At 34.3% G+C, this 144,179-nt stretch overlaps 1 protein-coding gene across 1 annotated transcript; it reads right to left on the bottom strand.

The window, feature by feature from the left end:
- Positions 1 to 28,336: 28,336 nt before the first annotated feature.
- Positions 28,337 to 141,292, bottom strand: LOC127220666 (cadherin-10). The gene is made up of 11 exons (XM_051182581.1): positions 141,062 to 141,292; positions 79,874 to 80,168; positions 77,747 to 77,866; positions 76,832 to 76,999; positions 57,602 to 57,789; positions 55,885 to 56,138; positions 50,732 to 50,868; positions 42,799 to 42,920; positions 36,903 to 37,011; positions 33,677 to 33,928; positions 28,337 to 29,199 (listed from the first exon to the last, which is right to left on the bottom strand). Exons 1-11 carry the CDS (start codon positions 141,290 to 141,292, stop codon positions 28,709 to 28,711), a joined length of 2,367 nt encoding a protein of 788 aa, XP_051038538.1. The 3' UTR covers positions 28,337 to 28,708.
- Positions 141,293 to 144,179: the final 2,887 nt, after the last annotated feature.

Genomic DNA, 144,179 nt, shown 5'->3' with positions numbered 1-144,179 from the left:
AAAATGCTGACTTCTATGTGGTGACAGAAAAATGGAATCACAGCACTCAGGTTCTTGATGCAAGATTATGAGTTCAAAATAATTCTGAACTGTGCTTCATAGTTTGCATATAAGCTAGCAGGGGCTTACTTTTGCTGAAATATATAAAAAGTAACTACTTATTAAGATGATGAAATTTCTTAGTTTAAAGGGAAATTTTTGAAACACAGTTTATTCTTCCAAAGGCAATTACTTCTGCTATTAGTGAATTTGAATGTTATAAATAATCTCTGTTTTTTCCCCTTGGGATGAATAATCAGAAAGGGTTACCATTACAAACCAGGAAACCTGTAAAGCTAGGCTTCCACTGATTTATGGAGTTTGGAATATATCAGAGATTATGAGCTAAGATAAAAGACTTTGTTACTCACAGAATAATAGGTAGTCCACTTTCTGTTTTATTCTGGGTTCCACCTAAATGTTTTTGTTCTTGAGTGCAATGGGAAATCATCATTGAACTTATACATAATCGGCATCTACACATCTGAGGAGCTCCCAGTCCAGTAGAGACACTGCTAGGAGATCTATATGGAACTTGTCCATATTTTGGCCCAGACTTAGACATTAACTTTAGCTCCCCAATACACAAGACACTACTATCAGTCAAAGTTCTTTGCTTTACAAAAATATCACAATAAAACAAAATATCTTGGAGTAATACATTGCTTTTTTTTCAAGTCAAACTCAGAGAGAAAAAATGTTACATCTGCCACTTGTACAATATACAGTGTGTGTGCATGCATGAGTATGTGCATGTGTGTGTGTGTGTGTGTGTGTGAGAGAGAGAGAGAGAGAGAGAGAGAGAGAGAGAGAGAGAGGAGAAAGCAAAAAGATTTATTTAGGATTTGTATAATACACAATTATAAAGGGCAATGAGATAGAATTATGGAGAAGTATCTTAAGATGGCAAACATTACAGAATATTTTTAAAAATCAGCATAAAGGATACAGAAGTTAAAGACATATTCTGAATGCATGAGTGACATCAAGTATAGTAAGAAAGGAATCCCAGTTTCCAAAGATGACTCAGCGAACATTGTAGGTATTAACACTTTCTGTATAGCACAGATCTCCTTAAATGTGGTCTTGCCCTCTTCTTTGGTGGGGCATCATAGGAGATTTACTTGCACTGTGGACTTTTATTAATTATTAATTATTAATCATGGTTTCCACAAACAACTGCATTATCATTGAAATATTTTGTTGCTACTATATGAAGATTAGTATTACAATGGTATGTAAAAATTATATCATTTGCTCCCCAAAGTGGTTTCATTTTTTACTTTTTTAATAAGCAGAATGGAATTAATGAGTAGATAAACACAAACATTGAAAAATATGTACAGAATAAGATAGGTGACAGATATAATAAATGCTACAGAAAGGAAGTTCCTATTCCTCCCAGGTTTCATCACTGTGCAAAACCACTCTATCCTTACCAACACCAAACAAGCTTCTGTTTGTTTTACAATAGCAGACATTACCTACTTTTACTGGTTTCAGCTACTATAGATTTGTAGCTTTGCCCAAAATATATGTGTTATTTAACCTTCATCAGTCTTATTGTAACTTTCCCCCATGGTGTCTCAAAATAGATTTCCTGCAATTTACAGCTACTCTGCTCCTGGTGTATTAGAAGTCTCACAGTGTACAATATCTCAAGCAGTAATTCCTATCGCCTAACAGTACAGATAAAGCAAAGAAAATCCATTGTCCTAATCAGACAAGAGGTCTCAGGCAGCTCATGAACAATTGAATGTTCCTCTTGTTTAACTTCTACCATCCATTGAATGTTCCTCTTGTTTAACTTCTACCATCCATTGCTAATATTTTATTAAATTTGCTGGCTTTATTTTTAAAATTGATGTTAAAATAAGGAAAAAAAGTATTTCCTTGTATAAGTGATTTGATTCTAATGGAACAGTAGTGGCATTTCATTTATTTTAACCTTTAGCCCAAATATTTTTGACCTTTAATAAACATCCTGCATGTTAATAAATTCTACTGGCTATTTATGCTTGTTTATTTGTCTCTGTGACTACTAAATTGATACTTACTTTGCCTTATTATTCTGCTCTGTTGAGTCTTCAGGAGGGTTGAAGACAGATATTTTGTTTCCTAGTTTCTCAAAATAAATAATGACACAATTAGTTTTAGGCTGCTTAACTTATTTATTAGTGAGATAACTAATTGTAGCATCTACATGGTATGAGTTTGTGTGATATTAATTGTTCAAAGATATGATGTATCAAGTTGATTTTAAGTCTGTTTATTAAAAATGCTTGAGACAATTTGCATGACTGCTAAATAGACTGATAGAGACATAACCATACTTCAACAAAGCAAAGGCAAAACAGAAAAAGGAATAGCCCTCTCATTAACTTAGAAACAATGTTTACAAATAATACCACAAAGACTGAGTTCTGTTCTTTCTCTTTCCCCACTGACATATTTTACTTCAGTGTTTATTTCTTCCTCAAAAATTAATTAAAAATATCCCTTGATTACTTCAAAATTTCAGACTTTGCATAACATAATGAGTATGTATTCTTCTTCAGTGAGAAGATTGTTGCTTTTTCAGTTCAAACAAAGTATAACTTAAAGTTGTTCCATACAGTACTTTGAAAACTTCGTTAACATTCTATAGTATGTAGATTGAAAGGTCGGGGGTGGGGGGAGCCCATGCTGCATTCAGAAGGGTTAGGGTTAGTCTCACCATGTTTTTCTCCTTAATTATCATGCAATTCTCTTATGTCACTGATTATCCCACTTTTTACTTTAATGAAGTCTTACAGTCAACAAAATTTGTGCAAGTGAATGGTTGTGTTTTAATAAAAAAAATAGCAAGCTATTTGATTTTTTTATAATTTTTTAATTTAAATTTGAAACAAGCTTGTTTTACATGTCAATCCCAGTTCCTGCCCTCCATTCCTCTCTTGTCCCTCCCACTAACCACCATCCCATCTTCTTTCTGCTCCTCAGGAAGAAGGAGGCCTTCCATGGGGAGTCTTCAAAGTCTGTGGCATCATTTGGAGCAGGGCCTAGACTCTCCCCCATGTTTTATCTGAACATTTATGAATATATATTCAACCTGAATAATGCAGTCCTGAAACTCTCAGCAAAATAAATTCAATTGGCTTAAAAAAGAAGTACAACTAAATTAAATGTGTAATCTTGCATTTTTTTAAATCATGAGAATGACATACAGATTTTTTACATATTTCCTGACTGCATGAAGCTACATTTAAAAGTAAAGTATGATTGTCCCACATACCCACACACATATTTACCCATAATTAAATATAAAACTAAGTCACAGTTTGGAATCTGTGAAATTTTACATGTTGGTATTCTCATTGTCAACAACCTGTAATTTACGCCTTATTTTATGACTACTATATAGTCATTATTTTGAACAAAATATTTCCTATATATTTGAATAATTAGGGCTATGCAATATTCTTCATTACTATCAGAATTTCATACTCATAGAATATATTTGAGTCATGGTAATTAGTAAGATACTTATTTTTGCCTGGAGTTAGACATTTTTATTTTTCTTTTCACGACTCTCAGGTCAAAATATAAAGCAAAGTAGAAGTTTATATGATTATGTATTGAATTTCAAAGGTTCCAAGTTATTCATTGAATTTACTATATGAAACAGGCTTTTATTCTTATTTTTAGGAAATATAAAGCCCTTTGGGGCTATAATTAATACAATACAGGTATTACATTAAATGTAATTTTTCTTAACCTAGTTCTTATTATATATATATATGTATATATATATGTGTATATATATATATATATTCTTATCTTACACCACAAAAGATAATAAAAATTATATTTAATTACAGTTTTGCCAATAATTAAAAAATCAGCATTTTTTATTATTTCCTGCCTATTATTTAGTACATGTATTTATCCATTAAATACTCACTTTATATGTCATAATCCAGCTATGTACTTGAATAAAAGGCAATAGGATGTATCTTTGTTTTCTCTTTTTTCATCCTGATTCTTGAGTAAATGACACCAAGTGGCCTGCACAGAACATGATTCTTCTCACTGTCATTGATATGGGCTATGGAGTGTCAGTAGAGCAGAGAAGAACCTTGACATACAAACCTAGCTTTTGGCAGAAGGTTACAATGTTTCAGATATTTCACATATGATTCAGACAGAAATGTGTATGCAAATGTGAAAACCCAAAGGCACAAATTGGTGTGGGTTATTCAAATAAATACTGAGCTACTATTACTCGAATAGTGATGACAGAAAAAAATGTTCCAAGAAAGAACACAACATAGCTATCAATTGACTGTTAATGCTAAATGCAAAACTTTAAGGAAAGGAGGTATATTTTGCTTAAATCTCATTTTTCTACTGTAATAACTATAATATGGAATAATTATTTGAAAGCTACTGGCTTTGTTTATTGCTTCATATATTCAGATACATAGAATTTAAAAAGTCCAGATGTGCACCTTTAATTTATAGGATTATTATGCATTTATTTATTTTTAATTATGTGTGAAGGGCTGCTCAAATTTACATTTTATCACCTTTTTGCCATTATCCTTAGCTTCTACAATGATCATTCATGCAGCAGCTGTGTAGAGAATCAATTTAGAAAGAATGCACTGTATTCTGGAGGACCTACTAATGGGACAATACACACACACACACACACACACACACACACACACACACACACACATAACAAGTAGAATAATCTTAGTAAGAACAGAAAATTTAGTTCACTCAACATATTTAGTACCTTGCACCATGGTAAGAGCTATAAGTAGTGTTTACTTTTTTCTTTTGTATAACTCAACAGTGTTGTATGACAGTTCTGCCCTTCCTGCTCACCTTTATTCTTCCCTTCAATGAAAGGCATACAGACAGAATCTCCTAGGCTTCTGAGGTTGAACCAAACAATTAAGCATGGTAAGGCGTTCAGGTTGACCCATAAAATTTACTGTCACAGCAGGGCTATTGGTAGCAAGATATTTCATGATTATATCATAACATGTGCAGTGATTCTGACTCAGAAGACTTACCTAAGTGGCTATTCAAACATGTAACTACATAATAAGGGTTGGGTAACACACATGTTACATCACCTTCTAGAGGATAAGGCAAACACAGACCTCCTGAAAGGCATGCATCTGAAAACAGAGGGGATATATTTTTCGTGCTACAGTTAACTTTAAAACAAAGTTTCTGATGGAAGGATTCTGAAGAAGAGTGGTGATGGAGAATAAAGTATATATTGAATCGATTTAGCTTTAATCCTACAGGACTTTAGGCAAAGATCAACATGCTCATTCTTTAAGTAAAACTCTTTGATGAAAAGAAAAATCGATTTCTAGCTTCCTTCCTTTTCAAGTGTCATCTCTGTTGCTTAAAATATCTTTCCACATTTATCTATTCATAACACCCAACTTCTCTTTCAAGTTTAGATAGACTATATATACTCTTTGTGAAGCCAGATTTTGTGGTTTCCACAGAATACAACTATGATTGTATGGTATGAACTGTATTAATGTTGTCACACTTGACATTGAGCCCCACCTGACTCAGGTTTGTTTACTTAACAGCACGTGAAGTTATCTCATTTTATTAATGTACATACTATGCATATAGTTGGTCAGGGCCATAAAATTTTGTGACAGATATATTGATGTCTTTAAATATCAGATTGATGATGAAACAAAACTATTGATTTTTTTTCAGGAATTGTCCTATTTAATATTGTCTTTAGACTCAGTCATACTGCTTTCTGTTTGATGTATCTCAGTATCAACTTTAACATGTATAAGTTTCTTATGTCATTTTGTGATTAGACAGGTATTTTGAGAGACATCAATATGCATAAATATTGATTATGGAGTAATTGAAAACATTACAATAAATAAATGGCTGAAAGAAGAATATAACTTATTTGTTAAAGTAATAAAAATCTTTTTATTAAATATTATTTGCTCATTTTACAAAAGATAAATATTATAATTTTAATTTTTTTCTTAGCATCTCATCCATGTGTCACTTCCATCTGTTTCTTTTATGCAAGAAAACTAAGTGGCTATCTAATTTTATTTTGATATGGTGACATATTTTGAGAATTTAAAATTTAAACAGTATAACTGTCAAGTTGATATAAATTCTAATCATTAAAATGTAATGATGGCAAATTTGGAAGCTTATTCTTTCCTCAAACTATAAAGAACAAGAATTTGTGTTTTAGTGTGAAGGGAAGTCAATTCCCCATGAAATCTGATTTAGCTAATACCCTAGAGTTTTCTGTGCCTGTATGACATGGAATCCCATCTCAGGAAGTTCATCATTTTTCAGAAGAACACAAGTATCCAGCATACACTACACTCATTAGAGTGCTCTTATTACCTCTGTTTGCTTCCGTGTAGGTTTCCAGGGCAAATAATGGATGTCCAAAGATTAGAAAAATAATACATCTGAACAATAAAGATGCACCTAGCTATATTTATTGAATATTCTGTTGAATACTATTGTTTGAATAGGGTTGACATGGAAAATTTCAAAAAAGAAATTGAATGCTCAGTAAGTTTCTTTTAAAAAGTAGTCTGTGCTTGTCCCCAATGGGATATCACAAACATGGACCACAAAAGTTAGGTGAACATTGATAAAGTAAAAAGATGAAGAGTCAGAGATTCAGGTAGAGTTCTGAAAAACTACTTTAAGAATGTTATTTGCCTCCCTGCACAAGACATTCTTAAGAACATGCCACATGTACAGGATGAGAGGGTGAGTGGGAGGGGTTCAGGAGCCCCAGTCTTTAGCTGATGAGTTTCTGGCAGTTGGTGGATCCTGGGGGAAAGTTTCAGTTTTCTTCAGTAATTTCTCCTGATCCTCCCATGCTCCAGTAAAAGCCTTTGTACTCATACATATTCAGGCATCACTTAACTTGACTCAGTGGGTAATTAAAGAAATAGAAAGACACGCACACACACACAGAGAGAGAGAGAGGAGAGAGAGAGAATGCATAGCTAGGAGGGAAGACATGGATGGCGAGTTCAGAGACAATTGGAGGTATGTAGGTAGATACATTCATAATACATAAAAATATGCATGCAAATTTCAAAAATTAAATAAACAGTTTTGTGTTAAAAGCAAGAAAATCTAGAAAACCCTCAGAAGCAGGACTTGCCCAATGCTATTCTTGGACTTAATGTGAAATTACATAACTAAAAACCAATTCTTGTGAGAGTATTACTTCCTAGTTTCCTCCAGTTAGAGAGTAGAGATAGTTCTAAAAAGCAAACAAACAAATGGTATGTACTCTAAAAACAAAAGTAGTTAATTACATTTACAAGGATAACATTTTGACAGGTTAGAGGGAAATGCAATTCAATTATAATTGTAAAAATTATTTTCATTTAAAATAACATGCAGCATATTCTAACCTCAAAACATGCATTGCTCTTGTAATATGTACTCTAAGCTGTTCCAGGTGAATCATACATTTTTTTTAGAAAATTCTCACAATATTATTCTTAAAATATCTGTGCATGTTTGTAATAAAATGTTTTTGCCTGATCCATCATTTATATTAACATCTACTGACACATTTTTGTTTCCCCTGGGTAGTACTAATGTCAGCTTCTTCCTTCTACCTGAGCTACAGTTTAAGATGCTTTAAACATTTTAGGGGCTGTTCTCTTTTTCCATTTTCCTTTTTCTTTTTTTCCTGGAAACATACTTCTTTATTGTTGTTTTAAGAGGACAATGATTTGGTTTCAACAGCTATTCCCAGGTTCCTGTTTTTCCCTTCCCCTTGTTTTTAATCACATTCTTTGCTAGTGATGGAGAAGCCACTAAAACCATCAAGAAAAGGCATTTGGAAACAAACCCTAAACTATTTGACAGGATCATATAACAAAACAAACATAAAATGTATACACTACAATACACTAAGCTTTCTTTATAGAGCAGAGACATTTCTTTCATCTTGTTAATGACATTTTCTGAACTTAGCTAGTACCAGTGGTCTTTCAGTCAAATCATCATTTGACTTTGATGATACCTCACAGCAAAGAGAAGAAGGATAAATTTTGGTGAAAACTCAAAATGAAGGACAACTTACGTTACTAAACTCATAGCTTGGCTGTGTTTTTCCCCATTACCAGGGGTCTCATAGACTGACCAGGCTTCCAATTCTCAACCACATGCTGGGGACCTGGTTCCATCCTATGGTGGTTTCCAAGCTGTCAGTCTGGGGTCCATAAGCCCCTCCTTGTTAAGGTCAGCTGTTTATGTAGGTTTCCCCAGCATGGTCTTCTTCCCTTTGCTCTTGATGTCACAGATTTTGATGATCCCCCAAAGAAAGCCTCACCCTTTCTATGGAGCAGAAGAGAGATGGGATGGGGGTTAGTGGAAGACATGGAAGAATGGGAGGGAGAGGGAACTGGGATTTATATATAAAGTAATATTGTTTCTAATTTAAATGAAAATAATAAAAAAGGCTAAAAAAGTTTTCTTCTCTATATAAGATTTAAATAAAAGTGAAATGTGTTATCTCAGATCAGCATCTCAAGAAATAAGGTATTCAATAAGTGATGTCCACATTGCTCCAGTAAATTAATACCAAGGGCAACAAGGGTGTGGCACATGTAGTTCGAGGAAATATTACAAGTATTAAGATGATGCCAGGGTCAAATGTCTGCCTTGGTTTCACTCTTTCTGTCAAATCATAATATCTTTCTACAATGAAACCTAAAGGCCCGTAAATTCTTAGAGATTTCCTTCCTGTTTTAAAGCAGCTCATACATCACAGAGCTGGGACCACTCCTGTTCATTCTTCTGGCTGTTTATGGGGTCCCATCCTTTGGGAGCTTGAATAGGCAAAGGATCATAAACACAACCAAAGTATTGGAGTGCCTGTTTTTCTCTCTTATTTTGTGAGATCTGTGATTTGGGTGATCTGCTGACCACTTTTCTTCTTTCTTCATCTCTCTAGGTAGTGCATCTGTGCCCACTGTTTCATTCCAGGCAGTTTACAACCTCACCATTCCTGGCAATATAAACAATTGCATCCACCATTTTCTAAAGGAAAGCGCTAAAAGCAAGCACTTCCACCATATCGCATTGAAAAAGTGAGCCAGGAGGGCAGATGGAATTGCATTGTGCGATGGTGAGTTTTATGTGTTAAATTGGATAAATTAAGAACTACTCAGAATGGTCATGAAAGCAGTGGGTGCATCTTTCACAGGATTTCTAGGAGAGATTGGCATTTCATTTGAATCAGTAGACTGAATAAAGCTCTGCCACCACCAGTATCTAGATCTAACAATATAACTTAGCTTGCATTTAGTGAGTGCCCACTAGATGTCAGGCAATCTCTTAATTTCAATCTCCTGAAATCCCCACATATACTGAAAGGAAACTGCCAAGGAAGACTACAGTCTGTGAAGGAGCTAATTTTCTATCCTGCACTTTAAAAACATGGAAGTAGCCATCTTCTATATGATCCCTAGTTGAAGCTAGTTTATGATTGTTTTGACTGTAGGTGCTCAGTCTCCTTAATGTTTCTACATAATAGATTAGTTCAGTGGTACTTTTCATTTCATTATGCATTGCTGATTCCATAGCCTCCTGATGGCTAGACAATTACTCTTCCAATGAGTTATCTGCCAGGCTCAGTCTCAGGTCATTGTTGTTTAAAAGGACCATTTCTACAAAATACCACGTTATTAAAATGAAAGGACATTTTAACCAAATCTGTCAACCATCATCCTTTCACTCATTCTTAAACATTGAATGTCTGTCATATTACAAGTCCTGTCTGCTATTTTGTGGCTAAAATGGTTCCCATTCCAAGAATGTTACACTTGGCAAGCTTGGCAATAGAGAATTTAGTATGAAAAATGAGTACTGAAATGTAAGGGCTATAGATACCATCAGAACAGGGAAAACATAAGCTTCAATATAAAAGTTAAAGATACATTCTTGGGTATTTCAATAGTTTCATATAAAAATGGCCTCTAAGATTTTGCTTCTTTCATCAAAGCTGCATGCTAACAAAAAAATTGTAAGTTCAAGGAATTTTGCAGGGTATCCTGATGTAATATTTTAACTCATTTCTTACGTGATTAACACTGCTTTGAAATCGGTGGGTGCAATTTTTAACTGAAATAATACTAATTCAGTAGGAGATATGGGGGGCTGGAACATTTTCTGAGTGATCTATAACACTCACTGCTGTTCCCGAAGACACAAGTCGAGATCCTAGAACCTACATCATGTGGCTCACAGTTCTGTAAACCCAGCCTCAGAGGATCCATAAATGGGATCCAAAGGATGTGTTCAGTGGAAGAGTGAAGGGTGCACAAATTCTTAGGTGGGGTTCTTAGACATTAAAGAAAGAAAAGATAATGAGAAAAAGATGACGAAGAGGAGGGAAAGAAGCAGAAGAAGGAAGAACAAGTGTTTCAAAGCTATGGAAAATATAAATAATAAGTATACAATGTTTCAAATGAATTAATTTCTAAAATATGACTTTGGTTTCTAAGTTCATTGTTGAATATTTTATTTTCAATACCAAAACATAATTTTAGAAAATTTTATTACATTTATTCGAAATTTCTATCTATACTGTCTACGTTCTGTATAATTTTGTGTTTGCTGGCATTGATTCTATTTAGAATGTTTTATTTTATTTATTATTCACCGGTCATATTCTAGTCATAGTCCACTTTGCTGAGACCATTTTTTGATTATATATGAAAGAGATAATCTGTGTTGCTGGGATTTATGTACAAGGGCCTTTTGCCTGTGTGTGAGATGTCCCTCCTTATGATACTAATCACTTCCCAAGAACAACCTCTGTGTCTTTGTTCCCAGCTTTGACACTCACTTCTTCAGCTAAGATCAAGTGCCACTATTTGCGCTCCTGAGAAGAAAGAGGGAAGCGCTAATGGCCTTGCTGTTCCAATTTATTTCCCCCATTAGTCACCTTGACAACAAATATTTCCAAGCTTATTGCTATGTCTTGCAACCCTTGATTCTCTCTGCGTGGCATGCATGGTGATCTTTGTGTTTTGTAATAAAGATAATTTTTTAAGTTTTCTTGCCTATTTTTTTTTTTTTTTGAGCACATCTCTTTTTGAACTCCAGGGCTGCCCTTAGTAATTCTGAATATGTCTGTCCAGGGATCAGTTTTTTATTCATTTCTCAGGGTATCTATGCATTTATTCTCATCTCTCCAATAGGCTTGCTGCTGTCACAGATTTCTGTGAGAAGTAGATTGTATGTTCTCCTCTATTTATGATATTATTCTAACAGTTTCATTATATTACCATCCAAATGCTTAATATATACTCATTATATGTTAATATATATAATACATATATATATATACATTAATCTGAATATTCCAAATATTGCTTTTTTATTTTATTCAGCATAGCTTAGTAATGATAGCTTCTAATTTACATGTTTGTTTATTGTCTTGAACCCATTCCATTCCTCAAATAGTAGCATTAAAATTTCCTCACTGTGCCTATGTAAAACCATAATATTCTTTTTCAACTTTCCCTCCATCTCACATTTTAACTGTTATTTTTAAAAATCCTGTTTAACAATTTGGGGCATTTTGCCTATGAATTTTACTAAAATCTCTACATTAAGGATTCTATACACATCAATTTTTAAATCTATCACATTGTGACTTTTCTTTGAAATTCACTCCAGTGACCACTTCCTTTTTCAAAATGTCCACCTAATAACAATATTATACAGGAGATAAAGTTATTTGTAAAGTATAAACTAGGATTCATTTTCTGTGAGCATTTAATGATTCTTGAGAATAGCATTTCTCTAGATGATGAACAAGATTCTTTATCTTTTCAGGATATCTGTTTTTGATTCTTTGGATTCACCAAATTTACAGTTCTTATATTTTGCTCCCCATATTATTTTTAGTATTCCTGACTATGTGGGCACAAGTCTTGATTGATGCATCCAGTCCCCTGTAGGTATGAATAAATATCACCCTCAAACAGCTGTTTTCCAAACTTCTTGAATGCATACATGAAGATAGAATTAATGCCAAGAATGGGAACTTCCAATGACGTAATTTAAGTTGTCCTTTTTTTCTTTCTCTCTCTCTCCTTTTTTTTGAAGTGTTACTTCTGGGTATTGGTTATTATTCATCAGAATAAATAAGCAGCCCACTTGTTTTAGCATCTTAATTAGAATTATTTTATTAATAATCACTCAAAAGAAAGTACATTTATTCTTCCCTCAGGTAGATGAAACTCTGAATGTAAAAATCAAGTTGAGCTATATAAATTTTACAGTATCTTCTTTGTTAAAATATTGTGTTTTGGTAATTGTATTCATCTTAACTTAATACATGGGTGTAGTGTTCTAGTCATAAAATAGCTGGCAAAATTATTTTCTCTATTTCCTAAAATCCTCATTAGGGATATAATAATGATATGCAATTGTTGGCAAGGTTATCAAGGGTTTTAACAAAGCTGTAATTGTGAAAAGTCAGTTTCACTACTTTTAAACACATTATATGATCTACCCCTCCATTCCTTTGTCCCACCTATACAATCTATGATTTTCTTTCTACAATTTCACAGTTAAAACCACACAACGCATAGAATGTTCAGGTTGGCACCTTTCACTTAATAACATACATTATAGGATTGTGTGTTTTCATAAGTTGGTGGTTTATTTAAGTTGAATTATCCCTCACTCCCTCACTCCATTGCCTGTTTGCATCTATTCAGCTACTATAGACCAAATTGCGCCAAATATCATTGTGCAGGCTTTGCGTGGTGTGCTTTCAATCAATTTGGTTACTACTACTACATATGGTTCATATGGGAGATGCTTTAATTGTGTAAGAAATTGCCAGATTACCTTCCAAAGTGTTTAGAATATTTTTTATTTCCATAACACCTATGACAGTAGACTTTAGCTTTTCCTTGCAGTATATTTTTGTCCTGTGACAAATGCAGTATATTTTGTCCTGTGTAGCAATGTATTAAGAACTGTTCAGAATTTACCATAGTCATATATTAGTGTTACAATGGATTTTGACAAGCTTTTCTTGATAAAGGCTCTTTTAAATGACAACAAGCAGCTAGCTCCACTATACTTGTTAACCCTGTTTGCTCCCCAGGTCCGGGTCTCCGTCGGTTGGGCTTCTGTTTCTCGGCCTGGCCGCGGCCATTCTCCACTTGTTTCTTTTTTTTTTTTGGTTTTCGTTTTCTGTTTTTCTTCGTGGGGTCTGTTTGTTCTGGGGGGTCTTGATAAAGGCTGTACAGTTGTCAAAGTATACTGACAACAAGCCGCTGAGCTTCCAGGACTCACCAATCTACTTGTTTTTAGCCAACCCTGTATTAGACACAAGAGCAACTGCCCCAGGTCACAGAGAGTCTCCGGTCTTATAAATATATTGAAGGTTGAACTTGGAGCTGAGGACATAATTACGTGTATATTCTCTCGAGTTTTTTTTTTTAAAAAACTCTGGAACCAGGACTGATTTGGGACCATCATTCTACCACTTTGCCAAGATTTTTTTTTTTTTTTTTTTTTTTTTTTTTTTGTGTTTCCTTTTTTTTTTTTTTTCCCTTGGCCTTGGTCTTTTTTTTTTTTTTTTTTTTTTTTTTTTTTTTTTTTTTTTTTTTTTTTTTTTTTTTTTGGGTTTTTTTTATTTAATTTTATCTTGAAGCACTTCTGCAATTGCAGGTTTAGTCTTGCTACATTTGTGGAAAATAGGGAGATTGCCAATCAAACTACCACTTTCTCCATGTTCATAATGACAGCCAAAGTTCCTTTAATTCCTCACACTTCAGATCTATTTCAGTTGTGGAAACCATCACACTTTCACTTAAGCCATAGCCTTTGGCCACAATGTAGAAACAATTGGGACTTTTGGAGACACAGCCTTATAAATAGCGATGCCAGACACCATTTATAAACTCCAGTGGAATCTAGTTCTGCGAGCGGAGCATCTGTCAGAATCACCTCATGACTAGACAAGTGCCTTCACCTGATCTCACCTATGTGCCCACTTTACACTGGCAACAAAATCTCCCTAACTCAGGACAGGCTGGTAAAGGAGCCTATGAAAAGTGATTAAGACTATTAGACCTCATTTAAGAAAGGTTGCTTCTTATTGTGGATGTGAAAATTATTTAGAAATTATCAAAGTGTAGAGGGATGAGGATTGTATTTATAATCTGCACACATGGTGAAGCTGAGTCAGGGGGATTAAAAGGTCCAGATCAGCATGGGCTAGGCAGATATATTGTTCCAAAACTGTAAATAAATAAATACAATAGCAGGTCAAGATTATTGGTCAAACAAAATCTTACTTTTTAGTTAATGATGGTATGAAAATATTTTTGTGCTTACTGTTCTCAAACATGAGCACCTAGCCCTTATTTCTTCTGAGTAATGAGGTAGGAACTGTGTGTGTGTGTGTGTGTGTGTGTGTGTGTGTGTGTGTGTGTGTGTGTACCCTGTATACCCTGGTACCCCCAACTTTCTTTCTTTCTTTCTTTTTTTTTTTTTTTTTTTTTTTTTTTTTTTTGATATAATCTGTTGGCCAGGTACTAGTTTCTTTTTCTTTTTTCTTTCTTTTTTCTTTCTTTTTTTTTAATTTTATATAACCAAGTCCATTTAAATGAAAACAAACATTTACAGACAATATTTGGGAATTTGGGCGTCGTTCTTTCAAAACTACTTCCTGCTGGTAAGGGGTGCTGTCATGGGGGATTCTAAGAAGATGCAGAAATCTTGGCTGTAGTCTGTAAGGCTGCTTTGTCCAGCTGTTTTGAATGTAGGGTCACGTGGTACTCTGTTTCAGGCGGTCTGGCTTGATCAAACCACATTAGTCTGGAAGGAATCCACAGCTTTTCATTTTCTGTGGAAACAAAAATAGAAATTCTTTTCCCCAGTAACTTGTCCTTGAACTTAAATTTTGGAGTCAAAGCATTTTTTTTATTTAATTTATTATTTTACATGTCGATACCAGTTCCCTCTCCCTCCATCCCTCCCTCCTTTCTTCCCTCCCTCCCTTCCTCCCTCCCTTTTACCCTCTTTGCCCTCTCACATGCACCCTAACAATCCTCCCCTCCCATCCCCCCACCCCAATTTCATATGTAGGGGAATGCCATCCAGTTTCCCCCAACAGTTTCTGTAGTAGCTTCTGTCTAAGGCAAAGGAAATGGACACATACTCTTAGTTTGATCTTATCTTTAAGAGCCAGGACCTCTGGATAAAAGGCCCTACAGGCACTAAGAGTTGTTAGAAATCAATTCACTTATGTAGAATCTGTAATGGTCAAGGTTTGTCACAAATTTCCAAGCCTGGGAATCAGGAGAAGACAAAACATTCCAGAGACCAGAATGTGTGAGCCATTGAAAAGAAGCAGTAAAGTCTGTAACAGAATTTTTCAGTAATAAAGATTTGTCTTCCTTAATTCATTTATATGCTTTTCTGTTGGTTTGAATATGGTCTTGTATATGCTAGGACAATACTACTGATTAAATACAGATTTAAATACAGATTTAAATTCAGATTAAATACAGTATTCATCTTGAATTCATTAATCAAATATATTATTAAATTTTAAAATAGTGATATTTAAAAATAAGTATCATTGAAATATTTATCTTCTAAATATATTTTAAAAATCAATGTTACTATATTTTAATTCAGTTCCTTTAAAGGGCTAAGTAATGATACAGGAAAAAGTCTCACTGATAATTTTATTTAGTAGGCAAGTTCATAAGTGATTACTGAGTACAATTTTAATTCTGTAATATTCTGTTTCTGTGACATTGTTTCTATAAGAAAATCTGTGTTCATAGGTTTTGGTTGCCATCTCACCTAAGGAAAAGAAAGAATTCAATAAAAGTTAAGAGAATGCTAGGCTTAATTTTTCTGGCTTTGCACAGTAGAAAATATGAACAACTTTAAAAATACTGCCTGACAAATCATCAATACGATTTTAAGCATTGTTTTTCTTATAATACATTTAATGAAATTGTCAGAAAGTAGAGTCTATGCCAATAAGAAAGTTAGAGGACAGCTTTACAGTTTCCCTTTATTATTTTATTGTAAAGTTGTAGAGTTTTGAAATATTTTAATTAATTATTTTCACCATCCTGATCAGTTTCCACTCCCTCTCTCCTCTCCTTCCTGTCTCTTCCTCCAACTTTCCCTTTCCTGCCACTTTCCTCCATCAACAATTCACTTCTCTTTTCTCTTCAGAAAAGGGCAGGCCACCCATATATATCAGCAAGTCAAGGCATATCAAGCCTCAGCAAGACTAGGCACCTCTTCTGTTAAGGTTGGACAAAACAACTCAGTAGAAGGAAAGGGTCCCAAAAGCAGGTAACACTCAGAGATAGTTCCTGCTCCCACGGTTAGGAGCCCTACAAGAAGGCCAAGCTTAACAACAAGGGTGTCAAGAATATAAAATCCACAGCCCCAGAAAAGCTAGGTAACAAAGAGGAATCTCAGAGGGACATATGGATTGCCCTTGGAAGGGAAATAGATGAGATCTCCTGGGTATACTTGGGGTGGGAGATACATGAGGGATCTGGATGGTTGAGTTGTGGGAGATGGAGAGGGAGAGTAATGAAAAAGATATCTTAATGGAGGCGGGGGAGGGGGCACTATGGGGTAGGGAGAAATCTGGTGCTTCAGAAACTCCTAGGAATCTACAAGGATGACCCCAGCTAAGACTCCTAATGGAGAGGATGCCTGAACTGGATTTCTCCTGTAATCAGATTGGTGACTCCCCTAACTGTTATCATAAATCCTTCTTCATCCAGTAAACTGATAACAGAGATATATAGACAAGCCCTATGCTGAGCTTGGGGAATCCAGTCTAGGATAGTGAGAAGGGATTACACAAGCAAGGGGAGTCAAGATCATGACAGGGAAAACCAGTAAGACAGCTGACCCAAGCTCATGGGAGCTCATGGTCTCTAGACCAATATCTAGGGCATGCATGAGACTGACCTATGCCCTCTGTATGTGGGTAATAGTTGTGTATCTTGGTCTGTTTGTGGAGCCCCTGGCAGTGGGACTGGGATCTGTCCCTAGCACATGAGCTGGCTTTTTTGGAACCCACTTCCTGTGGGAATGCCTTGCTCAAACTTGATGTAGTGGGGAGGAGCTTGATCGTTCCTCAACTTGATATATCAAGCTTTGTTTACTACTCATGGGAGGCCTTACCCTGTCTGAGGTTGATTGAGGGAGTGTGGTAGAAGGAGACAGGGGAGGGAATGGCAGGAAGGAGGGAGGGGAAATTATGGTTGATTTGTAAAATGAAAAAAAATTAATAAATTAAAAAGAAATTTCAAACATTGGCCACAAGGCATTATCATGAGAACAGGTATCTCATCAATTCAGACCAGCTATTACTAACATAACACTATTTAATTCTGTATCACACTAATTCTGTACATTAAAAATAAGTAAGGATATAAATGTTTTCTGACATATTCATTATAACATTCAGTAATTCAAGATCAAATACTCCACAATTTTCCAATATGTTATTCATACAATTTTCAAATAAAAATTCAATATTAACAATTTCCATGTTGCTATCCTATACAAATTTATGTTAAAATATGTGAGGCACAGGATGTTTAACAAAAAACTATACATCAGAATAGGAAGCAAATTTACAATTAGTATAAAAACCATAATGATGAGACAAAATTTAATTATTGTGGATATGGTAATATCTATATATGTATCTAATTTTAAATACCTTTATATATTTTCTCTAAACCAGACATTTGTTGAAAAAAAGTATGGATGCCTTTATATTCTTTCTTTAATTTGATTTTCTCAAATTCAGCAAGCTAACAGGACAAAATATCTTAAAGTATCAGCCTGCCTCAGTGTGATCCTTCCATAAAATCCCAAGTCCAGGAAGTTAAAGTGTTCAGTCAATATACCTTCAGAAAACTATTGTATTTCCCATATGCATATAAATTTCTTGAAAACAAATGTTTCCTTGTATGAAATATAAGTTTTAAAGCCTAGAAGCAACCATACTTCCCCCAACCAAACTATTGACAGTGATAATTAAGAAGAAATCAAACCTATGTATTAATTAAATATATATAAAGTATATCCCTAAATAGCAATAATAAAGTATGCTGCTTATGCAATTCCCATTTGAATGACTCCTCTGTCCTCTCAAGTTTACTCTTTCAATGATTGGTCCTCTTGAAGCCTTGGAAACCATCATCGCATCGATATCTATTTCTTGCTTCATTTTTTTTTCATTTTTTTAAGTCTAGTAGTGAATAAGGCTGAGACTGAGCCTGTCATATTTCCACTCCAAGCATATTTCATTTTTAAATAGTCTCATATGTTCAGCGATCTCTTTTCTTCCTGGTCATGATCCTCCAATCTGGTATTGCAGCATGGTCTTCTCATCAATAATCATCTTCTCTAAAGAATTAATTTAATTTTAGAATTAATTTTCACAGATAAGAGAGGATTAAAAGCCTAGTGTGTAGAGACAGATGGTGGCCTAATGCTTAAATCCAACTCTACTTTTTTATGACAATAGGGATATGGGGGATAGCTATATAAACTTTTATTACTTCTCTTTAATCATAAAAATTCCAAATAAATATTTCCTTATTGTCTTACTGTCCTTTGTTTTTTATACCTGACCCTGGTATCTAAAGTATAGGAAAGATTGAAGGGGGTGGGCACTGGCCAAGAGGAATAAGCTAAATTCATACTTATTTTTGGTCATGTGGAAATTCAAATAATATTGACTTTGTTTTGGAAGTCTTTATGAGCAATGACCTCACCTGGCAATGGATCAGATCAAAACCAAGATGTAACTAGTATTGGGAGTCACTGCATTATAAAAAAATTTAATGTGATAAAGAGAACTCAAGAGCAGACAAGAAATGTGCAATTAATTGTGTTTGAGAAAACACAGTGTGAGGGCATACTAACATTAATTGATGTTTGATGTGTATGTGTCATTTCACCTAGGAATCTGAATAGTTTCAAATCCTTAAGTTCAGAAGATTTATTTTATTTGACAATATTAAATATATACAAGAAATTATTGGGAAATATATATTAAAGACCATGTTATTCCTACATACAGTTTTCAAGTGTCATACCAAATACATGTAAAATATATTCATATAACAATAATTTCTTCCTATAATAAAGACTCTGCTCTGTTTAGGTGATTTGTTATGTAACAGCATGATGGAAAACACAACCAACCACCCCTTAACCTAGACTCTCTGGAAGAGGTAGCAAGGAGAACTCAGCACAGAGATAGAAATCCATCTCTAATTGAGAAAAATATAATCTTAAAATACTTAGAACACTGCTTAAGTAAATAAAACAAATAAGAGAATTGCTCACCACTCTCTATAATCCAAAAATTATATTCAGTGTATTGGCCTGATTATTTTATTATTATATGAAGGTTTACGTTAAAAATTAGTTCATCATTCTTGTGATCAATCTTGTTTTCTATATTTTCTTTATGGAACTGCTGAAAGCATCAAATTCTTTCTGTTTTTCATACGAAGTAATACATTAGGGGTTATAAAAAAGGATTCATCTTTATATCTGTCTTTAGTTCCTTGCTCCCAATGACAACAAACACATGAATGTTATTTTGAATCATTGACAGTGTAAGGTGCACAATGGGATATTCATATTTAATTGAGTTTGGTGTTAATTTCTTAAATAAAATAAATGAAATAAAATCATTGTTATTTAGCTTCGTTGTGTGTATTTTTGGTGTTATTTGTATGGCTTCAAATGGGTGGGAAGATCTGCACATTTGCCTATGAGTAACTTAAAGCCAGAGGAGAAAAGGGAATATATTCCTAAATCCCACTTCACCATTTCTTCTTGAGATAAGGTCTACCACTGAAGCTAGAACTCGCCACCTATTAGACTGTTTGGCTAGCAAGAATGCAGCATCATTTTATCTTTGTCAATAAAACATTTTTATACACAATATTTTCCCAGTTGATGCAATTACTTCCAATTCATTAGCTACCAAAGATTTTGTATAAATGTGTCCAATATGATGTCTTAAAATTCCAAATGTGAGAAAAGCTAAAATATACCAGAAAATGTCATCCCTACTATTCTAAATGTTTTCTTAAATGTATATTTATTAATGTTAGTTCTGATGAAAAATTGCCTGTGATGACCCAAATTCTTACAAATCAAATAGCATTAATTTACTATAGGAAGTGACAATGTACAAGAATAATTTGCTACAATTTAAAATAAAAAGTCATTATTCAAATTAGCAATACAGAGAATGATCTATTCATTGTCATTAGTATCATGGTTTGAGAGATGAAGGTTAACATTTGAAAATTCTTCCCAGTAGTAATTGTTAATCTAAGAGCTCCAGACCTAGAACTAAGTCCAGTTAGCTTCCCACTACATTGAATAGAGTTGGACTCTAAGCAATTTCTTTACCTTTCAGTCCTTAAATTTTTCTCATCTAGAAAGTGAGCACAATAATATTTACTATATGAATCCTTGTAACAATTGCTTGTGTCATTTTACAAAATACAATACAAATTGTGGAACAGAGAATGAAAATAGATTCCAGTTATCATAACCCTCACTACCACCACCATGACTATATATCCTCAGTTAGCTACAGTATAAGTGAGTCAGAAATTTTTATGTGCAAGTTTTTAAAGCACACACATTGATGATACTATTATTGAAATTCATCCTATCACTGAGGTGATACATTATATTTTAAATTATTTGAAGTGTACTCTTTGTAGTTTGCCTTCATTTTTTCATTCCAATTGAATATGAAGAGATATAAAGCTGACTTCAATATTCTATATTATAAATATATAGACACTTCAAATAGAAAAATTATAAAATAAGTTTACCTTTAAGTACTTGAGGCCGTTCAGTTTTCTATTTTAAACAACAAAGTTGAATTCTGCTTTTTATCTTCCTATATTAAAAATAAAATTTTAAAGAGAATCATTTTTTTTTTTTTGCTTCCTTCCAACCAATACTTGCATGCCGTCTTCTCAAGCTATCACTTTTGGTAAAATGATGTAAGAAAAATTCGATATATAGCTGGCATAATTGTGCATAGTTGCTGTCAAGAATTCCTAGGCAGAGACTGTCATCTTTAAAGGTTGCTGTGACATTTCTAGAATATGCTTTTTCAAATATGAATGAAACATGTTGCCTTTTTGGTTGAGGGTGGGGAAGGTATGGAACCTGACATTTTCCATACTGCCAAAATTAGAAAACAAAGTATTGGAATGCCAAGATTAATCAGTCACTCACGAGTATTTATGTAATAGCTATTTAGATGCCCAATGTGCGACAGGGACTAGTGTTCATCAGGTTTAAGTATTTAAGCAAATGGAAGGATAAATTCAGAGTTTCTTTTATCGAAATCACATAAACCTGTCAGTTCATTGTAATGTTCTCCCATTAGAATCACTAATGCACCTGCAACCCTGGGGGTTCTCATAAAATCACAAATACAGCCAAATTTAAAAATTTTAACCCTTTTAAAATAAAGATATTTGAAATGTAACACTGTATTTAGAGGAAAATTACACACAGTGGTTTCAGAAAGCTACTGCTTTCTGAAAATGAAAGGGTGGAGAAAAAAAGACATTAAATGGATTTGTCTAGCCTTTTGTTTAACACAGATCTCTTCATGTTAACATGGTCTTTTAGAAGTGAAAACTTTTGGGAAAATGATTCAAGGGAATTTCAATATATTAGTAGTGAAAGCAAAGTAAATAAAGAGGAGTTTTAATAGTTAGGCAGGGCACACACTGGGAAGAAAACTCAAACTTCAGTCTTTTCGATTGTTAAAAGAGAGGCAAAAAAACATCACACTAAGAATCTCAGGCCTGCTTCTAAATATTTCACAATGTGTAGGAGGTTTGTTCAGATAAATTTGGGGATGAAGTTACTGTGTTACCTTCCTGTGGAGCTGTAAATGTCACGTTCCCAACTCAAGTTAATTCCACAACTGGAAAAGCATCCACAAATTTTCTACCAGGTTTCCACTATGTACTTCCTAATCCTTTTATTCCTTTCCTATTAAAGTATGTCCATTTTTCTAATTTACATATGCCCTAAAGTCAACCTATTTAAAACAAGAAAAATCTATTTCTGTCTTTTACTTTTTTGTTTCACTAATCATAGTTGTGGAAAGTGACTTTTCCCCTCTATCTTTCTATTAATAGCTAATAGCACAAAGTTAAGCATAGTATACATATTTTCAAGTAATTAGATTTTCAACATGCAAATTAAAATACTTATGATAAATTAATTCAGTGAAATAAATACAATATTGTAGATATTTGCATATTTATATATGGTTTTAATGGGACAGATATCTAAAATACATTATTTATTCTTTAAATTTATTTCATTATTTTAAAAGTCAACAGTGTTTTTATGGCTCCAAGTATGTTTACTCATTACTAGCTATTTTGTCATTTCTGCACCTCTGTTTTGTTTGGGATTTATAAATCAAGCTAGTCTCTAGAGTGCATGCCTATGTATCGTTGAAGGTTCTCCTTGAATGTCAATAGTTAAGTGAATATTGGCAATACTAGTAAGTGAAACCTGTTCAAACAAGTCTATAGGATTCAAATGAATGCAAATATTGTGGTTTGCATAAACAAATACAATTTTGTATGTGGAGATTTCTTCTAAACTAAATCTTGAACAATTGCAGGGGAGCTATCATTGAAGTTTGTGGTCCTTTGTTTCATTTCAGTACTCAAACATGACATGAACTTTTAACTATTTAAGTGAAGTCCCCATTAATATGATCTTTGGTAATTTGCACAGAACTTAAAATCTTTTACAATATTATTTCATAGGAAACAGACATGTGGGCTCTGTAAAATAATTGTACATTATTTTCTTTTTCAGAAAACAATTCAGTGCTTTCTTTGTGTGCCTGCTAAAACTACTATACATTCTTTCTTTTCCTATGTTCAGGTCTGAAGACTGAACCTAAGGCTGTGTACATATTCGGCAAGTACACTAACACTGTCCTACATTTTCAGTTTGCATGTTTAACTTTACTATTTTTGCTCCCTTTGAGATGAGGTTACCAGACTGACTTTGAACTCACTCTGAAGACCAAGAAACTTTGATCTTATGATGCTACTGCCTCAGTAACTAGGATTGTAGGCCTGAAGATTTGTACAGTATTAAAATAATATCTCGGATGGTTGTCAGAAAATGAAAGGCTCATTAAGGCACCTCTTTCACTCTGAGTAGTTCACTGTGGAGAGAGGAGTCCTACAAACCTTTAATATGTCATGTGCATGCTAAACAATTAACTCTTAACTAACATAATAATGTTTATTTATTTATATTTTAGACAGGGATTCTCTGTGTATTCTCACAAACCTAGAACTTGTTTGTAGACCAGACTGGCCTTGAACTCAGAGATCTGCCTGCATCTGCCTCACAAGTGCTAGTACTAAAGGCAAGGCCACAACTGCCCAGCAGTAAAATATTTTTTTACTTATTCTAACAAATGTTTATTGAGCATCTGCACAAGTAAACACCTCTAAATACTGGGAGAAAGTGACAGAGTTAATGTTCATTATATTCAAGTTCAGTCCTCCTGAACACAACATAACACATCCCATGAAATAAAAAGAGTAGATTATTCCTCAATATAACTAACTGATCAAAATTTAAACAGAGTAAGAAAGGAGAGGTCAGATAAGCACATGATAGAGGAATGACAAAGCAAGTGGTGAGGTGAGTTTTCAAATGGGAAGAAGAAATGATGGGCTGTGGAGAGACTCTTGTAATATTGAGAATATTGTCTTCTACACTGAGTAAAATCAGAAATCATTGCTGAGTTTAGGAGAAGGAAACAATCACTTAGGACACACTCTGAAAAAACATTCTTCTCGCCTTAAGGACTGCTCCTTAAGCAAAGGGCAAATTTAGGAAGTTAATTAACTATTTCTAATAATTGTGGAAAGAGTTGTCTTGGACAAGAGAGTGGAAATACTGAGATGTAGAATTATGTGTATTAGGCAAAGTCAAAGGATCAAAGCTGCGATTTTAGATAACATGCAATATCACATTAGGTAGAACAAAAGCAGGGTGCTATGATTTTTTTATTTTATTTTATTTTATTTTGTTTCTGTCTGCTTTTGTTTGCTTTGAAAGAGATAAAGAGTTGGGTGGATGGGGAGTTGGGAATGATGTGTGAGGAATTGGGCAAGAAGAAGACATAATCAAAATTTATTCTGAAAAATGTTCATTAAAGAAAAACATAAATTACCATAAATGATTCTAAGAATCTTATTAGAGAGCAGCACTTCCCCAGCAGTGGGATAGATAAAAGGCGCAACAGGTTTGAGTGTTTGATGGAGAAACACATGATTGTTTTTTGACATGTCATGTATAAGTTATTCTTGTTAAGGAGCAGCCATTGGAAAGATTTCCAGAGAATCTCTGACTCAAATTGTGGGATAGCAAGCATTCAAATAACAAGAAAAGTTCCCTTGGGAATAAGAAACATAAACTCAATTAATTTTACAATGAGTTTTAAAATCTTCTGGTTGGGGAATTTATTAACCCTTAGTAGTAATTTATAAACAATCTTCAAGATAAGGGGATTTTAAGGAAGATTTTTAAAATAAGGTAACATAACATTTTGCATTAACTTCTACTTTTAGAAAGATCAATGATGCTGTATTAGAATAGTTGAGTGGGTACTGAATAGCATATTGAAGAAGCAGATAGCTTTTGAGGCAATTAACTTAGTAGCTGTCATAGAGAAAATTATTAGGTCAACTATGAAGAGGGTATATCCACATAAGGCAGAATATAGTTACTCAACTTATAATATAATCCTTGGAGATATCAAATTGCTAGGTAATTTAATCTAGTGATTAAAGATAAACTGATTTTCATATGTGACAGTAAAGTGATGGAGTAGAGCTTAGTACTGGTGAGTAGGCCAATTGGGAGAATGGTGGCAGACACTGGTAAAAATGATAATAAAATTAAGTGAGATTCACTTCTATTTTGGATACTTGCATTTTACAGTAAGCCAAATTTATGGAAAAAGATAAGTTTGTGGGTGGCTACCACAAAATAGGTAGGTACTCTGTACTGAAAGAGTACTAAACAAAAAGCTTACACCATTCTTTAATTAACAGAGTCTGCAATTTTTTTTAGTTGAATTCCCCTGTAATAATCTTTAATACCATTTTGTCTTATTTAGCACATATATGTAACAATTGTTGTATATTATTTTCTAAGAGAAAGGTGAGACGTATTCTACCTTTTCAGGATCCTTTGAAAATTAATGAATGAGATATAACTCACATAATTCACAAAATGAATGAGTTGCATGTGATAAGATCCCCTGTTTTAACTTTTGGTATGAAGATACAAGGACTCATAGTGTAAATGCAACTATGGGAAGTGACTCAGCTCACTGTATAGGTTTAAATGACATTTTTAAATGGATAAATTATACATAAAAACACACAGGTACACCTTAGTTTTTATCTCTACTTTTAAACTCTAAAACATGATATCCTTGAATGTGTTATGGAATCAGTTTATCATAGTCATAGTTAATAGAGGTACATGTGCACATAATGTAGAAATAAATTATATCTAGGTATATAGATATTATATAAGAATTTTATTATTAACATCTTCTGTTTTGAAAGACCCTAGACATCAAATTGGTCATGTTATATGTGGATTACCTCATCAGTACATACCCAATATTTTTGAAGTTATATAGTATTTTATGTGTGTGCTTAAGTTCCCACATGTGTGTGTGTGTTGGAGAGAGAGAGAGAGTATGAGGAAGACAGAAAGAGAGAGAATAATTTCAATCTGAGACCATGAATTTGTAATTACATAACCTATGATACTTTGTCACAAGTAGAAAAAATACTTGGCTAGCATTTCTAATGCTCTGAAGTTCAGAACTCAATTCAAATTTTCTCATTTTATAAATCATGGAAAGAACAGAACAAACTGATTCTGTTCTTTAAAAGTTATTCATAAGAACTAGTTTATTATAAACTCAGTGGTTTTCATTACAACATAGATTTCCCCATTTTTAATTTTATTAGTAAAAGAGATACACAGTTATATATAGAAGCATTATATATAATTTATTACAACTCTGGGTGTCAGAACATTCCTTACTTTTTATAATAGATGCTCAATAAACAATTTATATTGAAGATATATATGGATGAAGAAAAAAAACCTACATTGTTTCAATTACAACAGTAATATTTTGAGAGACAATAGCCCCTTTGACAAAGGACACTAATGTTGTAAAGCTATGTACTGGCCATTCCATTGGGCAAGCACAAACCAGAAGGTGAGTGAGAGACTAGAAATAGATTGTTATAACATATGTTTTGAATTTCATGGCTACCAAGATATAACTTTATCATACCATCTTCATTAATAACAATATTGTCATCTGTTACTGACCAGTTTCTCCACAACTCAAATATGCCTGCCCATCAATCCTACTGAAGCTAGTTTGGGTTATTCTAGAGAACACTGTCACAATTGCTGGTTTATAAAACAATGGATGGCTAATAAATGCCAGAACAACTTAGTGTCACTTGGCGTTTATGAATGAAGATAATTAATAGGCCTCACATAAGAACTGCATTATAGACACAACAATTACATTTCTGACATCTAAGACTGACACAAGGAACTTCTTGTGTGGAAAAGTAGAAATAATTCCAATAATAATTTTATTTTAAATTATGACCAATTTGACATGTTCATTGGCCTTTGTTTATCTTTCTCTTGTCAACATATTCTGCTTTTAATGGCCCATCTCTCCAGGAAACTGCATTTTACTCATTTCAATGCAGCACAATGGAGAAAGGTTTTTCTCTCTTAAACAGTTTCCGAAAACCAATGTATGATACATTAGTGAGGTCTGTTAAAGTAAGTGTTAATATCCAGCCTGATGTGTTCTTAGCAACTAGTTGGCTGCTATTTTAATTGGGCCTCATGGGTTGTCTCTCTTTCATAGTCAGACTATTAGGCAAACTGAACCATTTGTGGGTAGAGTGGTGTGGACCCTTTCAGCCTGGAGTTAGAGAAAAAAACAATAAAAAACACTCTCCAACAAGATTGAAATAACTAGTTCTTCATTAAGGATATACCAACATAGCATATAGATCTAATCAACTCATACAGCATTTTCACTAATTAGCACATGAATCTTTGGTATTGTTTACAATATACTCAGCAGGGATTATTACTTCTGTATTTACTAATCAAGTATTCCATTTACAAATAAATTATGCAGTGGGACTTGAGCAACAAGTGATAGCATTGCTCTCACCTCTAGGATTCTCAGTAACATTTGATGACGGATTCCCACCACTTTAAAGTATGTTTTTCAGCTTATTAATTTGATTTGTATTACAAAAATGTGTGATGCACCTCCGAGAGCTGACATAATTGTGAAACTGCATCTTAATGGAATATTCAGTGTTATTACTGTTATTATTAGTCATTTTCAAAGTCACCATGGGAGGCAAATATAATTCCATTCAACGATTTTTCCAGCCTGAGACCTATCTGAACTCACGATTGCCTATAAACCTCAATAGTACAAATGTCATCCCAAAATGAGATGTTTTATTCTTCCAGATACTATTTTAGTAAATATGGGTGAGATGAAAATGTTGTACCACCAGTATATTTAGTACAGGAATCAGGAATGACAATGATTTAAATCTGAGTGTGAGTGACTCTGCAACTCAAATGTTAGAGCACCATTCTTGCAAATATTTTGAATGATAAATTATAAGTGATTTATAATTGACAGATACTTTTAGTATGAAAGTTTGCACATATCATAGTGTAATGATTTATTGCAGAAGAGCAGTGCTTACCTGTGATATCAGCTTGGTCAAGGCTTTCAGCATTGCTTATAGTGTATTTTTCTCCTTGTGTATTTAATTTGATTTGGTAACAAGATATTTAATTTATAGAGAAAGAATTTGCTCATAAGGAAAAGATAAGCTAGAGACAAAGTAGTTGTAAAATCTGGTTTATTTTTTTAAAAAATAAATACAAAAATATAAATATAAAACATTAGCAGATAGAATTTGATGAAATGAAATTGCACAAATGCTTGTATACCAGGCTGCATATCACACCTACAACAACACGTGTACATTTTTTTTTAACTTAATGTACAGATTATATCTTAAATGTTTACTTTGCCTTTTCAAAGCTTCATTTGCAAGGGCAAGAAGTGTATTTAACAGAAGCGGCTTGTTCATGAGGTTGCTTAAGGGAGAACTATCCTGATCAAGTTTCTTTTATTTACTATTGATGGACAACATTGAATTTCCATAGCTTTGGCTCTTGGAAGTGATTAAGTAAAATGTTGTATATATTCCATGAGACATCCTACAGGAAATAATTAATATAATTAATGAACAAATTAAGAAATAAGTGGAAAACTTGTGCTGAGTGGCAGGAAGAAATTATCCTGAATATCAAATATTGTGAAGTGGAGACAATATCTGCAAAGTTACTTTCTCTGCTTGAGCAGAACTCAGGTGCCTGGCTAAGCATCTTTGTCGCTCTCACCACCACCATACATTTCTGCTAGTTTATTAAACCGAGGTCCCCATTCTCGGAGGTATTCGTAGTTTTGGTCTCCTTCAGTGGTACCTGATTCTAAGGAGCTCAGAGATTCAGCGATGGAGTCGTTTCCTTCATAGGCATAGGTAGCCAGTGAGTCGTAGGGAGGCGCAGTGGGGTCCAGATCATGCTCTTTGAGCCGCTCATTAATGAAATCCCGGACATCCGTGTTATCAGGGGCAGTAGGGGTCCTCCGTGGTATAAATAATGTTTCGGGCATTATATCTCTCCGGAGCTTTTTCTCCTCAATAGCTGCAGGATTCCTCAGAGTTCCTATATCAAAGGCCTGGGTGTCCTCCTCTCCGCCACCTTCATCATTATAGCTCACGATGTTGTCTCTGATGTCCTCTTTGGATAAGATCAGAGGCTCTGTCTTGCGTTGCCTTTTCAGGGCTGCAAAGAGGACTACTATAACTTAAACAAAGACAAGAAGATGCATTAGAACTTCATTCCAAAACAGACAATCCAGAGCTCAAAGATTACACAGGTGGGAAGGTGTTTATAACTTGCATAATAGGACAGAAGTTGGGATAATGTTTTTTTACGTTTGTTCAGAAGCTTAGAAGGGATTACCTGTGGCGGCTAATAGGATATTTCTGACTCATTTTAAAACAATACAGATTATTCCCGAATTAAAATGGATTACTTTATATTTTTCTGGAAATAAAAATATGTTCTTGACAATATAGAAAGCATTAATCTTTTGCACTAAATATTAAGTTTACGTGAAGGGAATGCATTTCAGTTGTAGAGCAGGCTCATGACCCAAGATTCAAGCCCCCACACCAAAGAACTGACAAAAAAAGAAATTAGGTTGAATTTAGCCTTTACTAAAAATATATGATATGCTCACACTTTCTACCATATCCTGAAACAATTACAGGAAGTGATGTTCATCACAAATTTTAACTAATTGAGTTTAATGGCTTTGCTCAAGGAGTTACACACATCACAAAAATGACTGTTCACTCCCATAGGAGAACATTAATGCAAATGCCATTTGTGGAGTCGGGGCTTTCTATTTACCATCCTTAAACATTTTCCTATTGAAGCCAGGCAGTGGTGGTCCAAGTCCTTCATCCCCACACTCAGGAGACAGAGGCAGGAGGAACTCTGTGAGTTCGAGCTCAGCCTGGTCTACAAAGCTATTCAGAGAAACCCAGTCTTGAAAAAACAAAAACAAGAAAAAAATACATTTTGCTATAGATCATTCATGGTATTCGGAGAAACAGATATAAATTCATTCAGATGAAAAAGGGAAAGGGAAAACCATAGTTCACTAAATACCTCTATTTAGAAAATGTATCAAATTTTGTGCATGGCGACAGATGTGGGTCTATCTGCAGTCTTCTACACACCCTCATCCAATTGTGCCAGCATCATTTGTTGAAGATGCTGTCTTCACCCCATTGTATACTTTTAGCTGTTTTGTCAAAAATCAGGTGTTCTTAGGTGTGTGGGTTAATATCAGGACTTTCAATTCGATTCCATTGGTCTACCTGCCTATTTTTGTGCCAATACCAGGCTGTTTTCAGAACTATAACTCTGTAGTATAGCTTAAAGTCAGGAATGGTGTTGCCTCCTGAAGTTCCTTTATTGTATAGGATTGTTTTGGCTATCCCTGGTCTTTTGTTTTTCCATATAAAGTTGATTGTTATCCTTTCAAGGTCAGTGAAGAATTGTGGTGGGATTTTAATGGGGATTGAATTGAATCTGTAGATTGCTTTTGGCAAGATTGCCATTTTTACTATGTTTATCCTACCTATCCAAGAGCATGGGAGATCTTTCCATTTTCTGGTATCTTCTTTAATTTCTTTCTTTAAATCCACAAAGTTCTTATTATATAGGTCTTTCACTTGTTTGGTAAGTGTTACCCCAAGATACTTTGTGTTGCTTTTGGCTATTGTAAAGAGTGAGATTTCTCTGATTTCTTTCTCTGCCTCTTTGTTGTCTGAAAAAACTAGGGCTACTGATTTTCTTTGAGTTTATCTTGTATCCTGCTAGTTTGCTGAAGGTGTTTATCAGCTGTAGGAGTTCCCTGGTAGAGTTTTTTGGGTTGCTTATGTAAACTATCATATCATCTGCAACTGTCACCATGTACAAAAACCAAGTCCAAATGAATCAAAGACCTCAACATCAATCCAGCCACAAGAACCTTTTAGAAGAGAAAGTAGGAGGTACCCTTGAACAAATTGGTATAGGAGACCGCTTCCTGAACATAACTCCTGGGGCACAGACACTGAGAGCAACAATTAACAATTGGGACCTCTTCGAACTTAGAAGCTTCTGTTAGGCAAAGGACACAGTTGACAACACCAAACGGCAGCCCACTGACTGGGAAAAGACTTTCACCAATCCTATATCTGACAAAGGGCTGATCTCCAAAATATACAAAAAACTCAAGACACTAGTCAACAAAACATCAAATAACCCTATTAAAAAATGGGGTACAGAACTGAAGAAAGAATTCTCAATAGAAGAAATCAAAAAGGCTGAAAGACACTTAAGAATGTGCTCCACATCCTTAGCTATTAGGGAAATGCAAATCAAAACAACTTTGAGATACCATCTTACTCCTGTCAGCATGGCTAAAATTAGAAACACCAATGACAGCTCATGCTGGAAAGGATGTGGAGAAAGGGGAACACTCCTCCACTGCTGGTGGGAGTGCAAATTTGTGCAGCCATTTTGGAGGTCAGTATGGCAGTTCCTCAGGAAAATGGGAATTAGTTTACCACAGGACCTGGCAATCCCTCTCTTAGGCATATACCCAAATGATCCACATACATGCAACAAAGACATCTGTTCAACTATGTTCATAGCAGCCCTATTTGTAATAGCAAGAAACTAGGAGCAACCTTATTCCCCTCAATTGAAGAATGGATAATGAAGATGTGGTACATCTACTCAATGGAATACTACTCTGCAGAAAAAAATAATGCTACCTTGAAATTCACAGGCAAGTGGATGGCACTTGAAGAAACCATCCTGAATGAGGTAACCCAGTGACAAAAAGAGGAACATAGTATGTACTCACCCATATTTGTATTTTAGACCTAGAGCAAAGGATCACCAGCCTATAATTCACACCACCAGAGCAACTAGGATAGAAGATGTGTTCTAAGAGATTCATAAACAGTCCCTCACAGAAGTGGGAAGGGACAAGTCCCCCAAAGCACATAGGTAGTGGGGGGGCAGTGAATGGAGAGAGAAGTAGGAGAAAGAGAGGGGGAGGAGAGGAAAACACATGCGACTAGGAAGATTGAGTCCAGGTAGGAATAGAAGAAAGAGAGAGAGAGAGAGAGAGAGAGAGAGAGAGAGAGAGAGAGAGAGAGAGAGAGAGAGAGAGAGGAGAGAGAGAAAGAGAGAGAGAGAGCATAAAGAGGGAGCCAATATTGGTTTGAAGAGAAAATTGAACCCAAAGAAAGGTCTCGAGAACTACAAGACTGCCACCAACTAACAATTTTAGCATCTGTGGAAAGACTACCATAAATGCCCTTCCCAGATAGTGAGATCAACAACTAACTCATCCATGGAGCCCTCATCTAATACCTGTTGGAAACAGAAGCAATTACGCATACCTAAACACTGAGTCGAAGAGAAACCAGATGCAGAGGGAGAGGACAAGACCAGGTTGCAGAAACACATAGAAACAGCTGGCCTGAACAAGGAGGAGCTAAAGAGTAAAGAGTCACCAGATTGATAGCTGGGAAGACAGCATGGGACTGACTGAGAACCCCATGGATATGAGCAGTCTAAGGGACTTCATACAGGGGAAACAGAATGTATCCCTGGTGCGCAAAAGGACCTTGTGAACACATCCCCTATGGAGGGATAACTGCCTTAACCTAGACCCAGGAGAGAAGCCCTAGTCCCTAATTCAAATGACCTGTCAGATCTACATGACCCCACCTGGATGGCATTACAGGACAAATGGAATTGGGTGGGGGGATGGGAGGGGAGGGTGGTCAGAGTGCACGTGAGAGGGCAGAGAGGGTAAAAGTGAGGGAGGGGGTGAGGGAGGGTGTGAGGGAGAGAGGGGGAACTGGAATCGACTTGTAAAATAATAAATTAAATAAAAAAGAAATTGTATTAAAGCAAGTAGGAATAACTATTCTTCAAATGTACTTTGTTCTCCGTTATTTATATTCACTCACATTAAATGCTATGATTGCTTTCTTATCTTTATGAATTGGGCTTTTGAGAAGAGCTCACATTTCTTTTCTTAGATCACATATTGTCACAGACATCATAACGTGTGAGTAACACTAATCTGACAGTACACAGATTCCAATACAGAAAATAAAGGTAATTGTAAGACTGACTCTATTTCCAAACTCATTTCCCTGCTGAAATAGAGCTACAATGGAGGACAGAGCAGAATGCCAGCCCCTCTATCCAGTAAGATGAGACCACGTGGAAATATTCAGATTAATATAAATGGGTTAATAATTAAGACAGAGCTAGCCGATAAGGAACTAGTAACAGGCCAACAGATTTATATCAAATACATAGTCTTTGTGTATTATTTGCATCTGGTGTGGCTGTGGGACCTGACCAGCAGGGGGAAACGTCTTACTCGTAATGGGTGGGGAGCTTGTGTTACCATTATTGCCTTTATTTCATTTAGTATGATGTTATGAAAGATTTTTTTGGTGTGTATTTTAAAATATATTTGAATGTAATTCCCACAGAATTTAATGTAATTCCTCGATTTCTATTACCATAAAGACACCTTTAAACATTTTATGTTCTGATTGGATAACATGTTTATTAATAGTGTCTCCCCAGTCATTTGAATGAATCTTTAAACTGGAGGGGTGGTATGATTTTATTGTAACTTTTCCTAGTCAATATTGGGGACCATCCCCCTTTCCTTAACATGTCTTACCCAGCAAAATGATGATGCAGAGGAGAATAGCTATCAAGGCTCCTGTGCTGAGGCCAGCAGGGAGGAGCAAGGCCTCAGCACTGCAGGACTGCATGTTGCCTTGGCTGTCACAGGCGCACACTCGGATGGTCAGAGTGCCAGTACTGCTCTGAATTGGGTAGTCATTATCAGATATCACCACAGGCAATAGATAGGTGCTGATTTCATGTCGGTTAAAGCCATTTTTTCTTGTTAGAATTCTGGCAGTATTATCTAAAATAAATTACAAAGTATTTGCAAAATATTACTAACAATTTGGAGCAGTTCAATGTGTTTTGTTGAGAACCATATTTTTAAATAAAAATTACAATCAGTTTAAAGTATGGGTTTTCCTATCCAATATGCATAATGCAATTCCTACAAGGCTAGTATACTACAGATAATCTAGTACCATGTATTGCTATTTATTTATTCACCTATTTTGAGCAAGGATCTTGCTGTGTATCACCAGCTGGACTTGACAAATATAAGTTCCCGGCTGGTGCTTCCAAATACTGAGATTACAGATTATAGCTCTATTCTCAGACTGCATTAATGGTTAGGTTTCAAATGATTGTCCCATAATGGTAACCATAAAAACTTATCTCTGACATCTGTAAAGAGGATAAATATTCTAGAGGTTTAAAAAATAAGTTTTTATCAGGGAAAACAATGTTTTAATTTACATGTCTGAAATTGTGCTTTCATATGACAAATATGCTTTCATTAATAATTATAAAGAAAATATGATATGTAAGCATATAAATAATAAAGCTATTCAGATACATTAAGATTCCAATATATAACAAAATGATAACAAGTGTTGAATATTTCTGAACACTGCTTTCATACTTTGAAATAAAAGTATAAGCAATTATGGCTGAGTGGTGGTAGCACAAGCCTTTATTCCCAGAACTTGGGAGGCAGAGGCAGGCGGATCTCTGTGAGTTCAAGGCCAGACAAGTCCCAGGATAGGCTGCAAACCTACACAGAGAAACTCTGTCTCAAAAAAGAAAAAAAAAAGAATTTACATACATACACACATACATATGTATTATGCATATGATTAATAAGAAAATTGCTGTCACTATTGTGGAGTATCAAATAACATTTCAAAAAGTGTAGGATTTTAATGATGTTTATCATCCAATTGCCTATTACATTGCTAGTGAAGTTTTCCCTAATTTGATAAGTGAATTTTTTTCTAGTGTCAAATAACCAACTTCTAAAAGTCACTGAGTATGTTAGTTTCTATCTCATTGTTTTTGTCAGATGAATGCAGCCTTGTTTCCTAAAGAGCTGACTTCAAGGCCAATACAGAAACAACAATCAATCAATTCTTAAATGAACCAAATAGGAAACGAAAAGAAATTGCTTACTGGTTCAGTGGCTTAATATGAAATTATTAGAGAGCTGTTAACTATGCTAGCAAAGCAGAAGTTTAAAAAATAGAAATATTAGAAAACATATCTCTCAAGCATTCATGTCTAAGCTAAAATTTGCATACATGTGGACATTTTTAGACCCTTCTTGTCTGGGTTTCATTTTGGAAACTTGAATCTTAATTTTGTAATAATTTTGTCATAATTAAGAATCAAAATGAATTTTTATTTCAAAGTAGCTCTTATGCTTTAAATTTTATGAAATGATTCAATTTTAAAATTGGGAAACATATTTGACTTATCACAGAAAATAAATAAATAAATATATATATGTACATATATATATACATATATATATATATGTATCAGATATACCAGGAATTTAAATGGAACACAACTCAAAGACCTCTCCAGGTTGATATTTTGTAAGTTTATTCCTTGCTTTGAATGACTTATAGATTCAAGAATTCTTTCTGGTATAAAAAAAAATCATAACTTATGTCAAAAATTAACTAAGTTGAGCCTCAAGTGGTTTCTCAGGGGCCTTTGACAGTAATGCCATGACAGAAGCAATCCTAATCTACTTCTGTTTTTAACACGTAGTGCCTAGCATCAGAGGAAAATAATTCAAATTAAATAAACTCAGAAAGAGGGAGTGTCAGTTCAGCACTGAGGATTCATTTCAGACAGTTGCAATTGGAAGCAAGTGCTTAGGTAACCAGGTTCAGCAAACTGAAATTGTATTGGGCGGTATTTATCTGAAATTCAGACTCAGCTCAACATTCTGTATGTATACTGCCAACTCTATGTTCCTCTATTTCTAATCCAATTACTCTATGTGTCTAGAGTGACAGAAAACACGGATATTTCAAATCTTAAGATTTAGTGACACGTCTCAACTCACTTATTTGAACAGTCTACTGGATGAAATCTCTTGGGGAGTAGCTAGTGGGATATAAAGTGATCCAATGACTTAAGTTCCTTTATGGCACATGAAAATCACCTTGAGGAAATACAGCCATTGGCCTTGGTAACACTTCTCAGACACTGTGAAGAAAGTGCTACATATATGCCAGTGTGGTTACAAGATTTATATGAAATACTTCTGGAGCCACAGTAAGGCAAATAAGCTTCTACCAACATTAGCTGAGGTAATTATTTGCCATGAAATATATTAAATATAGATGAATCTGAATAACACAAATACACATAAACTCATGTGTCTGTGTTGGCATGTGTATAGTCTACAGTAGTACAGTTCTCATGACACATACTTATCAATATTATAAAAATCATAGTCATTTTCACAATGTTTATGTAAAATACTTTCTGCCTTTTATGAGAACAAATAATAATTTCAGGACAGTAGCATGCTTATCACTACAGCAGGGAATATGCAAATTCTGTGGCTTTTTCTCCTTCCACACTATCTTCCTTTATGCCTGCTCCCAGTAAATATGTTACCATTATATCCCATCAAAATTTATGTATATACAGATTTTCTTATCTACAATCATTCATGTTCTATCATGTTTACAATATTAACTAATTATTTCAGCCACTCTAATTATTTCAACATTTAACATTTCCCTAAACATTCATAATTGTATGATTTATTTTGTTATTTTCAATTTAGGAAACTAAATAACCTCAAATAAGATATTGTAGTATTACATTACTGTTTAGTAATGGAGATGAACAGATTTTTAAGTTTACATCATTAAGTTGATATGAAGCCTATAAATGAATGGTTATATTGCAATAATTATTTTGTAGGTAAATTCTCATTTATGTTATATTACAAACGAAAAAATTTCAAAAATGACCTTCATTATCCTGTACTGTGAAGTTAGGATTAACAGCAGCCAAACTGAAGAAAAACTTCTGTCCACCTAAGGGATCATCTTTGTCAATTGCACTTATAGTCTGTATTAGCTGCAAGAAAGAGAATATTGCCATCACACATCTGCAGATAGAAGAAGGACCATATATGTCATTTTGCATGCTACAAATATGATTGTATAGACTGAGCAGGTTATATTTAGACATGTGTACATACACACACACACACACACACACACACACACATAGTGATAATTAGTGTAATATGAGGCCATCAATGAACTTTTGAAAGAACACGACAGTATATTTGTGAGAGTTCATAGTAAAGAAAGAGGTGGGGGAGGAGAAGATGTACAAAAGGTACAAAACATTTTTTAAAGTAAATTTATTTTCACCCTCACATGTATATTTCAGTAAACTCAGCTTTTAATGATTACATTGCTTTTGTGAACGTTTGATGAATGAATGTCTTTCAATGCTACACGACGTTTTTTGAAGTTTTCAAACAGGTTTAGAGAAGTACTTGCTGTAACTGGGTTATTTGATATAAACTAAAGCAATCATCTAGAAGAGTTCATGCAAACATAGAAACTTAATTTAGATTAGGCTTTTGCTTTGCCAAAAGAACTATGAAAATGTTAAAAATGAAATAGAAATTATAGAGCTGAATGTGCTTGTGCACATCTTCAATCCCAGCACTAAGGAGACAGAGGGTAGATGAATCTCTGAGAGTTTGGGGTCAGTCTGGTTTACAAAGAGAGGTTCAGGACAACCAGGATTGTCTCAAAACAAATAAACAACAAAAAGAAAAACAACAAAGAAGACAAAGAGATAGAAATTGTATTGGTAATGCATGATTTTTCTAAGAAAGTATTCTAATTAAAAAGGATTATGTACTTCATTTACAGACATTGATTAAGATTGAATATATCATATAGTAGAGGAATGTCTACTTAAGGATACACTTAGACTTTAAAGGAATAGACATTTCAATGGGCTGGAGAAGAGGTTCAGTGTTTAAGATCATTTGCTGCCCATTAAGAAAACCTGTGTCCAGTTCACAGAACAAACAGTGAGCAGCTCACAAACACCTGTAATTTCAGCTCTGTGATCACTGAAACACATGTGGCATGTAGACACACACACAAACACACACAAATATTTTTAAAAAAGCAAGCACATTAAAAACCAGAAACTGCCTTTTGAAGTTGAAAACATAGAAATGTATCTTTCTTTAGACATATGTCACCTTCATGATATGGTTTAATTACACATGTGGCAGTTTTCTTGATTATTTTACATATATGTGATACATATATCATTTTAGAAAATTAATTCTAGGAAAACATCAAAAGCTTCCATTTGTTAGTGCTTATATAAACATTCAAACCTATGCTTTGAAGAATATACATTGTATGCATATTTGGTTAAAATTTTTCTTTAGCTTTTGTTGATTTTACAAAGAATTTCAAGCTGAAACTATTACGAAAGTGATTAGGAATATAAACAAATTATGATCATATTATATAAAATTACTTTGCTTTCAAAACATGTTATAGGATAACAGTAAAAATATCCTACTTATTATAATTCTAATTATTTATTTCAAAGCAATTCAAGAAATTTAATTAAACCCCATAAAGTAATATACTATTTTCTAGAAATAATGAACAGGAATAATCATTTACATGTTGAAATTATTGTAAAACAATTTTAAATCAAGGTTGACTAAATATTTGTTATAATAAGAATAAAGAGAAACAAATTGTAATAGAACAAAATGTAGAACACAGTTTAGACAAAAATATAAAAACAGGCAAGTTGTCCTTAAAGGTTATTAATTCACTGTTTTCTTCATGTCTAACTCTACTTTTAAAATCATGTTTTGAATTTTTTCTCCTTAAAATTGTGATTCATTGGTATATTGAAGAACAAATAAAGTCATAAATGAAACAACAGAAAAGGAAAGATGATTGGAAATTCTTGGTCACTACGATTGGTTAACACAGATATATATATATATATATATATATATATATATATATCAATATAAAAGTAGAATTAATGTTTCTTTGAAGTAAAATTATAAAATCTCAAATTATCATTTGTAACTGTGATTTTAAATTAAAGTTTCAGTCTAATTTTAGAGAACAAAATAACATATATTCGAGGACCAATGTCCACGTTTTTATATGTGTTTTTGTAGGAATGTGTGTGTATGAAATGTACCTGGTATCTTCACATGAAATATGTATACTGTTTAAAGATTTTGGTCCAATAAATTAATGATTAGTGGTTAATTGAACTACTGTGTTATAGAAAGAGCAACATACTAGGGACAAAAAATGAAATCAACCAGTCAGCTATGTGTCACTACCATTCTAGAACACAAGTTCATGAACAAAATGACATTACATTTCCTGTTTTGCCAAGGACTCACTACTTTATGTATCTTAATCCTACAAAAAGAAAAACAAAACAAAACAAGAGTGCTCTTGAATATTTATGCCTAGTATGTGAAGGAAAAATACAACCCTTAGCAGTGAATTAGTTGATTGGTATTTAAACATCCTACAACAACTTCAAGGCTGTTTCAATGATACTAACAAACTTAAGTGTGGGCAGGATGTTGGGTAGATTCTTAGACACACAAAGAAAGTAAAGCAGTGATTATACTCAAAAATTTTTTTTCTGTGAAAAGACAAGTACTTCTTGGTGAAAATTTCCCTTTGCTGTCACCAAACACACCACTTCTAGGCACAAGAGATGTACCTGATCACTGCTCTTTGAATAACAGATAATGCATATTTTGGGTTTAACAAATCCTGGGCTGCCACTTGATTTGATGTGTGATTTCAGCTGATAGTTTTGTTTGATACCATCCATAGCTATTGAAGAGTAAATATGATCATCACTTTTCTTGGGAGACTCATTCACTAAGATTCTGTGAGATGCAAGTGTTCATTTTCTCCCTTGGACATGAAAATATACTCACCAGATGAAGGAGAAAACATGAGTGAGGGAAATGGATACCAAAAAAAGACAGCTCTCTGTCTCACTTCTAAAGACTTTCTTAGAAGGATGCGTGAGTTTAGTATCCCAATTTAGGTGCACGAGAAGACAGTTAGCTTCATATCAGTGGCCAGCTTTATCCTTCCTAAAGGAAATGCCTCTTTCTTAAATCAAGAAACTGACAAGACCAAGGAAAGAAGATGTAAAGGAAAATGTGGCAGCTCAAGGGTTTATTTCTGACTCACTAAGTGAGTGGGACTGTAGCCAATACTGTAGATCTAAGTGTTGCATAAAGAACACTTAAATTACAGGGCTACTGTTTGGATTAAGGTAGTTGATAAATAGCTCAAGTGTATCTAGAAGTCCAAGCACTCAATTTTCCTAGTAGCTGGGGAGACCTAATTAGCAAGTAGATTTCACCCAGAGCTTGGTGAGTAAGATTAGTGATTAACAACATCATCGTATTTGGATACCTTAACTTTTGATTCTGGATCAGCTCTTCTCCTACTTTCTACATGTTTTGCTTTCTGAGAAATAATGTGTATTTCAGGCTGTCCTTGAGCACACTATGCAGGTGGGGAAACTTTGAACTACTGATGCCCCTGATATATACCAACACATTCCAGTAATGACTTCATATCTAAACGTTTTGTTCAAACAAATATATTTCTTATGCCATCATACTAAGACAACTTAGTTTGAATAAAAATTGTTGATTTGGACATATATACACATGTATCCAGTTAGAGAAGAATTATTCATATTTTTCATATTAAGCTTGTTAAGACAAAGTAAATATTTTATTATATACCTTCATGAACTATTTTTGAAATATCCATAAATTATTGAGGCATTTGTGGGTTAGCTATGGTGAAAAACAGAAAAAGCATAAAGAAATAGGCACCATTCTATATTTTGACTATTTTTGAATACATCAGTATATCAGCATTCATGCCGCAACTGGTCAGAAAGAAATCTTTTGAAAATCCAAATTGAATAATCATGGAGAGAGCAATACATATAGTAGCAGGAAAGTGGCTAATCTATTAGTTACAGAAAAGATTTTAACTTGAATCATACTGAACTTCTAGGCCAAGGACTGACTTGAATGTCATTAAGATGGTTAGAAACACCTAACTTATTTAAATATTCAGAAATAAACATTTCCATAACATTAGAAGTAAAAAAAAAATCCAATTGCTGTAATTTTATCCTTTCAAACAATAGACAAGCTATTGAATTCTCATTAGAATATTCACAAGAGAAACTTGAGTTATTCGACAATGCAATTTGCATTAAAATATAGCAATGACATTGATGTTTATAAAAGCATTAAATGATGTCAAAACACGACACAGTTTCTCAATGGCTTCTCTAGTTCTAATAAAAATGCTTTTGATTCCCAATTATTATTTATAATATGCAGCTTCCTTCTGTGAAGACAGCACTCAAGCCAATTAAGAGCATTTCTCTCAGCCATATATGCTGGAGCTTTTCAAACAACAAAATGAGTCTACTGAGGAAATGATTTAAATAATTCCAAACAAAGCTGATATAGAAAGAATGCTTCAAAGGACTAAAATGAAGTCATTAAGCATTAAGCATCTTATGTGTTGCCACACTGAGGAAAATCACAGGCAACACATAACAGTGAACTTGGATGCCTTCCTTCAAAACATGTTCTCATACAACCCAACACTGACAGAGTGTTAAGTGAGCTTGCTCAAATGTCTCTGTATTTACAGAGTCTCACTGTCACCACCCTGCAGCAATGGAGATATTCTAGGAAGATGTTTGTGTCATACACCTACTCTGTTAGACTATTGAAGCAGTAGTCACCAAGAAATTGAAAATTTCCCAGGACTTTCCTGAGAGATACAAAGTTGAAGCATAGTGATAGACACAGGAGAACCTTGTCTCCAAAAGAGTTCACATAATTTGGACAACCCCACAGACCACCTCACAGGAGACATTGGAACTGAGACAAGGTAGTGTAAATGATGGGCAAGGACACTGTTGACCAGCACTGCTTTGTTATACATATTGCATGAGATTTGTTTAACCAAAATCTCATTTTAGGACTTCAAAGATGGACCAACTGGTCATCACTGGCGCTGGTTACTTGTTCTTCCAATCTGGCCACACTTAATAAATCTTGTTTTCTGCCTTGCACTCTTACATACCTATTTAATTGATTTGTCTAGAATGGGTGGCAGAGTCTACACAGCAAGAGCTGCTAGGCCCTAAGCTCTGACCATAAAAACTGTACTATGCAGGGCAAAGTGGTGCATGCATCTAAGAACCTAGGAGGCAGAGTCAGGAGGATATCTGTGAGTTTGAGGCCAGCTTCATCTATAAAGTGAGTTCCGGAATAGCCTCGGACTGTTCCAGAGAGAAACCCTGCCTTGAAAAACCCAAATAAATAAAATAAAATATACAAGTAAGTAAATAAAAAATAAAACCGGAACTAATACCATCCTCCATTTCTCTAAACAGTTACTAATAATAGAATCAGTGGCACAGAGCAGATTCTGGTATATGTTCTTGAATCTGAAAGTGTTAAAATTTAATGCTGTTTCCCACATCTCAACTTTTATGGGAGATAAAATATCTTTACTGTTATAATATTATAATCATATTATTATAGAGTAAGATCTTATTATTTTCTTGCATTACAACTTTGCAAGTGAATTGGGAAACCTGACTATTAAAATACTTTCAGCTTTATAAACATCATCCACTTTCTAAACTTTTAAGGAGAATGTAAACAAGTGTTCCTAACTCTGTCTTATCTTTTCTAAGATTTTGACAAAAACACATTTTACACACAAGGAAATGTATCCTGATTGGAGTTGTACAGTTGCTTACCTGTCCTGGCCTGGCATTTTCACACACAAATGTGTCATAAAATACAGCAAATTGTGGAGCATTGTCATTAACATCCAAAATCCTCACAAAAACAGACACACGAGTTGTCTCTTTAGGATTATCTAGAGAGAGGAATTTAAAACAATGTTTAGAAAAAGACGGGTATGTACAGGATTCATTTTAGATTGGCATCTTGTGGGCTATAAGTGCTCATATACGAACAAATATTATATCCACTTTTCCTGATAGAATGAACAAATGCAATCAAGAAAACTGCTATGGAGCCTAGTTATCTAGTCATGAATTCTATTATTATTGGGCACGAGAGTACTGTTATTAATTTTGAAAACTCCTTTTTAAAGAACAATACAGTGTAATTGAGTTCATATTATCTGTGTCCCTACTGTCCAATTATAAGATGGTATTATATAATTATTGAATACTTGTCATATATGGCCATGCCACTTAATTTTTTTAAACATGTTTTTTAATTTTTAAGTTTTCATATATATATATATATACATTTACATATCAATCCCAGTTCCCTCTCCCTTTCTCCCTCCCTCTCTTCTTCCCTCCTTCCCTCCCTCTTTTACTCTCTCCCATCTTCAAATGCAGCCCGACCACCCTCCCCTCCCATTACCCCCCCCCACTTCACATGTAGTGTGATGCCATCCAGGAGGGGTCAACTAAATCTGTCAAGTCATTTGGAGTAGGGACTAGGACTTCTATCCTGTCTGTAGGAAGATGTGCTCACACAGTCCTTTTGTTCACCAGGAATACATCCTGGTTCCACTGTATGAGGTCCCTTAGACTGCTCAGGCCATCTAGCTGACAACCATGTTCTGGGGGTCTGAGTCAGTCCCATGCTGGATTCCCAGCTATCAGTTTGGGGGCCCATTAGCTTCTCCTTGTTCAGGTCAGCTGTTTCTATGTGTTTCTGCAACCTGATCTTGTCCTTCCTCTCTGCATCTGGATTCTAGTTCGGCTTAGTGTTTAGTTGTGGGTGTTTCCATCAGTTACTAGATGAGGGCTCCATGATGGTGAATAAGTTAGTTGTTGATCTCATTAACAGAGAAGGGCATTTATGGTAGGTATGTTGCTCAAATTGTTAGTTAAGATTTATTTTTCACTATTAGTTTTTATTGAAAACAGATCCTTCTGTTAGGAAGTACATCCCAACAACAGTTTCCCTTCACTTTAATGAAAGGAATACACTTTGAAATAGATTGAATACTTGGCCAAGATCACCAATTCCTACAATCCACCATTTCGTTTCATCATAATTAAAAAACATTTTCTTTTTTTTTTTTTTTTGGCTTTTGATCACTTTATTTAATAATACTGCCTAAATACAGTTATTATAACAATTTTGAAAACTCTGAACCCATGTACAATGCTAACTTTAAGACTTTTGAAGCCAAATTCATTGGTCTTATTAAACACATTCAAGTTAATATGTACCAGTTGATAAGAAAAATAAAATAAATTATACTACTTTACACAATGTTATATAGAAATATATTTTCATCTTGCTTGTTTTCAAATGCTCTCAATTAGTGACTCACATAATTGATCAAGAGACTGAGACTAATGGGATGCCATAAGTTCAGAACCAATGTGGGCTACATAGTAAAATCCTGTCTCATCACTAAAACAAAAAACAATAAATAGAATACATCTCTGATTTTAAAATACTTTCCTAACTTTTAGATAATTAACAACTCAACCACTTGCTTTTTCAAATTAGCCTTTATTAGTGAAGGATAGCAAGTTAACAATGGCAAGTTTGCTTGCCATTTCTAATGTTGAAACTGTATTGCTTATTGCCTCTTAAATTTTCACATATACATTTGACATAGGTGAACTTCTTGAAAATTTATGCTATGAAAACATTTTCAAATAGCTTCTTTAAAATCATCATTTGGAAACTGGACTACATGCCTACTTATTTAAGACATGTGTTAAAAATTTGACAACCATCCTTCAAATATGTTATTGATATATTCATTACTGAAACCATTTAAAAGAACTTTATTATTTAATTTATATTCATTTATGTTATGTGTTTGTATGTCTGTATTAGTGTTTGCATGAATGTCATAGGGTATGTGGTGGACATAAGACAAACTGTAGTATACATTTATTTTCTCCCACTCTGTGTGAACCAGAGATGGACTATGACCATCAGGCTTGGAACCAAGTGCATTTTTCTACTGAGGCATCATACTTCATCCAATAGTAGTTCTGCATATCAATTTATTATTCTATCCAATCAGTCACAAAACAACAAATAGTATATTCATCATAGTGGTTTTTGTTTAAAATGTTAAATTAATAGCATCAAATTTGTTATCTTGTTAAATATTTGTTATCTTGTTAAATATCTTGAATGATGAGTAAAATTTGAAAACATGTCTGTTTTATCTGGCATTAGTATTATTTTTGTATTTTTCATAATGGCATTATGTCTGCCATGTCCATTTTAGGCAGTCGTACTTACAGCTGAGTGTTTTAAATTATGAATTTAAGTTAAAGACATTTAGAATTCATAATTCTGGATATATGAACACAGTTAAACTTGCATATAAATGTGGCCATCCACAAGCTGAAAAATTATATAAAAGAATTGTTAAAAGATGTTTGTATTTCATGTTCAAGGCAGTCCTATTTATAAGAATCAAGAAATTTAATGTACCTGTCAAATTTGGTATGCGAGGAGTAAATGCATTACACAATAAAACACAATGTTATACAGTTGTAAACAGAATGACATTAGTCATTAAAAGTCAGTATGGATGGAACTGGAAATAGATGTAGGTAAGGCAAGTATACGTAGGTACTATGTGATTGAAGTCATATGTTGAGGAAAACATTGAGGTCATAGATCCTGAAAGAATCATGGTTGTTTTCAGAGGCAATGGACAATAGGGAATGGAGGAAGGGTAAACGGATTGATTATGTCCTAAAAGATAGGAATATTCTTTTGTGTCCTAAAAGGAATATTCTTTTGTGTCCTAAAAGGAATATTCTGCTGTGCTATTCCACAGTAGGGCTATTACAAAAATAAGAAAATAGTGTGTACTTTAAAAAATCAAGTATTAGTGCCTTTATTAGCGCAGTAGGCAGCACATCAGTCTCATAAAAAATCAAGTATTTTAAAAGTTCACAGTAAAGATAATTAGACATATTTCTGGAAACTGAACAAAACAATAGGCAATATATACATGTACAAAACAAGACAGCAATATTAATATGTGAAATTCATGCTCTTGTGTATTTTTAAAATAAAATTTTAAGAGAGAAGATAAGACAGACTAAATATAAAATGAAGAAATAAGGTTTAACACAATTGTTAACTATTTGGCCAAAATGCTTGTGAATACCATTATTTTGGTGATCGGTATTAATTTTTTCTAATATTTTTTCTTTTTCTGTTACAAATACAAATGTAAAAATGTTATTCAGTGTATATATAGAATGCATTATAATTTGAAAGTGTTTACCACTTTTCTATATAATCATATGTTTACTAAATTAAAGTTCCTATAGAGTTAAGAGCTGGTTTCTGATAGGGTATATTCACAAGGCTAATCAACTATAAAGACAGACCACAGGGCTCTGTATAATTTGAAATATAATTACTTTCCCTTCTTTCCACAAAAAAAATATCAATTTTAGTTCTACATCTTTTTAGTCTTGCTCAAGTCTACTTAACTCACAAGTATTCAGCCAACAGGATTAATTTTAAGAGTTTCAAGCTCTTACTGTACACAATATACCTGTAAGTGTATTGTATAGTTAAGAGTTTGGCCGAGAGTCAAGTGAGCTGTTTTAACTCTCAAGTGTGACACTCACACATTTTGACTCTGGTTAATATACTTACTATAGATCTCTTCTTCCTTAGTTTATAAATTACATATCAAGTAGAATTTCCCACCTCACAGAAATTAATTGAAAAAATAGATTAAAAACATTTTATTGAACTAGATTTAACAAAGCACCAGTTCTGAGATTAGGCTTTAGTATAGGTTAAAAATTATGATCATAGACATACCTTCATTTCTTTCTGTTCCTTAGTTTGTGCTAATTTTGTTATAATAAAATATACATAATAAAAAATATGAACAGTGCTAACAGTTTCTCTAACATTTATATGGATCTGATGAGTATATAAGCAAGAAAAGAGAAATGAAACAAAACAAAATCTAATAACCAAAAAGTTAGAAAAAATATTCTCTTCTTTCATGTTCCTAATACTTATTTGGTTAATACTTAGAGGTAGGTATATCCAGCCTTGCCTCCCTAGTTACTTGTTCCTCTGGAAAAGAATGGAAATGTATGTGTCTAGAATATACTTTCTACCTAATGATAGAGGAAGACATATACAAATATATTTGTTCATTTTGAAAGTTCCAATCTCTACTTATACTAATGAAGTCAAAAGAGGCCAAAAAAAAAAAAAAATTGTCGGTAAGAAATTGCTTCGTGGGACCCTTTTCTAACACAGTAGGAAGACTCTTCAGCCTCTTTCCAAATAACATTCTTTGAATCAAAGCTAAATCCACAGGGATGACTGTGCTTTATAAGCATAAAGCCTGGAGTCATCTATTCAAAAAACAGTGCTTACACTAATCCTTTTTTTTTTTTTTTTTTTTTTTTTTTTGTGGCAGATGCTACAGCTTATGTACAAATAAAAGTATAAAGCATTCCAAGGAAGAATTATACTGAATAGCAGCTGGTTTATATTTACCACCTGAATCTCCCTCAGAATCCTTCAGGAAAACTGTACTATAACAAGGAGACATGAGCAATAAGGCTTTTATGATGGCCTCAAGTAAGGCCATTCCTATGCATATATAAGATTTCCAATCACCCCAAAAGAGATAAGCTTGAAACTTGGGATTTTCAAAAGATGGAACTTCTCTGCATGCACTGAATAATTTTTCTCAATATAAATTATATATATATATATATATATATATGCAATATGATCAGTTTTTAGATGCTTCCTGTGTATACTAAATTTAAAGTTCAATATGAAGTCACTAATTGTGACATTAATTTTAGAGTTTTGCATTTTCCGCCTTGCATTTTAATATATTTTTTAAAGAGGGGGAAAGAATTATGCCATGCTGTAATGCACTGGGTAATTACCTGAAGCAGACCACATTTGTCACATAGTGTGACGTTTGCTGTGCAATATAGAATTAAACTGTTAGATGGGGACCTGGAAACATATCACTGAGAGGTTCATTTACACATGCCTCTGTCCTGCTCAGGGCTTGCTGAGGGACACACTTACAATCAAACCAGTGTTTAAAGTCTAGTGAAACACTCCCCTATATGTATTTTTCTTCCTCCCTCATTGCATTAAATGCCAAGAGCAACATAATGGAACCCTGGCTACTTGTGGTTGGCAGGTGGGCATTTCTAGCACTCACTCCACAGATTGACTTCACTAAAGGACAAGAATAGGCCTATCTCTTAAAAAGTAATTGGCTTAGCTTTTTACAGAATCATAATTACTTCAACTAGCTTTAGAAGTTAAATTTCTCAAAGTATCTGAAATAGAAAATGCAATTCTAAGCTCAGTGAGCTTGAATAAGGATCTTGAACAGAGCAGATAGCACAAACAATCAGATTCCAGAAGCTCCAAATTGGGTCTCATTAGATATGGCAGAAGACAGAGAAACAGGAGTTTTCCTTATAGAAGAAAATACATTTTTACACCGATAGCCTCAAAAGACAGCATCATTCATAATTACCTAAACAAAGTATGATCTTTGGGGGAAGGCAGAAGTGAATCTCTATTTAGATTCAAGCTAGAATGATGAAACTGAATCCATTATGTTAGTTTGAAACTTCAAATGGTGATCTGACCAGACTCCTTGCACAATTCTCAAATTCTGGATGACTCAGATCTTGTTTTAGTATGTAATAATTACTTCCAATAGCTCTGTCTTGATGACTATGTATAGACTAATTATTACATGCATGGAATTTCTAGGCAGTTTCTCACCATGGCTCAGTTGAAAGTTAAAGGTCTTTTTTAAAAGTGCACAGAAATGCATTGCCTAAGGTAGGCAAGGTATTGTTAGAAGGTTTTCATGAGCATGGGAATATGCCTTTTTACAGTCCCTTTATGTTTTAATGGCCTGATTTTAATGTAAGGCTCTGTTGCCACCATCTCAAACTTCTTCATGGTTTTGTCCCTAGGTTTTTTTTTTTGTTTGTTTGTTTGTTTTGTTTTATTTTTTATAACACTCTTGTACTTTGAGGCAGAATTCCCAACATCACCCTGACAGCCTTTACTTCTTCTGAGTGCTGGGTTGGAGACATGTGCTGTCACATCTGGACCGATAATGATTTTCAACAGTCCACTAAATAATGCCAATGCTATCCATGATGATGTGGTCCTACCTGGGAGCAGAATCTGCCGCAGTTTTAGAAATGTATTCTTATCAGACTTGAGCTTTTAATTTTCTAATTGGATGAAGTATTGTTTTTTTTTAAAAGCATGTATGAAAGAAAGTGTTAGATCTAGAAACCAAATAATTGATTTGATTCCCACATTACTGTTCTTGGCATTGTAGCCTTTAAAAATTACAAGGACTTCCAAAGACCAAGTTCTTCAATGAGATGAAGTTAATAAAAAAAAATCAAGAGAAATTCCAACTTAAGGTCTCTCTCTGCCTTGTTGTAGGCATGTGAGCTTGTAGCTTGCTACTTTATAATTTTATCTCTGCTATACCAGGTTACATGTGGAAGAGGGGGGGAAACATCTTGCAAGATTAGCCTTGGACTTTTTAATGAGTGAGAAAAATCCAGCATTGGATTTTGCTTGACAGGAAAATGCAGAGTTCAACTTCTTCATATGTCTACTTTGCTTTTTTTCTCTTCCTTAACATATCTTCCTACCAGTCTGTGAATCCAACCCAGGTTTGATCCCTCCCAAGACAAATTATTAGATGAAGTTATTAAGAAGGCTGTCACATAGCAGCACAAAATGTTGCCCATCTCAATAGATGAATAATTCTCAACATAGAAATACAAGAAAAATTAAGAAAAACCACAAATATTTAAGTATATTAAGGAACACAACAGATCTGAAAGAGAACTGAACAGAAATCACAGAGTAAATAAGTTCTAAAGCAAATTCAAAGGCAAACACATTAGATGAATGACAGACAGCTGGGCAGGAAGTCAAAATCCAGGAGGACATAGAATAGTGTTTTTCTTGTCCTAATAGAAAATAACTGGCAACCAAGATCATTATACCAAGCAATGTTTCCTTTGTCTTGGAAGGGGAAGATTTTTGCAGAAAAATTATAAAGTAGGGTAATTCTAGACGACTAGGAAGGAATTATAAGGTGCTTACAGGAACACTATACTCAAAAGAGAAATTGGTAAATACAATTAAGAACATGAATAAATCTCAATAGAAAAACAGACATGCCAATTAAAAATAAGAAACAAATATTACCAGTATAGTAAACACTCAAATTTACAAGAGGAAAAAAATAGCAGAAATACATTCAAAGCTACTTAGAAAAAAGTCAGAATAGTATATTTCTATACCCTTTAAGTTGCAAGATGACTTAATTATATAAATATACATATACATAAAACAACTAAATCTCTACTAGATGGAAAAAGGAAATTTAGGCAATTCAACACTCAAACCATTGTAAAGTTCCTGGGGGAGCAGAGAAAATATTTTACTATGTCTTCAATATATCTAGCTCTTTTTTGGTTAAGAAACAAAGGAGTCAATGTACAAAACTGACACTTAAAAAATTATTTTAAAAAGTACATTGACATTTAATTTGAATAGACAATTATTTCTACATGAAATAAATATGCAAATATATGAAATGCAAGTAGCAAGACTTTCACAAAATAAAAATATTTATGAAATATAAATCCTTACTGATTTCAGCAGCTATAACAGTAAGATTGTGCCATTGAGACAATTCACGATCCAGTGGCTTTGATGTATAAAGTGATCCATTTCCAGAGTGTATGTTAAAGATCCTGTCAAGGTCGGTATGGCGATCCAAAGTGAATCTACAAATAGTTGGCAAAGAAAATACAGGGCAATATTATTTTTTTATTTTCATGAGCAAATTATAAAATAAAAATGCATAAACGTAACTCATAATTATCGGAAACCACATTGCTGATGTAGAATGTAAACTGTTTCACCAGTTAAAGATTATGTACATTATTCATTCAAAGCAAGAACTGGCATTTTAGTTTGTGTAGACACCCAAGTGTCTACTGAAACTATTGCCTGTTTCTATAGAAAGTCAACTGATTTGCATGTATCTTGTGACTTAGAATAGTGTGTTTGAGATGTAGTTTCATTATCAATTACCTGTACTCAGTAACCAAATCTTTTGATGATAATTCACTACATTATCCATCATAAAATATCCATGTCAGAATCTCAGATTTTATTAATGAGAAAACTGAAGACAAGATGACTCTCATCAAATCAGTACATCATCAACTTATGATGATTTGTAGCTTTATATATGATACCCACCCAGCTTCAGGTTCTCTAATCACATGTATCATTATAAAATAAGAGCCTTAAGGTCTTTTAAAATTGCTACAATAGAATATAAGAAATGCTTATGCAAATACAAAGAATAAAGCCTTCATAAATAAATGAAAAGAGTTCTTTTAGAAACTGATATCAGGCATCATTTACATGTCATTTGAAAAGGTAACACCAGCATTTGTCACTCAGGGTGGCATAATTAAGGTAAACATCAATATATTTATCAAGCCATATTTCTTGCCATAACAACTAAAGCAAATCATTATACCCCTACTTCTGGAATAACTTCCAAATAAGATTGACTAACTAGCCAGATGGTGGTGGCACACACCTTTAATCCCAGCACGCAGGAGGTGGAGACAGGTGGATCTCTGTGGGTTCAAGGCCAGCATTGTTTATGGAACTAGTTCAAGTATAACCAAGACTACACAAAGAAACCCTGCCTGAAAACAAAACAAAACCCCCCACAAAAACACAAACACACACACACACACACACACACACACACAGAGAGAGAGACAGAGTGTGAGTGTGTGTGTGTGTGTGTGTGTGTGAGAGAGAGAGAGAGAGAGAGAGAGAGAGAGAGAGAGAGAGAGAGAGAGAGAGAGAGAGAGAGAGAGAGACCTCACTTCTAAATGAAAAGAAAAACTATAAACTTAAGGTAAATTTTACCTCATTCTAACAGCCTTCCATAATTATCCATGGTAGAAGCTGTTTGCAGCCTTCTAATTTAAATCTTCCTATATTAATTCTTTCCACTTATGGTACTGTATTTTAAGTTGTTTAAAACAAGAAATAAGACATGAAATTATCAAGCCTATTGCTATCCTTTCTTTACCCAGCACCAGACTCTGACACTCACTGGATATTCCTGACTCTCATGTGGAAACTCCTCTATGTGAAAAATATATCCAAACTTGAAAACAATCTGCAAAAAATTGCCAAATTTAAAAAACAAAACAACAACAACAAAAAAAACCTAAATTACTTGTCAGATTAGAAAATTGTTAAGTCTACTTGTGAAAAAGTAAGATGAAGTGACAATAAGTTGATTACTACATAAACTATACCAAGCTTAATCCGTTTTATGTGTTTTATTTCTTGTGTATTCTACTTACTTTGAAAAGTAATAGAAGAATGTGGAAAATTATTTTGCAGTATCTTGAATGCAGAGATAAGATGTCTGCATTAAAATTAGTTTTTATGACAATGTATTTGCATGTGTGCATGTAATACATGTGTGGAGTTCACAGGATAATCCACAGCATTGGAATCTCTTTGGACCCAGCACAGGAATCTTAACACTTGAAGTATAGTTATCAACCTTGCAGGAAGAGCGCTCATTCACTGAGTCATCTTGCCATCCAAAATCTTCCTTCTTAAACATGATTTATAGCATAACCATATTTCTATGTGTTTATTGGCAAATTATGGGGTAACTTTCCTTTTCTTTCTTAAAATTATTTCCAGAATTTACATTAATGCATAAAATTCACATAAAGTGGCAATATTTATACCATGTGTAATTTGAACCCTTCCAACAAAACCATTAAACTGCCATGTATATTGTCTTTGATTATCTATAATATTTCTTTGATAATCTGGAGATTGACTCTGTTGATGCTCAATTTCTCAGAAACTGATGCCCTTAAGATAAGATGATATAACAATCAAGCAACCATACAAACATATGTAAGCTTCATGTTACCTCTAGATATTTTACAACTCTAAATATTTCAAGAAAAATATTTATTTGCTTAGTATAAAGACAATATATTTTCCAAATATTGTCAATTTCTACCCCTCTATCACCTCTGGGATGTCATATGCATATGGCTCCAAATAATGTAGATATATGATGATATACATAAAATGTGTTTCTGATCAGCAAAAGCAGAATATTTTTTCTGAATATTTTCTATTTGTACCAAGAGGAAGATGAATGCATGAATATAGAAAGCATAACCTAAAGAATATAAGTGTGTGTTTGCACAAATATATTTCTATTTGTTTGATATATATATATATATATATATATATATATATACACACTTTCTTTCTAAACATAACATTTAAAACTATTTGCATTTTCTACATCTAAGGCAAAATAAAGTGAAAATACACAATGAGAATCAATAAACTTGTTGTTGCAATTATGATTATAGCTGGTGTGGTGGTTTGAAAGATAATGGCCCCCAAAGTGAGTGACCCTATTAGGAGGTGTAGCCTTGTTAGAGAAACTTTGTTACTGTAGAGGTGAGCTTTGAGTCATTCCCAGTGAGAAAATTCACTTCCTGATGTCTGAATATCAAGATGTGGAACTTTCCAACACCTCTCAAGCACTCTGTATGCTTGCATACTTCCATGTCCCACCATGATGATAATGGACTAAACTTCAGAACTGTTAATGACACAACAATTAAATGTTTTCTTTTTTATAATTGTTATGGTCATGGTGCCTCATCACAGCAATAAAAACTTTAAACATGATAGTTGGCTTATTTAAATGAACCTTTTCTCTGTGTACTTAGATGAGCAACATCATTAAAATTTTACTTTATTTGGAACGAGTTGACAAAATAATATAGTTTGTGTCTCTATGAAGACAAAAACCAATTTTACATTCTTGAGAAATATTGTGTTATAACAATATCATTTGATAGAAATCAGTCCTTCATAAACTGTATATAAGTTTTAGGTATGTAGAATATTTTGTCAAGGTTCTTCAATAGCATAAATTAAGCTCTGGGTTTGACCGTGGGATTGCATAGACTGGGTAAAATGGCATATACATGAAATCCCAGAACTTGGGAGATAAAGGCAGGAAGTAAGAACATTAAGGTCATCTTTGGGTATGTTGTGCAAGTTATGATACTATGAGTTATATGAGCTTGTTTTAAAACAAAACTAACTATATTTCAAAATCTGTTTTGCAGACAAGAACCAAGAACATAGCCATTTGATAAAGCATCTAAAAAAAAGAGGCACTTACTGCAAAGTTCATCCAGCATATAGAAACACTGTGCCAACACATGTACAATAATCTTTTTCTTCAGCCAGTATATAACTTGTGGTGGAATACATGAATGTAAGGCAATGTATTTGCATAAATTACTTTAATAAATGATGTAGAGAGCTATATTACTTTTTGACTAGTACAAGTTATTTTAAGACTGGCAAAATAAATGGAATTGTTCATGTGAAGAGTCCACTCAAGAGTCCCACAAACATGAGATGTCAGTGCCCATAAAGATGGCTGTACGTCATCTTGGCACAAGGACAGAGAGTTCAAAACTGTCCTCAGCAAGTCATAACACCCAACGGTCAAAGGCGTAGCTACAGTAGAATGTTTGGCTGTCTTATTCAAAATAACAACATATATGAATCTAAGGTGTGTCTACTCCTGATCCTCAAGGTTAGAGAACAAGAAGGTGGAGCTAAGGTGTGGTTACTGAACCTTAGAATAAGCGAGGAAGAGAAGTCTGCTTTTTATATCCATGATACTGTGTTCCCCTTTTTGGTTAAGGTACTTAAGACATAAGAGTGGTGAAAATAAACTAGTGGCATTCAGTATTTTCAGTATTACCTGATCTACCCTCTTGACTATTAGTCTGTGTCTCTGTTTTTTTTTTTTTTCTTTATTGTCTATAGTTAGCCTTTCTCTCATCTACACACCCCCACTCAGGTATAGACTTGGTGCCAATTGGCTGGTTCTGATTGCAGCCCCATAAAACCAGCTTCTGACAATGAAACTGAAGTTTCTACATGTTTTAAAGCTGAAAAATTCACAAGAGTTCACTCAGAAACTGCAAAACAAAGATTGAAGTTTTACTTGACTGGGTCACATGGATGCAAATTCAACTTCCTGACTATTGGTACAGTGATGAAATTGCAAACTCACTATATTCAAACAAATTAAAGGAAATATTCACTTTGAAGCTGGACAAAGAGAAATATATTTATAATTCTTTAGTTCACAAGAGCACAAGTGCAGATGCTAATGAAAACTTTGAATCTTGTTCATTTTTATCTATCTACCACATCTCCCTTTTCTCTAAAGTTGCATAGGAAAAAAAGCCAAAAAACAAAATACAAAAGTGATTCTCATGTTTCTGAAATATTCAAACTTTTTAAAAAATGATTTTATAAAAGAAAACAAAACACACACAATCATGAAACAAACTGAAAGAAAAATCTTCCTATTTGTAATATATTGAATATGCTTAGCCACAATATACATCCATCTATGTAATTTTGCTCTATATCAGTGTTCAGAATAGCCAACATTTTAATGAGTGAAATTCATGACATAGGCTATTAACATAATGGAAAATCCAAAGACTAGAAAAGACCATGTGCTTTGCCCATGACATTTAGTAAAAAATATCGCTTAAACTCAGTGCACACCAATTTTATGTAGCATTTACAGAGAAACTCTTGTAGCCAAACATAATTTCATGGTCCCGATATGCCTTTCCATTCTGTTTCTTTTAATCTTTTAACACTGATATGAGTACCTGATGGGACTAGAAGTAGAATCTGGGTCTCTTGCCATCACTGTGCCAATGATTGTGCCCACTTCAATGTCCTCATGAACCTCAAACAGATAGGAGGATCTACTGAAGACAGGGGGCTCATCCACATCTTCTATGGAAATTTTCACAATTGTGGTATCTTTGAAAGGCCCTAGGTAATAAAAACGTGGATCCACATGGGTATTTTCTGCCTCGACCTTCAGAGTATAAAGCCTTCGACTCTCATAGTCAAGTGGCTGTATAAAGACAAAAATTATGAAGTTAAACTCTGGGTAATGTCTGCTCTTTCTATGTTACACTAGGACTTTGAAATGCTGCAAGTTGTTCATTAGTAAAATCAAGTTTAGACACTATTTTCTAAGTTTTCTGTTTTCTACAGTACTATTTATAATTATAGGTTTCTAATATGTAGTGTTTTTGAACATAAGCAAATGTTTTAATTATTGTATATAATTAAAATATGGATGAATATTTAATCTTATAAGGATGGTAATTCAATACAAAACATGGATTGATGTGTTTTGAACTTCTCTGTGTATGTATACTTGATGACATACAGGTTATGGCTCAACATTTTAAGGCAAAATAAAAAGTCTTTGATTTTAAACAGCTAGGGCACTTACAAATCTATGTTAAAGTATTTTCATTAGTGTAAGGGGTTCTTGGACCCATAAAATCTTTATAGAATATCAAACATTAGCACTTACAAGAAAAATTCAAGATAAGGAATATATTATGTAAATATAAAAGTAAAAATCATAGCAATTTCATGAGGAGGATTTATTAAATACAGAGGAGACTTTACTATTGGTATAATATAGATGTCACAGTTTAAAAATATTATCCCTTGGCCCATAAATATTGAATAAAAAACATTGCTTCTTCAAGTTTTATTACCCTGTTTCGATTTGAAAACCTAAAGATTCTGTTCCCATTTCGACCTCTTTCTGTGTAGTAATTGTTATTTGCTAATTTTGAGACATGGCTTTTTAGCATTGCTAGTCACTGAATGTAATGGTGATGCTTCCTTTGACTTCAGTAACATCTCAGGAAAATTGTATTAGTTACCAGTACCTCAATGGTTACTCTTTTTACAGCATCTCATTTGACCTAAATAGAAATGTGCCTTATTTTTGTCATAAGAATGGATCCAACTACAATAAAACCTGGCTACCTTTAAAATCTATCACTGAGCATATGTTAGCAGAAAAAAAATAATTTATATAGCAGAAGGGAAAATGTGAACAATTAAATTATGTTCCAATCCATTCTGTCTCTTTTTATTAGTGGCTCTAATTATTGGCTCATACATCTGGATAACATGCTATTTTTATGCCTCCAACTGTGATGATATATTGCCATTATTAGTTACTAAATACTCTTTATGAAAACATTGTTTTTACAGTATACTTTTAATAACATGGCTAAGAAATATAATTACACATATATTAACTTGCCTATTCAAATTTTTGTTCAAGTCTCAGGTTTCACATTACAAATAAGAAGAGCATATCCTCAGAATATCTAAAGGCTATTTGGTATCAGTGCCCTCTTATTTACATGTAACACAAGACTCAACTGAACCCAGCAGTGCTGTTTTTTTTTTTTTTTTTTGGTAGCAAATACAAGAACAAACAGTACATAATGAAATCTCTACTCTCTAAACACAGAGATGCTTGCTTATGCTGAAGCTGAATACCTTTTTCACAGTAATGATGCCTTCCTGTGTGTCCTTCTCAGTTATAATGTCAAACATATCTGTCCCATCTCCATCAATAATGCGGTAATCTACTTCAGCATTTTTCCCCATGTCAGCATCAGTTGCTTTTACACTTCCAACAGCTGTGCCAACTGGAGAGGATTCAAGAACTCGAAGATGGATGGTATCTGTACAGAACAAACAAAATGTCCAAATGTTAATATGCATATATTTATGCATCATTTATTTCTCATAAATATACATGCATATACATATGTACATACAAACAAACACACATATACATATATGAGAAAGAAGTGATTAAGGGCATTTCTCTAGAGAATATTCAAAAGTAACGTGTCTGCAAGAGAATTTGGTAAAACTTACATTCTGTTAGATATTGAATTAACATTTTGAGTACATTTATTAAAAAGTAGGAGAAAAATATGAGACCTCAAGGGTTTTGTCCCATGTATTTCAGTCTGAATAGTGTCAACTGTTAAATATATAAGGAATTCTGATTTTGAAAATTAGCTTTTTTATTTCAATAGACAATTTCTGAGTACAGAAAGGCATCTAAATGTGTTTACATAATCACAACAAATCATCTAATACACAGTGAATGCTTGTATTCAATATTTTCCATGCTATGTGTAGTTATTTACATCTTTTACTTTAGTTGAAGATCAAAACAGCCTCAAAAACACAAAATCCGTCACAATATATAAGAATCACATTTTGGATTGTGACATCAAAAAAAAAAAAAAAAAAACACACACACACAGTTTATGTTAGAAATAAAGAGATGTCCTTCACAGTGTCAGAGTGTAAACACTAAATTCTGACAAATCCTCTTTCATTCTGGTGCAAAACATGAATATATCTAAGCCCGTAGTGTACCTTCAAATGATTCCAGCATGAAACTCCCCTTTCACTAACAAGATTTACATTTTAACACCTGGTCATAAACTACAATTTCTGATGGGTTAATGGGCTGTAAGCACATTTTGATTATACCAGTCATGCGCCCATAAAGCTTAATTCTCTTTAGTATATATCATAAGGTCCCGGCCTATAGTTGTCCTGGTATTACATTCACATTTCTTTCTTGATATATTTTACCTATAGTCATTTCCGTGAAAGATCTGCATTAAATTAGACCTTCAGCTTTTTCCTGGCTAAAGAATTTTCTGTCATTCCCTGTACTTTTGTCATGTCAAGTCTTATATCAAATTCTTTCCTAATTATCATAGAGTTCTCCAAATTCAAGAAGCTCTCCTATGTGCTTTTCTGGGGACTATGTAATAGCAAACGGGGGTATCTCAGCACAAGTGTATTTCTTACAACCTGATGTTGGAGCTTAGCGTGGTTTCATGCTATGATTTTCTACATATCCTTAAATGTACTTGAGCTATTACAGTTGACAGCAAGACACCACTCCTGACTTGGTTACTATCCTATAGATGCTCTTTGCTCCCAATCTTTCTTTTCCCTGGAATCCCTGAATCCCAAATAGCTCGATGGCTTAGCTGATCTTACCCTTCAGGTGCCTGCTCAAATGTGAGCTTGTTATAATGTCACTGTAAAGTAGATGAAAATAACATGATCAAAAACAGAGATTCTTGGAATTCTTCCTAATCCCATTCTATTTCTAAGTTTGCAGTTTGTGTTTGTAGCATGAAAGTGTAAAATGAAATAGGCTTTTAGTATCTTTTCCATATTGTATTCTCACTGGGTTCTTTCTTCTAAAGTGCATATATTTTTTTTTTTGTAGTAGGGTATAGTAGTTGCATATTGGATAGAAACTTCATAATTAGTTTAACTAGTCCTATGCTTTCCCAAATCCAGTTAGTGGTTAAAAAAAAAAAATCCCTGTCTGCAATGCAATCCACATTGCCCAACTTGATAATTTTGAGATGGCTCATTGTTGAAAGCACAAACTGTATAGCATACAGATCAAGTTAGGAAGACACAGGATCTTAATAATGAGGACATGCTCATATATGCTTGTGTCTCCTAATTGTAACTACACACACATACACATCAACCAACACGTTCTTAAAAGTTTAAAACAAAAGACAATTAAGTTCTTTATGGCTTAAATAAGGCAATAAATTCGAGAACTAAAAATCCAAAGCAAACAACCAAAACTATAATCAGCAGAAAACTCCAAAAGGCTTATAACGGATGTACTAAAGGAAGCTAAACACACTGTGTAGAGATAAAAAAAAACGACTACAGAGGAGAGAAATGTATTACTTTACACATTTATAAGCAGGGAAAATATGAAATGAGTGACTTGAGTATTAAATTTAAAATGATGGTATAATAAAATAACCCAATACCCAAAGGAATGAGTTAAAAATGAAAACAAAGAATCCCGAAGTTGTAAGCAAATATACAAGGAAAAAAAAACATAAAATTATCAAACTCATTTTTAAAGCCTTTTCCAAATAAACAGATATTTAGCAATGGTGATCTGACCTGCCTTAGCTTTTTTCTTTTCTGTTACTTTTAAAATAGCATGTTATGCCTTTCTGTCTTGAGGAAAGTATATGTGTTAAATATAGTTTCAGTGTTTTTCCTCTACACAGTGTTTAGATGCATTGCATGATATCAAGTTGTCTTGGAAAGTGCACGGTGATTACCTGGGTACCTTGTCCCTGACATTTTTCACTAGTGCTATGTTAGTATGTATTTATGCATAATTGCTGTAATTGATGGCTCTTTTATGAAAAATGCCCCGACTTTGTACAAATATGTTAAGTCACATCAGAAGTCTTTACCCTAATTTTTACATCAGTACTATAGTCAACATAATCATTGCTGTGAATTAATTATGGTGATGTTCTTGATTATCTATAGTGTTATAATTATTGCTTGTAATTATGTAAAGGAAAGGTTTCCTTTACCCCACTCAGTTTTGTTCATTTTATAACTACAGAAATGATTAGTGACCAGTGCAGCCGTGTAAACACTGTTTTCTTTTTTTAACTTTGTTTTTTTCTCCCAGATAGAATAATTTGATTTCCACATTAATTCTTCTATATTTCATATAGGTAATATGGCCACTTGACTTCAGGGCCTATGAATTTTCATCCTCGTATTTTCCCCATAACTAATTAAATCTTAAAAACAAGATGTTCTAGATCCTTCTTATAAGTTTCCAGCCCAAAACATAAAATCAACTAGTTACTCATATAAGTTTAGTTACCAAAATATGCTTCTGACAATTGATGAAGTATGGTGTTCTAGCATCATAGAACATTAATCAGCCATAATGTAACTTCTTATACTCAAAATAAGAAAGTAATACATCTAAATAAGAATCTAATACATCCTTAACAGGATAATTTCAATAGAAATAAGTTAATATCTTTTATTATATCATCTGGTTTCAAAGAGAGAAGCATAAATATCCTACTCTAACAATGATGACCTGCTTTGACTTCTAGGCTCCTACATCAGTAACAGTTGCACAGTGTTTCTGAATGTCCTTTCTCTGTAAAGATTGTAGGATTTCATTTCATGACATTAACTTCCAACTCCTTTTTAGTTCCCAAGTAATGTTCACTAATGTTGGACTTTCTCCACTCTAATGTAAACATGAACTTCATGGAGTTTTATAGTTACTAAATCTAGGGATTGAAAGGAAAATTAGGCAAGGTTTTTTGTGATTGAACAATTAACTGAGGTATCAGTGAGTAATTAGATCCTAGAAGAAAAAACAACAATAAAAAACTAGCCTATTTGTTGCTGAGTGTTACACAATTAGATAAAAGTAGAAAATAAAAAGCTTTATTCCTTAAAGTTCATTAAATCAGGGTTGCTTTCTTGCAAAGTTAGTTTGATAATTTAGCATTATCTTTTAATTGAAAATATATCCAATATCCTTAAATTATACAAAGAGGTATGTACACACACACACACACACACACACACACGCACACACACATACAAAGACAAACACGCACACACATATACATATTTATGAACTATATATGTATATATGAAGGCAATAAAATAATACAGTCATCGAACTACAGGAAAATGAGCATCACAAGAAGTGGACAATTGTATTATTTTTCATGTGGATATTTCTCATTCTAAGATAAAGTTATCTTCATTTGAATAGATTCCAGAAGCTATGATGGAGGTCAATTTCATGCAAGCTACAGGACAGCTACTCAGCTAGTCGATAGATTTCAAAATAAACTAAACCTTTAACCAGGTGTCTTGGTTCACACCTAGAAATCCAGGGGACTGCTGGTGAGTTCAAGGCCAATTTAGGGTATAGGGTATGACACCATCAGAAAGAAACATTAAAAAAGACAAAAAGCTTCACATGAATTGTAAAGAGAGGTCCATTGCAAACTGTCCCTAAGGGCTTTATTTCAAATTCACAGTATTGTGTCACATAACCAGGCCCACAAGATTTTTACAGAAATACACATCTTTAAACATAAGAGGAGTACCTGGGTACATTCTTAGTAGGTGGGTGAGGTAAAATTACTCCAGACAGTATCTATGCACTAACAAGAGGAGTGCTCATGCTACCTGGGGGTCTCTTCTTAGTGGTGTCCTACAACTCTCTCTTCAAGAACTTTTAAAAAATTATTATTAAAGTAAAGGGCATTTATAAGTTTGGAGATGTATAGTAGAGGTCTCTGAATATGTAGTTTGAAATGCTTCACTATTAAAAATCGCCATGGAAATTTAAGTATTTTAATACACACACACACACAGACACACACATCAGTGTTGTAATTTAAGAAATTACATGAGAGAAAGATGCCATGAGACAGGATTCAAGCTGAGGAGTTTTTTTATTAGGGAAAGGGATCATAAAAAGGGCAAAGACTGGATTCCTGAGACAGGATGGAGAAAGGGGGGGGGTGGAAGAGAAAGAGGCAGGGAGCAGAAAGCAGGAGAGGAAGAAAGAAAAAGAGAGGAGGATGGTTGTTAGGCTGGGAGGGCCTTTTTTTAAAAAAAGAACATCGTGAATGTGCACAGGTGGTGTTATTAGTGGCTGCAGCTAAGGACATGTCCTGTCAGAACCTCAATAACAGGACATTACTAACAACTCCCATGAAATGAGAACAGAGGCTATGAATCTGAGACAACAAGGGAGTAGGTAAGATAGGAGGGACTCAAGAGAGATGAGAAAGAAGAAATGATGTAATTATACTTTAGCAAAAGAAAAGCATCAAACAATAAGAAATAAATTTTAAAAAGACAAAGAGTTTCAAAATATAGAAAAACAGGCTAAATGCCTTTAGGTACATATACTCTTAAAATATATTTCCACATATATTTGAATGTAAGCATATATAATATACACAAATGTATGTGTAGATGAATAGTCACTTAGATGCATGTACAATTTTAGTTAAATATTGATTCTGACTTCTGCCTGCAATAATTTGGCCTGCAACAATTCAACACACACATACACACACACACACACACACACACACACACACACACACACACACATACCCCTATACAATGCCTCCAAAATTTGTGAATTAGCTTATAAATAAATAATTAAATAAATAATGAAAATTAATGTGAATAAGTCATCCTTCACTCGAAACTTTCTGTGAGAGACAATGCACAGGAATAAAACAAGGTGTCCATGATCAGATTATAGTTTAGTGCCTACATTAATGAACATATGTCTAAAGTCCCAAAGAACAACAAAACCCAGTTAGCTGAGTGGAAATCAGGATGGATATGGAAAATCTATTAGAGAAGCATAAACCAGAAAAATAGAGACAAGCATGCCAAACCAGAACCAAGAAAATGGAAATTAAAAGCATGAGGTGACATCTTTTTATACCTACTAAACTTATTAAAATCAAGTTAATAAAGCCAAAGTGAAAAGAATTTGTACAACAGAAACTCGTGTGTGGCCTAACAGAAAGTAACTTTGGACCAAGTGAAAGGGCTTCGTGAGATTTTAGTAAAGGCAGCAAGGCATTGTGTAGTGAGATGGGGTGGAGCCATGGACGGAAGTGACCTGTGGAAGGAGGTCAGAGGAAGAGTCCAGGAATGCTCTCCTGCTGAGGGGACTCGGACAGGAGAGCATCCGGTGGAACTTGCTGGTGTTCATCTGTCTAGGTTGTAAGTTATTTCTCCCTGAATAAACATCTATTCGGCCTTTTTGTTTATCCTGATCTTTATTTAACCGCAATAGCATTGTCAGTTCCCTGTGTACATATTACCTGACTACTGTAAGTGCTATTTATTATAAGGACACTGTAAATAGGTGTCATAACTGTAATGATCCCATGTAATGAATATCTGATTAATTAAATTAATGAATGTAATGTATGTATGTAATGAATGTAATGAATGTAATGAATATCTGAATATTAAATTAATATCCTATTTCAGAGGTCACAGTTTGATGTTCTGGGTAGTAAGAGGTTTGAATTCAAGTCACAAAAGGGAAGAGATGCACATATGTATTTTGAAAATAAATAATATATAACTAGTAAATATTGACATTTGCAAAGGTGTGGATGTAGCAACAAGGCAAATAATTGTTATATTGTAATAATAATAATAATAATAATAATAATAATAATAATAATAATAATACAGAATATCCAAATACCAAAATCAAGTGAGAGAATGAACTAGCACATGAACCCATTTCCTGTTCCTATCTGGAAGGAAATACTTTTAGCTATCTTTATGTGCAACAGAACTAAATGATTAGTAAGTATATAATGAGAAATCAAAAAAATATGGTTTGGGATATTTATAAACATATATTTTATGTATTGTGAAACTGCCTTTCTGAACTTTCATCAAGAAGAGAAACTTGCCATAAAATCCTGAGTTACAGGATAATGTTTGTGGTTTGATATTTTTTTTTATCTATATTTGACTGTGGTCTATATTGATATAGATCTAAAATGTTACCTTAAAATCAGCAGTGATCATGCCAATGAGGTGCAGGAAGCCTCAGTGTTACACAAGCAACTGAGAAAATCAGGTCATGGAAGGTTTGTGGCCATTCCTGAGAAAACCACACCATTGTTGCCTACTGCCAAACAGTCAGTTCTGAACACATACATAGAGATAGACTCACATGGGCCAAGGGGTTATATTAAGGGACAATATATCTTTATAAATACATATATGTATTTAATACCAATTATTGAGAAAAAGTTTGGAGGGAGGAAAAGGGAGGGAGAAATATAATAAATTATGATATCAAAAAATTCAGTGAAGCAGAAAATAGCAGATGGATCAACATAATAGCAGTCAACAAGGGAATAAATGAGCTAGAGGATAAATTAAAAAAATATATAACTAGAGGTTCACAAAAGTGAATGGGCTCAACTATCAGACAGATTTTATAAAATCAAATTATAAAATTATCAATGTCATGAAAATCTGATAATAAAAATATTTTGGCCCTGGAATGATTACTCTAACATATTAAGTAAATTTGATTCCCCAAGTAAGATAATTTCATATTCAGCCAATTCCTTTTGCTTTTTTTAAATTTTTTTTTTTTTTATTTTTTTTTTGGTAAGCTGATGAAGAACATATCCCTTGACAACAAAGGGATAATCAAGATCCATGGGTCCAAAGAATACATTAGCATTATGTCTACAAAAAGGAGGAACTAACTGCCTGAGATTGGTGGTTTTCCCAACTATAGAAATTATTCTACCTAAATTAGAAAAGCCATACCATGCTTTTAGGGCTGCTACTGTGGACCTGTCCTGCTCAGTGGAGAAAATGAAACAGCAGTATTCACGAACCAAGTTTGAACAGGTACCCTCGACAACAAAACTCCAGAAAATAACAAAAATACATGATTTAGGGTCCTAGCGTTAACCATACATGTTCTTACATGAGCAACTTTTTAAAAACGTTGTATGTGAGGACTCAAGCTTTGAAAGATTAAACATGGAGAGGGCACAACTGCATTTCACTACAATGATTTTTAAGGTTTTCTTTTTCTTTTTTTCCCTCAATAGGTTTGGAAAATGGCTCTGAGGGTAAGAGCAATCAGTGAGCAAACCTGAGGACTTGGATATGCAGGTTGAGGAATGAGGCTCGCTGGGACATTTTGGATGCCATTCTGGCTATGCGCTCAGAGACAATCCTTATCATGGAATAAATGAAGAGCAAGAGCTGGGACCCCTGCTCCTCCTTGCTAGCAGAGTGCACCAGTACACAGAAATGTGCACGCACCCTTAGCACATACATGCATACCCACATGCTTGCGTGATCCCGCGGGCACACACACCCACAGAGAGACACAGACACAGACACACACACACACACACACACACAAACACACACACACACACACACACACACACACACACACACACACTTTGATGGAACCCAAATGGGACGAGGGAAGAGGGCAAGAGAAAGAAAGAGAAGGGTGGGAGAAAGGAAAAATGAGGGTGTGTGCTCTTTGTTCGACTAATTTTAATTTCATGTGGATTTCACTGGGGGTATGTCTCTGGGACTTTCTCCTACATTTTTATTTTCAGCTTGGATTTCTGTGATTGCTTAATGTAATATACTTAGATCTCAAAATCTGTTCACTTTTAACTTCCTGTTATATGTCTGTTCAAATATTGAAATTTGTCAGTTCATTTAATTTCACAGTTAGTGTAGAGACAATATCCATTATAGGTTTGATATTGTTGGGTTCTTGTTATTCATGATAATTTTTAGTAGTTTCAACAAATAAGATGGAAAGGTAATACATTTTACTGTTTTGTAATGAGCCTGACAATTCTGAATTTATTGATACAATTATATTAATTATAATTCAGTGATTTCTTAGAAAGTATTTATGTAAATGAATATGCAGATACATTAATTTTCCTACAGAACTTAAATGAAATTGTCTTTAAAGTGCTCTAGAGTTTTCTGAAAAACTATGACTGAGTCCATTCTTCCAAATACTATATGTTTAGTTCTGACAAATAAGCAAAGAGCTTCATAAGAAGGTACATATGTTGTCAAACACTCATTTTTGTATGATTTGTTGTCTACTGATTGGAAGCATTTTTATTCAATGATCTATAGACATTTTAAAATACTTCCTTGGAATTACATTTTGCTCAGGCCCAATTTTAGGTCAGACTTTATTAGGTCTCTTTCAAATTTTGAAAGTTCATTTTTTACATTTTAAATATACAAAATGATGATTCATTAACACTCTACCATTTAGTTCCTATGCTTATGCTGAATCCAAATATCTCAGTTTGTCATGCAAAATGATACTGCTTTAATTGAGAGCCAATCTGTTCTCCTTCCTGAGGCAATTTCCTTGTGAGTCAAGAGGCAGTGAACTAGAGAGAAGCAAAGATTCTTAAACACACAGTGACAAAGGCAAAGGAACACAGCCCTGGCACCCATCTCTTTTCATTTCTTTTTAAAGACGTCTATTTGCGTGCTACCTATTTTTTATCATACAGTTGATGGAGCTTTAATTATGCAGTGAGCTTTCCTATCAATTCCAATTTATAGTTGTTTGAAATTCATTCCCAGGTGTCAGATTGAATCATCTGCTTCTCTTTTAATGATTAGAGTACATAAATATTTCCTCCTGGTAAATATGCTCCTCCCTAGCTTGTCTGCTTAAGCACCTGGGCCTGGACTTGAGAAGACTTGCATCATGCACATGAAAATCTAGAATTGATTTTGCAAAGAGACCTTCCAAAGAATGAAGCAACCATGTGGTGACTTCAATAAGAGTTCTTCCAAACTGATACTGAAAAACTCACATGACACCTGAAATGTCATGATCAAAGATATCAGACAGCTTTGATGCATTCCTGGGTTTTCTGTCTTTGGATTCATAGCCCAGGTCATGTGCTCCAACATGACCTCAAGTAACAGAGTTTCTATATGGTAGCACTGAAAATGCTTCAGTTTTTTATAGTCAAATTAGAAATAATTGGCAGTTCAATTTAAGTAAGGGACTTTGAAGAAAGCATAGTCAGACTAAAACATGTGACAGGTAATGTCCGTTAGAACAACAAAAGAAATGCCAGAAACCAACCTGGAGAGGAACAAGAGCAAATTGCCTTTCTCGAGGTTTTGAGCTTAGCAACAAATGGCTGCTATTTTGTTTTGTTGCTAACAGTAAAAAAAAAAAAAAAAAGCTGAAAAGCTGAAAGAGATAATTTTGTCCCATCCTTTGTTCTCTGTCCTTGTTGCTATCACATTTACATAAGAACTTCCTACTATTCCAAGGTGGAGATTTTTCAAAATGTTCCACATATACGAATCACCAAAATAATTTAACATTAGTTTAATTTTTTATTTGCTTTGTGTGTAATCTTATTGCAACATCTCGGTGCTGTATAATAATCTGAAACAATACTTGCTTTAAGAAAAATGACACAATTATGCACGTTTATAAAGCATCCCATTGTATAATGCTTAAAAGATGTTTTTTAATGAGCTTAACAGGAAGAAATTAAAAACAAGATAAAGCTCCTTGGAGGCAATGCAGAGTAGTTAAGGAAATTATGCAGTGCTAAATGGGCATTTAGGAGAAAGCAGAGGAGACTTGAAAGTCACACTGGAGAGTGACAAAACTGCTAAGGCTTCTCAATTGAAGACATTCACCAGAGGACACAGAAAACTAAATCTGTGAGCACCAGAGACAGGATCACCAGCTTAGTTTGGGGCATTTAAGTGAAATTAGAGCAAAAAACCACACAGGATATTTTAGGCTTTTAGGTTTTTTTTTTTTTTTTTCCTTCTTTCCCTATGTCCTTGGGGATGGCATCACGACAAAGCAACCATTGATCTCCTGAGTCTAAAGAATCTATTTTGACGTTTCTTTGAAATTGTCTGCCAGTATGTTGCATCAATTCACCAATTGCAGCACATGGAAACACTAAAGTATGTAAGATTAGCAGGGGTTAAGATAGACCTTAAGTTTGTTAGCCATAGAAGGAGGATTGCATTGTAATTACTATCCAGTCTCTTTACATCTCACCTGAAATTTAACTGTATTAAAAAACTTCTTAAGAATGGCATAAACATATCTGTACAGCAAATACTTATCTATATTCCAGTACAGGGAGTATGATCAAATTTAATTCTGTAAGGCAGCACAAAACAGGGACAGCTATTCCCATCATGGCATATGGTAAATGCTAAATAGGTTACTCTGAGAGATGTTCATAGGAACAACTAGGGTAGCCCTAGGTAGACATAGCTTTCCCCATGATTCCTCGTAAAGAATTATATTATGCCATAACACTTAATAAATGTGACCATTGCCCAGGTTCTGTCACCCTAAATATGTAATTTCTCATGGTTATTTATTTAAATGACATATCTCTCGGACTCATGTATTTCTCAAGCTAGTGTATGTTTACAATCAACCATTTCTGCAACATAAAAATTGGACTTGAAATCCTTCTCTGTCCATAATCTTCACCTTGCCTTGCCTGGCTCCCTCCCTCCTTTTCTCCTCTCTCCCCAAACAAGCTTTTCAGTAGAAAGCTTGAAAGGCTTCAAAGTAGCTTTTTTATTGGTACCTTTGCCTTTTATCCCTCAAATCATTTCCTGACCTGGTTATTCACTTCTGTGAATCACACACTGAGAGACACTATGATCTCACTTCCATCCTTCCTTCAGCATTACTTCAGACACAACTCCAGTTGTGGTGAGCCCTGGGGTCCAGCCAAGTCAAATTGCCAACCTGACAACGAATGCTACCTTTGTTCCTTCTTCCCTAACAATGACAGTGAAAATGGCAATCCTTAATGTCCCTTGTTTTCCTGCTTGGAAATTTTTAGTATATGTTGGAGACTTTTAAATGATATTCTCTTGCCCGATCCTCTCATATTTAAAATAAATTACCATTTTGTGCTTTTAGCATTAATCAACATATAGCACTCATGTTTTATTAATCTCCATTTGTGCATACTTCATGTATGCACTTATATGTATGCAAATTTATGATATGAATATATTTTAAATGTGTGTCTAAACCTTCTTGTAGGAGCCCCTGGAGGCCATCCTATTGAACCAGATCAGAACCTGTTGACTCAGAGTAATAGGCATTTGTGAGCTACCACACGTATGTTAGGAATTAAATCCTAGGTCCTCTGGAAGAAGAGCAAGCTGTCTTTATCACTGAGCTTCCTCTCTAAAGAGAAAAGTAGTTAAGAGTACTTATTCTATGAAAAAAAAAATACACAATAGCAAGGTAAATAATTATTAGAGGTGAAAAAGATAATGCAACTATAAAACTGACCAAAACACAAATAAATTAAAGCTGTGCCCTGTGTCACATTTCAGAATTTAGATTATACTTATTTAACATTCTCTACATACGTCTTAATAGGCAACGAAGGGGTACACATAGTAGGACTTTAAACCACCTTTACTAGATCAAAGGCTTTACTGTAATGATTTCTTTATAACTATTGAACAACAAGTGTAAGGAGTATGGTTTTTCCTCCTGCTGCCTGGTGTGTTCCCGCCGCCGCGCCAGCCCCAATTAACACACCAAGACTCTGTATTAGATACAATTCTGTTGGCCCGTTACTTGTTCCTTATGGGCTAGCTCTGTCTTAATTATTAACCCATTTCTATGTCTTTCCACATGGTCTCCTTACTGGGGAATGCAGCAGGCGTCTGGTCTCCCCGGTATCTCCATGCTGCTTCCCTACTACTTCCTCTTTCCTCCTGGTCTCCTAGTCCCTCCTATCTTGCTTTCCTATTGGCCAACAGTGCTTTATTCATTAAACATTATGAGAAACATATATACATAATGGCATCTCCCATCAAACAAGTACTTAGACAAGGGGGGAGATTAACAAACATTTGCAAATATTTTAGTGTGTATAGCTCATACCACATTCAATGTAACAAATACAACTACAGTGCTTTTATTATAGGTATATTTCTATTTCCCAGATAATAAAAAAGTGAAATGAGTCCTCTTAAACTTCATTTTCTTCTTTCTTAAGTTGAAGCATCTTCTTGGGGACAAACCTGACAGTTGTTCTTGTTAAAAACGACTTGATAACTTTAAATATGCAGATCAGCCTGGGGCTGACATTACCTTGGGATCCTCACTAGAGGAGAGGTTGACTCTATTTACAAAATGAAAATCAGCACTTATTAAATCAAATCTCTCTTGAACCAGGCAGGGATTATGGCAGTCCCACAGCTCAGAGATATACGTGCTGTAAATCCCTATGTACATTACAGAAAAGTTCCTTAAAAGACCTTGTCTAGTACATACTTGCTTTTCTGTCAGCCCAAGAAATATGGCAAACCCAGGAATGGTTTCATCATTTTGCTTCCTTAACATCACAGAAACACCAACAACAAAAGCATCAAGTTCTTTTTTCTATCAAAATGAACCAACACAAATCTCAATGCCATGTATGAAACCAACTACATAATTCATAACTAAAACATGGAGTCAGGGGATTTTTAGAGGTAAATAAAAAGAAGTTAAAAAATATTTATTTTATACCAATTTTTGGTGAAGTTTTTAGAAGTATTGTATTTGATTACAAATTAAGTGCTTTTTAAATATGTTTCTTATATCCCAAAAGTAGTATCAAGGTCAAGTAACAGTTTACCTCAGGTTTACAAATTTCAATCTTCCAAATCATCTAATGGATGGGTAATGACAATATTCACCTCATATAGCTGCTTTAAAGGTTAAATGACTTTGCATTTATAAGATTCAGTATAAGCCATAATAATTATGTTATACTGCCACTCTCTTATTTTGAACAAAACATTTAACCTAATATTCAAATTATTAGGCTAACATCATTAGTCATAAAAAAAAAAACTCAGATAAAATTCACAAACATGCTTGCTAGGAAATTGTTTTTAGTCTCTGAGTAGTTCTGTTACCAATTGTTACTGCTTTTCTATTTCCTATTGCTGGATATAATCTTTAGAAATAGCTACAACAGAAATATGAAAAGATGGTGACAATTACTACCTGTGTCAAATTTATTTGCACTCATGAAAATATCTTCTATTGCCTATAGCTTATCTAAATAAAAATTTCCTTATGGGATACTATGCATTTATTTCTGAACTAACATGAATCAAATAAGGGAGGAAACATTACTTTCCTACTATTCCTTATAACCTACAGTGGAAAGTGTTGCAGAGTATAATAAATACAATCATTTGAGTGCGTTTATCATAAAACTGGAAATTCACATAATATGCTCATTATTTCTCATTAGTTGAGGTTGTTTATCTATAGGTATTATCCCCCCACAAATGAAGGAGTCTTGTAATTATGTCCTGAGTGATCTTTGGAGTTCAGAGTTCTCCATCCTTATAAGCTTAGACAAGCTGACATGACATAAACGTACATGGTAGTAGTCCTTGATTTATTAGTGTGAAATATGTGCTAAAGTACCCATGTTTTGCTTCTATGTGAATGTGAATGACAGCATGGTTTTGTTCTGTGTGGGTACCTAAAATTCTGTATTCATTATTATGAAGAATGTAAAAGAATGACCTTTTCATCTTCTTTGTCTGACTGGTCCTTGTGAGTAGAGTGAGTAGAGACTCCACTTTTTTTTTTTTTTTTGAGTTACATGAAGGAGGTATTTGCAGTCCAATATCAGAAGGTTGGTATTTTTATTGCTACCTTGTGTAACATGAAAAATAAAAGGCACAGAGACTGATATTTCAGTTCAAGCTTCCAGCTGAAAATCTAAAAAGCAAAGCAGCCAGCCAGTAGTTTTTATTTTACCTCAAACTCAAAAGCGATTCTGGCTCCACCAAACTCCAAACTGCTGCCTCTCCTCTTCGTGGCTGAAGAATCCTAAACTTCAGTGTCTTTCTATCTTCACTGTGGCTAGAGAATGAATCCCTAGTCTGAGACCTTGCTTATGTCTCATAAACCTCCCTATTGCTGGGATTAAAGGCATGTAATTCTAGGTACTGAAATCATCTTTGTGTGAGCTGTTTCATTTTTGGACTGGATCAATTTAGATCTAGTGTAGATCAGGGTGGCTTTGGACTTTCAAAGATCTCTCTATCTCTTAATCCTGAGTCCCAGGATTAAAGGTGTGTACCACCCACCTCCTAGTTTGTGGCTGCTGGGATTAAAGGTGTGTGCCTGGCTTCTATGGTTTGTGGCTGACTTTGCTACCTGAAGCCTCAGGCAAGCTTTAATCAATCATAAATAACATATCACCACAACCTTGCTTTCAACTCGAGACTCATTGCCCTCCTGGCATATCTTGTTACTTCAAAAACTCTATCCAAATCAGAGTTCACATACAAATCATTTAGGTGAACTCTTATCTCCAGTACTAGATTCTGCTTTCTGCTGTCAGTCTCTATACAAAGTATCTGGAAGGATTCTTTAGCCCTTAAGAAGAAAGCTGGGATTAGCCTGACACTCACAGATTGGATAACCCTGATTTACTGATGCTGAGCTACACAAAAATAATATTACAACGATTCACACAAACCATTTTGTTTCATTGATTCTTTTCTACCCCCTTCAATAAATAGATTTCAGAAATTTAATCTAAAAAGCTCATTTCTTCTTTAAAATTTAAGGGAAAGAAAAAAAAAAAGGAGAAAGAGGAGTGGATCTGTTGGAAATGGGAGGAAGGTAGGAAGGAAGCTGGAAGACATGGTGGGAGGAAAAACTGTGGTGGGGATGTATTATATGAGAGAAGAATATATTTTCAATAAAGGAATTTAAAGGAAACAAGATGAAGAGGCCTGGCATAGTCAAATGCCAAGTAAATATAGTAGGTTTAGATGTACAAAAATGAACCACAACGTCAGTCAAGAAACATTACTTAATTTTTCCACTAGTTGAAGAACCTCAAGGCTGGAGATCTCACCCACGTTTACTGTGTCTTCATTGTATCTTCATTTGGACATAAATCAGTGACATCTTTAAGTCTGGGAAAAATACTAAGTTAGAAGCACTAGAAAAAACAATATGTAGTAGGTCCCTATGCATGTAGAATTTGTATTATGACTATGAAAGACACTTAAGTATCTTTGTCTTTTAGTTGTAATACTATAAGAAATAAGTAATGAATGTATTTGAAACAGGGTCTCAAGAAGCCAAATAGCCAAATTTGATGCATTTTCAGTTTCTGAAGTTATCAAGTGATCCACAGATAAAGTTTTAGATAAAAGAATTTGTGATTTTGTTAAAAAAACATTTTGAACTTTTGCTAAATATGGAATTTGTTTCATAAAACTTGAAAGAAATTTTAAGTTTGATCTGACATCTGTGTTCAATGCTAGCTACACAAACATTAGTGAACGCAGGAGTACCAACTGCTGATGAATAAATGCTGCATACACATTGAATTACTTAGTCTTACATCATCACTCTATGAAGCGTCCACCACGGCCCAGTGTTACTGACAATAATGAAAAATACAGAGGTCACTTTAATTCAGCACAGTAAAAGCTACTAAGTGAATTACACCACTAAAGCTCATGCAGGGTCTATTCTTGAGTTGCCCAGGAAGCAGCACTTCAGAAGAAACCAGTTGACCTCAAGAAGCCATGGACTGGAAATGTAGTTAACCTAAATTGATTAAATGTCAGAGAAGCATGGGTCATACAAGAGTTAGAGGGAAACAATTTTATATATCTGTGTGAATGTTATAGTAATTTCGTACTTTAAGAGTAATATTAAAGAAAACAATATATTTAATAAAATTCTCATCATTTTAAACTCCACAAATAGACCTTTTGAAGAAAAAAAAATGGAGAGGGAGTGATCTCAGGGCAGAGGGCCTGAGCTAGGAGTGGAAAGAGAGGAAAGACTTTGAAATAAATTATATGAGAGAATATCCTGTTTCCAATAAAAATAATGGGTTAAATATTTTTTGGATTGCATTTCAGTTTCTTCTTTGCAGTGCTTGCTATATTCTTGCTTTATATATTGGGGAAAATAATTATATATATCCCATATATATTATACATATCTCAGCTTTTAGGCTTCAATATTGTGTGATATGAGGATGTGTTATAAACATTACAGTACTTGCTAAATGGTGGATATCTAATTAAAGAGTATTAGATACTACATATCAATTTTTCACATCGTAGATGTTCTATAATACGAAATAATTTTCTATTTGCTGTGAGTTTCCTTAATAAATACATTGTGAAGATACATAACATAAAAATAATCAATGATTTATATGCTCATTTGTAATGTAAAATAACAAGGTAGAGTATAGGGTATATTAAATTTTTTCAAAATCTCTTGTGGAGACAGACGTGGAGATAAACACATCTCTGTAGCTACTATCAATGTGGTATTATTGTATATTTAATCTTGAATCAATTGTTAAATGGAAAATGTAATACTGAGTTATTAGGATTCAATAAAGTACACCAGTAAGTAATATAGAGTTGAATAAAAATTTTCTTTAGAAAATTAAATGTGTGGTTTTTTCTGCTTCTATTACTACATATTATGACAATTATAGTTGCCATATTACTGTGTTATATTTTGGGCAATGAACCTAAATTGTGGCAATCCTAAACTTCAAGTGCATAAAGGCAATAAATGTATAATAAACAAAGGACCTAAAAAAGAAAACATACTAAAGTTTCACTGATTATTTGTAGCTTTGAAATGTCTGATTTTCCCTTCAAACTTTGCCACATATTGAGGATCACTATAGGTTTCCTCTTGATAAGTAACTCAAATAACATTAAATTGAAATATAACTATTTGAAAACTAGTACATCAATGTCCTTGTCTTCATATATTTGGGGATTAAAACAAAAAAACAAAAGCCAACACTCCAAAAGCTCACTCTATGGGTATGTAAATTAAATGTTTAAAAATAATCCATATATATGAAACAGGCATACAAATGAACATACATACAACATGTACAGACATATGATAAGCAGGTTCAAATAATTCTATTTGATTTTATAATTTTTCCACACAAGTAATTTTAAACAAATTAATCCTAACCATGAACTGCTGGGAAGAAAATCTAGGTTAGCAGTACAGAAAGAATTGCAGCCCTTCTTATAAAGAGTAAAATTATAGCACAACACCATAAGTAATCATTTTGTATAAAGTTAGAAATACCATAAAAACACTTTGTAATTCAAAATTTGTATTATCATGAAGAGATTACAGCTGAGGTAAAAATGTGATTAATCTTGATGCTGATATCCAAAAACTGATGAAAATTAAGAAGGGAAATCATGATCAGCCTAAAAACAAACACAGTGAATGGGTCAGCAGGTTACAGTCATATATTGATTACCTTTTATGTGTATATGAAAACAATAAAGAAATGGAGTCCTTGATTCAGAGTCATTTGGACATGGCAGAATAGGACAGATGTGTGGAAGTGGGAGAAATGATATTATTACATTTGGCCTATTTTAATTTAAAAATAGAATAGAGATCACACTATAATGTGCCTTTTATGGTTGATTCACTAAATCTCTAGATTCTTCTTTAGAAGTGGAGAACCTAGTGAAATGGAAAGGAACAGGAGAGTCATGCAAATCCAGGAGCATCACTGTCATCATGTCTGTGGTACACACATACAATCGAGCAAGCTTTGTAAGAAGAGAGAATAAACAGATGTATTAGACGTACAATATATGGTCAGAAGATAGTATGATATATGGTCTCCTAACTGACTGCTAGTTGATTCTGGAAATTTGGAGAATTAAGTAAAGGTGTATTTATCTATATGTGAACCAGGAAAACCTCCCCACAGATAGTGATGAGAAACATGATTCAAGTTCTCCTTGCATTGCCATGTATAATAGAGTCTTTATGATTAGATGTTTTATTAAACATTTATCTTCAAATTAAGACACCCCTTATTACTAAGCAGAGAAAAAATTCACAAAAATCACTAGGTTTTCAAAATGAGCATATTCCTTTTGCTGGATTAAACAGTTATTAGATAATTTTTACAACTCTCTGTGTGCATGTATATATGTATGCATGTGTGTATACGTGTGAGAAAAGAGAGACCAAGAAAAAGAGAGACAGAGAAAGGTAGTAGAGATTCAAGGTCTCCATTTCTATAAGAGTCTTAAAATACTTCATTTTACCTTTGACTGGCAGTTTGGTAGTAAACTTTCACTATCTTTTGTATTAGCTAATTGGTAACTTCTTAACTTATCCTTTTTACTTTTTTTTTACTTTAGATCTTAGGCTTTAAAGAATGGCTATTAAATGGTACTTACTCTGAGGGAAGCGAGGCGGGTTGTCATTGACATCTGTCAGTGTGATGTTCACTGTGGTGGTTCCAGATAAACCCCCCATCTGGCCACCCATGTCCTTGGCCTGTATGACCACCTGGTACTGTTCCCTGTTCTCTCTGTTCATGTTTGGTAGAGCTGTCCTGATGATACCTTTGAGAAAATACAAATGCTGTGTTATCCCACTATGAGGCAGCTGCTAATTTAATCAAGCATCACACTTATGACATCAACTTATTCATACATAACTATTATAAAACTAATTTCCTACAAATATTAAAGTTTATTTTATTTGTTATCTCCTATTAGGTCACATGTACTATAGTTATCTAACCTTAAAAATAAAGTCCAGAACAGTTACATTTCTATTTACTTCGATCATTTATTTTGGGTTTTATTACTTCAATCAATTATTTACTTTGAGTTTTTAAATACACATGGACCAGACTGAAGATATGTCAAAGCTTGTGAAGTGCTTCATGTGTAAACATGAAGGTCTGCTTTTAATTCCAAAAGTCCAAAAAAAAAAAAAAAAATGGCAGCAAGGCTCTGCACACTCAACTCTTGCAATGCACAACTGAAGGGTTTCTAGGATTTACTGGCTAGGCTGTTTAGACAAATCAATGGAAAACCTTGCCTTAAAATCAACATGTCTATCTACTGAGAAGTACACTTGATGCCTCACTCTGACTAGCATATACACCTACACATATGGGCAAATATGTACTTAATACATATGAACATACACAGAGAAAAATCAAAACAAAACAACTCCAGTATGACACTGTTACTCTGTTACTGAATATATTAATGTTTAGGTTTTATTTTGGTTCCCCCACTTATACTTGCAAACATCACAAAAACGGTAACTTTAGCCAACACCCATACATTGTTTCTGACCTGTTTCGGGCTCCACAGAGAAATAAGGCTGCCCTTGAAGTATGCTGTAAATGACTCTGGCGCTGTTCCCGTATGAGGGGTCGTCAGCATCTGTAGCTGTGACTTGCACCACAGAAGTACCTGAAGTATCCAAATTCAGCTTAGTTCTGCACAGTACCAGAAGGAGGAGCAAAAGTGCTGGTTTTCATTGAAGACTTGAGTGATTTTTGGCTTTAGAAATGACTGTTTTAAGAAACTATACAGTTGGATGATAGATATAAAGGTATATAGTGTTGCAAATAAATCTTAAATTTAACTTAACAATACTGGTTAGGCAAGATGGTGTATGCTTATGCACAAATATAGGTAATGCTGTAGTCATGCAGAATATACCAAACATATTCCTTTTATAAATGTTGAGGCCTGATATTAAAATTAATTTTCATATAATAGACTTTTTTTTTGTAAAGGGTACATTTAAATCTCAAAGGAGTTATGTATAACCTTTCTCCCTCTGCACTAATTAACTCTAAAAATAATCAACATCTGCTCTATAATAAAATTTTATAAATAGATTGAATTCCAAATTTAGAAACAATCCAAGATGACCCAAGTTCCCAGAACTACTGAGATCTTTCTAGTGGGGTTCACCGTATCTATGAGGGCTTTATGCTTGGTGACCCCCCAAATTCCTTGAGGTTTAGTAAAGTGACATAATACTCCCAGGACAAATGCTTTAAGAAATATATGAGTTTGACACTTTCTATTACAATACAAAAAGTGGCTGTTTAAAAAAAATGCTTTTATTAGTTTAAACAAATTCATACACATTCGGGTTCTATGACTTTCTATGAAACCAACTATATATCATTCTAAAAATAGTATCAAACTTTCTTGGTGTTTGGGAATATTATCAGTGACTAATAAAAATAAAATATTTTGATTTTTTGCATAAATATATTAAATTCAATAGCGTTAAATATATATTCCATTTTTTTAAACATTACACTTTTAACTTTAATTTTAGATATTTCACAACCAAATGGTATGCTTCTGAGCCATTATGACTATGAGGTTTCAATATGGTTATTTAAATTTAAGAATATAACAGCAATATAAGAGCTGAGTTGTAATATGAAAATACTTTAATACAAAGATACTTCAGTATTTCAGAAAATAAGAGCTAATCGAGGTTTTTATTTGAATATGTATGTAATCTAAACAAAATACTTTAATAAATTTTGACATGTAAGTAAAATGTAAGTAAAACCATATTTTACCAATGTTACTCAGTAAGCATATTTAAATCAGGATTAAATGAGCAGAGTCTTAATATGTAAATAGTATAATACAAAGGTATTTCTATATTTAATAAAATAGGAGCCAATCAAGGTTTTCATTTAAATATGTAAATAATCAAAATAAAAAATATTTTGATAAGCTATGATAAGTGTATAAGCAATCCATGGCTAAGCACTGGTACTTTCCCTGCACCAGTGTAGGATCTATAGTTTCAACTAACTTTCTAATGGTTTATAGCTGCAGTTTTTCTATTGGAGGGTTTAAAATATTTTTATAGCATATTCCTCTTGAACATGTATAGAACATTATCCATCTTCCTTTCATAAACAATATAATATAGAAATTATTGAGGTAATTTTTTCATTAGGATTCATATATAATCTAGAGATGACTTATAATATGCAGGAGCACATGCATCAGCATATGGCCATGCTATGTCACTTAAGGGACTGAATTATCTGTAAAGTGTCCAGGATCTATCTGGTCCCTTGTAGACAGCAAGTGACAACTGTAATCCTAAGGTATTTATCTTCAGGATTTTTCACACTTGCCATGAAAGTTCATATGACACATGTCATTTTAGTATTTACTACTGAAATTTAGTGGTATTTTCTTGATATTTGAGCAGGTACACCTGAATGTGTGGTGAAGATTTGCAAACTTACATGACATGTAATAATGCTTTAATAACATTTTTTTCTGAGTCTTTGTTATATACAAATATTGTGTGTATTTTGATCAGAGAAGAAAAAGTGCTATTTCAATTAATTAAACACGCACTATAAAAAGTATTTGTAATTATTTTCATACTTTACATACCATCATAAAAACTGTAACTGCACTTACCTACAACTGACATTTCAGGAACACTAGCTGTATAAACTTCTTCTGGGAATGTTGGCTCATTGTCATTGATGTCATGGATTTTGATCACAAATTCAGACTCTGGTTCTACTGGCCTCAGAGTTCTTCTATTAATAGCTTGTGCACGTAGAGTATAAAAGGCCTTTTCCTCCCTATCAATTCTTCTTGTGGCATGAATATCACCTGTTTTTTCATCAATAATAAAAAGAGTACCAGCTCCATCTCCAGACAAAATATATTTGAGCGATCCATCTCCTTTATCTTGGTCAGAATGAAGCTAGAGGAAATAAAAATGAGTATATCCATGATGAGTCTAAAGATGTGCAGGCATAAAACAATTCAAAGATGGTCCTTTAACTCCCATTGCAAATAATGTGGTCAGTAATCTCAGTTCCACAAATCAGAATTGAGTAACTATCAATTCTATCAAACTCTAGAACCAGCAAGTGCTTTTCCTGTAGCATTGTGATGTTTTATTCTCACGAAAAAAAATTCTCCAAAGTTAAAATACAGTCCATCTTCCTGTTTGCTATGCAAACATTTTTATGAACAAATAATTCCTGATAGAATCAACAGCCATAAGGTTGTAAATAATGTCCTTCCAACTCTTTCTGGAAATGTAAGGTTAATTTACTCTCACATTAAATAGTGAATTCAGCTCTTTTTTGTTTGTTTATTGGTTTTGGGTTTTGTTTTTTCAAGACATGGTTTCTCTGTGGCTTTGGAGACTGTACTGGAACTAGCTCTTGTAGAACAGGCTGGTCTCAAACTCATAGAGATCCTCCTTCCTCTGCCTGGCTGGGAATTCAGCTCTTATCAAGACATTATTGGCTGTATTTTTGCTTGGTAATTAGTAACATCTTAGGATTTATAACTTTTTCAGTCATATAAAAAACAGACTCCAAATGTGGGAATAATAAACATAATGTTTGGCTTTGTATAAAAGATACAAACTACCATGCAAATATTTGTTGGCCTTAGAACAGAGTATAGATATCTATGTCACATGGAAAAATATGTACTAAACAATAAATAAAGTAAAATATGTTCTAATCTTGTAACTTGTCAAATGTCTTCTTAAAATGTGCAAAAGATAAAATAATTTAGGACAAGACTGTGACTCCCTTTCCTGTGTCTATAGCAAATCCACACCAAAACTCTGAGAATTATATCATCATATGAGTTATATTTTGGATTATGTGCACATACCAACCTAGTGTACATTTTGCTGAAGCTAAATTGTGGACCCAGAAACTTATGTGTGTTGGCAAATTTGTACCTCTCCTTTTTTTCAAAGGTATTCTTAAAGTGAATCAACCAGGCATGGAGATGCATGGATCAGTAATTTCAGACTTTGGAAGAATGAACAGGAAATCATTCTAGGACTAATAAGTAAACTCTATATTGTTGAGACCTAGGAGTGAATATATCCTAAGCATCATTCCAGAAAATGTGTTAGTGTTCTTAGCTTGTGGAAGAAGTTTGTCCACCAAAAGAACAGAAATTATTTTGAAATAACCATGATGACTACTATGTCTTATTTACCACTGAACCACTGTTATTTATTATACCATAATTATAGTTTTAATATTTTTGATAAAATATGCGTTTTATACTTAATAATAAATCTCCAATTTTCCATTTTTTAAAAAATTTCCATAGAAATTGAATGTCATATGGAGGGTAAAAGTGAATAATGGAAGGGGAACTGTAACTAGGAGAGAAAAGATGCAGAGGTAGGGTGGAAAAGGAATTGAGGAAGAACGACTAACTCTAAGGACATTTTCAATGCCATATAGAACTCCTTGTTTTAGAAGCTTTATATATGTTATATTCACCTGAAAAGGTTATTTTTGTGATATTTTTAATTTAATTTTAATACAAGCTTGTTTTAAATGTCAATCCCAGTTCCCTCACTGTCCCATCCTCCCCTATTATTCCCACCAAGCCCTATCCCACCCCTTCTCTGCTCCCAAGGGAGCAGACTTCCATGGGGAGTCTTCAATGTCTGTCATATCATTTGGAGCAGTGCCTGGGCCCTCCCCTATGTGTCTATGCTGATGAAGTATCACTCTATATGAATGAACTCACAAAGTCCATTTTACATTAGGGATACATACTCACCCATTACCAGAGGCCTCATAGATTTCCTAATCCTCCTAACTAACACCCACATTCAGGGAGTCTGGGTCTGTCCTATGCTGGTTTCCCACCTATCAGACTTGAGTCTATGAGGTCCCCCTTGCGCAGGTCAGCTGTTTCTCCAGCCTGGTATTGATCCACTTGCTCATCACTCCTCCCTTTCTGCAACTGGATTCCAGGAGTTCAGCTCAGTGTTTAGCTATGGTTGGGTTTAATTGCATTTATATTATGCAGAATATTATATTCATTCCAGAAGTCAGAAGTTTCCAAGTATAAAACCTATTGCTAGATGTGTAGATCTGTCTTCCAAGTTCTTTGTCAGAAGTCCCCTAATGACTCCCAAAGCAAGAAAGGATACTCATGTTGCTATTTGTTTCCCATCAGAACTTTATAGTAATATATACTGCTGAGGACAGCACACACATTGAACATAGGACTTGGAGAAACCAATATAATACTGACTGGAAGTTTCCTCCCTGCTGGCTAGTGCTGTACGGTGCTGTGCAGGCTTCTGAAGAGGAGGACAGCCAGCAATCTTACCAAGCTGTGAACCTTGTAAACTGATATAATGACCAGTATGGCAAGATTGTAACCATAGATGCAGTAGTGGCATGAATCATAAGAAGATAACCAACCATTTTAAAGATTGTATTTAAGACTTGCTCCCTCCCAGAAGGAAATGCATGCCCATCCTGCTAAATGTAGTGAAGAACCTATGGTTGGGGTGCTCATAGGCTCAGGGCTGAACCTACCACTCTTAAGTCACTAGATGAACACAGTAGTAAACTGCGCTCTAAACTCATATCTGTCTTCACAGATAAGTGCAAGTCCCAGACCTCATATGGAAAATTGTTCTGCAGTGGATGGTGGTCAATGCAGAAATGCATAACTCATCAATTGCAGAGAATGAGTGAAGGTTAAAGACTGAGCCACAAATGAGACATTGTATTGGAACATCTTCCCAAAGATAAGGTGCCATGACAAAAGAAGGGCCAGGTATCAAGTGTTTAGCAAAATCCAGAAGATATAGTGTCTTCTGGATGCATCATGACCACTGTACTCATGAATTCACAGCAGCCAAGGTTGCCTGTGCAAAATCTGCACAAAATCAAATGAGTCAATATTCCAAAATGTAATTGGAAATGGTACATGAGTCTCCACTGTTAACTGAGGTGATGTGGACAGTTAGGGCCTGTAGGAGAGGCATTTAAGTTTACTTTCAGGGTGGTAGCCTGTATTGGATAAACCACCCAGTGGATGGCCCCATACCCAGGACATGAATACTATAATTGGCTAATAGTACAAATGGGCAATAAAATTAAAAGAAGATAGGATGTAAAATGGAGGAAAGTGAGGATAAATCTGGAGGGAATTAAAGTGGGAAACTAGGAAGAATATGATCAAAATACATGATGTCAATTCTTAAAATGTTTAAATATTAAAAATAATTTATAATCACGAATGTTATGCTTTTAATAGTTATGTAAAATGTAGGCATAAATCAAAAGAACCATGCCAATTTCTATAATTGATAATATAGAATATGGAGATAATATTTAGTAGTTACATAGAAATTTAATGGGAGTTATACATTTATTTATAAATTGACTTAACTCTTCAGGTCATTCATTTAAAACTCAAGACAGTCAAATATAAGTATTTAAATTGATTATTTCCTGTTTAATTAAAAAAAAGTTCTTTAAATAGATATTTTTTCCTCAATGAGAATTTATTTTCGGTTATATTAGGTTAATGGATGTGACTATTAAAATATTTCTGAGTGTTTACACCTATGAATATTTGAGTGAGTGTGCCTATATGACAGACAGACAACAACAATTGTGTATCTATCCTTATTGTTCTCTAGCTTGGATTTTGAAACTTAGAGCTGGTTATTTCAGACGTATTACTAGTCTGGCCAGTCCTTATGGTTCCAGAATTGCAAGCTGTTTTCTAGCATGCTGATGACTTGAACTCAGATCTTCATGCACACACAGCAACCACACAACCAACTAAGTAATTTGCATAGCCTCCAAAGTTGTATGAGTATCAAAATACACTTAAACTATGCAAAATAAGCATATTTATACATGTTATTTATTGCTAGTTACAGAAAGATTTGCAAAAGTGGCTTACTTTGTTGAGATGATTATGACAATTAGATTTAGCATTCCACTCTGTATACAACTTCATTCTTCTCACTTTCGGACTAACAAATTATCACTAGCGATATAATGCATATACATATCTGAAATGTGTAGATACTTTAGAGATAAAAGAAGTCACAGAACAAAGAGAATTTTACTGTGTGTATTCCTATTTGAAAACAACAATGTGAATAAACTCAGGAAGTATCTCTTGTTAATCAAGAAACTCTCTGTAGCTACATTTGAGTATGTAGTCCAGGAATCACTCTCAAGAAGTCAAGAGATTGATGGTTATTAGTATCCAAAAATGCACTTGCTTGCTGGGAAACTCTCAATTACATGCATTTGCAACACTGTGGTCATAGTTCCAGTGTCACTCTAACCATTACAGATTTGTTATTCAGTCTGAGAAACACAACAACCCAATACTATTGGTATCATCAATCACTTGACCAGACAGCACTGTGCTTCACAGTAGCCAGTTCTCCTTTTTATTGGCAAATGAGAAATTCCAACTATGTTCTATGGAAGACCCAAACGAAACATGCAAATCAAATATGGATAGAAAACCCTAAAGAGATTGCAGGAGTGAATGCAGACCAAATGACCAGTTTTGGAAACTGAAGAAATTCTAACTTTTACAAGTTTTCTATCTCAGAACAGGCAAATAAAGAGCATTGGCCCAGGGTATAGAAATATACAAGGCAAGAAGCAGATGATTTAAAGCTGTCTGCTGCTCTAAGTGAAACACACAAAGGAAAATCCTTTTAGATTATACATATGTACAGCGGGATTTGAATTTTTATAAAGCTGAGTTTGAGATAAAAACCACAGCTGGAGTTTTACCTTCTTCACTTAGGCTACAGAGAGTAAAACTCAAATCTTGTAAATGGACCACATGCTGTGGGAGTTTGGTTGGATTAGAAAACTGAACATGGCAGCAGTTTAGCTGAAGAAGGAGGGCTGAAAGTTAGACTGTGGTTTTATACTCTGAGAATGAAAAGATATCTCCTTTGTCCAACAGGAACATAATTAAGAGAAGCAAATGACAGCTACAAATGCAGGACTTCACCTGATAGGAAGCTACACACAGAATAAGTGTTTCTTCAACCATTAGGTTTTGCATTAGTGATAAATTGTGTTTTGTTTGTTTGCTTGTCTTTAAGTCCTGTCTTTTCTAGCAGTGAGGAAAGATTGAACACAACTGACCACTAACACTGGAATAAAAGATAAAGATAAGGGTGATTAAGGCCTGAACACTGCTAGCATATGATAAGTCATTATTCAAAATTACTTGAATTCAGTAAACAAGAATGACAAGCAATGTTTTGTCTGTGATGAATTTTTATATTTCCTGAGATGTAGGTAAGTAAACTATTTTATAAACAAAACTAATTGGTTTCAAAGGGCTCTTCTAACTGGTATATTGGTGACAATGGTTTCATTAGATTAAGAAAGAAACCAATCAACAAAATCCTTCAATTTGTTCTTATCAAGTCTTCCCATGATCAAGTCTTTATTATTAGATTTGCACAAGTTTTATTGTTTGTTTCCTTTAACACAGTGCTTTTTAATCAATTATAATTTGTAGTTGAACAATTTAATGTAAGTACATGATGATTAACTATCCCTCTCACTCCACAACCTCCCTTATCTTAGTGCCATCCTCTTCACTACAGACTTGTCTGTCTCATTTTCAAGCCTGCTGATTTTGTTTTATTACATACAGATTTTATCCAGGACTATCTGTTGGACCACAGGATATCCTACGGAGCCCAGAAGGTTCAGCAATGGGTACACAACTCTTCACAATAAAATCTGTAACTAGTCTGTAGTTTTTCAGTAAAAAGTGAGGCCCTATGAGTCCACCCTCCTACTGTGATGAATTGTTGACAGGGGCAGGCTTGTGTGGGGACAGTGAAAATACTGATATGCTATGATAACGACTACAACAGTTGGATTGAGTCTAGATGGCAGTAATAAGTATCTTTCTTTATTAGTTTACTTTCTTTGCATAAATTCTCCACATTCTCCCTGGTATTGTTTCTTTCCCTCAATCTTATATATGAGATAAAATAATATTTCTTCTACAAATTTATTTACTGGGATTAGACATGGGTTTATTCCTTCAGAACTATTGCTTTCTCAATATTCTTTTCTTTGTGTACTAGGCATAAACAATAACATTTATTTAATTGAATAAAGCCATACATTGTGCTTATAGTGCAAATAGATGGGATCAGCTGATCACATGTTCAGAAGCTCATAGCTTCAACTTTCAAAGAAAAATATTTGCTATTTTATTATGGGAGACAAAGTTTTTGTAAACACCAAAGGAACAAAGAAACAAAGATACAAAAGAAAGAAAGAAAGAGAAAGGAAGGAAGGAGGGTAGGATAGAAGAAAAAAAGAAAATACATTATTGTGGCATTAGCTCTGCAGTAACACCTGTTTTCCGGTGTGAAACATTTGGCCACAAATCTTTAAGAAGAATTTTATGTTAATACTGACCTTTCCTTTCCTTGAGGAAAGCCTATTAAAAATTCACAACCTGCTGTGTTCCTTGTAAATTCACCAGCAGATAAAGGACATGGCAAGATACATGACAACTAATGAAAATAGGACAACTGCTTCTGTACTGCACATTTAAAAGTCATCTCCCAATCCCCTAACTTTTTAACTCAGATAAGTTTAATTAAAACCTAATATTGTACTTGTTTATGTTGAATACAGTTTTAATATTTTACCTGTAAGCAAGTTATAGATGTTAAAGAAAATTCCAAAATGAAAATTAAAGAATTCTTGGCACTTTAAAATATACCACATTTCTGACACAATTATATATTATTAAGGTGCTATGAAAAAAGGTTGAAAGATATAAGGAATAGGGTAGCTGACCATGTTTCAAAACATCCCTTTCATGTAAGAGCCAACGTGGATAAAAGTTTATTATACAAGTGGTAAATGAAGCTACATTTCAGGATAGGTAGTGTGTTGCTGGAACTTGATTTTGTTTTTCAGTCTATTATTTTCAATTTCCGTGGGTTGGATGGTTACCAAACAAAAGAGAGTTATGTCTTCCAGTTCTAGAATTGGTGTGGTGGCTTGCCTGACTTATATCCTCCATAGTCTCATATCTTTTAATTGTCCCCAATAGTTCTCCAGCTAATGGTTATGGAACTTTTAGAAGTAGTCCCTCTCCTGGAGGAAGTACATCACTTGAGGGAGACTCAGGTCAGGATACATGGATTTGCTACTGCTTCTACTTGGGTTCTCTGAATTTTGGTTATGGTAGAAGATATGATTTCTCTTCTTCTTACTCTAGCTGCCAAAACTTCTTCTTGCCATGCCTGTCTGAATTTTATGACTATCTCTCTGTAACTATAAGACAAAAATCATCTCTTATCCTAGAAAGTGATGTTGGTCAATGTTTTAAAACAATGAAAACTTAGCTGACACACTTGGGAGATGAGAATCTATGTGCCCAAATCCTCACTGTGGGTGAGGGCTTGATTCTTTTAACATATTCGTGTCTATTAGCTGCTTTTCTACACTGTTATGAGAAGGGAGAGGGTTTTTTGTGTATGCGGAAAGAATACTAACTTAATGCATGAGCTTTTAAATCACTCTATTCCAGCTTTTAAATCACTCTAACAGAGTGCTTAAGAGTCTTGACACTTCCAGCATTGTTAAAAAGTGTAAGTTTGAAAGTTTTTGAGACTTGGCACAGTAACTAGCTGTAAGCTGCTATAAAACCATTAAAATCCAGTTACATAGCACCGATGTATAAATGGTGGGGTATGCAAGAGCATAGCAAGGAAGTGTTAGAATAGAGCAAAACTAAAATCTAGGGCACGTAATTAAATCCTATGGCTGTGGGCATTTCCAGCAACTGAAGCACAGGGTGGTATAACGTTGATTTAGCCAAACTTGTCACTCTGCAATTACTACTGTGGCTGTATTTATTCATCATTTTCCAGTTTCTTTGGCAGGCATATTATGATCCAGACATTTTCAATGTGCTAAGGTGTCCATGCAGTCTTTGGATTCATCTCAGCCTCATGGTTTCATGCATTGCCTTCTCAGGATTCTGACCTTCTTAGCTTTCCTTTAAAGATTGAGTCAAAGGTGTCACATAGCCATGCTTTTTACATTCTCTGCGTTTCAAATGTGAGCAGGTCATGAATATTATCATGTTCACTGCTGTCATGTCAGTGCTAACTATAGCCACTTGGAACATAATTCAATCCTTTTCTGAGTGCTTGTGTAGAAAAACTAGTGAATGGGATTGTTTTATGCAACCTCTTTTATAAACCTATATGTGCAGTCACTGTGGAGCTCTATATATTTTAATCCAGACTATCTTTTTATTGAGTATAGAGTTTTCATATCCTTGAGCCTACAATGAGTAAGGTTTCACAACTTCCCATTGTGGTATTAAAAATAACCTAGATTCTATTAACCTTGCTTCTTTCTCCAAGAAAATCCCTCATTTGAAAACTTTTATACTCTGCCTTTTATTCACACATTTATTATAAATTTTACATAAATCCAAATAGCTATAATAATTTCATAATATCAATGAAGGATTATAGTAAAATTTATTCCACCTTCAAACTCAGCCTCTCACAAAGCCTCGGGATGTGGCTAAGGTGTGCAGAACTTTCCCTATGGGGGGATACCTTGCTCAACTTTGATAGCGGATTGTAGCGGGGCTCAACACTACCTCAGCATGGTATTCTGTAGTTTGTTGACTCCCCAAGGGAACTTTTACCTTCTTGGAAAAGTGAGTGAGTGGGCTAGGGTAGATGGGGTTGTGGCAGAAGGGGAGGGAAGGGAGTTGGAGCTACTATGTAAAGTAGGAGTAGAAAGAAAAAGAAGTTTATTAGCACAGTGAAACATAAATATCCAGGTTCATGTCCCTTTAGAATATTTATTCTTATTTGAAACTCCATGAGAAAGGCCTACTGTCTATATTCTGTTGGATTTCTCTTTTCTAAACTCTGACTGAAATTACCTATTAGGTATTATATACAATTTTCTTAAAGAAAAATAAAACCTTTTATTCTTCTTTCATACATTACATCCTGACTGTATTTCCCCTCCCTCAATTACTTCTAGTCTTTTTCCCCACCTTCCTAGATACACATCTCAGTTTCCTGACTGTATTTTTTGTCCCTCTCCTGCCAGTCCCTTCCTGAACCTCCCGACCTTTCTAGATACACTCCTGGGTTTTCCTTAAAACAAACAAATAAATAAAATTTTAGAGCAAGCCTCCCAGGGCAACCTAACAAGATACAATAAGGCTGAGGTAGACCCATACTGTCCATGTAACTGGCTCAGTCTTTATGAGACTCTATAGGGCCTGGTTAGTTGATTCTGTGACCAGTGCTGTCATGATGTTCTCTCTGATGACAATAGGACTAGGCACTGATCTGTGAGTATAGCAGAATGTCATTAGGAATTTTTTTCCTTCCTTCCTTCCATCCTTCCTTCATTCCATCTTTTCTTTCTTCTTTCCATCCTTCCTTTCCTTCTTTCCTTCCTTTCCCCCAGTTCTGTTTGGTTCTAGTACTCACATCTCAAAGACTATCCAAATTATTCCTGTTTTCAAAGGCTTTTCAATGTGACCAGATATTCAAATGATAAATTCACTTCAATACCAACTCCCTAAATTATTAAGACCTTTGAAATGTCATGAAAAAAAGAATTCTTGCTGACAACAGGTTAAATGCAGGAAATAGTTTTTCCTTCCTGTTGTAGGGTTTACAGTAAATTTAGTTGTCAAGGGTGTAGTAGAGCTAAGCTATTCAACTCAGGGAACCCAAGTTACTTATGCCTTTCATAGACCTTTATAGTTAAATGTCTCTAATCCAGCAGTTCCCACTCTGTGAAACAAAACCCCTTTAGGGTTGAATGATCCTTTCACAGGGTTTACCTTATACCTTTGGAAAGCATAGACCTTTACATTAAAATTCATAACATTAGCAAAATTACAGTTATGAAGTAGCAAGGAAAATAATTTCATGGTTGGGGTCACCACAATATGAGGGACTATATAAAAGGATCAAAGCATTGGAAGGTTGACATCCACTCCTCTAACCACCTGGTTTGTCATTCAGTGGATTTCTAGACATTCCTCCAATCAAGGAAGTTGAAAATAATCAGTCAGTATCATAATACTCTCATCCCTATGAGCCTGTCACCTCTCAAAGACCCCAACCCCTAGGGGTTTGATCCTGCCTCAAAGAGATGAGCCAGATTCTCCATGGGGAGCCTCACACACTCTGAGGAGTAGATGGGATGCGGTGGAGTGAGCAGGAGGAGAGGAAGGTATGGGAATTGTGATTCGTGTGTAAAACTGAGAAAAGATTGTTAAAAGAAAAGTCGGATCAAAAGGACCCCACCCCTAACATTGAAACCTTGATGGTCAGAAATTAGAAATATTAGTTTTAGTGGAAATATAAATCTTCATCTTTCAATTTCAGGTCATTTGTTTCAATGTCACTCAAGTGAATTCATAAATTACAAAAATATTTATCTATACTATAGATGGAGTTTACTATTAAAGACATTAGATATAAAAGTTTATTAAACAATTGTAAAAAAAAAAAGTAAGAAGTTGTATTTAGTGATATTTCCAGTAAAACAAGAAATTCAGAAAAAAAATAATCAACTATCTCTTATGGAAATCTTTAATATTCAGAATAGGTGACAGCATTTTTGATATTGATACTTGTTTGTATTTGACACTAGTTCAAAGAAAGGGAAAGGAAAATGGAGAAAATGGAGATCAGAAAAAAAATTCGTAACAGATTGACTCTCCTTAATAATTTAGATTAATGAATGAAGATAGAGTAAATACTATTTCAATTTAATAAATTCTCTCTGTCTCTCATCCCTTGCCTCTCTCTCTTACTCTTTCTCTTCCTTTTTCTCTGTCTGTGTATGTGTGTGTGCATGTGAGCCTGTGTGTGACTGCATGCATTAACCTAAAATATCAGAAACTATTAAGTAGATTCTCTGACATACACCTCTAATTTTATGCCCCATTTCCTTTCAAACAACTGAGACACTTTATATTTATTTTTAAAAAATCAGGAATGTGACAAATATGCCATGATGTACAGGTGTTGTCAACATTGGCATAATGCTCTAATTGCTCCAGAAAGTAACATTGTAACAAATAAAAATTGAAGCATCAAATTAAAGAGGGAAATTTGCATCCAGTAAACAGATGAAGATGATCTAGAATCAGAACAAGGTTGAAAGTGTGGGGAAGCCAGCAAAACCTGCTCAGAAATAAGAAAGCAGTTCTTCTTTTGGTTGAGACTGGGGAGTAATAGGAGGAAGTTGAGAACTTGCTACAATGTGGTGAATTAGCAAAATAAGCTGAAAAATGATCCATATGTCTGTCTGCACCTGTAGGGAATGCTGTGTAAATATTGATGAGACAGGAATGCATAGGTCCGTTTTATAAACCTTAATGAAACTATTGTCCATTCAAAAAAAAAAAGAAATGTAATAGGGATTAAAAGAAAGAATGAAAGAGATAATAAAAACCACTACAATGATTTTTAAATGTGCCAATAATATTTTATTTAGCTTAATAAATACATTTCTTAACAATTTTTTGGGCCAGGATTTAGGTGTTAGACAAGGGGGTATTTATAAATCAGTGTTTAGAGATTGGGAGGAGCATAAAAAATATCCGAAAATATGGTTGGTTTACCATTATAAAATTATGCCCCAAAGAGCTATCCAAAGAACCAAACCAAACCAGACAAACAACCTCCCCAAGAAAACAACAGGTCTAAATTGAGTAATTAGGAAATCTTCACATTTGATTGAGCCAATTACAATTGCAACTATGGATCAACCTGAGAGGATCTGGGAGATTTGAGGGCTCATTTTGTAACCGTTGAGAATTATTCAAAGTCTGCTGACATGACTGAGATGTAGTAGATGTGGGGGGATGGATTGCAAAGTGAGTGATGGACAGAGCCAGAGTTTGTGGGAGAAATAGTCCTCTTTTATAGTGAGATGCTTCTCCATAATGCAGAAACAAGCAAAAACAAGCAATTTTTTTTTTTTTTTTTTGCTGAAGTTACCAACTTGACATAGTTTAGAATCACCAAAGGAGAGAATCTCAATAGTGTGATTGCCCATATCAGGTCAAACTGTAGGCATATGTATGGAAAACTGTCTTATTAATTGATGTAGCAGGGCCAAGCCCACTGCGGGTGGCTTCATTATTAGTCAGATGTCCATGTCTTGTTTAAAAAAGCTAGCTAAGCATAAATGAGTGAACCAGTGAGCAACACTTTTCCATAGTTTTCCCTGCTTTCCCTCAATGATGGGCTGTCACCAGAAAGTGTAAGCCAAATAACCTCTTTCCTCCTCTAAAAATGAACAAGGGAATGAATAAACCAGTAACTACAAAATTCAAAAATAAATACCACAATAGATTTTACAGCAGGCAGTTTTAAAGGTTCTAGAAGGAACATACTTTCACATACATTGAAGAGGCTCATACTGTCTCCAGATTATATCAAAGATACTGTTTTATTTATTTATTTATTTCCATGCACATACCTAAACACAGGTACTTAAAGTACAGTGAGGATGATAAGGAAATTAGGCTAATGATCACAGCCTTCACTGATAGTATTTATAAAATATTTCTTTGACTTTATTTCTGTATAATAAATTGAGAGTTCAGTGCTTCAGGGATCTAAAGGTTTTGGAGAGTGATGTTGCAGAATTTTTATTAGAAGCTCTTTGGTTTATACAGCTTACAGATACACTTTCCCTCTCGAAGCCATAGTGTATCAAGCATATAACCTAACACCCCAGGGACCAAGCTGGGGCCTACTATCTCCCTGGGTATCATAAAGGAGAGAAAATAAGAACGGTTTTTAGATGCATATAGTTACTGTTTGATTTTATTATGAGACTGGAGAAAAGAATACAATGCTTTCCTAGGAACAGCTAACATGTGCCATGCACATAAAAATGAAGGAAAATGAAGTATGAGGGAGTACAAAAAGCACACGAAATATAGTCTTAAGCTATTCAGTCAAAAATTATTTTTTGTCAATTCTCTGTGTTTTCCACAAAAAATTAAGAATCACTTCAGGAAAGGTGGTTGCTCCTCCACTCTCTAAGTGATAGCTATAATTTCATCAACAGACAATGCTTACTCTCCACACTTATCAGGCACATATCTCCAACTGCCCTTCTTGATTTATCCTCCCTTTTAATTCTTACTCACCCATAAAAAGTCTGATGTTTTCTTTATTATCAAAATAAGTGAAGCTTTCAATCCCCATTGTGTAAATGTTACATCTGTTGTCCTCTGTACCCATACTTTACTTTTTAATGTGTGATATATTTAATGTGTGTATGAATGTGCCTGTAATTGTCTTTTCATTATATTTAACTGCATAAACTTTAGGGCCACACACATGTGTAATGTTAAACCTTTAATTACTTAGATCTATTACTTTTGCCGTATTGTTATAGAGTTCTGTGTGTTTATTCTGGGTCTAACAATAGCATCTGCAATGTTTACTCCTACTCGTTATAGTACACAGGGCACACTTATTTAGTAATAGAAATCAATTGTCATCACAGTTGAATGCTGCAAATGTTTTTAAGAGGAAGAAAAATGACATATATATCTTGATATTTATCTGAAAAAATACTTGAAGATTTTTGAGTTAAATGAAATTATAAAAATTACATGGTTAAAAACAGGAACAGTTATGTTAAAAACTGTAATTTTTGAATTAAGAATAACTTGTTCTCTATTGGCACAGAGGTGCATGGCAGGAAGATGACGAATATGTGGCCAATGTGGGATACATCTGTAGATGCTGTCAAAAAAGGAGAGAGAAGTCACGTGGGAGGGAGAGAGGGTGGGAGAGAAAGGAATGTAGTTCTTCATATCTAAGTTCAAATTAATTGGAATAATTGGAATAATTGGAATATGATATAGACATGGTTTAACTAATGATCCTGTCAATAAAACTTAGAAATAGAAATTCAAATATAGATATTCCTCTGCAACAGGTAGCTGTGTCACTGTAAATATCTGCAAATTGTATCAGGTGTAGCATTAGTTAAGTCAGCAAATGGATACCACCATTCCCAATGACAACTTGTGGAATATTCAAACAGTGTCAAAAAAGGAAAAAGAAAAAGAATGAATAAAATATTAGGTTATTATGACCCAATTAGTGAAACAGGAGTAAGGATTGAAGTATAAGGAAGAGAATTGTAGAGACTTCCTAAAATGTATATTTATATAAGTATAAGAAGAGATCAAATTGATTTAACAGATTAAGAAGGACAATAAGCCATTCAAACACCCCATGATAGCAAATAAAAAGACCAATACCAGGAATAAGTTTTGATATTTTAAGTGATTTGCCTATAAAACACTCAAGAAAAAAACAAAACAAACAAACAAACAAAAATTAGAGGCTATTACCAAAGCTATTGGTTAGTGGCCAGAACTTGACAGTAAGACATCTAACATAACTGTTGTCCCTACTGGCTAATTCTCATAGTGCTAGAAGGTGCTATGCACATTAGCAGAGGAAAATAAACTAATTGTCAATTTTGCCTAGATTCAAGAAACTAATGTCCACAGCTAGGAAGAGAGAAGCAGATTATTTCTCCAAAACTGAATATGGAAGCACACAGCCCCCTTCCTACTGGAGAATGTTTTCAACTGTTGGTTAAAAATAAGGGAGGGTATGCATGGATAGACAATTGATGGAGATGGGTATTAAGGATTTGATGCTATAAGCTGTTGAGAGTGGAAAGCCAGATTTGTAGGTAATGAAGGACAGATATCTTAAAAGTCCATCAAAACAAAAGAAAGAAATTGGAACTGAGATAAGAGGCTTCCTTCATGGTTAGAAGATGGTAGAGAAATGCCTACTAAAACTTATTTTGTTCAAAAATACCATGATGATATGTAATAACTTATCTGTTTAATTAAAAATAAACTTTTAGAGTTGATGCTGCACCCTAGATTCAGAAATCTGTGCAGAGCTTGTTCATGATTTGTGCTTTATTGTATAAAGCACACTTACTGAATAAAGAAATCATTATTTTCTTGGAAATAAATTCCCAATGGCTTTTCAGAGTCCCCACTACTACTGGCATGTTCCCAGAGTCTATCAACTATGCTCTTTGTTCATTGCTTAGCTTCCATTTACTGCTTTTAGTGTCAGTATACCTACTACCCAGAGAGTTCATTCTTAATGTAAAATTGTAAATGTTATTTATTATTGCGCTACAAGCAGTGGACTTTCTGTCCCTTTAAAAGATATGCTACATGTGCAACTCCTAGGAAATACTCAATTCACTTTTTAAAAATTTGTCAGGCTTCCTGTGTGGCGATCATATCTACCTTTCCCTATGGTCCTCTTGACCTGTTGTCACACTGCTCTCATTTTTAAAGATGCTTGCTATATGCTGGCTTACCAATGTGTAATTATGTAGATTTGAGATTTTTCTTTCAGAAATAGTAGGTTCTTGTGTTGTAAAGAAATATTTGATTTTAATAGTCAAGTTCATCTGCCAATCATTCCACAACTCTTGGCAGTCATTACAGAAATAACCTACCAGTCCATCATCATTCTATGGATTCACAGTCTTCTTGATTTAAACATTTTTTTTTTGCTTTACTTTGAAATTTAAAGATATTAACCATCTGTGTTTGACTACATGTATGTATGTATGTAACAGCCATCACAAATGGAATGTGCTGCTTATCAGGATTGGCATAGAACAGGCATTCTGAAAGGCATTGATTTTAATTGAAATTAAGTCATCTAAATATTTTTAAGTAGCCACAGGTGTGTTCTACAGTAATGATTTCATCCCATTTGTCTATTAGCATATCAGCCCCACTATTGTTTGAGTACCTCTAATTTAATCCTCACTACAACTGTGTCAGGAGGTGAAGCCTTAAGAGAACTGATTAGGCCACAAGAATTCAAGAGCGCTACCCTCTTAGAAACTAATGCAATTACCAAAAATATGTGGGAATGGCTTGGGAGTGAAAGGACATGTTTGCTTATCTTTTCATCCCATACACTCTGGAGCCTGAACCAAGGTACAGTGCATCAAAATGGAGCTTGCCAGGTGCTATTGCATCAGCATTGGGCTTCTCACTTTTTAGAAATCTGAGAATTTTTTTTCTAATAACTTTCTCTGTCACATCAGCAAAAACACAGACGGGCATTGCTGTCACATTTCAGTATTCCAGTTTCTAAAGTCTTACAAAAATTATTAAAATATATGCAAACAACTATCCTTCCTCATCTGTATTCTACAACCTGACTTTCTAGTTACAACATGGATTTTTAAATATGTGTGTTACATTCTATGTAATAAGAAGAATTCATGGTAAATTTGTAATCAAAATTGCAATCAGTTTACAAATTAGATTTAAAGCATATGATTGGGAAGGTATGCATACTTTTTCTCTTTAAATACTATTTATAGCTCATTTTATAACTACATTTCATTGGCATTTGATATTACTTTTTGTGAAAATATCCTCTGGGTGCGGCATGGCCATTTCTATTTTGAAATCTCAATGATTACATTTAATACTAGGAGAGCATACCAAAATGAACTCAATTATCATTCTTCTTGGAAGAGCCTGAAGACACCTATTTCTCTTGACCAACCTTCCTCCATCTACACATAAGATGTTGACAATTGCTATAGGAAAGGAGGATAATGCTCAGAGATCTAGATTTACCCAGATCCCTATAATTACCCAATTAAAGTTTCCAGCTCATCAAACTACTTTTAGGTGGGATCATTTCTATAGTCTGCTACTGCACTCTCTGAAAAAATTAGAAGTAGATTTATCAGGAAACAAGACATAATCTAATCTAACCCTCCCATATTTGACTCAGTTTTATTGTTAGAATTTGAAAAACCCTTTGCTGTTTGTAGATACTTTGAAGTTGCCAATGGGTTTTCAGTTCTTCATTAAAATTTTATAGAACATAATATTCTTGTAAATTTGCTTATCATATCAAAGAAGCCTGATATTCCTTTTGGAATTAGATTGAACATTTTCATTCCATCTGTTAAGTTTAATTAGTATACAGTTTTTCACCCATTGGTCAACCTTTGTCAACATGATTAGAACTGACTATAATACAGATTTTGGTTCTGTTACTTTAAAAAAAAAAAGAGTTAACTTCTTTTATCACACAATTCATTTCCCACAAATATTAAAATATCACAGTCTCCTTTTTATTATAACTAAGTTAAAAAACATTCTGACAAGCAGGACAAATTTGAGGTGGAGGGTTTTGTGGCTGGGTTGGTGTCCATGTTTCTATTTCTGTTTCCTGCAGAGTACCTTCTGACTCCAAAAGACTAGAACTTTGGGATTGAGGCTCAATGTAGGTACCACCTGGACCTCTCCACATTCAATGAGCTTTGTGGATATTGTTCTCTGCAATGGGTCCACACTGCCAGTTTCCAGAGAGCAGACTTCTGCTCTAGACTCATCCTGGATTGTTCAGGGATCTCACAGGATCCTCCTCAGCCAATGACTCAACTAAATGTAACAGTCCAAATGACTAGAAGCCTTGACTGACTACAAAGAATGACCAGTTGAGACTCTATGTCTTCCATTACTCTGTGTCCTTTTTAGGGTCACCCTCATAGACTTCAGGAAGTTTCCACATACCACCCACCAATGCTCTCCAATTCTCCCTATAGCTCCCAGCACTCTTTCCCTCCATCCACCTCCCCACTATTGGGAGGTCAATCAACTTGTGTTCCATGATAGAAGAGGAAGTGCATGCACAATAAAATGTGGACAGCTAAGAAACAGAGACTGGAAATCTCAGAGACCTAGGGAAGACACAAACACCCACTGCCTTCTAGGAGGGATCAACAAAATCTGTCAAGTCATTTGGAGTAGGGACTAGGCCCTCCCTCCAGGCCTCTAGGTTAAGGGAGTATCCCTCTATGGGGAACTTGCTCCCATAGTCCTTTTGTGCACCAGGGATACATTCTGGTTCCACTGTCCGAGGTCCCTTAGTCTACCCAGGCCTTTTTACTGAGACCCATGTTCAGGGGTTCTAAGTCAGTCCAATGCTGGTTTCCCATTAGCTGGGGGTCCATTAGCTACCCCTTGTTAGGTCAGCTGTCTCTGTAGGTTTCTGTAACCTGGTCTTGTCCCCATTTGCTCATCACTCCTCCCTCTCTGCATCTGGATTCCAGTTGGTCTTAGTGTTTAGCTGTGGGTGTCTGCTTCTGTTTCCATCAGCTATGAGATGAGGTCTCTATGATGGTAGATAAATTAGTCATCAGTCTCATTATCAGGGAAAGGCATTTAAGGTTGCTCAGATTGTTAGTTGGAGTCATCCTTGTAGGTCTCTGGACTTTTCTCTAGAGTCAGTTTTCTCTTCAAACCTATAATGTCTCCCTATTTTATAGTTCATTTGATTTTGACGTGAGATCTAAATAGAGGTATAATGATTTCTGTGTGTTTTTTTTTTTAAGAAATCAAGGCTAGGTATTATTTTTCTTGATAACGTGGATTATAACATTTCGCTATCTCCTTTTCATATAACTACATATAAATCTGTAGTGGTTCTGAAGTTGTGAATTTATCTCTGAATGTTTATAGAGCCATTCATGCTCTCAAGTTTTTATTTACAACATAGTTCTTTGTTGTTTATGCTCTTTCTATCAAAGCTACAATGTGCTCACAAGGCCCTTTCACTCTGCAATCTCAATGTTTCTGCCCAGGGATACAGCAATAAATTTTTCATTGATGCCCCTTATTTTCATTGCCCATATTTCATCCTTCTGGATCTCCTATTTATTCAAATATTAAACCCAAGGAAATTTTCACTTCACTTTGTGTCTTCTTTTATACTTTGTGTTTCCTATTGTCAGTATGCAGATTGTGTATTGGTATTAGTATTAATATTAGTATGTTTTTGTCAATATTCAATGAAAATATTTCCTGCATGTGAATGTGTGTGTTTATTCCACAGCCATCATTCAGTAAGGTGGCCATCTCAGACTAAGAGGAAGTTCTCTCTTTATATTATCCATATAATGAGCTGGTGCTCACTCATTCTCTCCACCTGGAATCTCTTGAAGTTGATATAATGCTACCATGATGACACTATGTGACATTCCCATTTGGGTAAGAAGAAGAGACGAAGCTTCTGTTTTGTAAGATGAATTTGTCTTCTCTAATCCTATTATAACAGGTAGTTTTCTTACTCTGATGCTATTAGATTGTTACACTATGGCTTACAGAGTCAACATGGAAAAGCAGAAACCAAGTAAGAGCAGATGGCCAGAGCAAAAGAATAGTAAAGAGAGACCAAGACAGTGAAATGCAGCCAGCCCTCAGATGTCTAATCTCATCATTTCCATTGTAACTAAACTTCTTGAGAATTGTTCATCTAGATGCAGACAGGTATGGCTTTCCAAGTATCCTGATACTTAATGATGTTGTACAAAAAGTACTGTTATGTAGGTATGGCTGCATACAATAGGGTTAATAAATAATATTAAACTCTATATTTCTGCATTTTCAGTTGTTACAATATTTCCATCTCCTCCAAATTATTTTGTCTTCATATGTGTTTTCACTTCATTGACAGTTACTAAGAGCTTGCCTCAAAATATCTTGGTTAGTAACTTCACTAGTTATATATTATTGTATTCAATTCTTTATTGCACAAAAATTAAATTGTGCTACTTTCTTTGAAATATCTATGTTCACTTTGTAAAACTGTAGTCAATTTTAATTTTTATTTAATTACAAGTCAATTTTGAGAATACAGTGAAAGTCTTACTTAAACTTTTTAAGTCTGATAATAAATGCACAAATGAGGGTGTTTTATTTTGCTGATTCCTTTTATCTGTAAAACAGTGAGGTGACTTTTCCTGAGCTTTGGAAAGTTTATCAGCAATTTATTATCTCTGCGTTTCTTAGTCATTCTTTTTCCTACTTTTCATTGATCTACCCCCACTCTCTCCTTTACCTATACAGTCTACAAAGATTTATTATACATCAAGTTTCATTTGCTTCTTTCACATCCCCATTTAATAATCTTTATATTTTGATCCGTTGTGGGAATCCATTCCACCAATTGCTTTAAGGACTTGGCTTCTTGTCTATGAGTATGATTACTTTAGGAGAGGCAGAGGTCTGTTCTCTTGGGTTATGAAGACTGGGTCATGTGATATAAAGCAGCATGTGGTCTGGTCTCAGTTCCCTTGCATAGAACAGAAGGACATTTCAACTGGTTATACTTTGTCCTGTATCCAGGATACTGTTTCCACATAGCACCCTTTAATAAATTGGGATATATATTGTGACTGTCATAACATTCCTCTCTCTAGGAGGATGTGATTTAATCATTTTACATTCTTATCTTTGCTCTCTATTTTCATTCTCAGACTAATGTTAGTTTTCAAAGATACAATGTCCCCAAGTCTCATCGTTTGCACTGGAGAAACAGTATATGCAATGTGATCCACAGTCAGTAATCCAGTAAGCATTGACCCCAGGAAGCACCAAAGTGAACATCTGACATTACATGTTTTCCAAAAATATAATGGAGAAAGGGATTTTGTATTTTTTGTTTCTCAGTTATCATCAGGGAGTATGTTATTTCATATTTATATTACTCTGGGTGTAGATTAATTTAAGTGAATTGGTTGTTAATACCAAGAAATGAAGAAATGTGAGTGATTTATGAAAAATTGTCTTCCAGCACAGATAGCATATGTCTGTTGAGATTTGAAAACTTCAGCATAAACTGCACAAATGGGAAATATCAAAATGAAATTTCATAACCAACATCCAGCACAAATATTGGGCTTGACACTAGGCACTCCTATCCAATGGGGAACCCAAAATCACTTCTAGGAGGATATATTGTTGGTTGTTTTCCTTATGTTAATAGTAGAGTTGGGAGTTGGCAAGAGGCAAGTGGGAATCTAAATAACACAGCTGCTACTGCAGGAAACCTGAATTGAATAAAATCTGAGTTCAAATTAAAGGTGGAAATACCCACTTCTCCATCAGCTTTGTTCAGCCCTACTCTCATCAGGTTTTAGTACTACCATGATCTATGCAAATTAGCATGCTGGCCACATCCACATTAACTTCTATATAAACCCTTCATACTCCCAGCCCCTACATTCTCTTTCAGGTTCTAATTCATACCTATTTTGTACTCATTTCTCTTAGAGGAAAGGAAATAATCAAGGATAATTAGTTAAGTACAGTGAATGAAAACTTCCCTTCAAGCACTGAGTACAGATGTATTATAGCAAATTGAACTTTACATCCAATTGCACAAAAGACAATCACAGCTGGCTTTATGTTATTAAATGAAATGTAACAGTGATGGCTCAGTTAACATATATTTACTGAAGAAACCCTGAATTTCTAGGTTATTGAGGACATACAAGCTACACTTATCTTTTTATATATATTACCTCAGAAAAAATCATTATAAGATTTATCAAAATTAGATCATTCTTTATGGAAAAACACTTCAAATATTTTTCACTAATGACAAAACAAAGTTTTTGATTGAGTGCATATTTTATAAAGTAATCAATACGAAATCTTACAAATAATTTAATGGATAGAAATGATTAGTAATAAATTAAAATACAAATAAAAATTCATAAGATACTTAAACCATCCATTTTATCATTACCTTTATAAAACAGAAGAAATTAGTTGAGCATAATTTGCTCTTCTAATATTATAACATCTATAATGTCATATATTTATCTCTGGGGTTGTTCACAAAAAACATTTTATTAATTGAAAATTTGTATAAAATAGATACATATTTTGTGAAACTCATTTTAACATTTAAAAGTGTTTAATCAGCATATATAATTGATGGCATTTTCTCCTTCAAAGATTTCTATGAAAAATGTTAAGTGAGTAAGTGAAGACAGAGTATTATAGTCTGAAATTTTAACAAAAAGATAAAATGAGACTATGCAAACACATTGCATGGGCTGGGAGTGTGACTCAATGGGTAGAATGAGTCTTTAGCATTCATGAAAGCCATTATTCCATTTGCCGCATGACTCAGAACCAGTACAGATGACATACCCAATAATTTTAGCACCCTGAGCATAATCATCACCTATATAATAAATTCTTGGCCAGCCTGTGCCATAGGAGAAAAGTCTCAAAGGGATATCAATTTCTTTTTAATTTTGTTCTCATTTCCTCTACATATATATATATATATATATATATATATATATATATATATATATGTACTCCCCTTGCCTCTGATATTTCCCAAATTGTTTTCATTTTTGTTGTTTTTGAGTGTTTGGATAATTTCTGTTGGAAATTTTGTTCATTTTCTTTTTGAGACAGGGTGTCATTATAATTACTGAGGCCGATCTTAAACTCACTATCTAATTCACCTTGACACCAAAGTCATTGATTTTCAGCATTGCTTCCTAAATATTAAGAGTATAGACCTGCAGACACACCTGGCATTCTAAACTGTGCTTTAAGTTTTAAATTTTTGCTTTTTTTTTGTATCATTTTAAATTTAATTTTATTTCCAACAAAATTATAATCTTTCCTGTATCTGGTTTGAATATCCCCAACATAATCTATGCTCTTTAACAGTAACTGATTTTCCATTGTCATTTGGTAAATTTAGTAAAACACATTCAATGTCTGGCTCTAAAAGAAGTTCTCAAAATAATCCCATATAATTTCATTTGTGATCCCAGAACTTTCCACATACAAATAAAGGCCACTCACCATTAAAACTGCATAGCTTAATTTTATTTTTTCAACTAAATTCTTTGCTTGCCTCCTTAGTCATTAGTCATGGAAAAGTCAAATGAAATGAAGTCTGATGCTAATTTCTAGTCAGAAAAAAAAAAAAAAAAAGAAAGAAAGAAAGAAAGAAAGAAAGCCTGCAGTTACCAATGAGCATCTTTGAGAACAAGCAACTATTTCAGCATCTGCAACTGACTTTGTTCCAATAAATTCCTCCCGCTGAATTTAACAATTACTTAAAAATTGGCATAGTCACTAAACAAAAATAAGATGAATAGAATGGGTCAAATATTCAAGTAATGATGCTTCTCAGCCTCTCAGGCAAGAACCAAGTTTAATTGTGTGAACCCTCAGAGAACTTCCCTGAAATTTCTGCAGTGTAGGAAACTTTGAACATAGTTTATAATTGGAGTTATTATTATTTTAAATGAGACAAAGCTTGAGAATAAAATGCTTCCTATTATGGCTTTATGCAGTGTTAAAGAAATAAAGCTTTGTTCGAAAAAATGGTGTGGGGAGAAACAAATGATAGTTTTGAAATTGACAGTGGTGAGTACGTTGTGTGCCAAAGACCACATAATGTTGAAAGAAAATTTATAGGACTTTGAGTAGGCAACCTTGACAATTATTTAAAATTCAGGGTAAACTCCAAGGCTATGTATGTTTAAGACAATGCTCACATGTTTATCATTTCTTACATGGTGATAAAGAGGATCTTTGCAAACAGCTGCATGTATGTATGTACATTAAACATGTATAGTGATATATGCAAGTATATACAGTGATTTATAAGATTTATAATATATCACTTAAGAAGCAGAGATTTTTGCATGGGCCAAAGTGGTGGTGGACGTTTTATGAACTTTAAATTTTTACCTTAAAAGTATTACAGTCAATTATTTTGTTCATATTGGATAAGGAATTGGGAAGCTCTACCCTGTAGATGAATTTTCCTACTCTCATCATTCCATGGTAGCCCTTAGTTCTTTGTTTAGAGTTGATGCCAGCAACATCCCATCTTTCACATTCAAAAGTCCCTTGCTGTCCTCATTGTTCAAAGAGGCAGGGGATAGAGGGAGGAAAAGGAAGGGGGGACTGCCTAGATGTTTGCTGCAAGTCACCCAGGAGTTAGACATACCTTTGAGTAAACTATGTACGTCTTAGCATATAAAATAAACATTCTTAATGAGTAATCTTTGTTTCTTATCAACTGTACGTCCTTGAGAAAACGTGTGTTGAGAACAAAACTCACAGCATTTACCATTTCTAGTCAGTGAAAACATTTCATGGGGCAGAATGAAAAGTTCTGTATGAAAATGAAGTAGATGAAAGAGTAACTGGGGGACTTTAGAGAAGAGACTCTTACCAAAGGATACAGTGAAAACAAAGGCCAATGTTTTGTAAGAAAGAAATGTCACATTATAGTTCAAACGTAACATTAAAAATAAGAAATGAAGAACTGACAGGGAATCTAGTTTGCTCAGTGTCTCTCTCTGTCTTGGTTTGTGGGTTTGTTTGTTTGTTTTTGTTGTTGTTTTGGTTTGTTTCTCCCCCGGTAGGTCTGATCAATGGAACAGCTTCAATAAATACTTAATTACCATCAAAAAAAAAAAAAAAAAAAAAAAAAAAAAGAAATGAAGTTTTGATTTTGAATTATTTAACTGACTAAAATATTTTTTAATAAGTTCCTTTCTTTTAATGGTCCTTTTATATTTGTTTGTATGGTACTCCTCACTGAAAAATAAAATAAATGAATAAATACAGATCTTTTGTTTTACAATGTAAATTTTTACGTTTTTTTCCCTCTTCTTATATCACTACTCTGAAATGGCTTGTCAGCTTTCAATATTTTATCTATTATTCTATAAACATGAACTATTTGTTTCTTATTTTTAATTTACAATACCAGAGTGATCTTTCCAGTAACATTTATCTCACTTATTCAAACAACTGCAGGGTTTATTTGCTTTCTGTTGATTAATAAAAATACCACACTGGTGCTTCATTTGAGATTATGTGTAATATGTGTGTTTTTTAAATTCTGTAGATTTCCTTTAGATCACAAATTTAGGAAATATGAAAGAAGCGGAAGAGATATGACACAGAGGAAATAACCCAGGAACAGAGCTCCTGCCGAAATTGTAATTATCACTAACACTGCAACATTTATTTCTTTGGATTTGACTTCCTGTTTATGTAATTAAGACAGCATCCAATCCTACACAGTCTTTGAAAAATGTGGTATATATTTTCATTAGTAATGCCAAACACATTAATAATTGGCAGCCTCTTCTTCTTGCATGAATAGCTGTGATTATTTCATTTAAAAATATGGAAAACTGAGACTAAAGATTAGAAGTTTGGAACTATTCAGCTAAGTCTCAGATTAGAAAGGGTTTCCTTTCTGCAAGGCACCTGTGGAAAGGGCTCTCACGTGGCGAAGTCAATGGGACAGCATAGAAATTTGCAAACTTCATGCAGCTTGCAGGCTCTTTTCCCTCTAGTTTTATTGTGATTCTTTGGGTGGTTTTTAGTTTGTCAGTCACACATGCAATAGCTCTAATTTTCCCTGGAAATTCTGTTCTTTCTGAATATATTCCCCTATGATTCAGCAGGTAGACAATGCTTCTCAAATCTTTTATCTAGAATTATTAACTACAACTCCTATACCTGGGAACATTTTTGACTCAATAGAGTCAGTTAAGTACCTATGAGAAAACAACACTTGGAACTTTAATGATGTCTCACAGCTCTTGAAGAAGCATAAGGCATGAGTAAACAGAATAAGGAAAAAGCCTCAGGAGTACACACAGTGGCAACTGTTGAGAGTAAGTCCCCTGGACCCCAAGCATATAGAATCAATTATACGATCCAGTATAATTCAAGGAGGAAAGTACAATGTAAAATATGGAATGCATAGTTTTATCTTTACCATATGCAAGAGCTTATATAGGTACAAGAATTACAGTATAAGGAGATAGGAAAAGAGTGCCTTATCGCAGGGCTCAGTGGTGCATGCCTTTAATTCCAGCAGTCGGGAGGCAGAGGCAGGTGGATCTCTGTGAATGTGAGGCCAGCTTGTTCTACAGAGTTCCAGGGAAAGTCCCAAAGCAATACAGAGGAACCATGTATTGAAAACCAAACAAACAAACAAACAAAAAAAAAAAGAGTGCCTTATCAAAGTCTGACTTTTATAGACACATTGAGAAGCAGTACCCTGTTGTAGAAAAGGTAAACGTATAAAACCAGATATGAAAGTATTGTTTGGATTTGAATACGGTTGTCCTTAAAATGTACCCATAAGTACTGAAAGTGCAGAATTGTCTGGTTTCCATATTTAGTTAAGCATGCAAAAATGCTAATTTCTATGTCTAGAATAAGATTATGCAGGGGGTGGGAAATTGTATTTGGGGAAACATAGAGGGGGGCAATGGCTTTTATAATGATTACAATGTGTTTCTTGAATCTGATGTATTTCTTAAAAGTGAAAAATCAGAGCTAATAATAAAGCTGTTCATCTAAGCCTTGTAGGAAAATCTCCATTTAAATAAAGATAGCTCGAACTATTTGGGGCCACTAGAGTGCAATCCACTTGGTGGTCAGAATTTTTCTTCATAATGACGCCCCTCAACTCTCTTCAGACCTCAACCCAAACCCAGGCTGGACTCTGGCAATTAGGCATTGCAGGATTAAGAATCATGTCTACTTATTCATACTGTGACTAATAATCTAAGGTTCCATTTTCTGAAAATGTTTCTCTGTGTGCTTTTAGGGTAAAGAAACTTCCGACTGAATATTTACAGTTGATAGTTTTGTATATTAAGTCAGAACTTTGGAAACAAGTCAAATCAACATAAAATTTTAGCTATCCTGGGAAATCATACTTACATTTACTAATAGTATTTGTTTGAGATCTGAACATTCTCTGTGAGATTAGTTTGCTAACTATAACATGAATTCTAATTGGTCTTAATAAAAACCCAAGTTGTATATGGGAGTCAATACTGAAAGATCAGGGCAGCAGAGCAGCCAGCCCCTAGTTTTTCCCTCTAATGAATCCTCAGAACAAAGTGGCAATCCTATGTCTAAAAATCCTCAACTGAATACACTGAGCTCTGTCTCCTCTCACCTTATATTCCTCTCTCTGCGCAGCCATATCACTCCTGTATCTACCTCCCAAGAGCTGAGATAAAAGGTATGAGTTCTGTTTCTTTTTTAAACTGGATTAATCTCATGTAGCCTAGAGTGGTCTTGAACTCACAGAGATCTGTCTGCCTATGCCTCCTGAGTGGTAGAATTAAAGTGTGGATCTTTACTGCCTGACCTCCATGGCTACCTAGTGGCTAGCTCAGTACTCTGATCTTCAGGCAAGCTTTATTTGCTGAAGCACAACAAAATATCACCACAGCTAACTAGATAAATATTATAGAAAATTTCCTAAATTTTACTTTTCTCTTTGTAAAGTAGATATGATAATGCTTTTCTTTCAAATGTTTAGTAGAATTAACAAAGGCATTTTCAAACTACTAAATAATTATTGGCACAACTGTGTTTCAATAGGGAATAACATATAGCTTTAATAGTTTTCTTTATAATAGTACCCATTTTATTTGTAAAGATAATGCTAATGTGTAACAATATATTTTATATGATAAATATATAAGTGGAAGAGAATATACATAATTTTTAAAGCAATAATCTTGGGGAAATTAAAAATGAAGTTCATGCTTTATATTTGAATCTTTAAAATAAATTATATAAAATTATTTCATAATCATCAAAAATTATTATTTTAACTTAATTCTATTCAGAAACGGTGAGGACAAAACACTTGTAATTAGTGTCACATTTCTATACAAATGCTGAACAGGGTTATAAATTCACCAGGATTGATGAAACCTAATTTCCCTGGGGTTGATCTCAAAAATGGATCATTTATATTCATCTGCAGTCTGCTCTCCCCTATAGTAATTGTACAATAGCCATCCTAACCTCTAGTAAACCTGTCTCTTGCACAATGCCATAAAAGGGAACAGCTGTACAAATGTCTATAAGCCCAAAATCTCAATAGCATATGTGAGCAGAAGTTATAGAGTATTAGAAAATCCTCATATTTAGGATTAAGTGTAGATTGTAAAGAATTGTGTGAGATTAAAGCAAAATAAAAACCCAACAGAAAACCACAACCAGTAAGATCCATTCATCCACAGGGCATTCTGAGGAGGCTGAGGCATCGAGCTACAGAAACCATAATATGAGAAATAGGCCATGAGGCAGTAGACAATAACAATAGTATTTTATGGAAGACATGATTCACTGGTGGATGGTCAGACTCAGGTGAGGGTGTGTGGGTTTTATTTTTATGGACTTTGTACAGGAACTGAAAATAAAAAGCCAAAGCAAACAACAAACCAACAAAACTTTTCCCTGACAATAACTGCAGGACCAATAAAACATGTTCATTTTTGGCTTCATTAGATATGTAAGCAGAACTCTTGTGGGACTGTCAAATTCAACAACATAGAATCAGATTATAATTCTACATGTACTGTGAAGAAAAAAACTATATAATTAGAATAGAATGCACATAATACCAATTATTGATCTAATTTAAAACCATTGACCGATTCTGTAACAATTACATTTAACTTTTCAGAGGTCAGAATGATAGAAACAAGGGCAGAAACAGAAAGCTCAGACTGGTACTTCAAACTCCACAATTCATTAAATACCTTTGGGTTTCAAGCCAGGAATGCCAGGAACGTGGTGTGGTTTCTTAGCCCCTCCAAGGTGTGTATCCCCAACTAGAGGGTAGACATTAGGGTGGAGTCTGAAATTCCCTTCTTGAGAACAGCTTTGAGAATGGATCCCTACAAGTTTTTGTGGTTGAAGTGGGTGATTTTATTCCTCAACTTTAATTTACCTCCTAAATAGATTTGTATTACCTCTCCACAGAAAGGATTGTTAGATAAGTAGAAAAGACTCATTAAGGGAAACTACAGTTCAAAAGAATATAATCACTGGCCTGCATACAGACCTAACTGGACCGAGTGTCTAAATCAGCCGGTCAAGGACTGCTGCTCAGAAAAGAGAGTAACCCCAGGAACACAGGCTTATCTTAGCCCATGCTGAAGAAATAGGTAGAATAAGTATTCCTTTATTGAGCAATTGCACTTTTTTCCTCCTAATCCAAACAAGCCAAAATGAAGTTGCCATGAGATTCACCACATCTACCCACCTTTGAGTGGTGCACATTTTCTATTTTCTCTCTCTTCCTTTTGGCTGATAGCCAGAATCTAAGTATGCTTCCTGATTATCTGATATCCTGAGCTTTCTTATTCTTCCTTTAAAGACCCACTCCCTTCTATGTGACTGTGTGTGTGTGCTCCCAGGTGAAGGAATGCCTTTCTTTTTATTTTTATTTTAAATTTAATTTATTATTTTACATGTCGATGCCAGTTCCCTCTCCCTCCCTCCCAACCGCCCTCACTCCCTCCCTTCCTCCTTCTCTTCCTCCCTCCCTCCTCCCTCCCTTTTACCCTCTCTGCCCTCTCACATGCACTCTAACCACCCTCCCCTACCATCCCACCACCACAATTCCATATGTAGGGGAATGCCAGCCAGTTGGGGTCATGTAGGTCTGACAGGTCATGTGAAGTAGGGACTAGGGCTTCTCTCCTGTCTCTAGATTAAGGCAGTTATCCCTCCATGGGGGATGTGTTAGCAAGGTCCTTTTGTGCACCAGGGATACATCCCTTAGACTGCTCAGTCCTTCTGGCTGAGACCCATATTCAGGGGGGCCTGAGTCAGTTCCATGCTGGCTTCCCAGCTATCAGTCTGGGCTATCAGTCTGGTGGCCCGTTAGCTCCTCATTGTTCAGGTAAGCTGTCTCTATGTGTTTCTGCCACCTGGTCTTGTCTTCTCCCTCTGCATCTGAGTTCTACTTTGACTCAATGTTTATGTTTGCTTTTGTTTCCAACAGGCATTAGTTGAGGGCTCCATGGATAAGTTAGTTGTTGATCTCACTCTCCAGGAAGGGCATTTATGATAGCCTTTCCACCGGAAGCTCAAATTGTTAGTTGGCAGCAGTCTTGTAGTTCTCTAGACCTTTAGTTTACCACAGGACCTGGCAATCCCCCTCTTAGGTATATACCCAAAGGATTCACATCCATGCAACAAAGAAATCTGTTCAACTATGTTCATAGCAGCACTATTTGTAATAGCAAGAACCTGGAAGCAACCTAGATGCCCCTCAATTGAAGAATGGTTAATGAAGATGTGGCACATCTACACAATGGAATACTACTCTGCAGGAAAAAATAATGGTATCTTGAAATTCACAGGTAAGTGGATGGCACTTGAAGAAACGATCCTGAATGAGGTAACCCAGTCACAAAAAGAGGAACACAGTATATACTCACTCATATATGGATTTTAGACCTAGATCAAAGGATCACCAGCCTATAGTTCCACCAGAGGAACTAGGATACAAGGTGTATTCAAAGAGATTCATATAAAGTCCCTCACAGAACTGATAATGGACAAGTCCCACAGAGCTCAGGGGAAGTGTGGGGGGCAGCGAATGGAGAGAGATGTAGGAGAAAATGAAGGGGAGGAAAGGAAAACATGTGCGACCAGGAAGATTTAGCCTGGTTAGGAATAGAAGACAGGAGAGAGAGAGAGAGAGAGAGAGAGAGAGAGAGAGAGAGAGAGAGAGAGAGAGAGAGAGAGAAAGAGAACATAAAATAGGGAGCCAATATTGGTTTGAAGATAAAATTGAACACAAAGAAGGAATACCTTTCTATCTCCCCTCAAAATTCCTGCTCAGGACAGCTTCAGAGATTCTGTTTTCCTGTCTTTTATCTATTTTTTCTTTAAAAATAAACATCATTTTCCACCAGCATAGGAGAAAAGAAATGTTTTTCTTGGGAACGGGAGAAATGTCTAAATAAGTAAAAGTACTTCTTGAAAGTGCTAATGAAAGCATTAGGAATCGAGTTCAAATTTCCAGCACTCATAGAAACAGTGTAAGTATGGTCACAAATGCTTATATCCTTAATTTGAAGAATCCCAAGAGGTCAGTGGTCATTCATCTTAGCCATAATGGTGATTATTATTTTTTAGGGTCTGTGTGTGTGTGCTGGCCAGATTTATGTCAATTTGACAGAAGTTTTAGTCATTGGAAAGATGAACCAACAGTAAATGATGTTCCCACCAAATTAGCATATGGGTGAGCCCCTGGTTCATTTTTTAATTTGATGATAGTTGTGGCAGGACCCAGATAATTGTGGGCTGTGCCACTCCTGGGCCAGTATTATTGATCAAAAGAGCAAGCCAGAAAACAACAGCAGCAATCTTCTAAGTCTTTTCTATTAGCCATACCGCCAGGTTCCTGCCCTGTTGGAAACACTGCCTTGACGTTTCTTAGTGATAGTGGTAGACTGTAATGTGGAAAAGCAAGATGAAGCAAACCCTATCATCCCCATGTTGCTTTTGGTCAAGTGAGCTTGGAAGTACATAAGAATTTATTCCTCATAAACCTTCATAGTCTATTAGTCAGTTACTGAATTACAGCTTCATGAAGAAAGGTCTTCTTGTCTTTTCCAGTGGCTTTAATTCATCATCAGGATTAATTATTTTGATGCTGAATCTGTTTCACAGTACTTTAGTTACATTTGTTCTGTATGCCACCTTCTTCTCTGGCACAAAATGGGTCTAATTTTATCATACATACCCTGCTTCTTTTGAGGTATTATCATTTCAAAAGATCTTTGAATCTCCTTAGTCAAAAATTGTCCTTAGAATTAAAGGTCAGAATTCAAGTCTATGGAAGACTACAAGGAATAACATATCCTGTAAATCAAGAAGGATTTCTATATGCATATAGTATACACTGTAATATTTTAATGTAGATGTAAAATGTAATAACTCACACAAATACCTCCTGCTGCATTGCATAACCACAGAACTGGCTGTTGTTTTCCTCCTTTATTTGCTTACAAGAAAAATTAAGTTTGGTAATTGGCTTACCATATGTACTTACTTAATTAATCTTCCTGTATGTAAAAAACAATAATTCTATATCTACCATCATTTCTTCTCTCTAGTTATGCCATTTCTATGTCGATGTTTCAGTCTCTCATTCCCTGCTGTGGATCACAGCATCTTCACTTTTCTCCCCATGAATACTCACACTGGGCATGAATTCCTTCTGTTTATAGCTCATGTCTTTACATTTGTACTATGACTTTCAGTTCCTTGCTGAACTTCTGAAACTCTGAATCATTTTACATTTACAGAGATGCTTCTTTCCCAAATTTGGGTCAAAAACATCCTTTGGTTAAAAAAAAAATGTTTTGTTTTTTTTTTTTTTTTTTTTAATCCTCAAAGTAAAAGTCCAATTTAATATATCTTTAACAAGTTAAAAACCTAAGTTTTTTTTTTTAATGGATATGTGAGGAGTTGTCTGGCAGTAAGCAAGCAAGACAGAAGGCATTCCCATAAGCCTACTAAATACACTTTAGTATGGTATTTGGAACAACCAAAAACATAGAAAGGAAAAGAAAGACCAGGCTTCTATTACTTAGGCAACTTAGTCTATTTCCTTAGGCAAAAAAAAAAAAAAAAACAAAATAGAGAGTTTTAAAATATTCCATTTTAATTTTTATATTTATTAAAATCTAGTAACATTTCCAGAACATTTTAGAGATATATTTTGGTGAAGTCAAAACCACATGAAGGTGAAATGCATATAGAATTAGTTACAAAACAAGAAAAGGGGAAGGAGAACGAGGAGACAGCAGCCACAGCACCACCATCATTGCATAGAAAATCAGTTTGTGTATTTACTTAAATTCAGTTTTCCCTTAAATATATGGACAGTCAACTTTTGACTACATTGTGATTGTTTGGGTATTTCCCAAAGAAACAGAATACCATTTTATACAGTTTTAGAAATACTGAAAGAACTGTTTTGTTCCTTGAAATTTTTCCTTAAAAAATATTTCAATATAGTGAAAAACCTTAAATCACCTACAAAAATGTACTCAGAATATACGTGGAAAAGTTGAAATTGTAATTTATAGCACCTAAGTCAGGAGGAATTAGAAAAAAAAAATGACAAAGAAGAATAATCAAAGAATAATCTACTGTTCCGGAAGTAAATGAAGATTTGCAGAACATCTGAAAGGCATCAAGCTTGACAGGATAATGTGTGTGTGTGTGTGAGTGTGTGTTTGTGTGTGTGTGTGTGTGTGTGTATGTGTTTGTGTATGTGTGCACGCACAAGCATGTGGGTGCACATATGCACATGTTTATGAAAGAACTGTATGTTTATTATGACCCTCAAAGCTAAAGCTTTCTACTGCAAAGTAAAGTGACTGAGGGAAAAGCCCTTCATAATAACCACATACATAATTCACATGCTAATACAACTGAATTCTCCTGATTGGTATAAAACCCAGCAACCCAGAAAAGGTTTTGAGCAAGTCTCGGAAACAGGCTACACAAAGAGATACACAGCCATTGTGCAGCTGTATTGAGCTGCTATGTTAAACAAGCTGATCATTATTAATCATCAACTAAAAGCAAATACAGGCCATTTTGAAAGACTGCTCTATTCCTTTAGCGGAAATGAAAGTCACACACAATCATTGAACATTTGATACCACAATATACTAAGGTTGATTGTGCTAATTTTATATAAACTTCAGAAAGCGAAAAATTGTTAAGTTAAGCAAATATCTAGTCCATGACACAAAACTGAAAATGTATGCACTTGAAAATTATTGCACAGATATAAACCCCAAATGCATGTCAACAGAAGTTAGAAATAAACAAAATGTGACAAACTAACACAACCAAAGAGATTTTATGAGTAAACAGAAAGTAACCACTGACATGTAGGAGGGCATACATTTTCCCCAAAATCCAATGCTGAGATAATAAGCCACATACAAAAGAACAGGTGCTCTGTGAACCCTTTCCTACGATTTATATTGACTTTGTAGAGAGAATCAGAAAAATTTAGCTTGCAGGGAGGCAGATTATCTGGACAGGATTTCAGGCAAATTTCTATGTGGTAAGGTTGTGGCATACATGAACATGAAAGTGAAGGACAATGCCTCTGTCAAAATCCATCCAAGCATTTGCAAGATTATAGTTTACTGTGTTCAACCCAAGGGTTCTTAGAAATGTTTCTAATAAGATGTCTAGCAGACTTTCAAGAAAAGCAAAGAGAACATCCTCATTTTTGTAGCTCTATTTTTCCCTTTCATTTTGTCATCTATTGTTATAGAATGACAGAATGTGACAGTGTCTCAAATATAAGTTCACTCAAATATCTATTGTTAGTCATAGTCAAATAGAAATTACATGACTTCCCCATAATTATTTAGAGATGAAAGCTTGGCAAACAGGTCAATGGGCCTCATGGTCTACTACATAGAAGAATATCTAAAGAAAAATATTTGCTGTAAATGTGTAATTGTATATTTAGTTTTTATGGTAAAATAATGGGAATGATTCTTAAGGTAAAGTTATTATAAAGTAATAAAAACTAAGCTAGAAACCAGAGGGAAAATGTTAATATAGCAAGAATATTATCTCTATAAAGAAATATTGAGCCCAAGAGTACAAAGTCTCAACTCATAAAAAGTAAAAGCATTTACAATGAGAGAAATTTAAACAAGCAGCCTAATTAAAAACCAACCAAACAAGTATAGTAGGTATTTTATTCAAGAAAGACAAACAAATAGGCAGTAACCACAAGAAACATACAAAACATTACTAAGCATTTGAAAAATACAAATTAAGCCACAGAGAAGTCTTAAGTCACATACTTCCTAACAGGCAAGGAGTCAAGGCAGTTGGTAAAGTTCTTGCCAGGAGAGAAATAACAGAGTTTGCTTCTTCACCACAAATCCCGGATCAGCACCTCATGTTTGTAATCACATTTATGGAGGAGACAGAACCTTTCTGGACAGAAGCTTTCTAGACAGACAGTTCACCCTAATTGGCCATTGGAGATTCAGTGAGATACCCTGTCTCAAAAATATTATGAACTCCTACTGAGGAAGATACTCTAGGGCAACCATCATTCCCCACTTGAACCTGTGTACGACTGGCATACACACATTCGAACAAACTGTAACATTAAAATGGTGCCAATAGGTAAACACACATACATGCTTAAATACTAAAATCAATGCTTTCAAAATAGGAGATAAAACAAAAATAAGCTCGTGTTGGTGAGAGTGTGGATAAATTAAATCGCTGATATTCATACACAGATGCTAGGAACTCAAAGTCATGCAAACACAGAGGTAAAGATGCAATTGGTGTCTGGGAAGATGAATATAGAACTTTAATACACTGCAACAATTCCACTTATATGCATAGAGAACTGAAAGGGTGACCATGAATAAATCTTCATAAAAGACTCAACTTCAAACTTCTGTTAGTGAAAGCCAGAAATTTCTGCACAAATTTAATAACCTCACCCCCTTTTTTTCCTTGCTGGGCTGAAAATTGTTGTTTCTGGGATCCTCTTGAGAATGACCTCTGTTTCCCAGGTCTGTTTCACCCAGGGCTATGTCTCACAGAGTACCCGCTGGGAGACATGGATGGATGTGAAGGTGTGAGAACCTCACCATTTCCCTTAGACAGACAAAAATTCTAGTGCAATATTTAACCTGCAGAAGGATCAGGAGGTGGCTGATGTTTTGCATACTGTATTGCTTCCAAACTCCTTCCACTTCTTACATACATACCTCCTCTTCTACATATCTTTATTTCAAATACAATTCCCAGCAGTACTCTTAAAAGTAGCATTGTGTAAAATAATTATAATGATATTTTACTTGACTCTTGCAAGGAATGTATGGTTTTGAAATTTGTGCTAATCCATTCTAAATGCTTAAATATAACTCTAGTCAAATTTGGTGGGTCACCCTAGTCATGCCAGGACTTAGAAGGTTGCAATATAATGATGTCCATGAGTTCAAGTCTAATCTTTGCTTCATAAGTTTTAGCATAGGGTAGCATGTTATGTTGACTTAAACAAAGCTGTAGGGAATATGTGGGGAAAGTTTATGATAGTTTAAATTTGAACATTTTAATGGAATTACTTTGGTACAACATCAATATTTGTATTCATAACTAAGTTCTTTTGGTTAATAATTTGCAAATGAAATCCTTTTTATATTTTCTAAATGAATTTAGGAAATGGCTCACTTTGTGGTCTCCTGAAATGTGAGCGGATTACAAGCTCTTGAGAAGACCTATACTCTTATGACTTAATGTAATGAGATTTGTCTCTGATGTCTTGCTTCCAAATTTAATCTGAATGAAAAGGAGCATGTCTATTAATGGATTCTTTCATTTAGATGTTGTATGTTACTCAAAATGGGATTCGTTATCTATTGAATTACAAATGAAATATTTGAGAGAGTAAAAACACCACCTTGCTTTATTGTGAAATCCTAACAATGTGAAAGTCAGTAGTAAGCTTTGACTGGCATACAGAAGGTAAAATATTCACAGCTTAAATGTTTCCACGAATCTTCCCTATCTATTGATGAGGACTGAAGACTGCAGAGATAAAGGAAATAGTTTTTAAGGAGTGGAAGGGGGAAAATGAACTGTAGGATGTCAGAAATAATAGGAACAACTTCAATTAAACCAGGAAGAGAGTGATTAATACTAGAAGCCATAGGGGTCAACAGTAAGAAAATGCCCCAGAGTAAGAAGTAACTGAGGAGTTATGTGACAAGAAAATAAATTAATTTAACTCAGAAGGCAGGAAAGCATCATTACCCAATATTGAGTCAAGGTCAGTATAAGAACAATGAAATAACTCAGGAGAAATTCCAATTTGGCCTGGAGAGCTGCAATGAATAAAATGATTAGAAGAAGGGCAGAAACAAGGAGAGAGGTAACAGAGATGCTTTGGGCCTCTGTAATATGCCACCACACAGTCCCCAAATTACTATGCTCAATTCTAACTTTAATTCCATGCAAAAACAAAGTATATATTGTTTTATGAGCCCAAGTAACTCTTCTGCAGCAGATCTGATTTGTAGTGTTCGCCAACTTTTGTGGTATAAATGCTTCAACACACTCAACTTGAAACTACCCCAAGGCATCTGCTGGCATAGAAAAAGTAATAATAGTCTCTTTATAAATAGGTCATGAGTTGACACCAGCACAGAACTACTTATATTACACAAAAGGAGGCGCTAAATCCACAAAGGCATATTCAAATTTATATAAAATTTTTTTCTGGCTCAAAAATCCATATCTAAACTGGGTGAGATATTATGTACCTGGAATCTTAGCACTGGGGATGCTGTCACAACAGTTCAAGGCCAACTGGGTTACTTAGGGAAACAGTCTACCAGTGAAGAGATGGGAAGGAAGGACAGTTTCAAAATGAAAATTCAAAGATATATCATTTTAAAAGTCAGTCTTCAGAAACCAGACAACCACTATAGCAGCAGCAAAATATGTCCAAGAGTATGAGAATACTAAGAATATCTTGGATCTCATAACTGGACAAGAAGTCAGAGTTAAAAGAGAGTTTAAAAAGACCTGGCAAACTTATATAGTAGAAGTAGAAAAGTGGATTCAATCATTTCCTAAATATCTATAGTAATGCTCTGGATAGTAGGAAATCATAGCAAAAAGAATGTGTATTTTTTTCTTAACAAAGATAGAACTAGCCCCAAATATAAGCAGCCTATTACTGTGCCTATAAGCAAAGAGATAAAGCCAGAAAATAAAGAGGCTTTTGCAAATGAAAATTTATGGAATTACTCTACAGAGTAACCTAAACACCCATAGTTGAAGAATTATGTGAAAAGTAGTAAACATATGCAATGTTATTAATTCAGCTATGAAGAATAAAATCTTGACATTAACAATGAATTGGATGGAACTAAAGAATGTTATTCTAAGAGAGTTAAACCAAGTAAAGACAAGTAATGGATAAACTCTCCTCCATCTGGAAGTTAACAAAGGTGATCTGAATGAAGAACACTGAGTAGAAGAGTTTGAAGGGTTTAGAGAAGTACATGAATCAAGGACAGATATGAACACCACCGACTATATGCATTATGAAATTAATCACTGAAGCTTGCTTATATGTACAGACATGTTAACAGAAATGTAAATACTATGTATAGTGAAAAGATGATAGATACAAGCAATTCTACTTCACCTTTTTCAAAACATCACACAGGAATTCAAGAGATAAAGATCATGGAAAAACTCAGTGAGGGAAAATAAAGAACCGCAATATTTCAGGGCCACACTCATGCTGTGAATATATAGTGACTAGGGAGGAAAGAAATGAAGAAAGTAGATACAGAGTTGAGACTCTTAGAAAAGGCTGAGAGAGTTCAATGTGACAAAATAAAGTTGACCTTTGAATAGGATTGCTTTGAACTCTGCAGGCAAACCTAACCGTGTATTTATTTTCTTTTGGAGGGGTGTAATCATTTAAAGGGAGGGAGACAAATAGATGGGGGTGGGGGATCATATAGGCTACAAAAGACAAGAAAAAATAGGTAATTCATGTACTGTTATCTGTAAAATATGGATAGAATATAGTCATTTCTATCATTTTCTACACTAATGGTTACGTATGATATAAAAAGTTAAATTTCTGGGCTGGAGAAATGGCTGTGTTACTAAGAATACATGCTGTTTATGCAGAGCATCGAGTATGGTTCCCAGAACCTAAGCCAGATGACTTAAAATCACTATAATTCCAACTCCAGAGTATTCTGAGATGGAATCACACTCTGTTCTTTGTGGGTACGTGTGCCAATATGCACATAACCCCACATAGGTGTAGATACATATACAGGATTAAAATAAATATAATTTTCAAAAATATTAAAATTTTCCAAGACATTTATACATAAACACAAACCTTACACGGCACCATGAGTAACAGAGAGTCTATAAGAGTATAAAGACAGTGTTCAATTATTATTGCAGAAAAGTGACTCAGTTCCAGGTACACTGTTGATGTTACAATAGGGCTATATTTTTTACTACAGTAGTATACTCCTTTTGCAAGTGTGATTTCAATTCTTGAGATACTAATGGATCTGCAAACAATTCTGGTCATGCTTCCTCTAAATTGTCATACAGAAAGAATGATTTCTCTTGCTTCTTGCATAAAGTTTACTATATATGAAGCACGTGAATTGGACTGTCAGGAAGCTTACCCACCAAGAGCAAACTGGGGATACCCAAATCTTAAAACCAAATGCTGCACTGCATGGATTGCTTCCTTTAATTCCCACATTGTGGGAGTGTACACCATAATCAATATTTTGTGGCAATAAATGCAAATCTAAACTAAAACAAATAGTTTCATTTTTCTGTATAAACAGCAGAGTTTTGGTTAAAATGGAATAAAATGATCCAACAGGAATAGCCCATTTGCAGGGAACAGTGTATAGAGGATGCAAGGAGGGAATAAATCTACAAAATGAGCAGTCCTAGAACAACACCATTTTTAGTCGGCCATGAAGACATAACAGGCAACATGGCCAAGTGCTGTTCACATTCACAAGTCATTCAAACACAAATAAAAGTGACAAACCACTTTTCACATATTTCTTATCAACAAAAATTTCCAGAGAATGAGCTTATTTTGTTCAAGTATGGAGACACTAAATGGGTTCAAACTCCAGAAAACTTAACAAAATATATATGAACAATAAGGAAAGAACAATTAACTTTACAGAATGAAGTCATCTAGAAAAACAGTAAGAGAAGCCTCTAAGACTTGCTATGAATATCATAGAAGAATAGAAGGCCAAGGAAATCACTCAAAAAATTAGGAAGAAAGCCTCATAACCATATTGAGACAGAAGGAAGAATTTTGTCTTCAGGGAAAGATTGAGAATAGTAGGGGAAGAAATTAAGAGGCAGAAAACAAATGATTAACTACACTTCCTGGGAAAAATCCAATAATATATTTAGGAGGTAATGCAAAAAAAATCAAATGAATATATGCTGAAGTTATATTGCAATACATACATTCAGAAATGCACTAACACTTTTAGAAATTAAGAGAAGTTATCCGAAATAAAAGTATTACATATATTATATATAAATATTCAGAAGTTATCTAAAATACACACATATGTACTCACACAACACACATGTATATATGTATATAGAGAAAGCAAAAGTGACAGAAAAATAGTGAAAGAAAGAGCCATAAAAATAAGCAGTAATACATCTGTTGGCAGGTAAAAGCCACACCAGTGAAAGGTTCGTCCAGTCACAGCTTTTACTTCCAGACAAGGCCTGCTTTATCTTGGGATGCTGGTGTTCAGTTTTGTGCCACTCTTCAGGCAAGAAACACACAAATGACACTCAAGGATGCAGAGATTATATGACAGCAGCCTATGCTCTTAATTTAAATCACTTTCATACAAGCCAAAAGATTGGAATTTGAATCCTAAGACCCTCCCCCCCCCCCCAAAAAAAAAAAAAAAAAAAAAAAAAACAGACACACATGTCCAGTAATGTGAACTAATAATGTGTAACTCCAGCCTCAGAACATGGTGACAGGAAATCACACAGAGCAGCCAGTGAGTGTAGCTGTATGGATGAGATCTGGCTTAACTTAGAAACCCTGCCTCAAAAATAAATAGAAGAAAGAAGAAGAGGAGGAGGAGGAAGGACTAAAGAAAGCAAAAAAAGATGGATGTGAGGTGAATTCCCTGTATCAACCTATCCTTTCTATATGTCCATGCTCACATGTGCATTACACTTCCCTACACACACACACACACACACACACACACACACACACACACACACAAACCAAAAACCAGCACACATGTATATAAGAAAAGTGAAAGAAAACATTCATTCTACACAATTGGAGTAAAAAAGTCACCCTTTCAGCAAGGCCTGAGAGATAAATAAAGGAACAGCTGTGTTTAATAAATACTATAAAGATCAACACCTGACTGTAGTCCAGCTGCCAGCAGTTTTGAACAAATGAAAATGGGTAGCTAAACCAGAAATTGGATGACCCTGACCTAAAAACACACAAAACAATCAAATAACTGATAGAAAAACATACAGTATCTTCAGTAGAAGGGTAAATCCTAAGGTAATTTACCAAAAACAATACGCTGATAGCATATAAAACAAAAGCGAATGATTCCTAACTGACATGAAGTATAAAAGGAATCAATGCAGAAAATGTAAATACATGCAAGTGTGAGCAAACAAGAGAGTACAATAGGTGTGCAGAACTTTATTCACACAGGGGAAGGAAAGCACTAATCATATTCTCTGTTGCTTCCATGAAATAATATTACACATGACAACTTCATTTTGATAAATGCCATGGCTCATAATGTGATTTTTTAGGATAAACCATAAAAAATTAGCAAGTATTCCCGGAGAGTGAGATCAACAACTAACTTCTCCATGGAGTCCTCAACTAATGCCTGTTGAAAACAGGAGCAAACACCCATACATAAACACTGAGTCAAACTAGAACCCAGAAGCAGATGGAGAGGACAAGACCATGCGGTAGAAGTACATAGAGACAGCTTACCTGAACAAGGAGGAGCTAAGGGCCACTAGACTGATAGCTGGGAAGCCAACAGAGGTCTGACTCGGACTCCCCTGAATATGGGTCTCAGCCAGAAGGTCTGAGCAGTCTAAGAGACCTCAGACAGTGGAGCCAGGATGTACCCCTGGTGCACAAAAGGACTTTGCAAACATATCCCCCATGGAGGGATTACTGCCTTATTCTAGAGATAGGAGAGAAGCCCTAGTCCCTACTTCACAGGACCTGTCAGATCTACATGACCCCAACTGGATGGCATTCCCCTACATATTGTATTGTGGTGGGGGGTTGGGAGGGGAGGGTGTTTAGAGTGCATGGGAGAGGGTAGAGAGGGCAAAAGGGAGGGAAGGAGGGAGGGAGGGCTTGGGGGGAGGGAGGGAGGGAGGGAGAGGGAACTGGGATCGACATGTAAAATAATAATAATAAAAAAAAAAAAAAAAAAAAAAAAAAACTTTGACTCCAAAATTTAAGTTGAAGAACAAGTTACTGGGGAAAAGTATTTCTATTTTTGTTTCCACAGAAAATGAAAAGATGTGGATTCCTTCCAGACTAATGTGGTTTGATCACACCAGACCGCCTGAAACAGAGTACAAGCTGATCCTACATTCCAAACAGCTGGACAAAACAGCCCTACAGACTACAGCTAGGATATCTGAATCTTCTTCGAATCCCCCAAGACAGCGCCCCTTACCAGCAGGAAGTAGTTTGGAAAGAACGACGCCCAAATTCCCAAATATTGTGTATAAATGTTTGTTTTCATTTAATTGGACTTTGTTATATAAAATTAAATAAAAAATACTCTATATGCAAAAAAAAAAAAAAAAAAAAAAAAAAAATTAGCAAGTAGCAACTAACACTATAATAGCTAAATTGAATTCATAAACTTTTAGAGCAGAAAAGTAAATCATAAAATCGTCAATTTGAGAGAATTAAAGCTTTTTCATTGTTTCATTTTGCATAATTTCCATCGCCTTCTAAAGCTGTTTCTGTAATAACCAATCAATCAATGATTACGTCTTCCCTACCTTTCATTATACACATTATAGCTTCTAAATGTAGAAAGTGAATGCATCCCTTACAGGTGCTCAGTGATCATTCTTAATTTTTGTTGTTATGTGGAATGAAACGGCTCTGCTTTCATAGCCTCTGCTAATTGTCCCATGTTTAAATTCTGAATGGCTTTCCATGGATTGAGTCATCTTTTTATTATGGGTTCCCGTGGCTGCTCTGCATGACTCATATATTTTTGTTATTATTAGATACAGAGAATGCATTTAGTTTCTGGGTATTTTTAAGTCGCTATGATAACATTAGGCTTCATTCTGGTACTATCACACTTTGAATATTTTGAAATTAGTTCTTCATGGAAAATCAGATTAATAGCTGTTGGGTTAACTTTTCTCTGCAACAAAATAATGGTACTCATTTAATTAACCCAAAAATCTAAAATTTATTTTTCTGGAAGATTTGACCAGCACTGTTCCTTTGTGAACATGGGATACTATATCTTTGAGACCTGAAAGTGTCTTTCTTCCCAACCTCCTAGGCCTTTTACATAAGATGAAACATGAGGTTAGACTGGAAATGTATGCAATTTTTCTGGGTATAGCTTTCCCATCTTTGGTACTTGAGGTTGGTTATTGAAATGTAAGAACATGGCATATTTCAGATTTTTAATAATAAAAACCTGTCTACCCAAGATCTGTTGAATGCCATCTTTCCCTCACAAGCCACTTTAAAAACAAACAAACAAACAAACAAAAAACAAATAGCACCAGTATTTCAAGACAGAATATGGACAAAACAAACTTTTACTTTGAGCCGATTTCTGTTTCCTGGGAGACTGCCATTGTTGCCAAACTGAAATAAATGGTTTTACTTGTTGCTAGGCATTATAAAATAGAAAGCAGGAGCAAATGTTAATAAGTTAAAGACATGAATATTGTCTTTATTTTGTGTGTCTTTTCAAGAATAGGTTTTAGACATAATTATTGACTTAAATAACACCAGTTACTCCAACACATTTAAAATTTTAATTATCACAGCACACCATGTAGAGAAACTATATCCAACATAAGTTATGTTGTTATCAATACAATAGACAAACACTCCATAAATAATAATAAATAAAATATAATAAATTTTCTTAGTAGCAAATTATTTCACTGTTCTCAAAAATCTGTTCATGGCAAACCATAGAATTTACCTCATGTATAGACATTAAAGTGTATGATATGCTTGACACTCCTTTCAGGTAGAGGGATGTATCTCTGGTGCACACTAGGACTTTGGGAGCACATTCCCATGGAGGGAATCTCCCTTAGCCCCTAGACAGGAGGGAGGGCCTAGACCCTACTCCAAGAGACATGAAATATTTTGATGATCCCTTCTGGACGACATCACCCTCCTTGTGGAGTGGGAGGGAATGGGATGGGAGAGGGGTCTTGGGGCATGGGAGGATGGGAGTGTGAGGAAACTGGGATCAATATGTAAAATAAGAAAAAAATAATAAATATATTAAAAAAGAAATTCCTTTTATATATACTTCACATATTTTATGACAAATGAGATGATTGGAAGAGAGTGTCAGACAGTAATGATTAAAATGTACTGAACAAAACGACCATAAAATCATTAAAAATAAACTATGCATCAGATGAAAGTGTATCTCTGTGAGGAATCTGTAACCACGGGAAGAATTATAGACTTTACACCATGGAAGACACAGACACAGTGAAGGAAACTTACTGCTTTGGTGAGGAAGGTTGCTGGGATGAAAGGAATGAAATATCACAGAGGAAATGACAGCAGTACATCACATTCTATTAAGTGAGCACTAGCAGATATTTCACAATAACATACTCAGCTAGGAGTGTGAAAATTTACCCTAGTGTGACAAAGATGCTCTTTCTGTGTCATGGTCTAGGAAGAAAACTAATCTATTTAAAACACTCTTACTATTTTACTTCTTAATTATTTACTTATTATTTGGTGAAAAAATATAGTACTCCAATTTTTGTGTAATTTTTAATGACTGAATACTTCACAGTAATTTACCATTTGTTTCCATTTTTATGGTTTTCTTTCTACTAGAGAGCAAAGTTAAATCTTTGACACTAGCACCTTAATGTGGCAGAAATATTGATGACTGCAAAATTTCATTTTGTACAAATATTTTTGGTGGTCTTGTAAGGAGAAATGAAAATACTTGAAAGCCTAGCTCACTCTCCAAGTCATTATCAGTAATAAATCTACATGTAGTGATATGAGGTACAGAGAACGACACTTTCCTTCTTCTTAGCCTTGGTCTCAGAACCAGAACCAAACTCTTTACCCATCACAAAAATATCTCAAACACACACACACACACACACACACACACACACACACACACACACTACTAGTAATAATATATATCATCCAAAATACAATGATGACATTGGTAAACTGGATAATAAGTAATAAAAATCAGAAATTTGGGAAATGAGCATATCAAAAAAGGAACCTAAGAATATAGGTCAGCTAAATATATTATGTTCTCCCTGTGAAATCACAAAACAAATAAATGAGGAGGAAAGAAAACAAAATTAAGCACAGCAATTAACAAGATTTAGTTCATACCTACACGCCTATTGGCATATGACATAATAAATATATTAAAAAATTAAAACTTAAATGGGAAAAATGTGGAGTATAGAGTATCTTTAGATACTATCATTACAACCTACACACACACACACACACACACACACACACACACACACACACACACACACAGACACAGCTCAATACAATATAATGCTCTCTGTTTAAAAATCTATTTGTTTTTCTTAAAACTGAAATTTAATAATAGTCAAAAATGTAATTTAGTAAATCCACAAGTGAAGAGGGAGTCTGAGGATGCTTTGATCTGTAAAAGAGAGTAAGGCAAGTGTTGAAATTTCCATAGCATAACATGGTGCTGCCATGAGATGACCCTGTGAATTCTGCCCAACACTCATCATGTTACTAATTCTTTTTCACAATCAATATTTGCGTTCATTTGCATGAAAAGATGGTAACAGACCCAAAAATTTCTGTGCAACTAGTGTAAATTGGTATCTAAATCAATTAAGAACAGTAGAGAAAATGCATCATGGTGGGGGATATTTTGTGAAAAAGATATGACTACAAAAATACAATTACAAAACTAAAGAATACAAAATTAAGGAAAGATACAATATCATTTCCCATCTATTTTAAGAACTGAATATTTTTTCAAATAAAAATTTTATTTAATGAAATTTTAATCTAATTTAAAATAGGATATTGAAACACCTCAACAGATAACATGAAATGTATTGGTAAATATGTTATCGTTGTTAAAGAACAAAACAACATAAAATACTAGAATTAAAAACTAATTCTATATTCTGATAAAATAAATCTGATAGCAATTTTAAAATATTATGATGATGATGATGATGATGATGTGTGGGAGTGCATGCCTTTATCCCCAGAACTTGGGAAAAGTGCAGGAGGGTCTTTACATTCCAAGACAGCAAGTGTTATCTAGGGTGATCCTGTCTCAATAGAAAAAGGAAGGAAGGAAGCAAGGAAGGAAGGGAGGAAGAAAGGAAGGAAGGAAGGCGAACTTTATAATTTTAATGGTAGGACAGTATTTTGCCTGAAATGAAAAATGATAACTATACATATTATTTATTCTATTATTTACTACACTGCAGTCTCTTCACAAGAAAGACAAAAGCATGGTGTCTCCTTTGACTGTCCCAAGAAGGCTCCTTGCAGTGGTACTCATATTCCAGTGTTTGCTCATCACCACAAAACGAAACAAACAGAATACCTCTTAAGTTTATTTAACTACTTTCCCCTCTCTTCTTTCCCTTAAGTTCTCTGTATTCAGAATTGTCTACCCATCATGTCATTGATATTGGACTCATCAAGGCCATGTTTATAATACTTAACTTAATATCAGTGTTTGACAAAGCTGATTCTCTACACTCCACACAATATCTATATTTGTCTTATAAAACTACCTTAGAGATTCTATCATAGAACATACCAGTAATGCCAGTATTCGGGAGTCAGGGGGTGCTGGATTTCACAGCCAGTTTTGACTACATACCTAGTTATATATCAGCAAACAAAAATACAATCATTGGCTTTTGATTTTTCAGTAGCTAATTAATACCTATTCTTATTTTCATCTGACTCCCACCCTGTACATATCATCTCCTAATACATGCTAAAATATTTTCTCTGTCTCTGTCTCTCTCTGGCTCATATGTACCTGCCCTTGAAAAATTCCTCTTTTCTCATTACGCCCATTTCATTTTGACTTTATACCAAGCTTTGGATATAGTAACATAAATGAACTTATGGGTTCGCAGCAGAGCTCATAGAAGACATCAAACAATAGGCTCTGTTTAATGTAATGGAACACTATAAAAATGATGTCCTGGCACTATACATAATAATTCTCCTAAATTCAAACTCCCACAAACCAAATAATATCTTTGTATTCACCTTAAAACAATAAACCATCATAAAAGTTGTAAAACAAAATGAGAGAACAATAAACAAAAATGAAATAACAAAGTCATCTTTAGCTATATAAAAGAGTAAAATAAAGAAGCAAATATTAAAATCTATAAGTTCAAAATCATTATTAAAATTTTCTACCCTTCTTCCTATAATTCTATAATATTTTATCAGCTAACAAAGGAAAAATAAATCAGAATCTATAGCAAAACATGTATTAACACAGCATGTATTAACAATAATTTCTTATAAGAAATTATTACACTGAGTGAATTGAAATAGTAACACATTAAATTTATTTCTGTAAATTAGATTTTTTAAAAATTAGACATTGGCAGAAAGTGACATTTGAAAGTGTGTCCTGTATTTCATAGCGGTGTATTATTTTTGACTTGTAGCTGCTTGGTCTCTTTTCACAGTGCATCATTTCAACCTCTAGCTCCATAATCATGTCTCTTTTTGTCTGAAATTGCCACCTTTGGGTCCCTCCTTTAAGGATCCATGTAATTACATCAGATTTACTATATAATCCAGGATAATCACTTCACATCATGAGTTTTAGTTTAATCACCTTTCTGTAATCTCTTTAAGACATTTAAGCAGTGTATTCCAAATCTGGGATACAGTACATGGTATCTTTGATAGCATTTACTCTGGCATTGACTGGTGATAGCACCTGTCCTATAAGACCTGGCCTCCATCTCCCGTTACATCTTTGTTTGATTTTTTGCTATCTAGACAGTTGCTTTCCAATTCTTCAATGTGACTATGCTGACAGCCTTGCCTTTCTCTTTTGCTTAACACACACTCTCCGTTTTAATTTTGTTCAGTAACTGCTTCTCCTCCAGGCAAAGACTGTCATATCAATAATGGCATATTAACTCCATTACTACCTCTAAGTCCTTTGCTCAAATGCCATCTGTATTACCTAATACCATTGTTCTACCCTCATCTATATGTATTTCAGTTTCTAATATCATTTATCGTCTAATATACCATAAAATAATATTGTAATATCTTACTTTTTCCACTAAACATGTGAGTTTCAGGACAAAGTGTGGTCTTCCATCTAATGGTGATCCTGACAAAGTGTCTGAATGTAGTGATTTCTTCATACCTGCTATGGATTTGAGAATGAAGTGGTCTGACAAAAATGGACTAGATGTTCTAAAGAACCACTGGTAAAATAATAGGTAAACGTCTTCAAAGAGATATTATTTTTATAAAAGAAACACCACTAAGCTTGGCGTTGGTGACATATGACCCTTTAATCCCAGCACTAGGGAGGCAGAGGCAGGCGGATCTCTGTGAGTTCGAGTCCAGCCTGGTCTACAGAGTGAGTTTGAGGACAGGCTCTAAAGGAATACAGACAAACCCTGTCTCAACAAACAGTCAAACAAACAAGAAACACCAATAAAATATGATGGATAGAATCTTCCAAAAAACAACAAAAATGTGATTGTATATCTAGAATAAGGAAAGGTGATATACTCAGGAAAACATGCTAGTAAAATCTAGGAAAGAGCCTGACCATGTCTAGAAAGAATAAAGCTGAGCACAGACTATAGCAAAGCAGTGATTCTCTAGACTACATGCTTTACTATTCCATAGTCATTTGTACTAGGAAATATTCGTATAAACATTGACAGTAACACACTAAGCTGGGATGTGGGTAGAGAACATTCCATATGCCTTACTTACAAGATGTAAAGTACTTTAGCTTTTTATTAAGAAGATACCCATACATTGTATGTAATCTTTGACATATTATTTAAGCCAATGTCACATCCAAAACTTACTAGAGTTGATCCATTAAAAATATGCATAAATAATAAAATTTAAATGCATGATAATATCTAAATAGTAAATAAAATTATAAATAATACAAAATACAAAGTTTTTGTTTTGGCATAATTAAAATATTAAAATCCTAGTCCTATTCTTATAACATTTAAGTGATAATATAGCAGGTTTTTTTTGTTTCCATAATAAAAGTCACATTTAAAAGATTATATATTATTGATGGCATAAATAGAGTCATTTATTTCAGTCACCTCACACAATTCTGCATGTCCACTAAATGAAGGTGTTTTTAATATTTAAAGGGAGGTGGCTCACATTCTCCAGTCACATTTTCTCTTTCTATCCCTATCAAAATCCCATATAGTACTTTATCATATTGAAATTCCTGTTTCCTTCACTTACTTTCCTTCTCAAAAACTTGCCTGTGGAGATGACTTAGACTGAATCAGCACCCCACCCCCTCTGTGTGCTTTCTTTTCACATATAATGGCTAGGGGCTCTGAATCTATATTTATGTCTTCCACAATTTCTTTCATCAATGACATATATTTAAGATTCTGTGATCAAAGTTACTTATGAGTAGTTTATTCTGCTCATTTTTCTATGAATGATATATATTTTAGTTGTTGTCTCTTTTTTTTTTTTAACTTATCTTCTTCTGTGTCTATGTGTTATGTGTGGGGCAGGTAATGAACATGTGCACCTTGGTAACTGTGTCTGCCAGAAGTAGGTAACTGATACATTGGAGCTGTAGATACAGATGGTTTTGAGCCAGCAGACATAGGTGTTGCAGATCAAACTCCAGTGCTCTGCAAGAACAGCACTCTTTAAATTCCTTTTCAGATACAATACAGCTAATATAAACGATAATGACTAGTTACCGTCTGGAATTTTGCATGCTAACAGTTTACTGAATTGGTCAATTTTAGTTTTGTTATTTCTACATAGATTGGTTCAGTTCCTATTACAAACAGGTACTACAAAAATATAAGTTCTGTATTATCTATCTACCTATCATTTGTCATTTATTTGATGATCTATGATTTATGGATCACCAATAATCTATTTATATATTTATTTATCTATCATCTATTTATGTGTCAATGTATCATCTGTCTATTTTTCTGTCATCTATCTATAATCTATAGTCTATCATCTACCATCTATCTATTGAGCTATCATATCTATCTATCTATCTACCTATCTTCCTTCCCCTAACTCCTCTATTCAAAACATCCAGAACTATGTTAAGAAGAAGAAGTTGACAATTGATATCCTTATATTGTTTGTAATCTTGGAAGTTTAATCAGTTCTTTTTTAACATTTAGTATAATATTCATTTTGAAATTTTTAAAATATTCTTTAGATTTTTGGGGATGCACTGCTTCTTTGCTTTTGACCATAAAAGATACTGAATTTTCTCAAATACATTTATTTTTGTGTTCAAATGACTTTTATCTTCTTAATTAATATGCTACACCACATTTATTTATGTGTATTTGTTGAACTATACTTACATCTCTGGTATGCATTCTCATTAATCATAGTGAATGAATATATTTGGGTGCTGAGCTTCCTAGTATTACACTAATTATTTTTGCATATACATTCATGGACATAATATCCTGCAGCTTTGTTTTAGTATCTGTCTAGATTTGATATCAAAATAATGCTGAAATTTTAAAGTGATTTCAGAAGCTTTCAGTTTAATATCTTATAAGACTGTGAAAATGACTACCAGCCTTTCACTAAGTGTTTTAGGAATCCAGTATGGCATGAATACAGTACTATACTGATCCAATTTATTCATTATTCAGGTTAGCAGATTATAAATTTCTGGAAAAGTATATATTTTTCCAGCTTCCATACTTTGCTTTGGTAAAGATCTACATTTTGATTTATCTCATCTTTCTATTTTTGTGTCACTTGTTGTAATGTCTATTTTTAAACTTCTCATTGTAGTTATTTGAGTAATTCTTTCTCCTTTTCTGTTCTCAGTTAATAGGTGGTGAATTATGATCATTTCCTCCAAAGAGGCAGCTCACACCTTCATTGCTGTGTTCCACTTCCTTCCATACTTGTTTTCATCTTTTTCTTCTAATTTCTATTTTTCACTGTTTTTCTATTGGACTTGGATTATTTTTCTCTTTTTTTGGCTTGCACTACTTCTGAGGTTCCTCTTTTTTTATGTGGAAATTTATATTACGAGCTTAAACTTTTGGCCTACATTTTCTTTGGGTGAGCTCTGGTATGCTGTGCTTGCATTTTAATTACAGTGACATTACCACGTCTTTAAAAATTCATTGTTGGTTCATAATCTGTGAAATTTGCATGCATTTATTTTTTTTAATTTTTCTCTGCATTTCCAGTTTATTCTGCTATAGGAAGAATATATACTGAATGTACCTATTCTCAACCAATGGAGAATGCTTCATGGAGGAGGTCTAATGGGGAATGGCTACTCTGCTACTATTGGACAGAATGTGTTATATGTACAGTTAGGCACATTTCATCCAAAATGTTGTTATAAGTCCCCTATTACATATTGATTTTATGTTTAGATGCAATTTTTTGGTGTTATATGCCCTATTATAACATTGTATCTGATGTTTTAATTAAAAATTGTGAGTTATTAGGATCTCTTGTATCTTCTTAAAGGCCTCCCTCCAATTACTTTGTTAAAATGTTACAGCATTATTTGAGACATAAAACATGTTTTCCATGTTTAACTCTAAGGTCACAAAGTATCTTCTTGACAACTACAGCAATAGTATGCACCACAATATTCTCTGGGGTTTGCTTACACAAGATTATTAATGTTTGGGGAACATGCTCCCATTTCATTTTATCCTGAATGATGTTTGTGTACATATTTTATTAGATATATTGGCTTTTAGATTGACATTTTTCCTATAATATATTTAAAATTCTTCATAATTATTTATTTTTCTAAGACTAAATGTAATTAGATTATTTCTTCTTTCTTTCTCTCCAAACCTTCCCATATACCCCTCCTTTGTTCTGCTTCAAATTCATGGACTCTTGTTCATTAATTTTTGCTACGCACATGCGTGTGTGTGCTATTTTTCAGGGATTTTTTTTAAATGTAAACTTCATATTTGAGCACCACATGAGCATAACTCTAGCAATTCCTCTCCAACTCCTCACATGTTCTATACTTCACCACCAAACACATCATCTCTTCCTTAGTTATTATTGTTACATGCATCACAAATACACATAATGTCCAATAACTCCATTTTAAGATGCTATTATTGCTAGATGGTTGTGGCACACACCTTTATTTTCAGCATTGAGCAGGCACAGACAGTGAGATCTCTGTGAGTTCGAGTCCATAGAATCAATTTCAGCACAGACTCCAAAGCTACACATAGAAACTCTGTGTCTTGAAAAACTAATGATAAATAATAATAATAATAATAATAATAATAATAATAAAATCCTTTAATCACTTGCCTGAGAGTTAATATAAAATTACTGCAGATGCTTTGTAATTTCACTTTTTTTTGTATGATAATTAATTATATATCAGGGAAAGGGCATCTCTTTTAATCTAAATTTCCACTCTTCTAGGAAATATTAGGAATCACTTCAGCTAAAAGAGTTTCGTCTAGTTCCCATCATTGTGCTGATTTATTTCTGCCCAAGGATTTTTTTCTTTAAACTAAAATTACCTACTTCATTTTTGATATTTTTTCATTCCATCTATTTTGTATAGACAGTTCATAGATTTATATACAAGTGACCATATTTCAAAGCACCACACCTTTTCCACTCTTATCTTTATGGTAAGTCCATGTTCAGTATACAACACAGTAGGTTTTAAAATAGATCTTTCTAGTTACACATAATCAAAGTTATCTGGAAGTTTTTTTTTTTTTCAGAAACAGTTTCATTTCAGTAATTAAATATTGTCTACTCTCAGATCTTGTGTAATCTAAAGGATTTCACTGCAGTTTTCAGATCTGTTTTCTAGATAGAAATGCCGTTTCTAGTTTGATCTTAGTTCTAACAACTCATTTCAGAGTGATCGCCAGCTGACTGAATCCACATAATTAAAGTTATAAAGGACTCAATCAACAGTCATGGGAACAGATGGTGTTATGTGGCTTTATTGAATTTACACTAGTATCTCTAAGAGACACTTCCTCTTGAATTCTCATGCTCATTTGTTATGACGTATTTTCCAACAGAAAGAATAACCAGCAACAAAAAAAGAATATGAAATAGAAGGATGCACTTTGCATGGTCTTAATATCCAGTAGCATTTGTTCGCAGATTTCAAGACTGTTTTGCTTTCTCTTTCAAGTCCTGAAAAATATGGACTTAGAGACATTTAGTCCTATTGTTCTGTACTTGACTTTCTGTGGTACATGTTGTTTCTGATGGGAAAATGGCTTAAAAAATTGCTACCCTTATATATGTCAAAGGCTTCCACTCTTGAAGATGGATACTTGGGAACAGGAATGTTATATTTTTACCACTGTACATTTAATGTCAAAGTAGTCTCCAGAAGTTCTTCCATGTATTTACTAAAAACATCAATATTTGTTTCATTCATCATGGTGTGTAGAGCATACAAATCCAAAGAGCAGACAAACTGCATGCTTAAGATGATGCAAACCAGGCCTTGATAGCATCAAAATTGGATGAAACAAGGCTAATCCCAAGTAAAGTGTATGATAATTATGAACATTTTTAGATGTAAGAGCTCATAAAAATATAAAATGAGTTGTTTAGAGTTTTACAAACAACCTTGAAAACTAAGATCTAGTGAAGGTTTCTCAATATTTACTCAACTAACATTGGAATTGAGAGATATGAAAGATATCTGTCTTATACATTTGATAATGCTTAGCAGGATCAGTGTGCAGTAATGCTGAGGAAAAGAACTCGGCAGTGTTACTAAAATTCCTCTAAGCATAGAGAATTTCCTGAGGATGGAAAAGTCACTTTTCAGTAGAATCACTGATTCTGGGGATGTAGATAAGTAAGAAAGGAGTCTGAAGTATAGGAATAGCTGACAAAATGAATGAATTCTTCCAACATTTTCAATCATGGGACACTCCAGAATCACCCACTATTAATTAAAATATTGTATTAGCAAAAGCTTAACAAGATATTTTCACAAGCAATGCTGTTTCTAAACATACACACACACAAAAAAAAGATGTTGGGATGGAGGGTTTTCACTGACTATGCAGGTAGAAGATGAATGTGCACTGGAGATTATTTACTACACAGAGAAGGAAAAAAAGGGGGCAAGCTACTAGGATCATACTCCCATAGAGAGGTATTACCACAATAAATAAATGACTACTGTACTAACTACTGTACTAAAATAGAACTCAATTATTTTGATTCTCAAAAGGCATTATTGTTTCCAGAAAACAAAAAGATATGGGCTTAATAAAAAAAAATGAAGGTATGTTCTTTTTCTTAAGAATTCTAAACAATTGAGACTTCTAGAACAAACACAAGAAAATTGAGAGCATTAAAAGAAACATATTAACAATGGCAGCAGTAAAGGGACTCTAGTAGGCCCACACATGGAAAACATGGCTCTGGCAAGCTTTGCCCTTTCTCTAGTCACTTTATGTTAAAAAAAAAAAAAAAAAAAGGAATATTATATTACATTCCAAAAGCTAGCCACTAAGGTGTATTCCCTTATGTGCCCACTTCCTCCACCTAAGGATGACTACAAAGGCCCAACTATAAAAGCATTAAAGTACAAAAATCTAAAGTCCCAATTTTAGCTATTCTAATTATCTGGTCCCGTCAAAATTTAATGCCTCAGAATGACAGGGTTTTCCCTTTTACCTTTATAAGCTGTCATTCACCCATGGGTCACATTGGTCACCTCTTTATCCAGATGTAGTCCTTTGCCTCATCAGGGCAAATACCCCTTCCTCCTTTTTCTTGTTCCTTTCCATTTCTTCCTCATCCTCTAGCTCCAGTATTTGTCTGTTATGTCTTGACTTTGTGCTGAGAACTTGGTCTTGTGGTGTCTTGTGGTGATACCTGTCCTTTTGGGCAACATGGCCAGGAGACCATCCATACCCAGTGAATTCTAGTGGATGTTTTTGTTACACCAAGAAGATATACAAAGCTGTTCTATACTTCAGTGTACTTCTATAAAATCATGTTTGACCATATAGACTTTGGATCAAATATGAGGTTTCCCAATTATGATATTGACTCCTTTTTATTTGGGGAGTACTCTCAGGAACTGACTTGATTAAGATCTATTTAAAGTTCTTCATATGATTTGAGAGGGTGCTTATTGCATAAATGTATAGCTGGTATAGTAAATGTCATCACTAATTTTTTGGAACTGTATTGTTAGAGTTCAAAAGTGCATGGAAGAGCAAGTGACTTCCATAAGGTAGAACAGGTAAAGAATCCCCACATTGTAGGAAATGAGGCATAATATGTTGTGCAACAGTTTTCTCAGAGATTGAAACACTGCATCCTGTAGACAACCTTCTTAGGCACCAAGATAGACAACTCAAATTAGCTTCAGGAAGTTCCTGAAACTGACAATATGTCACAGACCCCCCCTCCTTGCCATTGTAATCAATGAAAACAAAAGGTGAGACTAGCTGTTAGACAGGCAGTCTGTCTTCAAAGAACAAAGGCAAAAACTAAACAAATAAGAAAAGAAAAAAGAAAAAAGAAAAAAAAAAGTACTGTGCTGCAAAAAAGACACTCAGACAAGCCAAGCTGCCAAGATTCATGAGAAGAGACCAGATGCCTAGATGAAACAAAATCCTGCCAAACTGCCTGGAAGAATTACAGACCAAATGAGACACCAGAAAACCACATTCTCCAAATCTGTAGACCTGTCTGCAGGCTGTTCAATGTTCTGCAGATTCCCATCTTCGTGAGCTGCAACTTGTGTTGGGGCAGAAGGGATGGGCTTTGGTGATTCAGCTGCTTTTGAGTCATTTCTGATTCTGTAGTTAATTCCTCACCCACACTGCTGTAAGCACCTTGCCAAAACTAATTGTTTCACCACCTGGGACTTTAGTAGTATCCATACTTTGGTCTGTCATGGGATCATGAACTGGGATGAATAGATATGTGTGTTGTGTCTTTAGGAAAATTTTGTCACACAATAAGAAGATCATGTGTTTGAGGCCAGGGCTACATTGTGAAATGCTTTCTCACAAAGATATATACCTCTCTCTCTCTCTCTCTCTCTCTCTCTCTCTCTCTCTCTCTCTCTCTCTCTTTCTCCCTCTCTCTCTTTCTGTGTGTGTGTGGTGGGGTGCATGTACATGTGCGAGCACACACGTGTTAGTGTCATTGCTGATTTGTGTATCAAAGACATGGAAGCTTAGAAACATGAAAGTATCTGACAATAGGTTACAGTAATTAGAAAGCATTTGTAAACAGATTCCCAATGAGTAATGCATAAGAGTTGATAATCAATGTTTTGCTGAACCTTAAACATATTGGAAAAAGAAGAAAGTGTTAAAATAACAATGGTTCTTTTATTTTAGCAATTTCCATGAAAAGGTGATGACAGAGCAGCTGCTCTTGAGACCAATTGGCATGATTTTGCTATAAATTCTTGAATATAAGTGTTGTCTTAAATTTCAGTGTTAGCTGTGATGATAGTAAATGATTTAATAAAGCTTGCCTAAAGGATCAGAATTCAAAGCCACCTACATCAGTCAAACATAGAAGCTGGCCAGTGTTGGCACACACCTTTAATCCAAGGACTCATGAGATAGAGGTAGATGGATCTCTCTGAGTTCAAGGCTACCTGGGCTACCTGAGAGTGAGTCGGTGAAAGAGTAACATAACGCATGCCTAATCCCAGCACTAGAGATGTATATAAGATAGAAGTAAAGGTTAGTCTCCAGCCACAGTGATAGAGCATTGCAGTCTAGGATTCTAATGCTTGGTGGAGAACAATGCAATCTGGAGATGAAATCTGGGGTTCAGTAGATTGCCCTTTCTGTCTGAGCACTGGGAAGGTGAGAACTCTCTACATGCCGACTGCTTTGCTTCTCTGATCTTCCGCTTAAATCCCAATATCCATCTCTGGGATTTTATTATTCATGCTACAGTTGGCATTAACTCATGGGAAGAGGAAAACAAAATCATATGTTGACTATATTTTAACTGTGAACCAGTTGATTATATGACTTAGAGCAAAGTCCACAACTACTGGGACATGAGCAAAGAAATGCTTTGACTTCACAGTTTGACTTTTATAAAGTCATGGCAGTGACAGTTGAGCCGCTGGCTTGTCTCTCCTCTTTTTCCTTTCTAAAGAGGTTTTAAATACCCTTGACATTAATAATGTATCAGTATTTGTAAAAGTGCATTTATGATCTCTTCACTGGCTTAAACATCTTCTTTGTTTACACAGATAGAAGAATTAAGCCTAAATAAATGCAGTTACCCACTGAAAGAGAAGTAGTTGAAAGTGAGATGTTACTTCAATGACTTTTTGCTAACTGTATGCTTCCCTAAATTGCCTTCAACTTCAAAGCTATACAGAATAAACAGTTCTTACTTGCAAAATATAACTATCTATAAAAAATTCTTTCAATTTCTATATACGTGTTTTATACTTCTGTCCTCATCCCATCAGAATCATTCTCTTTATTGCTTCCTATTCTCAGCCCCAAGACATTCCTCCTACAGTGGGATGTCTGTCACCATCTCCCATATGCCTGTAATTAGAATGCATATTAAATCTACAGCCAAACCAACCAAGAGACACTAAAACCAGTAGCTTCTTTAGCACTTGTCTGTCTTAAAGGAAGTAAAAAATAAATGATAAATTTCCTGTTTATGTATAATAGCTTTTCATAATTAACATTAGTAATAATACATAGGGAATTTGAGGGATTTGTGCTTTATGGGGAAAATATGTATAGAAATCTAATTATATTCATTAGCATGTATAATCTTAATACATTATAATATTAAAATAAATAATATTGGAATATTATATATAATATTTTAATAGACTTTTGGCATATATAACTAAATAAGATATTTAATCTGCAAGTTACTGGTACAGCAAAATCCTGCCAAACTCATAACTAAAAGCTAGTTATGAGTTATTAACCTATGAAAACTATCAAAAAGGCCTTAGACATCTATTTCATAGGGTGTGAAGTGAATAAATCTCAGAGACTATAAAACAAATTTAAACGTGGTGGCTTGAATGAGAATGGCTTCTACAGTCTCATATGTTTGAATAATTTGTACATAGTTTATGCAACTGTTTGGCAAGAATTATGGGCTTTTGCTTAGTTGGAAGGGATGTGCCATTTGGTACTTTAGTGTGCTACTCATATCCATTGTGTCTCTCTTGGTGTCTTCTTGGGTACTGAACTACCTCTCAACTGTTTTAGCTGTCATGTGTGTTCATCCATCACATATTCTAACCCTCTGAAACTGTCTGCCCAAACATTTTCCTTCATAAATTGCCTTGTAATGGTGGTTTGCCATAGTAACATATAAGGAACTAAGATGAAACAGAAGCTAAAAGTAGACACCATAGAAATCAGACAGTCTTGCGAATTGACACATCTACTAAACTTCTATAGGATAGTAGGTCATCACATACCCTAGGTATTATACACATTTTACAGAACACTGTAAAATTCCATGAAATTTACAAGACTAAGACTATTATATTTGTTATCACTAGGTTGTCTATCATTACACATATATTGCTAGTTGATGATTCTAACTTTAATTGGCAAGGCTAATGATAAATTCTAGATTAGTTTTGTCTGCTAAATGGCAAATGGCACCAGATGGCTGAGGAAGTGTTATTCGATACGACTAGAAAGAATTAAATTAGGTAAAGAATTATTTAAACATTAGACAAACAAAGACATGAAGTAGAGTTCTTGAACTCAAGGTATTGATATTCTGTTGGTGGGGTGAGAAGAGTATTATGAGAAAGCATATACTAAAATAATAACTCAATTTATCACCGTTTATTAAATCCCCATTAAAGACTAGACAAAGAGAAGTTGATGGAAATCGATAAACTGCTATAAGCACACAAAAGCAAGCAAATCTATTTATAGTTTCCATATCTTGAATATGGATACTTTATTCTTATGTGGTAGTATTTACAACCTAAAACTTTCCTAGTTCAACATATTGCAAATTTACCTTTATGATGATGTCAATCATTCAGTCTCAATTAGAAACTCTGTTATTTTCTGCCTTCTTTAAAGTTCCTAAGTTCATTGTTTATTTTCTTGCTCCTTTTATTTTCATTTTTATGCCATTCTTCCCTTTTATTACATAGTTACAGGATTAAAATTATTCAAATATCTCAGAGTACACCAATGTTTTATAACAAATAGAAATTTGTTATCTCAAAATAGCTTTTGCCTTGGATGAAAACTTAACATAGTTTCAACAAACATCTGTCCTTGTCCCTTTCATACTGCAATATGTAGCTACTGTTATCTACTTGCCTTATTTGTTTTTAAAAAGTATGCCCATATGTGAAAAAGAAAAATATAAGATTAAAATTTATTAAAAAACACATTTTTAATAAGCAATGTGTTTACCTTGGAACATATTTTCATTTATTTGTTTTTCATTTTATAAAAGGTTAAACATACTAGTATTTATCTATACTGCACAAATGGAATTTTGGGAGACTATTCCCCATGGAGGGATACTCTTTCAGCCTAGATACATGGAGGAGGGCCTTGGCCCTGGACCAAATGATATAACAGACTTTAATGATCCCCTATGGAAGGACTCACCCTTTCTGGGGAGTGAATGGGTGGTGGGATGGGGGAGTCAGTAGGTTCCTGGAAGGGTGGGAGGGAGAGGGAACAAAGATTAATTTGCAAAATAAGATTGATTGCTTCTAATTTAAACAAAAATTTAAAAAATATTAAACATCTTTTTTATAAGTTCTTGCTGTAGTAAGCATTAATGTTAACTTATACAGACACAGTTATTTAAAGGAATGCAGTAAAAATACTTTATATGAAAATTCATTTTCAATGACTTCTTAATTTGTGAGATGTGCAAAACTGATGCTTGTAAAGAACTCTGTCATTGTAGGGTAATGGTGTTGCATGGTGATGGTGTTGCATGCCTTTAATCCAAACACTGGAGAGGCAGATGGGTCTCTGAGTTAGAGGCAAGCCTGGCCTATAGAGTGAGTTCCAGGACAGTCACCAAAATGACACAAAAGAAACTCTTACAAAAAGCCAAATAAAGGAGTTCTGACAGTATTGTTATTAATTACATTTATTCATTTATTTTACATCCAAAAAACTGGTTCCCTTCCCTCTTCTCCAATTCTAACCTACAACTCCCCATTCATCTACTCCTCCTTTTCTGTTTAGAAAGGGGCAGGCCTGCCATGAGAGCCAACAAAGCATGCTATATCATGTTAAGTTTGGAGTAAGCTCCTCTCTTTTATTAAGGATAGGCAAGGCAACCCAGTATGAAGATTACCTTTCTGAAAGCCAGCCAATTGTTACAGGACAAGGAACAAGTCCTGCCCAGACCACTATGAGATGCACATGTAGTTCAAGGTACACAACTGTCGCACATGTATAGAGGACCTAGGTAGATCCCATGCAGGCTCCATAGCTGTCTGTTCAGAGACTATGAACTGCTATTAGCCCAATTAAATGGTTTCTGTGAGTTCCCTTGTGATGACTTTGACATCATCCCCCACTCATGGCTCATACAATCCTTCCTCCCTATCTTTAACAGTAGGCTAAGTGCTTAGATGTGGAACTATGCATCTGTTTCCAACAGTCCACTGGATGAAAGCCCTCTGATGACAATCGGGGTATTTACCAATCTGATTGCAGGTAATGACCAATTCAGGTTACCTATCTACTTTGTCATATGTTACAGTCATCTCACAGTTTCTCAAAGTACAATTTGTGTTACATAAATAAAAAGGCATTGGAAGTGTTTAGAGAATCAAATTGACAGCAACCAAGATCTTGCTAAAGTTCCATATTCCTTGATTAGACACATAAATTAAGCATGTAACTAGCTTTTCAACAAAGACTTACCTTGCCTACGTATTGATAATCAGATCCTGTATATTCTTCCAATAAAAAGAACTGGTTCCACATCCAGCCTCGTTTTTGGCGGTGAAGGATTTTACCATCACTCCTTGGGAGGCGGGCTTCTGAAATCATTTGCTGAAGCCCAGGAGTCCTTCTGAACGTTAGCTCTGGAGAGCAGAAATGGGGCAGACATGCCCAGAGAACAAAAAGTCTCAAGAACAGATAGATAGTCATAGTTCACTTCTTGAAAATTTCCAGTGTAGATGATGAAAACGTAGTCCTGTTTATGGTATCTTACTTTGTCTCAGCTGGCCTCCACCATTTCATTGATGCTGTGTACATATTTTCAAGAGCTTCAAAGAAACAAATATTAAAATTAGTTAGTGGAACATATTATGTACTTTTTATTACAGTATTAAAATAAAAATGATTTAATAAAAGTGCAAAATGAAATATCCTATTTATTTTGTTTAAAATAATGATCAGTTTTTGAAGCATTCTTTGTCTAATAGAACATCTAAAAGTTAAGAAAAGATGGCAATAACTGATTTTTTTCAAGCACATTGTTAAAATACCACTATGACTCTTTCTTGTGACACAGGCATAATGATTAACAATTCCTAAGTGTAGTGGTAAGATGCCATTTTGCATGTCAATTTTTTCACAATTTAACATAAAATTAAACTTTGAAAATAAAATTGGATCCATAAGAATTATGAAGAATGTGAAAGGTAACACTATTTAAGTAGTTTTTAAATGACAATATTACTTGTTTGGATATGATCAGAAATTAAAGAAAAGTTAAAAAAAAAAAGAGAGAGAAGCAAACACATGGAAAAGCTTTCTGTTGAAGGATACACCTTCCTACTGAGATTGACTATAGATTTATAGTTTTATTAAGTATAAAAGGCACTACTCCAGTGAACTGTTTTGTAATAAGCTTAGCACTACTTAGTACGATAATATATTTGTGCCAGTTATATGTATAATACAATGCAAGATCTGGGAACTTATTACCATGCTTCTTACTTTATTTTTGTCTTGAAGCTCATGGTGTCTAGTATCTACTGTAATAATAAAGTACTCAATGATCTCCAACCTCATACCTGCCCCTCTTTTCTATATAGCATCTCCAGGTAATACAACTTTAATGTCAGTTGGGTGGAGTCTTATTTCTGCAAGGAATACTCATTGCAGTTTGAACAGAAAACAAGATCTATCCAACTATATGATACTGGATTTTACAATGGCATGGATCTTCATGCAACTATTTCACTTTAGACTTTTACTTCAACCCACCAAACATCTCCTCTAAAGCTAGTGTTCTTTTTGTTTTTTTTTGTTTTTGTTTTTGTTTTTGTTTTGTTTTGGTTTTTTTTTTTTTTTTTTTTTTTTTGTTTTGTTTTTTTTTTTTTTTTTTTTTTTTTTTTTGATTTTCGAGGCAGGGTTTCTTTGTATTGCTTTGGAGCCTGTCCTGGAACTTGCTCTGTAGGCCAGGCTGGCCTCGAACTCACAGAGATCCGTCTGCCTCTGCCTCAAAATGCTGGGATTAAAGGTGTGTACCACCAACGCCCGGATAAGCTTGGGTTCTATTACTAAGGTTGCTGTGCTCTTTTCAGCTTGGGATCTCTTTGTGTCATATGTTGCTTTCAGATCTCTGCTTAGAATACATCACACTTCAGCTCTTGCTTTGATATCCACTCTGACATTTAATATACCACAATGCATTACACATGTTTTACTTTTTATCAGTTACACATCTGTTAACCCATAAAAATCTCTTGGTGAGATAGTTGTACTTTTTCCTTTCACTTTCAATGTCTATAACAGCATTACAGATTAGAGAAATTCATTAGCAACTTTCAATAAAGAAATAAATAATATAGAATTATATTTCCTATTCTATGATCCATGTTAAGTATGTATGTATATAAGGAAATATTTCACTATAATACCACTTGTATTTTATTATAATTTTAGGTTATTTTATTATTTGGTAAATACATTTTGTAGATAAATATTTTATTTCTGGAGGTCATAATGGTTCTAAATTATTTATAGACCAACAGGATTGAATTCTCTGTGTGTTCAATGAGAAGCACTTTATGTACTCTGTGATTCGTAATTATGCTTTCACTCACAGATATTTGGTAGCAATCTGTTTGGTTTTCTTTTCCTTTATTCTTAAAATGATTGAAAGGTTAATGCAAATGTGCTTTAGAAATAAGATTAACAATGAACCAATGTTTCCCTTGAGTGTATGAAATGATAGTGAGCACATGAAGTCATACAACATGATCGATGTAAACTCTATTATAAAATGCCATGTAATACTCCACCAGAGTTTAGCAATGATCTGATGTGTAAAGTAGTTTTATATCCCAGAGCCATGCCTTTCAGACAGTTATATTGATTACATTCTAGGTATTAGGAACATTTGCCAAACTGTTGTTTGTCTTTCTATGATTCAGCATATAACACATTGCCCAGAATCCTGCACTGTTTTTATAGACACAGAAGTATATGAATTAGGGTTTCTGCTGTGAGTCAAAAGTATACTTAACTCATCTCTTTTGATCATTAAAAAAACTTGATAGCAATTATATTCAATATTAATGCTTCCTCTATATACATTAATAAAGTACCAATAATAATAATACTAAACTGACATTATAAAAATTAGTTAGTGGCTACTGTATATTTAAACAATTAATAAATATCCAAAACCTCTACATAATGAACGTAATCACATATTCATTAATTTTCTGTATTCAATTGTTTAGTGATTAGAAATACTCAATAAGAGGATTAATTATTATAATGTAAATAAAAGTGTATTAAAATGTGGATTATAGTCAAACTAATTTGATATAACCAACTCGAACAAAGGAAAGTTTACCTCTAAATGGAGAACTATATCCACTCATCTTTACATTCTTCCAAAATTAATTCCCACTACACATGCTCTATGAAGATATGGGTCAATATCTAGACATTTGAAATTATTGCTTACTTATTATAAATACTAATAATTTATATGGAAATATGCTCAAATAATAAAAAGATTTATTATTTTCTACCCAACTAATATTTGACATGATAGTCAATATATTATTTTGTT

Source organism: Phodopus roborovskii, unplaced genomic scaffold (assembly GCF_943737965.1).
Source record: "Phodopus roborovskii unplaced genomic scaffold, PHOROB, whole genome shotgun sequence".
NCBI lineage: Eukaryota > Metazoa > Chordata > Mammalia > Rodentia > Cricetidae > Phodopus > Phodopus roborovskii.
Note: the sequence above shows the minus strand (reverse complement) of the source record. Positions and strands in the feature narration are given on the sequence as shown.

Bases quoted from the DNA above. Each gene is read 5' to 3' on its own strand.
- LOC127220666 (XM_051182581.1), bottom strand. From the start codon at position 141,292: ATGACTATCTATCTGTTCTTGAGACTTTTTGTTCTCTGGGCATGTCTG. The intron at 80,169-141,061 runs GTAAGTCTTTGT...TATTTCCTCTAG, and splicing joins ATTATCAATACGTAGGCAAG to CTTCATTCTGACCAAGATAA. The intron at 57,790-76,831 runs GTAAGTACCATT...TGTTCTGTACAG, and splicing joins CCCGCCTCGCTTCCCTCAGA to ATACCATCCATCTTCGAGTT.